This window comes from Erigeron canadensis, chromosome 2 (assembly GCF_010389155.1).
Source record: "Erigeron canadensis isolate Cc75 chromosome 2, C_canadensis_v1, whole genome shotgun sequence".
NCBI lineage: Eukaryota > Viridiplantae > Streptophyta > Magnoliopsida > Asterales > Asteraceae > Erigeron > Erigeron canadensis.
The window spans coordinates 8,992,152-9,136,330 of record NC_057762.1 but is presented as its reverse complement, the minus strand read 5'-3'; the positions used below and the strand labels follow the sequence as shown (position 1 = coordinate 9,136,330).

The window sequence follows — 144,179 nt, the reverse complement described above, 5'->3', positions numbered from 1 at the left end:
AAAAGGGAATTTGAAATGAGTGCTATGGGACAACTTCATTACTTCCTTGGACTGCAAGTTGATCAAAGGAAAGATGGATTTTTCATACACCAGTCTAAGTATGTCGATGACATCTTGGAGAGGTTTCAAATGTTAGAATCCAAGACATATAGTACTCCTATTCAGCAGAATCGTGGCTTAGGGGTTCTTAATCCTAAAGATGAACTTGTGGATGCAACTTATTATCGTGTTATCATTGGCTCATTGATGTATCTGACTGCTTCGCGTCCAGATATTATGTTTGCTGTTTGTCTCTGTGATAGATTTCAAGCTAGTCCGAAAGAGTGACATTTGGTTGCAGCAAAGCGTATCTTACGTTATGTAAAAGGAAACCAAGGGGTTGGTCTATGGTATCCTATGGGAGGAACATTTGATTTTGTTGCATATACTGATTCGGACTTTGGCGGTTGTAACAATGACAGGAAGTCTACAACTGGAGGTTGTCAATTTTTAGGAGGAAGATTAGTATCGTGGCAATGCAAGAAGCAGACATGTGTTGCTCAGTCTTCATGTGAGGCAGAGTATATGGCTGCAGGTAGCTGTTGTTCCCAGGTATTGTGGATTCAGCAACAACTTCGTGACTACGGTATGGATTTTCTTAATACTCCTATTAGAATAGACAATAAGTCAGCTATAGATATTACTAATAACCCAGTCATGCATAAGGTCACCAAGCATATTGATATTCGACATCATTTCTTGCGTGATTGTGCCCAAAAGAAGTTAATTCATTTGGAAAAGGTTATAACTGATGATAATTTAGCTCATCTGTATACCAAAGCATTTGATAAGACTCGATTTGAGAAGTTAATTCTTCTCAATGGGATGAAGAATGCTGATTTATACTAAATCTCTCAAAGAACTAATTTTGTGTGTTTGTGTCTGTAAATAGCTAGAGTCATAAAATACAAAAAAAGGTCTTAGTGTCATAAAAATCATAAAAATGTGAAAAATTGGAAAATGACAAAAGAAATATGATAGAGATTTAAGTTGATGCATTCAAGATGATTAGAAGTGAGGATAATTTAGCTTTTAAGCCTGTTTAATCGTAATATAATTGCTTAGTTGAGTGACTACAATTTAGGATATATCGGCAGGCACAAAGTATCAAGGTTTCCTTCAACCTGAACTTAATTTATACAATGTTCTTGAGGGAAACATATTCAGATATATGGCTTAGAATGCTTTCTTTTCATTAATGAATTGATCTAGTCCATAAATTCTATGAAAGATCTAGCATTATTATAGGATTTGTTCAATGTATAGGCAAAAACCTCTACAAATCATGAGCATGAAAGTTAAATGTGATGTTATTTATGCAAGTCAAATGAATTTAATTAAGGGGTTAATGTGATCTTTGAGATTCGGACAAGTATGTCCTTGGGGTGTCTTTTGTATACCTAGCCTACCTATAGCTTCCAACTTGGGATAGGTTGTCAGAAAGTTTGCTACATGGGTCTCATAGAAAATGACGGGTTCCTTATAATTAATGAGATGCAAAAGAAAATAATGTTAAATCACAAACTAATTAAATGTTGTTATCTAAAAAGTGTCTCATGATTTGTTTAAGGATGTTTTTGAATATATATTGAATTTTTGTTATCTTAGTGCTTGTGTCGATTATGGGAGTATATCTGAGTATGGGTCACATAAGTTCGCAAACTAAAATGTGGGATGAGTAACTTACTAGGTTACATGTTGACTGTCATTGGCTCAAGTAATATGAAAGTATCACAACCCAAAGGAAACCGGAAGTACCGAGTGTTTAAGAGGACAAATATCCCGGTAATCATGGTTGGGTCACTGTTCATAACTAATAATAAGAGACTTATTTCTCACTCGCATGCTTATGTAATTGCTAATCTGATCTAATTCGCAGAAACTTAGAATTTCTTGTAAATAAATAAAGTAGTTTAGATTTTATTTTCTTTATTTTATTTTATTTTATTTTGTTTTTATTTTTGTACTATAAGTGTCAATTTGTGTGTCAAACTAGTTTTTATTGCACGAGAAATTTGATAAGCATCTGATGATTCCATAGGAAGTTATATGATTCTTTGTGGATTTTTTAAGTCTTGTTGCTTATGGTATATGTGATTAAAAGATGGATTTTCTAATATAGACATAAGTTGTTTAAGATTAGAAATTGATACTGTTTTGAACTGTTGAAAAGTTAAAATATTTTTGAATGTGTTTCAATATATGTTTGATATTTCAATTATTTTTTGTTGATAAGTATGCTTAACAAGATGTGACTTGACTTAGATCTTCATTTGATTGCTAGGTTAAGATTTCGATTGTTTTTGCATGCGTATACTATATTGTTGTTTTTGATGCATTGATGAAGTTTGTTAAGTGTACAGGTTACAGATATCAAATTTCATTTGGATACCATGTTGAAACACGTTTGGATCGATTAAATCATGATCAATTTACGTGTGGAATGCATCATCTTAGTCTTAAGCAATTTGACTCATGAATTGCCTGACTATCATCCCCAAGACTTAGTGTAATGGGATAAATTTGTAATGTCAAGATCACAACCTAAGACTTAATGTGATAGTTTGTTGATATGATGAATTGATTTGTAATGCATTATACATTGAATTTGTTTCTTTGTAAGTTTGCACATGATTGAGTTAAGCATCAATAAAAAATGATCGATTTTATGTCAAGATTATAATGTAAGATTGTTTTTATACATTATTCTGATGACATGTTAGTACAGATGATTTATAGTAAGATTACATTTACGAGCAGATATAAGTTTCAGGTAACGAGTATCTACAGGTTTTTGTTTTCTGAAACGTCGTAATTTTTCTTTGTTAAGATTTCTGGAAAATTTACGAAATTTATCTAAGTGTGCAGCTCGTGTGAATTTTAAATTCGAATTCGTCCGTGCTGACGTCAGCAAGAAACCCACGAAGTGTGTCCTTCAGCCCGTCCCACGAACTTAACTATAAATATGGATTTTTAATTTTACTTTTTCACCTTTAATCGTAAATTAACCCTAAGTAAATCACACGAACTCGTCTCCCTTGTGCGCACTGTTCATTCATTCTTATTTTCGATAGATTTCATCATCTTTTAGTGTTAAACATCCAGATTTGTTTGTATACTTACCATCTAGGATAGTTTATTGATGTTTTGACTCTGAAAATCATCGAATTTAAGCCGTTATAATGCCCAAATTTTTAATTTTACTACGCGTGAACAGTAACTTGGACGAATTGACTTTTGAATCTTTGATTTATGATGATTTGGACTAAAATTGGACTTAAAATTGGATACATGATGTTATTATGCATTAGATCTAACTAACATTTAGATTAAAACGTCTAAAATCAAGATTAATTAAAGATTTTGTTTTTCGGCTGTTATTCACACGAAGAACCCCACAAACAAGAACCACTTCGTGTTCATCGAATTTCTTTCAATAATTGATTTTCTGGGCAAATAAGCATAAAACTCACGATAAACAAGTCCAAGATGGTGATCAATATTGATTTCGATCGATTTGATTGTCATATGGAGATGTTCTTCTAGGTTTCGAAGGTCAACTCGTGCTGACGTCATCATGAAGAGTTTTTAACCTCGTGCTGACGTCACCACGAAGCAGACTTGTTAATTTTTGATTTTTTTTTTATTATTTTATTTTCTTTTCGTTTCTTTTTGTGCAGGTATGGCAGGACAAGGTGCTCGTGTTTTCGTCAAGGAACATAATGTTGCCATTGATATCAGCATTACTCAGCCGGGATGCACACCAGATTTTCGCGGTGTCCTTCAGTATCTCGCACGCTCTCGTATTCGTTTTGCATTCACCGAGAATCCTCCATTGGTCATAAGTCTCATTACTCAGTTATGATACTCTTAGGTACTGATGATATGGAGCAAGGTCCAATAGAGTTTGAAGATAGCTTTTGTGACGGTGCTCTCAGGTGTATGGGATATGTTGGTGATATTACTCATCCTTATCACAAGAATCACATTATAGGCAAATGGAGATTGCTTGCCTACTACTTGTTGAGGTCCATTAGTCATCGTAGTGTAGGTCATGATCAATTGAACATTTATACTACTTCTCAGATGGTTGCACTTGTGCTGAACAAGCCTTACAGCTTTTCTCAATACATATATGATATTTTTGTTAAGGCAGTTGAGAGCATTTGGAAGCAATAAGAAATTCTTTTTGTTTCCAAGATTTGTTATGATAATCATTCGGCACAGGATAGCAGAGTTACCTTTTGATGGTCCTACTTTCAATTTGGGTCGTCTGACTCATAAAGTGTTTGTTGAAAGTATGAAACGCATCACAGGTCATGGTGTTCCTGATAATGTTGCCAATCCACCATTATTCGGACATCTTATCAATCCTGACGTCAGCACGAGGCCAGTTGGTTATTGTTAATTAGGCTTATGGACTTCGATTAAGGCCTATGCCCACACGAACTAAAACCATAATAGTATAAATACAAGGCTAATTTACGAAAATTAGTAATGAACATTTAACGAATTTACGAATTAAATTGATTTGTTGTTCGTGTGATCTCCTACACGAATTACTACTTCGTGTTTATCCTTAGGTTGATTAATCACTCATTAATTAACAAAAAGCAATAGCAATCTAGTTATCTCAAGAGGATTCCACACTCTTTGACATAACGAATCATGTCTTATTACGATCCATACAACAATAGGTACCTTACACAGATTAGTGAACATATTGCAAAGACTCTCACTATTGACATAGAGGTGTATTCAGTGGTACCATCTCTTGATTTGGAACTTACAAAAAAACCTATATTGTGTGTAAGGAACCCTGCTAAATGTTTCTTGTATCAAGAAACCGGGTGAAAGCTTATGTGAGTCCGGTTATCTTAACACGTTGGATGCCTTTGACTATAAAACCCCTCTCACCATAGAAATGTGTCTTCCTCTTGTTGTATCAAGATATTTACAATTTCTACTTTGTTCTTTTTTTTCATCTCTTACATATATCGATAAAATAAATAATATCAAAGTTAAAAAGAAAAAGACAGTAACAGTGGACGGCCAACATCTCCCACAAATAGAAAACCCTTACAGAAGTGAATAACATCTTTCTAGCCATCGTTCTTCCGGCCACCATGGTTTTTCCAGCCATCTTTTTTTCCTACGGTGGGGTGTAAAAGAAATTACTTGTTTGTGGGTTTTATGATGAAATACAGAAAAAGGAATATGTGCGGTGGTTTGACATCGTTTTTCATCAGTGATTGTTTTTGTTTTTCATTTATTTGGCATCATCATTATCAAGATATAGAGATCCGATTTTTTTTTCCAATTCTTATGGTTCTAAATTCTAATGAATGTGTGTAGTTAGAATGTGAGATAGTTAGGTTCCTAGTGTTTGTCATTTTTTATATACGTTTCACATCATTATAATTTTGTTAATAAATATAAGAGTTAAGTGCATCACATGTACATCCGGTCAAAGTATGGTTGTCTTTTCTAAAGTTTGGGTTCGAATATTTTCACATAAATTTGGGTCCAAATTTATCGTGTAAAAAATGTATTTCTCGATAACGTGCGAGTACAACAACTAGTTGATTGTAAATCTGGTTGTTTGTTTTGGTTTACAATATTTTTCGAATCACATATACAACTCATCATACAAGGGTTAGACCACACAGTGTAGATTACACTATAAAGGAGTGGATTTCCAGAAAAAACCCATACATAAAGTGTTAGCCAACACTTGGACCCGCATTTCGAACCCGCCTCTGAGAGGAAAAACCTCATGACTTAATAAGCTAAGCTAAATTCATTGTGTAATAAAATAAAAATCAATAGTGACAAAAAATATTCTTCAAGTTTAATTTGATTAATAATCTTGGAGATAAGATTATTTTTAGCATTTTAAATTTTGAAATAAACAAAATCTGATCACATGTCACAAAAAAAAAGGTTTTGTTAAACGCAATCCTTAGGGCTATAGTTAAGGTGCATTAAATAGTTGTACACTTACCATAAAATTCAGGGGTGAACTTTTGATATGAAAGGTACAAATTTTTTATGCATGTTAAGTGCAACCCTAGGGGCTATGTTTAGCATTTTTCTAAAAAAATACTAAATTTCTCTAACATTTAAATTTTGAAAAGAAACAAACCCCTTCACCGTCAAATGATGAGGTTCTAACTTGACATCTGATAGTCGAGTGTCTAAATAGAATCCCGCTACAACGAGTTGAGAAACGTTAAAAAATATTTTGCATGTGAGTTTTGCAAAAATAGTGAGGGTAGGGTGTGAAGATTTAGTCCTGCACCCATGTTCATATTTGAGAAAAATTTAGTTGACTTTCATAGTTAAGATCGGTTCTTTATGACTCAACTTAAAACTTAAACTCACAATAAATATTTACCTGTTTAACGGATCTGAAATAAAATACACAGTTTTGTTTGGTGACTTTTTCATATCTGTTTGGCTAGATCTTAGAATCACCATTATAGTATTACAATATTACAATGTTCAACTACTCTAACATGATGGTATAACATGTTCTTGATATGTTTTGTTGGATCTTAAAATCACTATTATAATAATATATTTAATTAATTTACTTAATTATTATATAGCAAGATGATATAACATGTTACATTTCACTTAATGATTTGTCAATACTATATTGATTAATAAGTTTAAAACGAACTCATCTGGCTGAAGGGAGTAAGGTGTTGCCTCCTCTTGACACGCCCAAAAAGCACTTGGAACACCCCCGTAACGATATGAACACCGCCTCGGGGCCTTACGAGCAAAAAAAAAACTCTCTCTGTTGCATTTTGAACGTACGCTCTCTCCTTTGGCGCACCCCCAACGGCCAAATTTGTTTTTCTCCAACAGTTAGGCGGGCTTGGTTGACCATAACCACACCACATCACTTTGAGCCTGTTGTAGGTCCGCTTGCGGACTTGGTGATTACTTTAGTGACCAAGAAAAGTAGTTTAGTGTGTAAATTTTATTTATTAGTATTATGTAGGTTTTTCAATATTTTATGTAGTGTGTTTCTTTTTTTTTTTTTTTTACCTTTTTATGTAAGAATATTAGGGATGTATTATATTTATTATGTTTTCTTTAATTATTAAGGTTTTAATAAAATTAACATAAAATAAAAAAAATAAAGGTTTCCCCAGAACCTCACTCGATGGAGATTCCCATACCCCTCATTCCGTTTAACCTCAAAATACAGTAATAAAAAGTGAGTATATGAATTAATCACTTTTTATGATTTTAATAAAGTATATTTTCCAATCTTTTTAAGATACAATGATATAAAATTCATCTGATTCGTTACAAAAGGTTTTACGTTTTCTATTTTTGGTATATGTTGAGTCATGGATTCGCTGAAGACTTGTTGAATCAAGTACTCGCTGGAAGTCTTAGCGAGAGGTTCTTTCAGCGAGCTCTCAGCGATCATAATTATCTTCGAGTAAAGGATAAGTTCAATGACTCACCGCCATGTTTTGTAAGTCAAATATGGGCGGAAAGATGAAGATAAGAAGGTCGGTACCCAAGGACACGTGTTGATAGATCAGAATGAAGACATGTGACCTTGTACCGTTCTGGTACTAGGGAGTTTGTCTTTCATGCCGTTTTGGGAAAGAAACAAGATGAATAAAAGAGAACCCTGCAGATCTAGAAGCTCCACCAATTGATGGTTGACAACCTTCATGTGTCAACATCTATTGGGTTATCATGTGATGTCTTTCCTTTCATATAAAAGGCATCACTTGACCTAGCCACAATGTTGTAGGTTTTGGTCTATAATAACACTTAGTGTGTTTTTCTCTCTTTGTATAATTGTTAAGTTTTTGGTGTGTCGAAAAACTTAACGATATTTTCTTTTTTCTTTCTTTATAAACCGACTATGTATAAACTGTTTAATCAATAAAACATATGATTAAACTTCTTTACTTTCTTGTTTATTGTTCTTAGTGTAATTTACATTAGTTGTTAATTACATAATCGTTGCAAACTTGGGACTTTCAGTTGGTATCAGAGCAATGTTTCGATACACTGTAACTGATCTGAAAAAGTATTTGCAAGATTATATTACTTTATGTACTTATTTTCTGCTTCTAAAATCTTTTCTTTTCCTTTCTTTAAAACTTTTTTGTTTACATGGTTGTGGTTCCTACTTTGGTTAATACCAGAGACTTTGGGTATGGAGCCATCCCACCAAGATTCGAATCTCATGATTTCGAATCTTGGAAGGAGAGAATGCTCATACACATCGTAGGAATTGAACCTTACCTTATGACCATTCTGACCAGATGGCCATATGTACCGGTTCTGGTTTCTAGTACACTAGGAGCCACCACTGATGCTCCTGAGGTTGTCACTGAGCTTATTAAACTAGAAGTACAATGGATAGATGATGAGCGTAGGCTTGTCAATCTGGATGCTGGGTTAAGGAATCTCATTATCAATACCCTTCCTGATGACATAATGAAATCTGTCATCAAACTTTCTTCTGCAAAAAAGGTATGGGACAATCTGTGTACCAGATTTGATGGTACGACAGATGTTCTTGCCACAAAAAAGATAAATCTTAAATGTGCCTATGAAGGATTCTTTTCTCTTCCTAATGAGAGTCTAGATGGCACTTATAATCGCTTTAAATGTCTTCTGAATGATATGACAAATGCTGGCATAGGGCATGATATGCTTGAAGTACGCCACAAGTTCATTGACAGCTTGCCTATCAAATGGCAAGGTCTAAGATAAATTTTTCGTACCACCAAACAATTAAAGACGCATGACTTGGAATCGCTTTATGGCACTCTTCAATTTGAAGAGAGAGCCCTTGCTCAATAAATGAGAGCACAAGCTGAATCCAAAATGCATGCTGGTCCATCTGCTTCATCTTCCTTTTCTAATATTCAATCAAAGGGCAAATCCATTCTTGGCCCCATTTCTAAGTCTCTTCCTCATCAGTCTAGGAAGAAAAAGACTCTTTTTGTAGCATCAACTTCTTCTGCCAACCCAAAGATAAGTGAATTAACCAAACGTGTGAATGACTTATAGTCTCAACTCAAGGAGCTTCTGATTCAAAATCAGAAAGAAAATCCAAAGAAGTGTTATCTTTATGGTGAGAGAGGACACATTAATGCTGACTGCACTAACAAGAATTCCAGGAACCCTCATGAGGTTGTCATTCAGTCAAATCCACCTTCAACTTCTGTTGCTCCTACCTCTGAAATCGCTGAGCATACTCATCCTGCTGAGTCTAATATCAGCTCGAGTGAAGCAGTTGTTCTCAATGAGGATAACATTGATGAGTTCATCGCCTCTCAACGAATATCATTTCCTTGGTCCCATGAGATTATCATTTCCTTGGTTGTTCTTGACACTGGAAACACTGTCATTCATACCTCTAAAAATCAAGGTTATACCTATGAGGTAACTTGCGATATGCTTCCGGCACATCACCTTGTTGATGACGCTCTCAACAATGAAGTTGCTGAGTTTGATTCTTCTCCCGCTGTCTCTGCTGATGATAATGTCAGCAGAGATATTCATGATTATACCTAAATCCTTCTATTGTTATCCATGCAGGCCTGGCTAGGAAAAGAAGTGTGGTATTTGGACAGTGGCTGTTCAAAACACATGACTGGTTCTAAGGACCTACTGGATAACTTTGTGGAGACCAATGGTTCCACAGTGGTGTTTGGTGACAACTCTACTGGCCAAACAGAAGGATATGGGTCTCTCTATAACAGGCTGATAAAATTCACAAAAGTTGCTTATGTTAATGGTCTTAAGCACAATCTAATCAGCAATAGCCAACTGTGTAATGCTGGCTACAAAGTCATTCCTGGTAAGCATCAAGGCACAATTGTCAACATCAACAAAGAAGTAGTTTAGGTTGCTCCTAGTAAAAGGGATATCTACTTGGTAGATTTCACTCTTGTCAAGACTGACAGTGAGACTTGCTTCTTTACCCAAGCTGCTTCTCAAATAAATTGGTTGTGGCACAAGCGTATGTCTCATGTGAATTTCAAAACAATCAATTCTTTTGCCAAGAAAAATCTTGTTCGAGGCCTTCCTCCTCTCACTAATGAGAAGGATAGGCTCTGTGGCGCTTGTGAAAAAGGAAAAAGCCACCGAGCCACATTCAAAACCAAAGAGGCAAATTCAATCAATGCCTGTTTCCATCTTCTTCACATGGATCTTTTTGGTCCAGTAAATGTTCAAAGTCTAAAGGGTAGCAGATACACCTTAGTTATTGTGGATGAACATTCACGATATACTTGGACAATATTTCTTCATTCTAAGAGTGATGCTGCTGAGGAAATTATCAATTTCATTAAAAAGATGAACAACCTCAACAACATACGTGTAAAGGAACTCAGGAGCGATCATGGAACTGAGTTCAGAAACCACACTCTTGAAAGCTTTTGTGCTGATCAAGGGATTGCACAAAACTTCTTGTCTGTTCGTACTCCTGAGCAAATTGGAGTAGCTGAAAGGAGAAATAGAACTCTCATTGAAGTTGCTAGAACCATGCTCAGTGAATCTTCCCTCCTAGTAAATTATGGGCTGAAGCAGTTAGCACTTCTTGCCATACTCAAAATAGGTATCGTATTGTCAAGCGACATGACAAGATTGCCTATGAAATTCTTAAAGAGAAGAAACCTCAAATTGGATATTTCCATGTATTTGGATGTCCAGTTTTTATTCTAAATGATAAGGATCATTTGGGTAAGCTCATGATGGCTCTTTTCTGGGATATTCCTCTATTAGTAAAGCTTTCAGAGTTTTCAATACTTGCACTCAAAAAGTGGATGAATCAATTCATGTCACTTTTGATGAAAGCTGCTCAGCCCTAGGAGATCTCTCAACCAAGACTTCAGCTGAAGGAATTCTCAGTGATGTTGCTGATCCTCCTGAAGAGTCAGCGACGTCTCTTGATGTTGCTGACCCTCCAATTACTAACTCTCCAAATCTCTCAATCAATGATGAGTATGTGGCTGCTCACATTTACCCCAATGATCCAGTTAAGCCTTTTCTTAGGACAGTTAATGCCACTTCCATTAACGCTCCTTCCTCAGCTGAACCTCCGGTTACTAACAGTGTCACGGAGGAATTCCTTCATGATGCCTCAGCGAATCTTGTCTCTTTGGACGCTAATGATAACACTTCTCAACAAGGAGTGCCTACTAATCTCACTGACCCTCCTGTAAGCATCCCTGGACCTTCCTTAACGACTGATCTTTCCTTTTACTCTATTACTCCAAATGATCCTACCACTACCTTATCTGCTGTCTCTCATTCTTTTACCATTCATACACCAGCACTCCAATGGACTGCTGATCACCCTTTTGACCATGTGATTGGTAATCCACACAATGGTATCCAAACTCACTTAGTGACAAGTAATACTTGTCTCTATGTCAATTTCTTATCTCGAATTGTGCCTGCTATTGGAGAAGTTATGGCTGATCCTTCTTGGGTGGAAGCTATGCAAGAAGAATTGACACAATTTAAAAGAAACCATGTTTGGTTTCTTGTTCCTCCTCTCTATAAGGAACCCATTGGCACTCGATGAAGTTATAGGAACAAAATGGACGAAGCTGGTGTGATTATTCGAAATAAGGCAAGACTGATTGCAAGGGCTATACTCAAGCTGAGGGCATTGATTATGATGGAACCTTTGCTCCGGTCGCTCGTCTTGAAGCCATTCGTCTCTTTCTTGCTCATGCTGCTTACAAAGGCTTCATTGTCTACCAAATTGATGTCAAAAGTGCCTTTCTTAACGGTGCTCTTGATAAAGTAGTCTATGTTAAGCAGTGTTTGATCAAATAATTGGACTATGACTCAACCGGAGGTGTGAGTGGGTTTGGTGATGTTTTGCTGGCAATTCCTTTCCAGTAAGAGGGTCGTAGACCACTTTACGCCTATTGTTTGTTGATCCTAAGCCGTCGAATACAACTTAGGATTTTGGGGTTTAATTTAAGGTTTATTCGGAGGTCGAATGTGTATTGTTTATTTGGAGAGGATTGTATATCGTATATATGATGATACGCCGTATGGCTTCTTCCTCTATTTATAAAGAGGGTAGAAAAGTTGGAAAGGATGGTAAGAGAATTAGGGTAAATCTCTTCTTCCTTTGAGAATATCTTATTTCCTTCTCGAGGAAATTTATGATAATCTTGTTACCAAGCCGCGTCCGAGTTAATCGGAGCTTAATATATGTTTAATCAGATAATCATGGAAAAGATCTCCATACAATCTTTATTATATATCCTCGGAGCTGGGTAATTGATACCTTAGGCTCTAAATTGACATATGAAGGTGCATTCGTATCTACTTCGGATACGGAGCTAGAGCTCCGTATAGGTATATCATCAAGCCTCCCAGTCTGATGGGAGATTCTATATGTTAGGATGTCGCATTAGACTTAAACAAGAATTTTCCCTGAGGTACTCTAACAGAGGCCTCTTAAAAACAACGTGTTTCTATTGGTCCGAGAATGTGGAGATATGTATCTCGTACATAACCAACGGTCGGGATTTCTGCCGAAATACCCTCAATATATATATCCCATTTCGTATTGTAACCAAAAAATTAAAAACATTTTACCTTCTGCCGGCAACTTTACCTTCAGTGATACATCCGTCGTTTTCCTGAAATTGTGATCGCTTTGATTCAAAAAGGTATGTTGATTGTGCACTAAACCGCGTCGATAGGCTTATGATTCGAAGGTAAAACCCTAAAGGGTTTTTAGGCTTTGTTGGCGATTCCCCGAAGGTACAAACGATGTTCCTTTATGCCAACAAAGGTGTGTGAGGTGGTCATCAAATTGTATTCGACTTAGGGTTTTATGCTCGATCGGTGATCGTTTGTGTTTAGGGTTTACTCGGTGTGTGTTCCGAATGTGTGACCCCTTCGAATGAAGGAGTCCTCCTTTTATAGGAGGAGGTTCCTTGGAGGAGAAGTTTAGGGTTTCCCTATTCCTTCTTTGAGCCAAACTCTTATTGCCATGTCTATCTGATTTAGTTTCCTTAAGAGGATATCCTAGAATATTCCGGACTAGGCAAGAGTTGTATTTATCTTTGGAAAGGATTTATGTTAATCCTTTCATCTTTCATCAGATGTTAAGCACCTTCGTGCTCGTGCCCTTCGCAAGGGTGCTTCGTATTAAGTATCCTTCGTATAGTCATTCGGAGGGGTACATCGTCAAGCCCCTCAGTATAATATTATAGACTGCTAAGGATATGATTTTAGACTTCGCGAGCTTCTTTTCATCGTCAATCCACTAGTTCTTCGTGTCTCGTGTAAAGTGATAATCTTTCTTGTAGAGTCTTCACTTTTATGTTTTTAAATATGCCCCTTTGTATTTCATGCTTCTATGGTCCGCTCTTCTTCGAAGGACCATATTTGTCACTAACTTTTGTGACTAAGGGGTAAAGGGCGGTGACTAATTCCACAAGGGGTGGAAGTGAAAAAAAATTTTCCCTCCAGTGTTCTTTGCTCTCTGTAGCTTAATCTTTACAGCCATTGTTTCAGGTACTATTCTCGTTTTTATCATTTGTTTTGAAATCGCAATGGCTAAGGTAGGTATTAGATCAACCTTTTCTCTTGTCTCTGTTGAACAACTTAGAGATTTTGTAGATAGGTTTTTTCAGGGCAAAATTAGGTCTTTTAAATTGCCTGGAAAGAAACAGAGCATAGTATTTCCCCCGAGTGGCTTCGTTGGCATATACTTGGATTCCTTCTTTCATGGTAATGTTAGGTACCCATTTTCCCCATTTTTCCTTAGCGCTCTCAGCCACTATGGGAATCATCTGTCACGATGGCATCCTCAAAGTCATGCGAAGGTTATGGCTTTCGAGGTAATGTGTCGTGCTTATGGTGGTGATCCTAGTGTTGATCTTGTTAGATGATTTGCGAATATTTGTGATACGGGTGATTAGGTTACCATACAAAATAGGCCGAACAACATTGGTTGTTTCGAGAAGGGTGGGGTGACTATTAGAGGTTGGAAGGATCGCTTTGTTTTTATGAGTGATGCTTTAATTCCCAATGTCTTTAGCGTCTTGGTAGATAGGGCGACATTGGAGGATGTGAAGAAGTGCGTTGATCCCATTCCTTCTGATGATGACATGAGTCCCTTGTTTAACGAAATTAGTGAGAATCATATAGTAGCATTGTCGTACCCTGATAGTATTCTTTTCAAAGCAAAGGTTATAGATGTTTTGCCACCTGGGGGACAAGAGATGAATGGTAAGCACAGGTTTTGCTTTATACTTGTCCCTTATGTTTCTGCTTTTTGGCTTGACTCCTTTCTCCCTCTTTTATTTTTTATTTATAGATATGAGTTTCAAGGATTTTGTGAGGAAAGGAGGTCAAGATGTTGTGCAATCTTCTACCAAAGCTACTATTGGGTCCCCATCCATACCTTCTATGACTCCAAAGGCAATCCATGATGAAGGGATTGAATCTTCTACTTCCAGGGGGGGGTGATCTTTCTGTAGAAGGGTCCCCTGCTGCTATAGTCGTAGAAGATGATGATGTGGAGATTACTGGTGTGAAGGCAAGTGATCGGAATGTCCTTGAAGAAGGTATTGGTTCACGTCTTCGCAAGAGGAAAGAGTCTGTGTCTCCCTTGGGCCCCTCGTTGAAGAAGAAGAAAACCAAGTTGAAAGGTATATGTCCTTTTAGTTGCTTAAATCTTTATATCTTGGTTCTTCTTTGTCTATTTCTTTATTTTTCCTGCTTCTATGCAGCATATGCCATTTTTGATCGTGCAGATGATACTCTCCCTAGGTCTTACAATGATGAAGATGATGTTTCTCTTGACTCTCTGTGTGGCATGAGTGATTTGGGTTTTATAAAATCGTATCAAAAGCATGCCCAATGTCAAAGCAAAATGAATGTCGTTGTGGAGAAGCGTCTGCAGGCAGTATGTTCTCGTACTGAGGAGTTATTGGAGCAGTTAGAGAAGAAGAACCAAGAGTATGAGAGACTAAAGAAATCTGCTGAGGAGGTTAGGAGCCACACAAGTGAGGTCTCTTCGTTGGAGAGGAAACTAAAGGAAGCTGAAGTTGGTTGCAAGATCAGGGAGGATGAAATTGCTGAATTAAAGTGGAAGTTGACCAACTTTATCTTGAACCTTAATTTGGAAAAAGAAGTGTCATCTGGGTTGGCTAGGCAGGTACAGGAGCATGTCCTGGAGCATGTCGGGCTTATAATTGATGTAATTCCTTATGCTTGTAGGGCTTTAATGGACATGTGATGAGTTTGGGAAGCTTATGGCAGTGGTGATCTCAGCTAACAAAGATGAGGAGAGGTACCTTGCTTTAAAGAAATTAAGCGATGATGGGAAGGTGGATTTAGCTTCTTGTACTGGCGTCGTTGCTAATTCGGCTGATGCTCCTTCGTATCAGGCCTTGATGCACATTGTCCCTGAGAAGGTAATTCCTGCCTCATCGTCAGTTCCCACAGACATTGACATACTTGTTCCTCCTGTGGTAGCTCCCGTTTCTCCTACATGCCCAGAGACTACTGCTGATGATACGACCGCTCCTTCGTAGTTATGTGATGAAGCTGACACTACTGGCCTCTAGCTTTTGGACAATTTATTTTTTATGTTCCGTTGCCTGGATAATTATTATTTTGGTCTTATATTGTATGTAGGTTATGTCACACCCCCAAAATATTTTATTTTGAGGAAACAGAAGGAGTGAACAATAAAGGAAATCACAACACAAATTATAATAAACGACCTCTATAATGAGACGTTTTAGAAACTTTCATTAATAATAACCATTTGTTCTTACAAAAGATGGAAATGAGCATACAACAAGTACAACTGAGATTCTTTAAAAACATGAGAATATTAACAAGCTAAAGACATCTCGAAATGTTTTCTCCTAAGATATGTTGTGACTCCAAAAGCATGCATCACGTATATGCATCAAATAGCTCAAGTACCTGAGAATACACATTTAAATTACGTCAACATAAAGCTGGTGAGTTCATAGTTTTTATAATAAGAATTTACCTTTGGATCACAAGATTTATATAAGATAACGCATGCATTACGAATATCAAGATAACATGGTTATTCAAACCAATAATATTTAGCACACGCTTATACCTTGGAAACCGAATACCTTAACATCATACGATTCACGTATATATAAAAATATTACCCCTCTTGTGATGCTAAAATGCTCAACACAATCACGATATATTTCAAATATTAATTATCCATTGCAAGTATTATTAAAAGTCATCCACCTTGACTTCCCTCGACTTCAAATGTGATTGCATTTAATGAAGAACAAATTCTCTAGAGTTTAAGAGATAATCGTGACAAGATTAAGCTACTCACGTGGTACCACCAACCGTTAACAAATTATCGAATCACCTAACTACTAGTCGAATTACCCAAGCCGGTACCACCAAAACCAAGACAATTCTTCTAACAATCAGTTTTATTGACTATCAAATTATCAATTGAACCTATGTGACAATAACGTGGTACCACCAACCGATATTAATCACGTTGACAAAATTAATCTTTTCTTAAAATGATATTCACTATCATTCCATGAACTAGTGATAATTACTTATAGACAAGTAACCGTTTTAAAATCACATACACATTCAACTGGTACCACCAACGAAGAATCATATGTAACCAATACCGAAATTAATTAATGAAAAGAATTAATATAATCAAGTTCACAGAACAACGATAATTAAATAAACCCTTTTGAATTAAAAATATTGCAATCACATTATCCGTCTAGTTTCATCAAGGTGGATGATTAAACGTTTAGCCACTCATGATCAATTCACAATAATGAATAAAATAGAAGATAAACATGATGTACCAATCGTTTGAGGAAAACAAAATGCAAGACAATAAGTAGATACGATCTAGATGGGTGCCCGTGAATCTTCAACGAATCCCCCTAAGAAATAATCTTCATTGGAGGAAGAAGAACCCTTGTAGAACAACTCCTAGAAAGATTTTTGATATTGATTTTCGTCCTAGGGTTTTCTATTTATACCCCTCCAAAATCTGATGCAGAAACAAGGCAAGGTTTGTTCTCCCGTGCACCCACTGCGGCGCAGTGGGGTTTTGCCTTCCCTCACTGCGGCGCAGTGGGGTATTGGTTGACTTGACTTCGGCTGACTGCGACGCAGTGGCTTGTGTGACCACCATTGCGGCGCAGTATGAATCCACAGCCTCTTTTCTTCTTTACTTGACTGCGGCGCAGTCAACTCCTACCCATCCCCACTGCGGCGCGGTGGGGGTTTGTCCATTAATTTCCGTGGATCAGGACTGCGGCGCAGTGGGCATGGCAACCTCCACTGCGGTCTCGATTACTTGCTAAGCTATGCCGTCTCGTCCACTCAAATCAACTCTCATCAACATAACGTACCTCCTGCCCAATAATCACCTGAAAATGTACCAAACGGACGCGTACACTAACAAACACCATAAACGCGCCAAATGCATACAAAAACGACTAAAAACATATACTAAAATGGTCAATAACGATGTGGGTAATGGGTATAAATTAGTCACATCAAATCCCCCCACACTTGAGCATTGCTTGTCCTCAAGCAAATCCAGAATTTAAGAAAAAGTAATCCTTGACAATCAAACTATCAAACAAATGACAAGTATCAAAAAGAAGCAACACCAAGCATGTCAAATGACAGAAAATGGGTGAAGCAGTTTTAATCTTAAATGAAAACTCGAAATGTTTGACAATATCTAAACAATCCGCAAGCCACGATAATCAACTAAGCATAAATGAAAACAAACGATCCTATCAATATCATTCTACTCCAACAAACTTACTTTCAGGGTTGAATATATGAAGAATCACTCATAGCTCAGTTGTGATGTATACTCTTTTACCATAGGCTTGAACCAGGATCGTCACTCCACCATTAAGGCGCAAGGATCAAGTACATCGTCAAAATAGGCATTAAGGGGTTGTAAACTAAAACTATGTATAAGGAATATGTACAATAGGATATGAGAAGTTAATTGATTTAAAGTGAAAGGTAAGAGTTTAAAGTATAAGTTATAATGAATATGAACAAATTAGTCTAATCAACCCATACCATTGATTGCCAACAAACCACTAAACCATAAGATGCTTTCCCGAGAACACCTCCAAAATACCAAGCAAGCCCGACACCATTGTGGTGTATCAACTTCAAACAACTTATAATCAACCAAATCTTCCAAAACTAATGATACAACAACTTTCTAGACATTTAAATTTGAGAAATACCTACTAGTAGCCCAAGTTCTTTCCTTTTTTCTTTTTTTTTCTTTTTTTTCTGTTTTTTTCAATTCTATTTATTCTTTTTGAACCATTTTTACTCTACTAGTAGATACCCTCTTACAATGATAAACATACCTATAACACTTCACTTTCTTTGTTTGAACGATCCAAGACAATCTTCAATAACTTAACCCATTAAAATATTCTCATAGAAAAGAATATTCCACAAATCAACCCATCGAAACTCTCCCAAACCATCCAAACAAATCAATGGCAATCAATGGCCCCCAAGATTAGACTAACGGAATAATGAGGTAAAGTTTACATGGATAGGTGGATTTATACAGTGGAAAGGTTGAGTTACAGTGATGTATATGTGTATATATTGCTAAGGTATAAAAGAAAAGAAAATTGTGTGAATATAGACAAGTATATGTATATGATTGTATACTAGGGAAATGGATATACAAAAGAAAAATGAAAAGAAGGAAATAAAAAGTTTGGTCAAACCTAAATGCCAGTTCGTCATCCAATGTACTCGTCACGATCACCAGGCCAAGTTCTAGAATCAACACATCACCGGTATACTCTTATCAAGAAAAGAACCCGGAAATGGTTTAGAAATACCTCAAACACGCACATCTTAGTGCAAGGCATAAAAATGAAAACCTTTACCCCTGAATAAATCCAAGAGCCTAAGAGAGGGACGTATTTACGAAGCAAACAAACCAAAACCGTCACCTGACACACTATATATGAAATGATGAAATCTCACAATTTGGTGTTTTGGATATATATAAGTATGCAAGTAATGTTATCCATCCCGAAGGACTAGCCAATTAACCGTTCAGGACACACTTCGCCAATTAAAAATTTTTGTCAAGGAAACATTTTGTAGTAAAATTGCTTAATAAGTAATCAATTAAGTGTCAAAAGCAATTTACCACAAGGACAAGTTCACTCAAGTTTAAAAATCAATATCAACTTCTATTATCCCGCCAAATTGATAGCACCAGTTTCAAACATGCACATCACAGTTAAGAGCTCAAAAGAGAGACTCAAACCCCTAGATAGAATCCAAAGGCCTACGAGAGGGACATATCAACAAAACTGATAGAAATCTTAATGACAAAACAACAAAAGTGATATACCCGGTAGCTTAAACCTATTTGCCACCCCCCCACACTTAAGATGGACAATGCCCTCAATGTCCATATTCGGTCAAACAAAGGTAAATAGGGGTAAGAGACATAGAAAAATAAAAGCACATACCGGAATGAGGACACATTTCGTTTTGAAACAAGTTATCGACCCCGTGTCACAAATGGCACTTCCAAAATAGGAAGGACACTTTGGTTGGCGGGATAAACAACTTGTGCCAAAACGGAAGGTGCGAGAGTTGTGTGTGCATCAAACATAGCAATATAAATATGGCGCTGAACTTACTGCCAGCATACGCACACCCTCAAATAATCAACACATTGATGCCATAGAATAGATGAGAAAGGAATCCAAGGGGTTCCCCCCACACTTGAGTTGCGCTATAGCCATTGATTGTAATAACCTGCTCAAATTCCATCAAAACAAACCAAAATAGATCAAAGCAATATGTATATCTACTTGTTCATGCAACAACTAAAAGAAAAAGAAACAAAAACAAATACAATGTTCATCACCCCGTAGGGTGGATACCAACACAAATAAAGAAAAAAAAAATGTATCAAAGTTGTTAGGTCCAGTTTAAGCTAAACTGGAGCTCTCCAGTGACATCTGGAGAGCATGAGGAATTGTCCGAAATATTAGAAGTCCAGTTGCATTGTACAGGTTTAGCAACTGATGACTTCCTCCAGTTGAGATCAGAAGACTAGAATCTGAAGACCTTCCAGTTGAAGTCAAAGACAACAAATGGAAGATAGAGATTGGCAACGGCAGCGAAGCCCAGTTGACAATCTACCAGATCAATCAACTGGAGAATCCTCCAGTGTAAATGCTCTTACAAAGCTTTACACTGATTACGAGGAGGACCTTTTACTCTACATCCTTTTAACCGGACAATGATATTGTCTTTGGATAAAGATACAAAGATGTAGAGTGGTTGAATAAAGTAACCTTCTGTCTTACTTTATTTAACACACACGAAGGATTATTTTAACAATACTTTTGTGTGCTGTCAACCATATTTGTACGTTGAAGTTGAGATCCCCATGCTCAATCTTCGACTATAAATAGAGGTCCTTGCACAAGTTTTTTTAACAACTTTGCAAATACATATATTCTGCAATATTGGTGAACTTGTGCAATATTCTCTCAATCGCAAAAAGGAACATTTCACAACTCTAAGTGTTTCGATTGTTTAGGAGAATTTCCAAGTTTAGATCAATTGTAATTCATGGGTTGTTAGGATATTTACATTCTTGTATTATCTTGGTTCCGCAACAACCTTGTATTTTATTTAAACAAGTAATAAATAAAATACACTTGAAAATTACATATTGTCTCACCAGTTTATATACTCGTCATTTATATTATTGCATGTATTAATATTCTGTCACCTCAATACTTAATTCCAGTTAACCTGATACACGATCAATCTGAACTGGTCACATCCAGATTAATTGATCGTGTTGCAAAGTTCACTCACCATCGACATAGAGGTGTCTTCAGCACCCATCTAGTAATAGTTGGGACTAATAAAAGTACAGTAATCCAGCAATCAGAATGAATAAATATCAACCAACATATGACCCCATCCCACGGTACCGGATGGAAGTCGTCCTCATCACTGCTGCTGTCCATGATAACCATACGGAGCGCCTGGCGGGCCAAACAAATCATCCACCCAGCTGGTAGCCTGCTCTGGTGTACCTCCTGAACCTGAGCCGCCACATCCGCCACCCGGCTGATCATCTCCCTGTCCAGAACCTCCAGCAGCGAATCCTCCTGAGCCTCCAGCAAAATCAGCAAATCTGTAAAGAAACTAGGCATGGGGGAGGATATCCCAACATCACCACCTGTGTATCGACCGTACTGAACTGGCCCTCGGGGAGATCCTCCCAAGTCAAAGGCCCGTGGGGACATCTGGGCTAGCGTGAAGAAGTAAGAACCGCCATCCTATCGATATGATGGGACACAGATAGGTGGAGGGCTGAAAGGTAGAATCGGGTCAGGCCGCACAAACTCCATCCCAGTGTACTGGGCCTGCCACATCGGCTGATAGTAATCAAGAGTGTGGTTAGTATGGGCCTGTTGTGACCCTAACCAACTCACCTCCTGATCCATACGCTGCTGGTAGTCATCGAAAGCCTAGCGGCTGGCCTGCTGCCCATCGTAGATCTGCTGGAGCTGGGTGCTCAACGGGGTCAAGTCTATACCAGTAGGAGCCCACCTCCTAGGTTGCTCCTGTGGAGCGTCCCTCATCTCAACATCCTCAGCTCCCTCCACAATGGGAGGCGGTGCAACAAACCTAGTGTCATCCAGCAGTCTAGAGTTCTCCGTCTGCGTCATCTTCTTCACAATCTTGGCCCTCACCAACTCGGCCTCAGTCAAAGTCTCCTGAAAGATAGGGGGCAAAAGATCGGTCTGGCACTCATCCGTATCAAAAATGCCCATGCGCCGATAGATCATAGTAACAAAGTGCCCCAAAACCAGCTCCGAGTCGGAGTGGTTCCACATCCTATCCAACACAACAATGGGGGCCAAAGCAAACCTCCTAGGCGCCCCCTCTGCAAACAACTGCATCAACCAGAGATCAGTCTGGTATGCCTTGTCCCAGTGAGTGAACCGCTGTACCAGTAACATGACAATCATACGATGGAGCATCCTTAATCGCATACTTCTGATCTTAGAAACACTACCTGACCCCCAAACGGCCAAGCTTCACCACCAGTAATCCGAGTCCAATACTGAGGAATGGACTCACTATCAAAGGCCTGCTTAACATATAGGCCCTGTCTCAACAAACTCCTAAACTCGCTGCTTTTCAACTGGTCCAGAGTGTACATGCCAGTATAATAGCCAAACTGGGCTATAGAAATCTTTCTCGCAACACCCCCACAGTAGAATGTCACACAACGCTCCTCAAAAATGTCCTTCACCTTATTCAACTCTTTTGTCACCTTCAGAGTTGAATAGAACTCCAAACACAGCTCCCTATACACAGACTCCCGGTTGTTGAACACATTCTACCACATATCGCTCACAACCAACCTATCACCAACCTGAGCTTCTATCCTAAACCACCCGTTAATGTCGGCTTGTATGCCGAAATGCTGAGCGGCAGTGGGAGCGAGATATCTAGGTGAGCAAACCACCTCCTTGTGGATGGAAAACAACTCATTGAGGAAGTTGTTCTTGTGGGGTTGTTTCACCCTGCTAAATTCCAACCATGTATGCTTCTCATTCAACTGCCCTGGCCAAAACTTTAGCGTGGGTGCTTCAACTGCCTCCTGAGAAGCTTTGGCTTGTTTCTGGGTCGACCCACTTCCTTGGCCCTCCTCAACTTGCTTCCTCTTGTCGGTTCCTGAAGCATCCTACAAGCACAAATCATAAGACAAATAACATGTTAAACGTGGAATACAAACCAGGAACCGTATTAAAAACAAAGAAAAATTCGTTCAGGAAAATGCCCCACTGCGGCGCAGTGGGCATCAATACCCCCTCACTGCGGCGCAGTGAGGCGAAGTCCAAAGTTGGCCGAGGTTTACCACTGCGGCGCAGTGGTCTGAAGCAACCCTCACTGCGACGCAGTGGGGTTCTAAACACGTGCGGGTCACAAGCCTTGGACTGCGGCCCAGTCACTTGAGGTTCTGGGCAAGTTCATTGTGTTTATCACGAATTTCCAGTAACAGGGAGCAATATTCCAACTAAATATCAATCTTTCAAGAATTTATAACTACAAAACCTTCCATTAACCTCCCCCACACTTGTTCATCAAAAAGCCCCAATTTTTTTTTAAACCCTACGTTTGATTTAGACTCAAATCCGGATGAATAAGTGTTAGATTCGTGAAATTGAACACTACATTATCATTCATGCCCCTTAATTAACAAAAACCCACCAACCAATTCAACAATTACACTCAAAAATCTAAAAATCAAAATGAAAAGATTAAAAGGAAAATAAACAAGAAAAACTTACATTCTTTCCCATGGTAGTGATGGATAATTGATAATCTAAGAAGAGAAAGAAAAAGAATGCAAGAATTTAGTGGATAAGGGGGGATTTTCGGAGTTCTTGGAGGTTTTTGAAGGATTTTCGGTTTCTTGCCCTTTTAGAGAAAGGGATAAGAGATTTTGAATATGTGTGGTGAAAAACAATACCCCCTTTCCTTTTTTACTATAAACCCCCGCTCCTATCTGACCAGTCAACATGCCCACTGCGGCACAGTGGGCTAAGGTCTCCCCCCACTGCGGCGCAGTGGGGCTTAATTCAAAAGAGGCCGAGCTTTTGGACTGCGGCGCAGTCGTCTTCTCACACCCACACTGCGGCGTAGTGGGGTGATTGTCATGTTAGGCCGTGGAAATGGACTGCAGCGCAGTCGGTTTTCCCACCCCCACTGCGGCGCAGTGGGATATTTTTCCAGAAAAAATATTTTTCGGTTTTAAACACAAACTTACCTCAATCCGCTGTGATGTTGACTACAAAGTAATCCTTGATAAACATCAAGGCACTATAGTAAACATCAACAAGGAAGTCATCTTGGTAGCACCAAGAAAACGAGATGTATATCTTGTAGACTTCACTCCTATCAAGACTGATAGTGAGACTTGTTTCTTTGCTAAGTCAGCATCCGAGTTAAATTGGTTATGGCACAAGCGTATGTTGCATGTGAACTTTAAAACCATAAACTCACTGGCCAAAAAGAACCTTTGCTAAGACAGACTCTGTGGTGCTTGTGAAAAAGGCAAATGCCATAGAGCTACTTTCAAAACAAAACAAGCCAATTCTGTTAAGGGTTGCTTTCATCTTCTTCACATGGACCTTTTTGGTCCAGTGAATGTCCAAAGTCTAAAGGGTAGTAAATACACTTTAGTAATTGTGGATGAATATTCACGATACACTTGGACAATTTTTCTTAATTATAAGAGTGAGGCTGCTGATGAAATTATCAAATTCATTAAAATGGAAAATCTCAACAACATAAGGGTTAAAGAACTCAGAAGTGATCATGGCACTGAGTTTAGAAATCACACTCTTGAATCTTTTTGTGTTGATCAAGGGATCTCACAAACTTCTCTTCTACTAGAACTCCTGAGCAAAATGGTGTTGCTGAAAGGAGAAATAAAACTCTCATTGAGGCAGCACGTGCAATGCTCAGTGAGTCCTCTCTTCCCAGTAGGTTTTGGGCTGAAGCAGTCAACACTGCTTGTCACACTCAAAACCGCTATCTCATTGTCAAAAGACATGACAAGACAGCATATGAAGTGTTGAGAGGAAAGAAACCTCAAATCAAATACTTCCATGTATCTGGTTGTCCAGACTTTATTCTAAATAACAAGGATCATCTAGGCAAATTTGATCTTAAAGCTGATGATGGTTACTTTGTTGGATATTCTGCAATCAGCAAAGCTTTTAGAGTATCTAATACTCGTCTTCAAAAAGTGGATGAATCCATTCATGTCACTTTTGATGAAAGATCATCTGCTCTTAAAGATATCCAACCATCTTCTACTGAAGAGATTTTCAATGAGTTCACTAATCCTTATATGGAGGATGCTGACTCATTTGTTGATGCTTCTTGCTCACCGCCTCTTAATCAGCAACTCACTGAGGACAGTTCAACAGATCCTGAGCTGGAGCAAGTTGCTGCTCATATCTATACGATTGAGCCAGTTGAGCCTATTTTAAGATCAATTCATGCTGCATCAGCCAAACCTAGATCATTGGCTGATGATATGCAAGTTGATGACTCTGCTGATGATGAGTTTCATGCTGCTTCAGCTAACGCTGAAGACATGGAATCTGCTGATGACCCCATCATTAATGATAACTCAAATCAGTTAAATGGCTCCACTGATCAAATTCTTGTTGAACCATCAATAACCATTTCTCCTCTTATCCTTCTCCTGCTGAACCTATACAAATGTCTTCCGCTGCCACTCTAGGTTCATCAAGTGTTCCATCACTTAAATGGACTTCAAGTCATCCTGCTCACCAAATTATTGGTGATCCTCAGCAGGGTATTGTGACTAGATCAGCGACTATACACACATGTCTATATGTAAATTTCTTATCAATGATCACTCCTAAGAATATTGGAGAGGCTATGGTTGACCCATCGTGGGTTGCTGCCATGCAAGAAGAACTAACACAATTCCAAAGACAGCATGTCTAGTTCTTAGTTCTTTTTCCTCCTTGCAAAGAACCCATTGGAACAAAATGGGTTTATAGGAATAAAATGGACGAAGATGGTGTTGTTATACGCAACAAGGCTAGGTTAGTCGCTCAAGGTTACCTTCAAGAAGAAGGTGTCAACTATGGCGAAACCTTTGCTCCAGTGGCCAGACTTGAAGCAATACGCTTATTCTTGGCACATGCTGCTTATCGAAACTTCACTGTATATCAAATGGATGTCAAGAGTGCTTTCCTAAATGGAAAACTCAAAAAAGAAGTTTATGTGGAGCAGCCACCTGGTTTTGAAGACCTAACCAAGCCAAACCATGTTTATCGTCTCTATAAGGCATTATATGGTCTTAAACAAGCTCCCAGAGCTTGGTATGACACTCTCTCTGAATTTCTTCTTTCTCATGAGTTTTAGAGAGGATCTATAGACAGTACTCTTTTTATTTATAGAAAGGGTGCTCATGTCCTATATGTACAAATATATGTTGATGACATCATATTTGCATCCTCTAGCAAGAAACGTTGCAATAAGTTTAGCTCCCTAATGTCTTCTCACTTTGAAATGAGTATGATGGGTGAGCTGACCTTCTTCCTTGGTCTACAAATTCGCCAACTTTCTGATGGCATCTTTATAAACAAAGAAAAATACATTCGAGACATGCTGGCTAAATTTGATATGTCTAATATCACTACTAAGCCTACTCCTATGTCTCCTCCAAATAATCTCCATGCTGACCTTGATGGTAAGCATGTGAACCCCACTTTCTATCGTGGGATGATAGGCTCACTGATGTATCTCACAGCGAGTCGTCCAGACATTATGTTTATGCAAGATATCAAGCATCTCCCAGGGAGTCTCACCTTCTTGCTGTCAAGAGAATTTTTAAATATCTCAAAAGGACTTCCTCTCTAGGTCTTTGGTATCCCAAAGATTCTAACTTTGACTTAGTTTCATACTCTGATTCTGACTATGCTGGATGCATGTTAGATAGGAAAAGTACCAGTGGTGGATGTCAACTGTTAGGGGGAAGGCTGACTAGTTGGTCTAGTAAGAAACAGCATACAGTTTCCATCTCCACTGCTGAAGCAGAGTATGTGTCAGCAGCAAGTTGTTGTGCACAAGTCCTCTGGATGAAAAACCAACTTGCTGACTATGACTTAGATTTTTCTAAAATCCCAATTATGTATGATAACACTAGTATTATTGCCATCACACATAATCCTGTTCAGCATTCCAAAACTAAGCATATTGACATTAGGTATCACTTCATTCGTGATCATGTCATAAAGGGGGATGTTGAAATCTACTTCATCCCCACTGATGATCAACTTGCTGACATCTTCACTAAACCTTTAGATGAAAAGAGATTCAAGGATCTCGTCAGCAGGTTGGGAATGCTAAATGGTGAGTCTGCTACTTAACTTACATATCTTTTGTAAGTTAAAATTTCTTGACTTTTATCAAGATTCTCAGCAAGTTCAAGTGTGTCTTACTTGCTACAAAACAAGGCAATGAAGAGCCATAAAATCTTCATCTAGTCCAGCAGCAAACGGCTGCTGGTAAAGACATCTAAAATCCGTTGATCCCTGATGCTTTGGGAAAAAGCATAATAAAAGTAATAGGGTACTGAAAGTCCCTATCTAGTCCAGCAGCAAACGGCTGCTGGTAAAAACATCTAAAATCCGTTGATCCCTGATGCTTTAGGAAAAAGCATAATAAAAGTAATAGGGTGCTAAAAGTCCCTATCTCGTCCAGCAGCAAACGGCTACTGGTAAAGACATCTAAAATCCGTTGATCCCTGATGCTTTGGGAAAAAGCATGATAAAAGTAATAGGGTGCTGAAAGTCCCTATCTAGTCCAGCAGCAAACGGCTGCTGGTAAAGACACATAAAATCCGTTGATGGCTGGCAATTTGCCAAAAATTGTTTAATGCTCATCAGCATCCATTCTTTCTTTCTTTGTGGTGCTGATTAAAACTTGGTAACCATTCCTTTTAATAAAATAAACTCTTCAGTGGATACCTCAATATATCTAAGTGTATTCCACTACGTATTTTGTTAATATTTTATTATATATATCTCAAACGGTTACCTCGATTTTCTCCCAAATGGGCAACTTGTACACTGTACGCGCCGTATGAACTCGAGTATAGTTGAAATCGTGGTTCATATAGTCACATCATACTTCTCTCATACGTACATATAAACAGTGTCTCACAATTTAATATAATTTTTATGCCACATATGAAAGAGAGTACATGTGATGACTCACTTTTTGCAGTCATGGGACCCATGTCCATGCCATATATATATGCAAATCTCTTCCTCTTCACCTTCTTTTATGTTCATTTCATTCTCTCAATCTTTCATATTCTCTAAAATCTCTCATATTCTCTCAAATCTTTCCTACTTTCTCTAAATATTCATCTCTAATTCTTATTCATATCATATTCAAATCATCTCATCTAAAATGGCTTTTTCATCTGCTCCTAAACAACGAAATCTCTCTTATCTCAACTCTAAAGTATATGATAGTGAAGGCATTAATCCTTCTAATCAATTATCTTTCCAAGCTTCAAAATTGGTCATCAAGGCCAACAACTATCTGGGATCTGAAGAGATCCCATCTAAAATCAAAGGATACTTCTCTATGCTTGATTTCATAATGGGATATCCTGCCAGAAAGGCTATCTACTCTGATCCCAAGGAAATGTGTGTCCACCTCTTAAGGGAGTTTTGGTGGACATGTGATTATAAGGTTGCTAGTAACACCATCACTGGAACTGTACTGAAAGGAGAACACACTATCTCCATCTCTGTAGACTCATTGAGAGATGCTCTTCGTCTTCCTAAACAATCGGAAGAGCATCCATATGTGGAGTTGGTCCCCATTGGAGTATGGAAGGAATGGTTGTTAACCATTGGATATGGGACCAACATGGATCCAGCACAACCAGTGCTCAGCAACCCTCAAAAGAAATATCTACCAGGAGTATGGAGGCTGCTGTTCACCCACGTAATCCAGTGTCTGGGTGGCAACAGTGGCTCTTTCGATCAAGCCACTGCTGCTCAAATGCAAATGATATATGCGTTGGCAAATGGTCGCAACATTGACTTTACCAGCGTAATTTTTGAAGACCTGAAGGGGAAGGTCACAATAAAGAATAAATCAAGCTCAGTACCCTTTGCACGTTTCCTCTCTTTGATCTTCATAAGGGAGCTGAAAGAAAAATATCTCCTTGAGGGTGCTCAATTTATTCTCTCTCCAAGGGTTGCAAGCTCTGTTTATAAGATTCCTGCTTGCGACCCAGAGCAATTCGATTCAAAGTATGTTGTGCTCACTCCAGCGATGAAGCAGGTACTCTACTCTGTATATCCTGAAATTTACAAACCTAACCCTGCTGGAGCTGGTATGCTGATAATCCCCCCAACAACCTCCAAAGCTCCCAAGAGAGCCAAAACACTTGTATCTTCTTCCACTTCACCTCCTGCTGCTGTCCCAAAACAGCAACAGCGAGTACCAAAGGGCAAAACTACTAAGGATAAGAAGTCCTCACTGCCCAAGGACAATAGAGACCCAGCCAGCCCATCAGCAGTCTCAAAAAAGACTGCTGACGAGAAAAAGGGTAACCGAAAGCAGCCAGCTCAAACTTCTGTAGGCGAGGTTGGTGAAGATCAAGGGCCACCCCAGCCCATTAGAGTTGAGTCTACCGAACAAACAAATCCCTCTTCTTCTTCTCAACCCTCTGAGTCGTTGTCAGCAGCCATATCACAGGTGATGCTAGAGACAACAAAGTCTACGGCCAATGATGCTTTGGTGGTACAACACATTTAAGCTGAGGCACCCGGTTTCCCTACCTCTAAATTTTTCTATGGATGAAAGGATGGGTGTTGAGGTTGAAAATGCTAAGGATGTTGCTTGTGGTGAAGGAAGTTTGGTTGAAGGTGCTGAGGTTAACGCACAAGAAACTTTAATTGAAAATTTTGATGATGATGATGAAGAAAGTGATTTTGAGTTGGGTGAGTTTGTTGTTGATGAATTCCAGATGGATTCCTCCAACCAGGCTGATGAACTTGAAGCGAGTGATATGGAGGTTGATGTTGAAGAGGCTACTGTTGTTGATGTAAATACAGCAGCCATTAATGAAAGTGTTGAAGAAGCTGCTGCTGATGATAATGCAACAGCTAATATTGAAGAAACTGAGGTGCTGACTCTTTCTACCAGACCTCAGACTCCACCCATGCAACCAGTGAACACCATGCTCTCTCTTGGCATGCCCTCTTCCTTCCAAAGTGTTCCTGGCTGTTCATCCGCTGTCAAGCCTGTCACTGCACCTCAAGTTGCCAAAGAATTGGGTATTTCCTACTCTACCAATTACTCTGACAGGCTGGCCAGGGTGGAGGACCAGCTCAATGATCTCACTAGTGCTGCCAACATAGCAATTGATATTAAAAATCAGAAGATGATAGACTGGTGGCGACATTGGAAAGCTGGTACAAAAAGCAAGAAGAAAACACTGCCAGCATCATGAATATTAAAGACAAGTCTACTTCAATGGTTGCGGATCTAGAAAAGTTGTGCACATACTCCACCATTCTAAAAAGAGATCAGCAGGCCATTAGAAGTTCCTCTCGATCGTTGTGCAAGATTGGCAACAGCACACGTCTCCTGGCGAGGAAGGCTTCCAGCAACAATGACTCTGTTGCTGCTGAGATTAAGAAGGATGCTGACCTGGTCTCTCTTCTCACCACCCAAGTTGAAGACAACACCAAGGCTATCAATGCCCTGGAAACTACATTGGCCAGTCTTCCTCCTCCTCACGTCTCATTTACTGAGGAAGATCATAAGTGCCAACAAAAGTTGGAGACAGAAGTCGGTGACATCAAGAAGATGTTGTCCCAACTTCTTCAGCATCAGGCAGCCCCAACAGCAACGGGGTGGAGGTTGTTATTAATGATACAACCTCCAAGGGGGAGAAAGTGGATGCTGAAATTATGAACCTTGTCACTGAGGCAGTAAACAAAGTTGTAGATGATATTTATAAGGCCTCTGCTGACCTGGTTCATGAAGAAAAAGATGATACTGTTGCAGCCACTGAAACTATAAATGAAGATTTAGCAATGTTGGCTGTAGAAAATGCTAATGAAGCTCCCCTTGCTGGTGCTGAGGGGGAGATCACTGATGCTCCACCAGCTGGTGTTGAGGGGGAGACAATTGAAGGTACAAATGCTGAGGGGGAGCAACAATTAATAGTTGTTGAAGCTCCCCAAAATGAAGAAGAGGAAATGAGTCCTCGTGCAGTCAGAGCAGCTTGGGAAGCCGGATTTGCACAAGAAATGGCTAGGGAAGTACTCAATATTTTTCATCCTCGCTTCCTTGGAAATGCTGAAGTCTCTAATATAACAGTAGCACAAAGAAAGCAGCTGACTGATGCTGGCTTTTTCAAAAGACCCTCGCCTCTGGCTGCTCAAAATGTATCCATCACTTCCCCAGCAGGTAATCAATTTCAAGTCATTGATATCTTGTCACTTACTGCTGAGGGAAGAACTCAAGAAGAGGCCCTGGAGGAGCTGGATAGGCTGAAAGCAAATAAAGAAAATGAAAAGAAAAATCTAGAATATATCAAACAGATGGCCCTCTTGGAGAAAGATGAGATTGATGGAGAGCAAAGAATGTTGCTGACCACTGGTGGGCCTGAAGCTCTCTACAGGCAAAAGCAGGCTGATGTAGAGCAACTACTGAAGGAAAAGAGAGAGAAATTTAAAGTGGAGAAGGCCAAGTGGTTGAAGATCATGGAAGATAGGAAGAGGCCTGAGAGGATAACAGCAGTTGAAGCTCATAAAGCTGCCATGGGAACAAAAACCAATCTGAAGTTCCTAAGGGAAGGACATAGTGCTCCAACTAAAATTAAAGATGTAAAGCTGACCAACCTGGGGGCTTCAGAATGGTATAAAGTTTATATGATAATCAAAGACAAAAAGGCTGCCAACTATGAACAACTTCAGGGGATACTGAAAAACTATTTTGAAAAGGCACTGAAGTTCGAAACTAAATTCAAGGTAGACCTACCCATGCTGAGGGCAATCTTTGGAGCTCCAGCAGTTGTTTCTTCTTCAGCAGGCAAGCGTATTCAGAAAAGAAAGTGAACCATGCAACCCTTGCCTGCTGACCTTCCTCCTATCTCAAGTGATGCTGGACTAAATCTGAGGCTTCCTCCCAGGTGTTCTTTTGAAGAAGGAAAAGTACTTGAAAACCCTGCTGGCATATTCTTCCAAAATTTCAGAAATGATCAACTCTTCTTTAGGCTGGCAGAAATTGAACAAGTATCCACTGGTTTTCTGATCAACATCAGAAGAAGATTTGCAAAGATGATTAGTGCTAGATCAGTTATCAGTAAGATTGATGAAGAACTGATGAAGCCAGCCAGAAGAGAAGATCCAGTGCTGAGAATTGCCAAGCAGGAAGACGCTTGAGAGATAGAGGCTGCTAATCTTTAGATGTCAAATTTGTAAAAGCTTTATGCTTCAGCCTGTAATTTTTCTTGATGATATAAAAGACATCTTTCCCTCATATTACATTCTTCTTACTTACTCAGCAAGTCTCTTCAGCGAATAGGGGGAGATTGTTGAGTCTTGGATTCGCTGATTAGACTTACTCGCTGACATTTATAGTCAGCAAGTCTTCAGCGAGTCCAGTGACTCTCTTCAGCGGGATGTATGCTGATCAAATGTTTGTCATGGCGGGAAGTATTCAAGCCATATGAAGACAAGAGTCACATGGTTGTTCTTCCAACTGTAACATACCTTACTTGGTAAAGGTACATGTTGGGACCAAAACTTGGGTCTTCTCTCTCATACCCATTTTGGTAAAGAAGACAAAGGCTCTTGCTTGGAAGTACAAGGAGCCAATGGAACGTCGACAACCACCATCTATCAACATCAAAGGAAGGTTGTGTTTCCCTAATTCTTCCTCTATATAAAGCAACACAGCCGCATTGTATCAAGTGTATTTTTCACCTTGAAAGTGTGTGTCACTTGTAATTGTTCAAGTTTTTAGTGTGTATAGACTTAGCAATTACCTTTGTTCATTTGTTTTCTTGTAAGTCAAGTGTATAAGATCGACCATGTATTCATCGTTTAATCAATGATACATATGATTATACTTGCATTGATTTATTACAATTGAACTTGTTGTTCTTGTTATTTATCTTCTTATTTACTTTCTTGTCTAATTTAAATATAACATAAGTTGTGCATTCGTGGACCATCATATGTATTCATGTTGTGTGTATCGTAAGTGGGTCTATAGCCGCATGCTACCATGTTATTCGTGTATTCATACTTGTCGGCATTAAACTTACTCATTCAAATGATTAATGTTTTCAAGTAGTTATTGAAAGAAACCATTGTGATTCAAATGAGTATTCAAGTACACTATTTGTGATTCAAATGAGGATTCAAGTAAACAATCATGATTTGAAACCTACGAACTCACCAACCTTTGTGTTGACTCTTTTAAGTATTCCTTTTAGGTAATCAAGTTAATCGTGGCTAGGATGGTAGCATGGAACTTGTAGCAAAATTTTGGCTTTAGGACTTGGAGTGCCTCATGCTTATTTGTTTGCTACTTCTATGATAGACTTTGGCATTATGCCTTATTGTTTCCCCTGTGTGAGAACTTCTCTTATGTTTTATTCGAATGCTTTGTTAGATATATGCTTGCGACTTTTGTTTGCGTACTTGAGACTATGTATCCGGCTGTTTATTAATAATCTTATGAACTCATTTAGTTATTCCTATGTAACATCGATGTGCGTCTGTGCTTATCTTTCATCCCGAGATTTTTGCATTAGTCGGGGTGTTACACTAGTGCCGCTCAACAGGAGACGAGCGCCGCTTCCACTACTCCCAGCACCGTTCCAGACTCCAGACAGCACACTAGATCGCGAAAAATCAAAAAAAAAATCAGAAAAACCCAAAAAGTCCAAAAAAAAAAATTTCAAAAAATCAGAAGATACCAAAAAAAGAAGAAGATGGAGAAGCAATAATGGATCGGCATCAAACGGATCTGACTCAACCTTTGAAGATCAACATCATTCGAGGTCACTCCACACATGTCATCTTCAACAAATTTTGCAATTTAAGCCCGGGAAGTTTTGTAAATCCTTTATCTTTTCATGTTTTTTCTATCACCCTATCTGTTGTGTCATGTTTAGTACAATGAGGACTTTGTACAATTGTTTCGTAAAACCCGTGGTTTAATTGTTTGAAATATCATAAGTTTTCTACTACTTAATTCATTCAAATAAAAAAATGTTCTTGTGTCTGAAAACATTTTGATAAATAAGCTATGCAAGTAGACAAAAGATGACGATAATTAAGCAATATTAGTTTTGGTAGATAAACGGTTAGTTACTTAGTTAAGACTATTATTTAACTATAGATTTTTGTGACTGTTCATTTTTTTCAAATGGATTACAACTTAGACTGAAACTGTATGCGATTATGTTGCCATAGCACATTTAACCAGACTTTAATATGCCTAGCAATTGGAACTATCTAGTTATTAGTATAGGTATATTAATTGAACTTAAATGATATAAGTGCTTGTGTAGGAACTAGTTTAGACGTATGGTTCACCTTAATTCTTACATTATTAATTGTGAACTAGTTGCATGCGGAAAAAGTGTATGAGTCATCTGTGGTCTCTGATAATGTCTATTGCATGAATAATGTAGTAATCTCAAGAAAAGGCAATGAGTAGATTAATTAAAGAGTTCAAAGAACTATTAAGAAGTAAAATTTATACACATCAAGTTATGTTGCTTTGCATGTAGGGAACCACCGACCTGTCACTGTTATCTTGATCTAAGGTATAAACTCTAACCATTAGTTGAGTTATGTCGCTCAGGCTTGTGGGGAACCACCGACCTGTCACCGCTGTCTCGAGTATTAAAGATGATAATCTCGTATAACTGCTTTATTGTATAGCAAGTGAGCATGACTTTAATGTAAGAGTATGTCTAAGTAGTGACTCGCAAGTATGACAAATAATAAGATATAAATGCCTTGCTGGTAGCTAGTAGATCTGATTGTTATAAAACTTTAACTAAGTGTTTAACTAGTCAGTAGAAGGAAGTAAGATTGAGCTGTAAGACATGTGGAATTATAGAACATTTTTAGAGGTATTAACAAAATTATAAGGTTAACTTTTAGTTTTGATTGACTAATTATCTTTACCTTTAGCTATAGCTTACTGATTTTGTCTTAACGCTTTCTCAAATCATTTTGCCTGACTAATCTTTCAAATGTTTTAAAAAGTAGAATAACTTGTACACTTAGGTTGTCCGCTCATCATAGTTTTATTTTCTTGGACTATTTGCTTGATGACAAGCAAAGACTTAAGTGTGGGGGTATATGATAAGCGTTCATTTTGTAATAAATTCCTCTATCAAAAAGCCACAATTCAATGTCTAAAATGAGTTAATATTCATGGAGGCCTATGAAGTTACAAGACACAAGAAGGTGATTCGAGGGTCGAACGAAGCAAATCGAGAGCAGCAGGAGCTGCCAGTGCCATTGGCCCATCAACAGGAGTGCCCAGCTCCGTTGGAGCCTATGTTAGCGCCATTGGAGCCCATGTCAGCGCCGCTTGGCGGCTCAGTTCAGCAACCGACCTACACCTCTATTTAAGCTGAAGCAGCCCTCAAAACCCTAAGAGAGAGCTGATTCAGCAGCCCTATCCACCACCTACAAACCCTAGGTTGACTTTGCAGATTCCAAGGAGGTTTTGGAGCTTCTAACACCTTCCGATCTTCATCTTCTACCTAGATCTATCTCTTTTATTTACTTTCAGTTGGTAAACAATGTCTTTCAAGTTTTCAGACTTTTTTATTCCTTTAATAATGGTAGGTTAATAGGTTGAATACTTGTTTGGATCGATATGATCATGTAGACGTTTATTATTTTACTTTATTTGTTAGATCTGTTGGTGTGTGTTTTACTGTTTATCATAGATCCATATTTTACTAGTTCTTCATATTATTATTGGATCTATATCTGCATGTACTGATTTAATTCTGACGATCGGTCTATAATCATACACTAGGATTAATACATAAGGATGGAAAGCACTAGTCGGTTTATAACTAGATGTAAAAGGTGATTCAGTTATAACTGAGGGATCCAGAACCATAGTACGTAATTAGAACGAATTGAACATGATGCTTAACAATGTCAGACGTGATCCAGTGACATGGAAAAGTTCACTGTGGTCACCTGAGGGAATTATTATCTGGTCATGGCGTAAGATCCAGGTATTTTAAAAGATGAATTAGTAAAACAAATTTAGGTGATTAATGCTTAAGCAATGAATCTAACAAGAATTTGTTTAAAGAGTAGTGTGAGTTTAGGGACAGCACTAGTACTTAGACAAAGTGAATTTAACGAGAATCTAAGCCATGATTAAGCTTCCAATAGTCTAGTAAGTAGGTAGAATGATATTTGGTCCTATCATGAGATCTGAGATATCAAACAAGTATTTTAATTTTAATAATAACATTTGCTTTTTCAAATCTTTTTCAGACTAAACCACAACCTCTCGCTGAATAAGCGGTTGCATCTTCTATTTACTTTTCAGTTTTTTAGTAGTTTAATAAGAAATTGTGACAACCCCCAACCATTAGAATTATACATATTATTAGATTAGGTAGTGCAACGCGTCCCTGCGAATGATCATGTACTTATCCCTAACTATACTTCACTGATCAGGTCCATTGCCCGTAAGTGTATGTGTGTGTGTGTGTGTGTGTGTGTGTGTGTGTGTGTGTGTTTTGAGATAATTACTTGTAAAACATTTTATAAATTTAAACACTAAATAAAAACTGATGGTCCTCGAATGCAGAACTTATGTTTTATTAAAATTAGACAGAAAGTAAATAAGCAAGTAAATAACAAGAACAATATTAAGTTCAATTGTAGTACATCAATGCAAGGATAATCATATGTATCATTGATTAAACGATGAATACATGGTTGATCTTACACACTTGACTTACAAGAATACAAAAGAACAATGGTAATTGCTAAGCCTAGACAAACTAAAAACTTAAACAATTACAAGTGATACACACTTTCAAGGTGACTAACACACTCGATACAATGTGGCTGTGTTGCTATATATAGAGGAAGAAATGGGGCAACACAGCCTTCTTTGATTGTGACCTGATGGTGGTTGTCGACATCCAATTGGCTTATAGTACTTGAATCATGTGCCCTTGTCTTCTATACCAAATCGGGTATGAGAGAGAGAACCCTTGCTTTGGTCCCAACATGTACTTTTGCCATTTAAGGCAAATTACAGTTGGTAAACCACCATGTGACTTCTTGTCTTCATTTGATTTGAATTCTTCTCGCCATGACCACCAGGTTGGAGTATTCAACTTCCTGAAGACGTCACTTCACCTGCTGATGACTTGCTAAAGACTTGCTGACGATATACGTCAGCGAGCAAGTCTTCTTCAGTGAATCCCAGACTTAACAAAAACCACCCATCACATTCTCAACACAAATACAACACAGATTTCTCGGCACACGCGGTTGTTTCTAAAGCCAATCTCGTTCCATCTCCTGTGTCTACCTTTGTGGTTTTGTCTAATGATGATAGTTTTCCGTTTCTGCACCTGGTAAAATACTGGAGTATTGTTGGGGGGGTCTCCAGTATGCTAACCTTTTCAGGCCTGATATCGCCTTTGCTGTTAACAGAGTGTGTTAATACATGCATTCACCAAAGAAAAATCATTGGTCAGCCGTTAAGCGTATTCTTCGTTATTTACAAGGGACATCTCATTACGAGTTACTGATGCTTATGCTGATACTGCCTTCAATAATATTAATGCTTACTCCGATGCCGATTGGGCTGGTTATCCTGATGACCGTCGATCCATACTTTAATCTCTTATTCATGAATTGTGCATTCCTATGCAGACTACTCCAACTTTATGGTGTGATAATCTAGGCGCTATTTATTTGTCAGCTAATCCTGTATTTCATGCTTGCACAAAGCATGTGGAAGTTGATTTTCATTTTGTACGTGAGAAAGTTGCTCAAGGAAATTTGTCAGTGAAATTCATATCTTCACATGATCAGATTGTTGATGGTTTTACGAATGTCTTATCGTATGATCGGTTCATGCTGTTTTGATCCAAGCTAAGAGTTAAACAACGACCTTAGTTGTCGGGGTGTATTAGTTATATAGTTTCCATATATTAAATATCTAGTTTCCTATCATTATTGTAATACTTGGTGAACAAGTTTAGGTTAGTCTATAAATATAGCTTCTTGTAATCTCTTTAAACACAATTCAACAATACAAATCACAAGCTCCTTTAAGGATTAACAGAGTACGAATTTGCATTTGACAAAATTCGAATTTCCGCCATATAGGTAAAGCTTAAGTGTGTCACCACTCGATCATTGGCTAAAAACAACTTTAATAATAAAAAAATTAAACCGTTAGATGATGTTAACCTCATCATGATGTTATACTCATCATTTTTTACACATGTCAAAAAACTCTTCTGAATTTTATGGTTTGTGAGGGAACATCATCTAATTTAGATGATGTTATCCCTATCTACACTTACTTATAAAAGAAATAGTTTTTTTATTTTAGGAAATGTTGAATGTTACACCATGCAATATTATAGAAATACCCCATCTTTTTTTCCAAATTACCCTCTTTTTCAATTATTAATTTAATTATTTTCACTAATATACCTAAAATACCCTTTATAAAAAATAATTATACCATTAACACTTCAACTTTTAAAATAACTACACTAATCATTATATCATCAGTTATATTTACTTTGATTGTCTGCACTACTCGTCGTCACCACCACCACCTGTCACTGTCGTCACCATTACATTACCGCCGTCGCATTGCAACGGGCAACATGCTAGAAAAAAAAACTAAATATACAGCTCATCATTATAATAATTTACTTATGGGTCAACTCTTTTGATTAGAAAAAATAAGATAATTAAATAGATAGGAAGGAAGGAAGGAAAAAAAAACTAAATATACAGCTCATCATTATAATAATTTAGAGAAATTGTCACAAATCGTCCCTGTGGTTTTCTCGATTAGCATTTTCATCCCTGTGCTTTTTTTTTTCATTAGGTATCCCTCTACTTTTCATTTTCATTGCAAAATGTCCCTGACACTAACAGTCGTCAAAAAAAGGCCGTTAAGCCTATCACGTGCGACACACGTGAGGGTAAAAATGTCCAGCCACTTTATTAGAGAACCACAGGGACGATTCGATACACTCTATATATATACCCTAAAATTCATTTTCCCCCAAAATATACCCTAAAAACCCGTTTCCCAACTCTATATATAATCCAATTAATATGGATGATGATAGCCCCAATCTTGATGCTAATGGATTACAACTCTTCAGACCTAAGAAGCTAACAAGCTAACTGATGAGGAATCCAAGCTAATGAATGAACATTATGGTACGGTTTCTCACAAATATTAATTTGGTGAATTAAAAAAAAATGAGTTCCATTAATTTATATTCTTCCATGTTTCTATTCTTTTTTGTTTTTACAGTGACATATCCCAGTTTAATTTCTATTCGGATTCACCATGGCGGGGTATTCACAAAGTGTCCTGGTAGAGAGTATGTTCTTGGTGAAGAGGTAATCCTGGATTATGTTGACAGTGATCATTTTTCTGTTCATCAATTTAACTTTGTGGTTAAGAAATTAGGCTATGATGAAACCATGACCATGTTCTATCATTTGTTAAAACCTGGTACAACTGATTTAGATAAAGGTCTGCTACCTTTTGGAAGTGATAGTGATGTGATAAATTTGATTAGTTATGTTAAAAAATCACATAGAATGTTTGATATTTACATTGAGCTTAATGTGTCAACTGTGGAAACAAATTGGGCCCCAATTTTAAAATCTAATGTGATTATTGAAGAAATATCAGATGATGATGTAGTTTTACATAAACCTATGAGTTATAGAAGACTTTTATTGGAAGGTGTTGAGCATGATGGATTTGATTTTGACGTAGGAGGTCCTAGTGAGAATATTGAAACTGATCATGATGATGTAGGAGGTCCTAGTGAGAATATTGAAACTGATCATGTTGATGTAGGAGGTCCTAGTGAGAATATTGAAACTGATCATGTTGATGTAGGAGGTCCTAGTGAGAATATTGAAACTGATCATGTGAATGTATCAAAACCAAATGATACTGCTGATCAGTTTTTCCCAAATAATCTAGATACAAGTGGTAAGGTTAATGAGGTTGAGGTAGACATGAGTGACTTCAAAGATTATTGTGAAAAGGATGACTTTTGGCTTATGAAAGGTGTGGATGTAGGAGTGGGCAATTTGGAAATTAATGAGGAGGTGGTGGGTATAAACTTTGATGAATATGACAGTGGGGAAGGATCAGATGGAGATGGGAGAAACAAGAAGCTGAGAAAATTAAACAAACAAATTAAGTGTCCCCTTCAACCTGGTAAAGCTTTCATAGACAAAAAACAGATTAAAGCATTGGTTAAGAAGCATGCAGTGGAGAGTAGAAGGGATCTTAAGTTTGTAAAGAATGACAACATAAGGATTAGGGTATGCTGTTTTGGAAAGGTGCCAGGTAATAAAAATGCTGAAAAGGAAACAAAAGGCAAAGAATCTTGCACAGTTTTAGAGACAGAAAAAGAGGAAAATGGTGAAGAAAAGGGTGAGGAAAAGGGAAAGAAAGTAATTAAAACCACCCCCACTTGCCCATGGGCCCTACATATCTCCAAAACAGATCAAGATAAGCATTGGTTTGTCAAGACATTGAAAGAAGAACACACATGCTTGCATACCAGACATATTAAATGGGCAAGTAGTACCTTTCTGTCTCAATATATAGGTGATACTTGTGCTAATAATAAGCATATTAGTGGGAAAGCATTACAAGACCAACTCCAGAAACAGTTTCACCTGGGAATTGATAGGCAGGTGGTTTATAGGGCAAAAACCAAGGCAATGAACCAATTAAGGGGCAACTATGTTGATCAGTATGCAAATTTGAGGAATTATGCACTTGAAGTGCAATTTAGGAATCCTGGAACAACTATGAAGATAGAGGTTGAACATGAGCCCAATCTAGAAACAAAAGACACAAGGGTGTTTAAGAGAATATACATCTGTTTAGGGCCAATAAAGAGTGGATTTAAGGCATCTGGTAGAGAGTTGTTGGGGTTAGATGGAGCTTTTATGAGAGGTGCTTTTCCTAGGCAAGTATTAACTGCTGTAGGTGTAGATGCTAACAATGGTATTTACCCTTTAGCATATGCCATAGTTGAAGCTGAAACCAAGAGTTCATGGACATGGTTTTTAACCTGCCTTGGGGATGATCTGGAATTGACAAGAAGCAGCAACTACACTTTCATCAGTGACAGGCAAAAGGTATATAGTTGGAACTTTGTTAAATTTTTTAAAATTATTTACAGTTTTCTGTTTTAATTAACCTTTCTGTTTTAATAGGGTATTATTCCAGCTCTTGTAAGTGTATTTCCAAATGCAGAACATAGATATTGCTTAAGACACATACATGAAAACTTAAAAGCTCATTTCAAGTGTGGAGAGATTTATAAGGACATTATCTGGAAATGTGCTACCTCAACAACTGTTCCAGAATTTGAAAATGCAATGGGTGAACTAAAAGGTTTAAGCATCAGGGTTCATGAATGGTTGAGGGCCATTCCACCAAAGCATTGGGCCAGGGCTCATTTTTCAGGTATATTTCACTATTGCTTTGATATAAATAACTTTGCTTTAGAAATAAGATTTTAGAATAGTTTTCCCTAATTGTACAGGAAGAGCTCACTGTGATATTCTATTGAATAATATATGTGAATCCTTCAATAGTAAGTTAGTTGATGGAAGAGAGAGGCCTATTATTACTTGTTTAGAATTTATTAGAGAGTATATGATGAGAAGGCTTGTGACAGTTCAGGAAGTAATTGACAAATGTAAGGGCCTTTTAACCCCCACAGAAAGTCAAATATTTGAGGCAACTAAAAAAGAAGCAGGTAGGTACAATGTGATATTCAATGGTCATACTAAATACCAAGTTAGTGGTCCATGGTAGGACCAAGCAGTTGTAGATATGGATGAAAAAACTTGTAGTTGTAGGAAATGGGAGTTAACTGGATTACCTTGCAAGCATGTTGTAGCAACTCTTTGGGACATGGATGACCATGGTAAGAAAGTTGGGAGTCCAGAGGACTGGGTTCACATGGCCTACAGGTTGGAAACATGGAAGGAGGTTTATAATGAAAAGATTAACCCAATAACTGGTGTGTCAACATGGCCCATAAGTAACTGTCCCACAAAACTGTTACCCCCATATCATAAGACTCAGGCAGGGAGACCTTGTAAGAAAAGAAAGCCCAGTGCTGGGGAAAGCTCATCCAAGCCAATGGTGAAAGATGGCAAATTGTCTAGGCAAGGGAAGATTGTGACATGTAGAAACTGTAATAAGATGGGGCATAATTCTAAGACATGTAAAGGTCAAAGCCAAGCATCATCAACACAACCACCAAAGAACAAGAAAAGAAAGAAATCTGCTCAAGAACAGAGGTGTGTTTTTTATTGTAATTTAATGTAATTTTTTGTTGTCAATTGAAACTGTAGAGGTTTTGATATAGGGTGGTTCTTGCAGAGGTTCTACTGATGCATCACAACCAAGTCAAGCTACACAGCCACCTCAAGCATCACAACCAAGTCAACCTAGTCAAGCTGGTTCATCAAAGACTGGTGCTTTTGAAAGAACAACTCCTGCCAGCCCAAGAAAGATTAGAAAGTTTTCTGGGACCAAATTCTCCCCAACCAAATAACTTGGAACTTTGTTTTGTTACTGAAATAACTTGGAACTTTGTTATTTTTAAGTGTTGATGTAGAAACTTATATGCTATTTAGGGTATGACTTATTATGTAATTCTGGTGCCACTTTTGTGTTGCTTATTTATAAGCCAATTTTGGTCTTTGTTGCATTCAGATGTTGGAATTTATGACTAGTTTATGGATTATGTGACTTATGGATTTTGTGGATTCTATCTAAATGCATGTCTCTGTGCAAATTTTCTTTTATTTTTGCTCACAAATTCTTTTGTCAATTGCCATTTCAAATTTTATTTCACAACATTACATAGCCATTACAAATACATTACATTACTCCTAACCACTAAAAAAAACCACAAACTGATGCCAATACAACAATTTTAGAGTGATTTTAGTTTTTGCAAAACCACTCTCAGATTCTAAATAAATACACATAAAGAAAAAACAACCAACTACATACTAAATACATCTTCAACCTCCACACTTGATGTTCTCTTTTACGCATTGCTACTTCAAGGTTATTTTTTGCTCGTAATAAACCAGGGATAATTTCGGTAGCTCTTTGACACATAGGAGGATCGATCCATCGGAAATACCTACAATCATTTACATTACGATAGCAACCATAGAACCTTCGACCTGGGTTACGAGGTGTCCATGATGTTCGAAGTGTTGCTGGGTTACCACAAGAACAATAAACCATTGATTGTTTTTGGGTTAGAAAGAAAGAAGAGAGATGAGGTAGAAAGGTTGAAGATGGAGATGTAAATTTGTTAGGTTTATGGAATAATGAAATAAAGTGTTTTTATGGGGTAAAACAAATTTTTGGGGGAGATAAAAAGGATGAAAATCGTCCCTGTGGTTCTCTAATAAAGTGGCTGGACATTTTTACCCTCACGTGTGTCGCACGTGATAGGCTTAACGGCCTTTTTTTGACGACTTTTAGTGTCAGGGACGTTTTGCAATGAAAATGAAAAGTAGAGGGATACCTAATGAAAAAAAAAGCACAGGAACGAAAATGCTAATCGAGAAAACCACAGGGACGATTTGTGACAATTTCTCAATAATTTACTTATGGGTCAACTCTTTTGATTAGAAAAAATAAGATAACTCTTTTGATTAAAAAAAATAAGATAATTAAATAGATAGGAAGGAAGGAAGGAAGGAAGCTTAAATGCTTAATAATTGGAAACATGTGCACAACACATCATCACTAATCAATTAATATCATCACAATAGATAGTAATTAAACCCACATTTCCGCTTCCACAGAAAAAATAAATTATGTCGTCGTCTTCCGTGAAACCGTTTGCTCAGTTACAATTCCCTCTTGCGGAGATAGTAGTGGCCACCAACAACTTTGCTGATGAAAATTTTATCGAACGCCATGCGTTCGGTAATGCTTACAAAGGACGACTCTTGGTTGGTGGTGAGTTGGTTACTATCACTGCACGGAGGTTAGATCGTACATTTGGGCAGAGAGAAGTTCAGTTCTGGAAGGAAGTTACGCTGCTGTCTAGTCTCAAACATGAAAATATTGTATCGAATATTGGGTATTGTGAGGAGGAAGGTGAGTACATCGTCATAAACAAGCATGACTTGCACGGAAGTCTAGCAGAACGTGTCCGTGACAAGACCAATATCACATGGACTCAAAGATTAAAAATAAGTGTCGGTATTGCGTGTGCTTTGAGTTACATTCATTACGATGAGAAACACGATTTTAGCATCATACATATGGACATCAAAAGCGGTATAATTTTCTTAGATGAAAACTGGGTGCCTAAGTTATCCAGTTTTGAAAGATCCGTGAATGTTTCAGTAGCCGAAAGGCATCGTGCTCATTCTTCTGGACAGCGTCGGTGGGGTACACCAGGGTATGTGGATCCACTAGGCCTAAAGACTGGAATGGTGAGCCATACATCTGATGTGTACAGCTTGGGCGTAGTTTTATTTGAAATCCTGTGCGGGAGGGTAGCCAGTGATCCCACGGGATTGGAACCTTTTCGTACGAAGGCCAAGTCCCATTATGAAAATAGAAAATTAAATGATTTGATTGATCCAGATCTTCGAGCACAAATGGACCAACAATCCTTCGATTACTTCTCCGAAATAGCATATCATTGCTTGAATGAAGACCCATTGCAACGACCAAATGCACATGGGATTGTCAGAATACTTAACAAAGCTTTGGAACTTCAACAGGAACATGAAAAGCCGCCGGTAAGCAAGAATCTAGATTATGTTTTTGTTCTATGTCCTTTTAAGATTTTAATTTGTGATGATGACCTATTATTTATTTATTTATAAGTTAGCTTATACATGATATTAACATCATTTAATCCTTCTTGTTGACCTCACATTCAAGGGATTCATTATTTATTCATCGCGTTTCAAAATTCAAGAAGATTGATTAGCAAATTATATGCTTTCAACAACATATTTGATTTTCCATTATTTATATAGTTATATCTTATTTCTATTGTTTCAGTTGATATCAAAAGTACCCTCAATTGCTGTCGTTGAAGTTGAAGATCCATCATATAGGAGCTTAGAGGTAATTGATTTACATGTTTTGTCTTTGTTATATATGTCATGAAAATTATTTTTAAAAATTTCAAAAAATGATAATAGTACAATTATTTTTAAAATCTTAATATATTTATAACATTAAATTATAATTATTTTTAACTAATTTTGTATCCATAAGATAGGATATATATATATATATATTAGTTATTATTGTATTGGATATATATTAAATATTATTTTTGATTTATTATATTGAAATTATTGATTAAAAAATATAAATTTGTGATGAAAAACAAAAAAGTATAAATTAAAGTCAAAATTGTAAACATAAATTAACTTAAAAAAACAAAAAAAATGTGATTAATGGATAAGTTATTAAAAAAGTTATTTTTTAGTATATCTAATAATCTAATAATATTTTATAAAACATTTTGTCTTTTTTTTAAATCTCAATTAAGTAATTGAAGTACCTAATATACCTTCTTTATTCACTAATTTATATATCTCTACCTAATATACCTATAATAACCTTAAATCTCAACATTCAATTTTTTCTCTGCTCAAATCTCAACATTCACTAATTTTTTTTATCTCCTCCATGAATCATTTTATTTCTCTAATTCATTCGAAATATTTTATCTTAAATACCGTATATCGATAAATTATAAAAGTTGTATGGGTGTTATTAAAATTTCATGCTCTTTCATTAGAGATGTCATTCGATATATTTTCGACGAATTTTTAAATCCGATGGCAGAGCTCGTACGGTTAAGGCATTTAGCTACCATACTTTATGACTTGATCTATCACCCCCATCATCTCACCGCCGCAACGCGCGGGCACTATCTCTCATTAAAATAGAAGACCACCCTTATCGGCGAACCGAAAAACAGATCGAGTATTCTAAAATTCATTAAACTATAAAACGCCAAAAATCATCCGCACGATGTGGTTCTCATTTCAATCCGGAATTGTTGCTTGTGTCTTGCCACATGGGCAAGTTTTCACTAGATGGTATTTTCTATATTGTTTATTATATATGGTTTCACCTTAGTTAGTCTTTCATTAATAACTTAAATCTTATAACTTTTTATATAAACATAAAATCATCGTATCTTTTCTTATTCTTTTACGAAGTTTCGATATAAATTTTATTAAAAACAGAGCTATTTTATAAAAATGTAGTTTCTAATATTTTACTAATTTAGTTTGTATTTTACTTTTGTTAATTTGTATCTATAAGATTATTGTGAATATTCTTTATTTATTTATAGTAAAATAATTATTTTAATATGATATAAAAATTTATAAATTGTATTAATATAATTGGAAAATAGTTTAAGTTGGATTGTGTATGTGATTGAATTTTTAGTTAGATTCGATTCTATAGGTGGAAGAGAGAGAAATTAGTTTTTAATTAAAGATTTGATTGAGTTGGTTCATTGATATGAGTAAACTAAAAAGCATTTCCTGTGAGGAGGCTCTTCTGCGACGTCATGTCATCATGGAAGACATCTTGCAAAAAGGAAGGGATGAGGCAACTCTAGTGTGTTGTGGGTCTTCTGACACATGGCAAAAACAATGATTGTCTAATTATATACCAACTAAATTTAAAATACATAAAAATACCATATATAAGTATAATTCCTAGAAAAAACATAATAAAAAACAATAAAATCCGTTGCAAAACAAAAAAAGAATATAAAAATTTTTAAAAGAATAAGTTAAAATACATTACATATGATAAAAAAAAGACATAAAATTATTATTTTAAAAAATTTATAAAAGACATATTTTTATGGCTATATTAAACAATTAAGTTGTATTAAATCTTAATGATTAAATTGTTAAAATAAATAACAAAATTTAGAGATTGATATGGAAATATTAAACAAATTATAAGAGAAAAAGGTAAAAAAAAAATAAAAATAATTCAAAATTCAAAGGGCTATATGTACAAGTCTGGTTATCTTCTTCATCATACATATACATACATATATGGAGATGTGAATATAAGACTGTTAGGTACCTAAGCTTAAATGTCGGACATTCACATATTAATTTTTTAAACCATAAAAATCATAGGGTACAGACATTTATTCATTAAACAATAAATAAAAAAATATTAGTATGTGAGGGGTTCCACGCCAAAGCTTAGGTGTCAGACAACCTTATATTCAATTCCCTTTTCTCTACATACATATATATACAATTCATAACCATATATACATACATATACATACATACATATATATACAATTCATAACTATATATACACAGATATATACATATATATTTGCATGAAAAGAAATAAAAAACCCACTTTTAACCCCACCTTTTTTCTCTCTCGATCATCTCTGGATAGTATTGGGGAAAAAAAGTAAATTTTGGTCCACGGTTACCCTTCCGCACTTTTCTATTTTTCAACCAGAAATGCCTAGCAGGGTGTTGTGGTCGGCGTTCCGAGGTGTTTGGGCTCTAAAACGCCTATAAGTGGCCTCGTATTGGACGGTCTAATATGATCAAAGTTTGAAAATAAGTTAGTGTAATAGTTATCGATTTCTAACACTCTATAGAAATGAACTTTATTATCATAAGTATATATATAAGATTGTATAAATATAGTAGAAACAAAAAAAATAAAACAACTAATATCCGACAATAAAAATGATATCAATTCACCAAAAATAATATTATAGTTATCCACAGTTTTGGTTATCGTGAACAACTTATAAAAGTATGTCGCATTTCATGTGTGTAAAATATATTGAAGTAAAACTTTATACTCACCAAAAACTGTGAACTTTTAAAAATCTACAATTTTATGGACTTTCATATTTAATTTGTCACGACACTTTTTTCGACACTAACTATAATAATATTTAGTGTGGACAAAAGTGGTGTGACAAATTAAATATAAAAGTCCACACCCAAAATTGTGAATTTTAAAACTTCACACTTTTTAGTGTGGATAAATTTTTACATATTTTTAATTTAATACATATTTACACACATAACAACGTGACAAAAATTTATAATTTCCTCACTTCAATAAAAAATGTGAATATTATTTGTAATGATCTTACACTGTTTGATCATGCGATGGGGAATAGTTTTCCTTTCGTCATCATTCTATCAATCCCAATGGACAAGAAAAAAAACCAGGGATGGTCATAGGTAGGGGTAGCCAGGATATGGGTCCGTTCAACCCACATAGTGTGAAATATTTTTATATATATTTATAAGATACAATATTGTGAAAAAGTATGAGGATATCACATTGGATAAAAATATAAAATCATGCGGTAATACTTTAGACATAGGTTTAGATTTAATGAAGGCTTTTAGATTGTTTGATTAACTACTTTTTTATTAAAGTTATATATTAAATACATATGGTTATTATTATTTTTCTTTATTAATATAGTCTATGTATTATTTTATGTGATTATAAAAAGAAATCCGTAATTGTATCACATGTTTTGATATATCTATCATTACTATGAATTATATATATTTGTATTGTCTGTAATATGAATTTTCCATGCAAATGCCCTTTTATGGGCCCTCAAGACAGTAATAAGTCTAGATTTTTCATCCTCCATCAAGGAAGATGAAATGACAACAGAGAGGAAAGATGTACCTTCTAAGCATGCATACTCCAAATGATCCGGAAGTGGTTTGAGCTCCAAATCGGTAGGAGGGCTCTCAACCGAAGTAAGCACCCGTTTGCTTCTATCAACCTTGATCTCTTCAAAAGATTCATCATCCGATGGAGTTTCATCAACACTTAATGCCATGATTTCTTGCATCATCTCCTCAACCATCTCCTTTTCTTCTTCATTACAAGCTAACAAAGCTTGCCCATCCTCTATATCCAAGTAATCCATGAGCTCTTTTTCCAAAGCATCCTATTCTTCAACAACATCTATCCTAAAACAAGATGCATCACATGAGTAAGGATGTTTAAGAGCTCTATCAACATTAAACACAACTCGGTCATCACCGACACCTAATGAAATTTCCTTGGCCTTAACCCGGATGATAGCATCCGCGGTCATAAGGATTGGGCGGCCTAGGATGAGAGGTACATTGACGTCCGCCTCCATTTCTAATATAACAAAATCTACCAAGAAAATCATATGACCCACCTACAAATTTTCCACTATCCCCATGGGATATTGGAATGATCTATCCGCAAGCCTAATGCTCATGTGGGTCGGGGTCAATTCACCTAGGGACAATTTCTTATAAACCGAATAAGGCATTAAATTAATGCTCGCTCCAAAATCGGCCAGTGCCTTATACAATTTAATTCCAAAAGAACAAGAAATAAGAAAACTCCCTGGATCTTCCAACTTAGGGGGTATCTCGTTATTTATTATAATAGAAACCTCGGCACTCATCACCGTCGTTTTACCTTCTTCTAGCTTCTTCCTATCCGAAATGAGATCCTTGAGAAACTTTGCATAGTTGGGCATACCTGCAAGAAGATCAACTAACGGGACAGTAATGTTAACATTTTGAATTAAATCAACAAACTTCTTGAAGTTTTCCTTGATCTTCCCCCTCTTCAACCGTTGAGGAAACGGCACCTTCGGTTGGTAGGGCTTCACCGGAGGTGTCTCAACAGTAGGTTTCTCAACATTGGTAGACGGAACAGCCGGAGTCTTCACGGCCGGGCTCGGCTCCGTCTCGATCTATTCATCAACAGTTCCTTCATCTTCAACCTGCACAAGAGGAGTAACAACCTTAGGTAAAGAATTTGCAGAGTCATAAGTTTTACCTGCTCTTGTTGTGATTGCGTTTACTTGTTCATTCCTAGCATTCGGATGGTAGTATTTGGTTCCAGATCCTTGGCTGTTCTGCTGAGGCTTAGGATTCTGCTGAGTATTGCTCGGTAAGGTACCGGGCTGCCTGTTTGAAGTTCCTAGCCTTTCAAGTTTCGTCTCAATATCCTGAAATGTTGCTTGAGTACTCTTCGAGCTCTGCTCAAGCTTATTAGCCAAACCATCCAATCTGGTAGTCATAGCATCCCATTGAGAGGCCATCTTCTCATTGGTAGCTTTCTGAGCACCTACCAAATCCTTCATGATATCTCTAAATTCAGCATTCGCATTCTGCTGGTTGTTGAACCTGCTAAACCTGCTTCCACTAAAACCAGAATTATTAGAATTAAAGTTAGATGAAGGAAAAGAAGTACCTGATGACCGATTTTGATAACCGGGATTCTGATTAAAGTTCCCTTGCTGATTCTGGACATAGTTGACTTCTTGAGCCAGTTTATCCGGGCAATCCTCTGAATAATGCATGTCTCCAGAGTAGTCACACCCATCAGCAATTACCTTAACATCCCTTTCAATGCTTTTGAATCTCACATCTTGGTTGTCAAACCTCTCGTTCATCTGCTTTGTGAGGGCTTTGACTTCAGCAACCAAACTTGATTCTTCACTACTCTCTAGCTTTGCCACACTCTTACTACCAGTTCTCTTACTTACAAGTTCTTCACGATCCGAAAACTCCTTAGCCATATCATCTAGGATTTTGTAACCCTCAGTCGGGGTCACATTGTTCAAACTACCCCAAATACCCTGGCTAATTTCCTTCGAGTTCTCTTGAGCAAACCGTCATAGAAGATTTCAACCACTGCTTCTGTGTTCAGATTATTTCCTGGACAATTCCTGATCATCTCCTTATACCATTTCCAAGCATCTATTACATCTTCCCCTGGATCTTGAGTGAATGACCGGATCTTGTTTTCCAACTGTCTTTGAGTCCTTATAGAATAGAACTCATCAATAAACCCAACATGAAGCTCATCCCAAGTGGTATACAAATCATCTGGTTGTTCTTTGAGCCACGCCTTAGCTCCTCCACATAAAGTGAGTGGAAAAAGCTCAAGCTTCACATTATCATCTTGGTTCGCGCCATAGTGGTAAAACCTACAAATTTTCTCAAACCTCTCTAGATGGCCATAAAGTTCATTGTTAGTCACCCCATCAAACTTCTCTTCCTCCACACTTTTCAAATGACTTCCTCTAAGAGAAAAGTTGACTCCGGTGGTTGGAAGGCGAATAGGATTACCCCTATTAGTGGGTACATTTCTCCTACGGTCACCGTAAAGACGGTTGTTGGGGTTTACCGGTTCTTGATCACCCATTCTCTTTACTCTAATTGGTTGAGTTACTTGAAGATTTGCTCGAGGAATTTCTGTTGAATCCGGTTGATGAATTTTATCCTGATTATCTTCTTTCTCTGAGATGTCACCAGTTTTGAACAAACCACTACCTTCGGAGAATTTAGAACTTAAGTGAACCTCGGACGTTGAACCTTTCTTTGAATAATGTTGATCCAAGTCTACATCCGGGTGGTCACGGTTTTCGGTACCTGAATCTATTTTGTCGGTGTTTGAGGGCTCCGTGTTGTTTGATCTAAGTAAGCATCTTCTGGCTTTCCCTGGATTAGATTGAGGACTAAGCAAGGGTCTACCAGAGGCTCTTGGGTTCATCAACTACAAAGTACCTGCACACGTACCACAAGAAATACCGTTAACCGCACCAGAAACTAACAAAACAAAACTAAAACAAAAATAAAATCTATTTATTACAAACAAACAACTTCCTCACAAATGAATGCAAGGAAGGATCGAATCACAAAACTAACAACTACTTAATTTAAGTCCCTGGCAGCGGCGCCAAAAACTTGATGTGTGAAATCTAGTAATAAAATTTATAAACACGAATTACCAAAAGACTGACTACTACACACTCACAGGCAGTGTACCTGATCGCATGCAGTATAGTAAAAACTGGTAAGCTGAGATCGTTCACAAGGACTTTTATAAACAATTGTACAATTAAGTGATTCAAGTAAAAATGGGGGGTTTTGTGGTCGAATTGCCACTTTGCAAGTAGTTAATAAAAGTGGTTAGTAATCCCTTAGGATTAATCGAAGAAGAGTTTGTTGTTTAAAACAAGAATTTAAAGTTCACCCATCTTGATTTCGCTCGACAACATGTTAAGATTGCACATTTGATGAAGTTCAAATTCAATTAGTGATTAAATGACCGAGACTCAAATTAATCTCCAACCCTGTACCCATCAAGTTTACAACTTATTTGACTCTCTTGTATAAACTAGTTTCATTATTAAGACCGGTACCCCGAGACGCCTTTTTATAACTTCTCTAGTTCAACAATGGTTTTGGTCATTTCAGATAACAATTGTGTCTGTTGATTGTACCCAACCATCAACTCGTTAACTCTTATTAATTATTAGTTACCTTCTACCATACCCGTCATAGAACCAACTGCTCCTAACCAAGCAATCAAAATAACTTCTACCCAACCCTAGTTGCCACTAAGCTTGAATACAAATTATCCGCAAAAAATAATTAAATGACAAAGAATTAATAGATTAAGATCACGACACAACGTTAAATCAAATCACTTCGAATTATAAAATATTGCGTAATCCTTACATATTGTTTTACTCCATCAAGATGGATGAAAAGGCGATTAGCCAATCATATTAAATATGAAAGAACAAATCAAAATAGAAGAATTCATCGTTACCGAATACAAGGAATTGAAAACGATTAACGAAATGATTCCAATCGAGCTTAAGATCCTTCCAAATGGTTGAATACAAGAAAAACCCTTAAAAAGCACTTAAAAATCGTCTGGAAAGTGAAGGTAGGGTTTCAAGAATGTTTTTGCAAGCTATTTATACGCTGCCCAAATTCAACAGGTTCGGCGCCAAACTGCGTCGCAGTTATGCACTTTTGACTTCTGTTGACTTTGACTTCCTTGACTGGCCTTTTGGCGTATATGGTCTAACTGCGTCGCAGTTTCGGGTAACTGCGAAGCAGTTTTAACCTCGACAAGAATTACTGCGATGCATAACCAAACTGCGCCGCAGTTTGTGTTGACCAACATTGACTTCTTTGACTTTCTTTTAATCTACACTCTCTTGGCTCGTAAAACGTCCGTAAGCACTTGTTTTACTCCAGAAACTTCGTTTTCTTCAGGTTATCGCTTAGGTACCTGTTATCAACCTGAAACACTAACAAATACCATAAACGCACCAAATGTATACGAAAACGAATCTTAAACATCGATAATCGACTACTTAAGCTATGAGAAATGGGCATAAAATACGACATATCAAGGTGTAGGGCGTCCCTCAACGTTTCAGTTGTGATGGTACACCTGACAGACCCATCCTTTAAGGTGAAAGAGATGGATGAGTTGTCATCAGAGATTTGGGCGGTGTACCAGAACTCACACAAGTAATCATGATACAACTTGTGTGGGTTCAAAGAGAAGGTCTCGCCGATGGGAGAATCACGAAGAAAGGATTAGATTCTCCCAATGAGGGTATCGGCGGCCTGTTGCCCTTTTAAACTGGCCATGGGGTTGTTTGGATTCAATTTAATCAATTTTGAGTTCAAAGGGCACCCATGGCATGTTTAACATTGTTAGATAGATTGTATTTGATAGTGAGTAAATTAACATCTCGACTATGAGAAGAGGAAGTTTTAGGAGCCATTTGTGATCGATTGAAAACTGAAATTGAGTGTTTTGGAATTAGGGTTCTTGATTTATTGAGAAGAGAGAGAAAGGAAGCGATTTTGATGATTGGAAGTAAATGAAGGGAATGTGAAGAGAAGTAAATGAGAAAATATTAAGTGGGGGGTATTTATAGAAAATAAAATATTCCAACTAAATACAAAAACATATTTTAGTCCCCAAATTTTCGAAATCGTTTGATATTTTGATTTTTAGAAAACTTGAAATTCAAAAACATTTAATACCAACTTATCAAGTATTTAATGCTATGATGGCTGGTATTCCCATGCGCCCACTATCTTCAACAATCCCCATAAAAAGTGCATCTTTTTTATCAAAATGGTTTTGACACGTCATGTGACAGTTGTGAGTGGATTAAAACACTCGAGTACCATCATGTGTCACAAATATTGACCAAGTATTATTACCGTTATGAGAATCTGGTTGACCACCAGTTTGAGATAAGACCAAACATGTACACTGGAGAACATCTAGTGCCAGTTTCAATTTAGAGGCTCTCCAGTGTCATTTTTCAAACAAAAATGAATTTTAGTCAGAAAATAGTTTTGAGTCTTTTCCCCCATAGAATGATGATCCAGATATCAATTAGTGCCAGGATAGTATCACAAAGGCGTTCGATAGCCTGGCGAGCAAAGATCATCTGGACCTCCTCAACTGGAGAGCTTCATCAGTGTCACTAACGCGTTCATAATAAAGTCTCCAGTTTTAAGGATTTAGCATTCCCAATTCGCTGATGAGATGTTTAACGGTCTTTTTATCAAGAGGTTTTGTAATAACATCAGCCAGTTGTTTATCAGTGGGGATGAAATGTATTACAGTATCTCCTTTCATTACATGATCTCTTATAAAGTGATACCTGATATCAATATGTTTTGTCTTCGAGTGCATCACTGGGTTGTGAGATATAGCAATAGCACTGGTGTTGTCACAAAAGATTGGGGTCCTTGTATATTTTTGACCATAATCTAATAACTGGTTTTTGATCCAAAGAATCTAGGCACAACAAATGGCCCCAGAAATGTACAATGCCTCAGCAGTTGACATTGAGACTGACGTCTGCTTCTTACTAGTCCAACTCACCAGTTTTCCTCCAAGGAAATGACAACCTCCAGTTGTTGATTTTCTATCAATCTTACAACTTGCATGATCTGAATCTGAATAACCCATTAGATCTAACCCTAAGCCTTTGGGATACCAAAGACCATGGCTAGGGCACCTTTTCAGGTACCTGAAAAAGCGCTTAACAACGTGCAAATGTGATTCTTTTGGGTTAGCCTGAAATCTGGCACATAGACATGTTGCAAATATTATATCAGGTCGACTGACAGTTAAATACATCAGTTAACCAACCATTCCACGATATTCTTTTTAGTCCACTGGTTTACCATTTGGGTCAGAGTCCAAATTCAATGGTGCTGCAATTGGTGTAGTTTTGGAAGGGATTGAATCATATTTGTATTTTCTAAACAAATCTCTGACATATTTCTCTTGGTTAATGAAAAAACCATCTTTGGTTTGTTTAATTTGAAGACGCAAGAAAAATGTTAATTTACCCACTAGACTCATTTCATACTCAGTTGACATGATTTTTGAAAACTTTTTACACATTGCATCATCAGTTGATCCAAATATAATGTCATCAACATAAATTTGTACCAATAAGATATTATCTTTTTCTTTCAAGGTATTATCTATTGCACCTCTTTGAAAACCATTTTTGAGAAGATATTTAGTTAAAGTGTCATACCAGGCTCTAGGGGCTTGACGTAGACCATACAAAGCTTTGTTCAGTCTATATGCCCAGTGAGGATGCTTCTCATTAATGAAGTCTGGAGTCTGTTTAACATACACTTCTTCTTCCAAAGTTCCATTCAAGAACGCACTTTTGACATCCATCTGGAAGACTTTAAATTACAGATGGGCTGCATAAGCCAAAAATATTCTAATGGCTTCAAGTCTTGCAACTGGAGCAAAAGTTTCATCAAAATCAACACCATTGGCTTGACAGTAATCCTTGGCAACCAATCTGGTTTTGTTCCTAACAACATTGCCATCTTCATCCATCTTGTTTCGGTAGACCCACCTCGTTCTAATGGGTTCTTTCTTCAACCCAGGAGGACAAGGAACAAGTTCCCACATATTGTTCCTTTCGAACTGGCAAAGCTCTTCTTGCATGGCTTCTACCCAGCTTGGATCTGCCAAAGCCTCGTCAATCTTCTTCGGTTCAATCAGTGATAAGAAGGTGATGTTCAAGCATTTTTCACTTGTGGCTCTTCTAGTCTGAACCCCACTACTTGTATCTCCAATGATCTGGTCAACTAGATGTGTTGTTGTCCATTTAGTGTATTGACTAGGTTGATATAACACAACATCAGTGCAAGTAAGCTGACGACCCTCACCAGTTGGGTTAACTGGAAGAGGATCAGTCCAAACTACTTCAACTTCCTCATCAGAGTCAACAAGATTGTCGTTGTCATTATGAGTTTCTTCAAACAAAGGCATTTCTTGAAGAACTGGAGAGGTTTGACCTGGTTCTGACGTTGGTGTGGCACGTACATCTGATCCAATCACCAGTTTATGTGGTAAATTAAAACTAATGGAGGGATAGAATAGAGTGTCATTGGAGTCTTTCTTCTTTGTAACTGGTTCCAAATTTTTTGACTGGAAACATCTTTTGGTGTAACAACTGATTGATGAACTTGATCAGATACACCAAAATCAACTGGAACAACTGGAGATAAATCAAGGATTGGTCTTTTATTTATTGCTTCATTTGTTTCATCGAATGTGACATGAATTGACTCATGGACCTTTTGGAGTCAATTATTATAAACTCTGTAGGCCTTTCTAATATCTGAATATCCTACAAAAACACCCTCATCAGCCTTTGCATCAAATTTCCCTAGCTGACTGAAATCATTTAAAATATAAACTGGACAACCAAATACATGGAAATATCCAATATTTGGTTTACGATTCCTGAGGACTTCATAGGCAGTCTTCCTATGTCTCTTGACATAAACTGACCAATTTTGGGTATGGCATGTAGTTGTCATAGCTTCAACCCAAAAACTGGTTGAGAGACCTGATTCAGATAACATACTTTTGGCGGCTTCAATTCAAGTACGATTCTTCCTTTCTACAATACCATTTTTCTCTGGTGATCGAGCTGAAGAAAAGTTCTGAGAGATGCCAATGTCAGTGCAAAATGTCTCAAGTTCCTTATTTTGAAATTCTGTACCATTGTCACTTCGCAACTGACACACTTTTCGAGTATATTTGAGTTCATTTTTCTTCATGAGGGAGATGATTTCAGCAGGAGCATCACTCTTTGACCTGAGGAATACCACCCAACAAAATCTGGTGTATTCATCAACTACAACTAAAATGTATCTTTTACCAGCTTTAGTTTGAACATTCACTGGACCAAATAGATCCATATGAAGCATGTGAAGAGGTTCTGTGATGCTAAAATTCTGCTTTGTTTTGAAACTGGCCCTTTTCTGCTTACCCATCTCACACCTTGGACATGCCTTTTCCTTTTTGAAGGAAATTGGAGGTATCTCATCTGCCAGTTGTTTTCTAGACAACTTATTGATATTTTTGAAATTAAGATGGGATAATCTCTTGTGCCATAACCAGTTGGTGTCCTCATCAGCTTTGACATAGAAGCAATGCTCTTTTAGAGCTGGTTCCATGTCCATTACATACACATTTCCCTTTCTTAGAGCAATCATTACCACCTTACCTTGAGCAATGTCAAATAGTACCTTATATCCATCATCAAAAAGTTGGCTAACACTTATCAGGTTATATTTCAAACCATTAACAAATGCAACTTTAGTGAATTGGATCTGACAATTGTTCACAATACCATATCCTTCAGTTTTCCCACTTCCATCGTTACCAAATGTCACTGCCGGTCCATCTTGGACAGTGAACTCTTCCAGCAGAGGATTACATCCGGTCATAGTCCGGCCAGCTGCGTTGTCCAAATACTAGATATTCTTTTTACGATCGCCCTGCACACCCACATAAATCATTAGTTATTTTTGTGAACCCATCTTTTTTTGATAGGTTCACTGGACTTCACCTGAGAAGTCTCAGTTGATTCTTTAGGGGTTGAACTGGAGGCTGAATCTGGAGATTTTTCACCAGCTCCAGTTCCAGGAGTAAAAACGATTGGTTTGATGGGCACTTCCTCCTTTTTCTTTCCAGATTTGCCTCCTTTTTGAGTGGATTGTTTTTTTTTCAAAGGAGGGGTTTTAACAATTTGATTTTCAACTGAAGAAGTTGAGGCTCCTTCCAAATTTTTGATTCTGGCAGTACAACTTTGAACCTGCCTTGATAAAAGTTGGAGTTGACTCACCAGTTTAAATAGAAAATTGTTTTCATCAAGCTGTTGACCCTTGGACTTGCGTTTAGCGACAGTTTATCTTAGGATTCTTGGGCTCCTTGGACTTTTGAGGCAAAGGTTCATCACCAGTTTCCTTTTTAACTGGAGCTTTAGCCTTTTTAGCTCCAGTTTTAACCTCAACAGGGGTGGTCTCATCAGATTCAGTCTTGATATTGTTAGAGGGATCATAAGGGGTCTCTATTCTAACAGATTAAGGCAATTCATGGATGGTTGGTATGACTGTTGCCATCTGGAGGTCACCAGATTTCCAAGCAGTTTTCTGGGCATTAATGGTTTTTGAAAAAGCGTCATAATTTTTACCAGATGCCTTTACCCATGATTTGATAACCATGTGTTCCTTTTTCAGATCAAATTTTAATTTTTGGTTATCAGTTTCCAAATCCTCAATTTTCAAAACTGACTCTTTGAGAGCCAACTAGACACTTTGCAAGTCATTCAACTGTGGTTTCAAATTATTTAGCTCAGTTAGAACTGTTTCCAAATATCTTTCACAATCAGTTCTAACAGTTTCAACAAACAATAAATCATCGTTGAGTGACTCAACTATGTCCAGTTTCAATTTCACAATCATAATCTCTCACCTTTTTCAAGATAATATCTACCTATCTTCTAGAAACGACATCATCTTTCACCATGTGTTGTTGATCTTCTAGAGCCATAAAACATACATCCCTTATCTCTTCATCATCATCAGATGAGCCATCAGAGAGTTCCCATTTTCCTTTAGTTTGAGCCATCATGCACTTATTCTTTTCTTTTTCTTGTTCAAGTGACATGAGGGCAACCTGGGCCTTAAGCTTTTTGTATTTTGCCTTATAAACTTCAGATTTAACAAAATTAGGGACAGAAGGACCAGTTTGGTTGTTCATTTGACTAGATCTGCATTCCTTCATAAAATGGCCTTTCTAGAGAGTTGGAGCTGGAAGCATTGGTGGAACCATTAAATCTATAAGATTTGTGCTTGAAACTATTGAAGGTTTTAGCAATCATGGCAACCAGATCATCATCGTCATTTTCATTACAATCATCACTGAGTTCAGTGGTCAGGCCAGAGTTCAAAAAGTTGTTTAACATCTCCTTCATAGAGTGTGACTAGACACTCTCAGTAGACAATAAAGCAGCACAAGGTTGCCCAGTTAAGCTGGCGACCTTGGAACTCTGAGCATGGTTCAAGGCATCTTGCTCAGCCACCAATCTTGTTGCATTATTATCTTCAATGAATCTGAAGGCTCCATAGAGAGATGCAAGAGTGTGACTGTGTAAGGTTTTTCTTTGTCTTAGGACAAAAACCATGTGTGCCCATTTGGATGGAAGAATATCACAGAATTTTTCAAGAAGAATGTCTTTATCCTTCTTAACGCCCAAGCCTCTCAGTTGATTAATCAAACTACTAAATCTGGTATATGTACCAATTAGGCTTTCATTTGGCAAGGCAAAGAAGGATTCATACTTCTTGTTCAGTGCAACTTTACGGGTGGCAATGGTGTCATTTCCTCCTTCATACTGGAGAACTAATTCATCCCACATAGCCTTGGCACTGGGAAACAACACAAGTATTGGAATTAGCTCTTCAAGGATAGCACTAAGGATCATGTTTTTTAGTCTGGTATCAAGGTCAACCAGTATGTGATCCTCATCAGTCCAATGGTCTTCAGCTTTTTGCCTAGTACCTCTTCTCCCAGTTGGGTCAAGAAGAGGACTTACCCCACTGGACATGGGTATATATGGACCATCCTTAAGGATTTTCAACATATACCTCTCTATCCCACCAAAATGCAAAAGCATTCTGGCCTTCCATATACCAAAAGTCTCGTTGTTACCATCGAATTTGGGAATAGGAGTGTTAGACTAATGTACATGGACATGGTTATGGGCTGGAGGAGGAGGGGGAAGATTAGTATTAATAGGAGTGACATTAGGATTAGTTTCATTTTGAGGACCAGAACCATTCTCACCTTCAGTAGACATCTAAGCAGATCTAGGCAAGTATGTTAGCCTTCTGCTCTGATACCACTTGTAAGTCCCAACTATTTATAGATGAGTACTAAAGACACCTCTATATCGATGGTGAGATACTTTGCAACACGTTCACTAAATCTGGACGTGACCAGTCGTAGTGAACAGTGTACCAGGTTAACTGGAAGATTACTTATTTAGGTGACAAGAACAAATAAGTAAATAAAATGCAATAATGTAAAGAACTTGTAAAGTAAATTGGTGAGACAATATGTAATTTTCAAGTGTATTTTATTTATTGACTTTAAATAAAATACAAGGTTGTTGCGGAACCAAAACAATACATGAATGTAAATATCCTAACAACCTATGAAATACAATTGATCTAAACTTGGAAATTCTCCTTAATAATCAAAACACTTAAAGTTGTGAAATGTTCCTTTTTGCGATTGAGAGAATATTGCACAAGTCACCAAGAATATTGCAAAGTAAGATATGCAAAGATGTATTCTTGGTTGTGCAGGGACCTCTATTTATAGTCGAAGGTTGGGCATTGGGATCCCAACTTCGACGTACAAATATGGTTGACAACATACAAAGAATTATTATTTAATTCTTATGTATGCTTAAAGTAAGATAAAAGGTTACTTTATCAAGCACTTTACATCTATGTACTTTTATCCACAAACAAGGTTAATATCCGGGTAAAAAGGATGTAAAGTAAAAGGTTATCATCGTAATCAGTGTAAAGCTTTGTAATTGCATTTACACTGATGGTCTCCAGTCCATTGATCTGATAGAAAGTCAACTGGGCTTCGCTGCCATTGTCATTCTCCTTCTTCCATTTGATGTCTTCGACTTCAACTGGAATATCTTCAGGTGTGTTCTTCAGATCTTCAACTGAAGGAAGTCATCAGTTGCGTATGTAACTGTATATTGCAACTGGACTTCTATATTTCTGGACAATTCTACTGGTTTCCAGTTCCAACTGAAGAGGCTCCAGTTTTCAGCAAAACTGAACCTAACAGATATTAGGTTGTTTAACCTTTCATATAGATATTAATGTTTATTTAATGGTTAGTGTAATAGTAAAAGACTTCAATTATCTATTTTTAAAATTACATTTCATATTTAAAGTTTTGTGTACAATAAATGAAAACTAATACTTGAATACTTAATATTTTTTTTCTAAGGATTTTCACTATTTAATCAATTGATTAAAAAAATATTATCATTTTTATATTATATTCTAATTAATTCATTATATTCAAATAATGTATATAAGTTATTATTTACTTCTATTTATTATTATATTACCGTCTAACGGACGAGTTTTGATCTAGTAATCATATATATTGTCTAACGGACGAGTTTTGATTTAGTAATCATATATATATACTAACAAAATATGTCTAATAATATTTGTCTCACACATTTTCTCTTTCTAATCTTTATAAGAAATTTTGTTACATAGTTTTACTTTCTTATTAAGCACATCTTTATGTTATTTATTAACACATTAAATTCAAACGAGATTATTTGCTGTTGTGCCAAATGATGACTTTATTTTATTTCTGAATATTATCTTAAAAACAAAGAAAAATGAAATAGTAATAGATTGGCCAGTTGTTTTCCTATTGATTTGGATGGAATTTAATATTGGAGTGTTATTTAATTATGTAATTCCAATAAAAAAGATTGATCATTACTTTTTTTTTTTAACATTCAAAAATATATTAATAAACGAGAAATCTAGCGAGAAGCTAGAGGTAGAGGAAGTAACGATACAAGAACGGAAATTGAAAAATAACAACAGGGAAATGAAGAGCTAAAAATTAAAATACATCCATCTTGTCCAGTCCATGCGGTGTTTTGGGGATTTGTTAGAGAGCCACTGGTAGCTTATTAACGACCAGTTATTAATGTCATTTATCATGAAATTTAAGATAAAATTCTGGTTATGAAAGATACATTATTTTTACACGCATTAACGCGACAGTAATTGTAGTTAACATTTGATTAAATCATATGTTTGTGAGACAATGTATTTTAAGAAAATAAATAGAATTGACTCAATTGATTGTTTTAAGATCTCAGTTCATTGAATTAAAATAAGATTATATATATGTTAGAACACCATACAGTAAATTAGAAACTGACAACACGTACACTATTGCAGGGTGGAAACTTACAACACATAAAGATCCCACTTTCGGCTATTGTGGCGGCCACGGAAAATTTTGCTAAAGAATATGAGATTGCCTCCGGTGGATTTGGTACGGTCTACAAAGCGAAGCTTGCTCAATTTGATAAAGGCAATTTACGATTAACAGAAGGGAAGAATGAAAGTGAACTTCAAAAGGAATGCATCACCGTAGCAATAAAACGCATAATGGTTAGAGAAGACAAGCTTGGTGAAGAAAGTTTTTATGCAGAAATTAAGATGCTTTGTAATTGTGATCATCCCAACATCGTCTCTCTTCTTGGCTTTTGTGATGAAGGTCAAGAGCTGATCCTTGTATACGAGCTTGCTTCTAATAGAAGCCTTGAAGATTTTTTGCAAAATCACGATAGTTTGATTTTTAGTCTTAACTGGGAACAACGGATCAAAATCTGCATTGGTATAGCACGCGGATTGCATTACCTTCATACTGAACGGGGGATAGTACACAGAGATATAAAAAGTGCCAACATTCTGTTGAACCAAAATTGGGATGCAAAGATTGCTGACTTTGGGCTCTCCAGATCCCACGCTACAGATCAACAAGCGAACACCATCCAAACTAAAAGACTTGCAGGCACTCCTTATTATATTGATCCCGAATATGAGAGTACAGGTACGTTGAGAAAATCATCAGACATTTACTCTTTGGGCGTAGTTCTATTTGAGATCATGTGTGGTAAGTTGGCCTATCATCATAGTTTCATCAATGAAAATAGGAAAGGGCTCCCAGCCATTGCACGACAACGCTTCGAAGACGGAACAATAAAAAAACTGGTTGATCCTGTGTTGTTTAAGGAAGAATATTTAAATCAACATTCACTAGACACATTTTCAGAAGTTGCATATAATTGTTTGGATGGATCTCAAGCCAACCGTCCAAATGGGAAAGACATTATTGAGAAACTTCAGAAGGCATTATCTTTCCAAGTAAGTAAATATATATATGAACTATATATATATAATATATGGAAAATGCTAAATGAAGTACTTAGGACTTAACTTAACGTGCATAAAAAGATTGTACGTTTCCATATCAAAAACTCACCCCTGATTTTTATGGTAAGTGTACAACTATTTAATGCACCTTAACGAAAGCCCTTAGGGCTTTGTTTAGCAAAACTCATAATGTATATATATATATATATATGGAAAAGATAAAATTAGTACAGCTTATTTTGAGTCCAATTTGAGTACATTTATTTTCTTCCGTTTTCTGAAATTCCAACCACCTCCTACCACTACTACCATCATCTCCGACCACCACCATGATTTTTCGGCGATGGTGACCATCGCTAACACGACTTACACATGTGTAAGTTATATGGACCCTTTTTGGACTCAAGTTAATTAGCTGAATTCAATTTATCCAACCCGTATATATATATATATATACATTAGAACTTAAAAATTGTCAAGAACTGATATATAATTAAAATAAATAGGGATATCATGGTCTTTTTATAAAGTCAAATACATTAATTATCAAATGAAATAAAGGGCAGCGTGAATTTCTCACTAGAATTTGTAACCACCCATTTCATGAAATTTGATTGCGCACCATAAATCATTTTTTAATGCATTTCATTTGTCAAAAACAATCACTATTAAGTTTTTTAAATGTATATTCTTTTTATTGTTATATTAATATCATATTAGTATCACTATTGACATTATGTTACAAACTTTTAACATGTTATATTTCTATAAGTAGATCATAATCTTTATAGAAAAATGTTACATCATATGTGAAAAATAAATTTCTAAAAAGATAAATAAAAATGTTTACACGCATAAATCAAATATACATATGTGTCCACCTCGAAAATATAATAAAATCGTCACATGTGAACATGATGAAAATGACTTTTTGTTACACTTGTGTACACCTTAAAAATATAATAAAATCGTCACATGTGAACTTGATGAAATCATGATTTTTTTTTATTATACTTGTGAACACCTAAAAAATTAACAATACACATGTTTACACTTTAAAAATTAAATACATACATGTGTTATGTGTAAATTTAGAAAATTATATATACACACTTATGTATATTTTAAAAATATATGTTAATATCTTATTTGATTTTCGGTATCTTTTATTGTGTTCAGTAATGTGGTCATTGACAAACATTAATGAAATAAAATTAAGCAAATGAAAATTTCTCACAAATAGTAAAAATAAAGTGTTTGTACCAAAAATTAATTTGGTAAAGAGATAAATGTCGACGGCCATAAAAGAAACTAAGATCCATTATTTTCGTGGCTTCCGTTTAAATTGGTTTGTTATAATATAATTTTAGATACCCATTATACCCTTTTAGTAGGTTTTATTGTTTAATAATTAATTTATTTTTAAAAATGCCATTGATTTTTGTTAACCATTGATCTTTTTAATCTAATGGACTTAATTAGTTATCGTAGTTCTTGATAATTAATTGGTTCTCACAGTAACTCAACTCTCTCTATATATATATAAATGAAATTTATAGTAAGAGGAAAATCCAGTCAATTTCAAAAATCATGAGGGTTCAAGTCCCTTTATCCCTATCAAACGGGAACTACGAGCAAATAGAACACCTTTCAGAAGTATCAAATATATATTCATAGAGAGAGTTGAGTTATTGTGAGAACCAATTAATTGTCGAGAACTACGATAACTATATATATATGTATATATATATATGAGTTAGTTACTTAATTAGGTTTTAAGTAAAATAAAACAAGTATTAAGATAAAACAAATAAAACAATAGGTATATTATAAATCACTGTGAATCATAAAAATCATCGTGCATATATTGCCTACTTAATAATGTAAAACAAATAACATAAGAAGTGAGCCGTCAGTTAGGAATATATATTAGTTAAGGTCATTAATTAAATAGTTGTTTTTAATTGATTATAAATTTAAGACTATGGATAAAATTGAAAATTTTTAATTACATTAATTTCTTTTTCTTTATTGTTAATTTTTTTTATTTAGACTAATTTTCTTTTGTTCTCTCATCACTCATATTATTGATTTCTTATATAAAAACGATACATAATGCACTATTAGATATCTAAAATGAAATAAAACACGACGCTATGCACAAATATTCATTTTTATGTATGTCCATCCGTTATCTCTTATATAAATAAAATAAAATTATTTCTAGAAGTTTTTTCCTATGTGGCATGCCAACATTTTTTTTATAAACTAATTTTTAAACATATATGATTTCATAATCATTTTTTTTTATTTTAATATATTTTTTATTAGGCCTTATGTCATCTCTTTTTTTTCATATTATTAGTCTAACCTTAATATTTTTTTTAGTTGATATGAAAAATGATCGGATTTATCTTAACTCTTTATATTCAAATTCATATTTACCATTGATTTATCGTAGTTCTTTTACTTTTTCATCACCTTAATCGGTTTTATATATTAATGTTCATATTTACAAGTATGTTGTCATCTCAATATCAAATTATAATCTATCGACAACAAATTACATACATATTTCTATATTTTTTTTGTTTTAACTTTTTAATTAAGCGGTCCGGGTTGAATCCGGGTTAATTAGCTAGTTTCATCATTATAACATATAAAATAAAGGCTGAAATGCATTTTAGTACCCTCAACTTAGTTGACTAGGTGTTTTACTACCCTGAATTATTAAAGGTGTAGTATAGTACCATGGTTAACAAGGTTTTCTATTACCTTAGACTCACTAATAAATTTTTTGAAAATTTATATGAATTAATTAACTAATATATAATGTTAAAATATATTTGACAAACCATAAGTAATTAAAAACATTAAAAGTATATGTTATTTTTAACATGATTATAAAATTTTTAAATACCGACTTTGAAAAAAATATACAATAAATAGACATAAAATTATATTATTATATAAATTCTTGAAATTAAAAATATATATATAATTTCCTTATTAACAAATAGGTAGTTTCATCTTTTTATCAAAGTTTTTATTAATTTATTTATAAACTAAAAATGAATTAATAATTCAATTGATGTAATTAATCAAGTTATAAAAAATTTAATCTATAAAATACAATAGTATGTTTTATATTTAATTAATATAAATATCCAGTTATAAAATTATTTAATATATGTATAAATTTAATATTTTATATTTAACCATATTTTCAATTTCAATACATTACTTATAATATTATATTTTTTGTTAACATAGTTTTAATATTTCTAACGCAATATTTTTTAAAATTATAAATTTAAACTTGAAAGAAAAACCAATGTATTATTTTAACACCATAAATTAGATTAAAAATAACTAATAATAACTATAACTAAACTAAATAATATATAGTAATATTAACTTACCTACATCATTTTTTTTTATCTCTCTTACAATTATATCATCACAATAATATATCAATTTTATTTATATATTATCCATTATCCTTTTAAATTTTCAATCATAACCATTTTGATTCTAATAAATTTTTCATAAGTTCTCTAAATCATCTTTTTTATTTTAATTAAAAATTATGTTTGATTCATCAAGTCTCCAATAACTTAAAAACATTTAAATTAATGTTTATATTTTCTATAAAATCTTGAAATTTATAATTATTAATTTAACTAATAATTATTCTAATGATAACTTTAACCTCAACCATATTGTCTCTTAATAAACTAATTAAGTGTAACAAAAGATAAAAAGATACTAAAAAATCAATGGTCAAGATTTAAATTTATTTTTAAAAATATGACCTTTGATTTTAATCTTAATGTTTAAAATGAAACCGTTATAACTCCGACCCGATCAGTTCTTTTATGTCTCAAAGAACCATCAAGTTCGTTTTCAACGACCCTCCTAACTTCAAATCCTAGATCCGTCACTGGATGGCCCCACCTTTTTTTTATTTTAATATATGACTTATGTAACTTTTATGTTAAATAATTTTATGATAACTAGTAGCTCATATTAATTACATTAATCTCTTATTCTTTATTATATTTACCTTTTATTCTCTGCTAAAGTTTTTCTCCTTTCACGAGTATTTTTATTAAATATTTTACTCTTTCATTAAAGCTTTTTTACATGATGTTGTTCAAATTTTTTTTACTTTACACCGAAACTAAGATTAACAGTAATTAACATTTTACACCCAAAAGGCATTTTTTCTATACATAGAGATGAATAGAAAATGTGACAAATTAGTTGTGATGAAAGAGTAATTTAGAAGAAATTAAAAATATAATTAATAGTCATGAAAGGAAGGATAATTTAAAGGTAATATTAGAAGGGTAAATATGGTAAAAAATAAATGATTAACGTAATTAATATGAAATGCTATTTTTCATAGGAATATTCGACATAATAAATGTGTTCTTATTAATGATTGATACGCTAATTTGTAATGACCCATGGTCAACATTTCGTTATTCATGGTACGTGTAAGGCTTCACCATTATATGTATAATGAGGTTTTTCTGATGCTACATATCGACTGAATGTTCGTCGAAAATAATATGCAACATATATATATTTTTTAACAGTAAAAGCATAATACATAGTCCGAGGGTTTTGCTTAATTTATTAGTACCCCGATATATTTTTATTTTTGTTTCATAATTTATGGAAATGATTAAATTAAACTTACGTGCAACACTGTCCTATCAAAGTAAAATTATTCTTCAGACTTTGTATATGTTTTCGTATTATTTTAATCGTCAATCAAATATTAAATTGTATGTTTTTTTTATTTCACTTCCACACACATTGCTTGGTTAGTTTTAGTGTACTGCCTCTCACAAGTTAACCCAGTTGAACTACACAATCTCCTAAAATTTTCACTTAAAGATCAATTTGAAGATATTTTGAATCTGTAAAAATGAAGATTTTTAAATATAATTTTGCAAAAAAGTCGAGGTTTTTCTCGTAAAACCTGGTTCTGGTTTTCACTGGTTAACTCAATTCAAAGGCAGTTTGATGTATTTACGAATAAAGTAACATACTAATTTGAGTATTTCAGAAACCACGGAAAAAAAAGGAAGGCACTTTACGAATTCCGTTTGACGAGATATTACTAGCCACAAAGAAGTTCTCTATGCAGATAGGAAAAGGAGGTTTTGGGGAGGTATACAGAGGAGAGCTTACTCACGCTAATGAGCACAAAACCATTGCTGCGAAGCGGCGGAATTGGAAGAACGCTAAAGGAGCAAAGGAATTTGCAGCCGAATGTATGGTTCTTTCAAAGTATAAACATGAGAATGTAATTGTCCTTGTAGGCTATTGTAAAGAACCGAGTGAGATGGTCATCGTCTATGAGTACGCGTCTAAATCAAGTCTGGATCGCCACTTGGGCAGCAGTGATCTTAGTTGGACGAAAAGGCTCAACATATGCATTGATGTTGCAAGAGGGATAGACTTCCTCCAAAAAGGCATCGGAACTTTAGAGATTTTGATACATAGGGACATAAAGAGTGGTAGCATTCTATTAAATGACGACTGGAAAGCAAAAATTTCAAATTTTGGTTCATCCTTAAGGATTCCAAAAAATCAGCAAAGGGACTATGTCATCGATGAAGTTGTAGGCACGAGAGGTTACATTGACCCGGTATATCAGCGTAGGACTTTCTTAACCAAAGAATCGGATATGTACTCGCTTGGTGTGGTTTTACTAGAGGTCTTGTGTGGTAGATTGTCAATTGAATATGATGACGAGGGGGAGTGTCGGTCGTCTCTACTTGAGTTAGTCAATCAACACTTCAGTGAGAAAGGGACGCTAGATGAGATCGTACTTGAGTGTATAAAGGAGCAAATTGTGCCAGGATCGTTGGCTGTATATTCTAGAATAGCCTTTCAATGCTTAGATCCCGAGAGAGAAAACCGACCAACAGCAAGTCAAGTGATTGAACAACTTACTCAAGCATTGGAATTCCAAGTAAGTTTCCTGCATCCATATATGTGTATATATGCATTGAAATATGTGATTACTAATTACGAGTAATTGTTTAACTGTTGTGCAGGTGGATCATGAAATGTGGGAGCCAAGATTACCTAAAGACTACCAAAGTATAATCCAACTGTCGATGTCACCTGAAAGTTACTCTACCATAAAGAAAGAGGATCTTTACAACATTTTCTCTAATGGAATCCTCCTTCAACACGAGAAGGTACGTAGTTATTAGTTTCTTTTGCTGTTGAATAATTACTCATAAATCAGGAATTAAGACGATCTTACTTTCATAACCTCACTATACTAATTCGGTTCATGACAATTCTCAATTCTTTTGAATGAGTGAATCTTTCAGTAAAAAGTATACCGGGGGATTGATAAATAGATTATTTTGACAGATAATTTATAATCGCACGTATGCATATATAATGAGTAGATTTGATTTGTATTGTATAAACAGGTCCTTTCGTTTCGAGGTAATGGAGAGAGAACTGAGATGATATCCGCAAGAAATTTTTCATACGTACACTCGTGTCCACATAAGTGGCGATCTCTTCCAGAATCAAGGTTCTTTCAATTTCTTGTACTCCGAAATCTTTTTCTTTTTTCTACTTCGTCATCTATACTTCTTTATAAAAGAAACTGAACCCCTCTTCCTTAAATTTAATAACCTGATATGTCTAATTTATCCTCCATCTTAATACATCCTTATTTCTATTTCATAAACATTGATTAAAATGCCCTTACAAAAAATTCAACCTCTATCTCCCCTCACGCAGAAACACATAGCAAAAAACCCTAATTCACAATTCGTCCCCCTCCTCCCCCCTTTCATATCCCACCACAAAAATTCATCGCTTCGTTGACCGAAATGAAATTACTTTTACGTTAATAACCACACCGCTATTTTATAAAATACAATCTTAACACCCCTGAAATCATGAACGTGTGTAGGTTTGAGAAAGTATCAGAGATGCTAGATGTGTCAAAATTGAAGATCGAGATCATGACAATACCTCAATTTTTAACTCCAAATACCGTTTACGGGGTTCATTTGGTTTTCAAGTTTTGTGAATCAAGTACATTTTCAGCTACACCTACGTATCTTAACTTGAAGTATAGAAACGGGAGTGAAACATTACATGCATATTTTGCAACATGGAGAGACGACGACTGGATGATGATTGAGTTGTGCCGTTTCTTGTATCACATTGAGGATGATATCACTTTTAAGTTTCTACTTGAGAGTTTTTCACCGCACTCCTCTAAAGATGGTGCAATCTATGTTGAAGGCATTGAATTCCGAGCCATAGACAAGGCATTTCTAAATTCATTTCATTATTACGGAGATGGTATGTTTTACAGTAATTTACATGTATATAACTTGGTCTTACATCTTCTTTTTATACAGGTGAAACATGAAAATAGTGAAAAGCCGGAACAGGTGCAAAAAGTGCAAACGAACGATGAAGAGATACTCAATGGATACATAAACTATGAGGATGATGAAAAGGTCCATTTCCTATTATTAAAATTAAATTAAAATTGATCTCTAGACTCTAGTTGAGTCAGAAAATAAACCTTGGGGTAGTGTTTTAATCTCTAATCCTTTGATTAACAGTTGTTCTTGGCAAGCGAAGTAAACGAAAAGAAACAACTTATGCTTCCAGCAAAGGCAATTTTGTGTGACGTTTCAGATGTGAAGCTATTTACTTCCAAAGCATCAGCTAATTCTAGGTTTGCTATTTAAAATAAGTTTGTTTATGAGTGTTACTAGAGAAGTTTAATCACTATGTGCACTATATATTGTTGCTACATGATTGTTTTTTATTTTCTTTATGCTAATTAGTGTCTTTTCTATAAACATATGAAAAAAAGAGATGGTCAAACAGAAGATTTATAAAACCTGTAAACCTGAAAAGTTTGTTATTTTTGTGAATAGCAAGCCTAACCTATATATACCAAATATTTTACTAATCTACCTTGTGTTTTTGTTTCAACCTAAGACCTCTATACTAAGAAACGTCGTGTCTATCAAATGTGCTAACCGCATGTTGGCTGGTTTACCAATTAGAATGTTGTGTCAACCGATGGTTGACAAAAGATTCATTTCTTGGAGGTAATCATTTTCGTATATCGTACATGCAGATTTCCAGAGGTGATTGAGCTATTACCACAACAAATATTCCATATCAATTGCAGAATTGAAAGTCACATGTTGTCACAAGATACAGAATACGTGTGTTACCTTGTATTTAAAATCTCTGAAGAATCCCATGGGCTGCAATGTCCGGTGAAGGTACGAGATTTACTCCACCCAGAAAACAAAAAAGCTGAATTCATTTACTTTATCTCTCCAAGCCCATGGAATTTACACGATATTACCCGGGTACCGGAACAAAGGGAAGATGGATGGATGGAGGTTAGTGTGGGGAGATTCAACTCAACTCGTGATCTTCAAGGTGATTGTGCTCTAGTGAATTTGAAATTTACAAGCTATGAAGGACCTATGTCCGGGGTTATTTTATGTGGCTTAGAGTTTCGGCCCATGTAAAAACATATTTGCAAATGTGCCCTGTTATTATGTTCCTAAAAGTTTCGGGATTGATAAAAAGCTATTGTATCCGAATAATTGCAAACAACTTACGTTGTGAAGTTTCAAGTCCTCTGTTATTATGTATGTAGATTGCCGATGTGTTCACTTCAGCCTTTCACCGAATCAATGTAGGTTATTTGTGAAAACTGTGCCTATGATCTGTGTGAGTTTTTTAAACTCTCATTGTTGACACAGCGACAGGTCTGTTGATCGTATCTGTTCAGGTTAAACTTTATACATAAGCACAGTACAACCCTGTTTTTGAGCAAGACAGTGTGATAAATTTGGCTTCTTTTTTTAACTCATTATTTTGCAGCTTGTGAAGTGAATAAGCAGCTGCAAAAGTTAATTGTGCAGGCATGCTCATCTTCTATTTGAAAAAGCAATAGTTCTGTCCAAAGCACATATAATTTAACGATATGAAGGGAGCTTTATATAAAGCGAAAGGTTGATATGTTAAGAGCAGGCTTGACCAACTCAAATTTAACACCTTAACGTTTCTAACTTCATTTTTATCAAATGCAAACTACCTAACAACCATGGCAAGTAATAGAATAGAGAATACATGGATCCAACTACAGCAACTTTAATACAACAAAACAGGATACGGAAAGGAAAAAGATTTCCAAGAATAATCATTCTAGGAATTCATGTACTGCTGGGAAGGAGGGCTTGTTTGTGTCTTTTGAATACCTACAAGTGTTGATATGCAACCCACATTTATCTCATAATAATCATTCTAGTCATATCTCCTACTGGTGTCAATTTGGATCCTATTGCGTATGAACGGTTTTATTGGATTATATTTTATCTTCATCGGGTCATATGGGTTATATTCTGCCAAAGTCTATGTTAATGCATTTAGCCTTTAAAGTTGCTTCATTATAAAAAATTCAGATTTAAATCATGTTTTGTAACAACATAGTTTTTTGGTAAACATATTTATCACATTGTTTGTCTATATAAACATACAAAATATATATAAAAAAAAATAAATAAAAAAAAAACCAAAATAAAGTGTTTGCTCTTTGTAGGCATTCGAACCCAGCTTGAACCACTTTGACACGAACAAAAGAATCATCCTTTTTGACCTGTTACCCAACCCATCCGACCCATCTATATGTACCACCTCTCATGTCTTGTATAACTTGAGCAGTAGATACCACATACCATGGAATGTCCATGTCTCGATTTCTCGTAATTCCTGGACTAGGGCACAACAACAGCAACAAAGATGCAACAAAAAATCTCTACACCACCCTCCCTGGGATCATAACAGACACACGCTATACTGTAGGTATTAATAAGAATAGAGATGATGGCACCTGAATGTAACAACTTATGATTAAATAGTTATGTAATGTAACCACCTACTAGAGTGGATATGTAATGTAAAATCCTTCATTTTTCGGGTTATGTTATGTAACGGTTAACCAATTAAACAGGTAGCCAGTGACCACTTCATTTTCATTTAAAACGAGATATGTTACTCGGGCATTGCTCCGAGAGACATTTCGTTTGTTAATGATTTAGTAAAAAAATAATATTTAAATCTATTGAAATAAATTTATCAGTAGAAATAACGAAATATGTCTAATAGTAAGTATATCACTACCGATAACGACACTCTAAGAAGAATGAGAAAATATGTTACAATATACGAACATAACATGTAAGAATAATAAAAAATATGAAAAAGATATATTTTAAAATTAATAATGATATTTCGATAAATATGAGATAATGTGTTACAATTATACATACGTTCATAGGTCGAGGTTAAAAAGCACAAACTTATTTAAGGGGACAGTAGTATTCATTTGATTAAGAATAAACAAAAGTTGGCATGTGTCAGTTAAAATATGAACACTAAAACTTTTATACTCCTCTATAAAGCATATTGATTTTTAATTTTTAGAAATTAAGCACTTTTTTCAAGTGTTCCCATAATACCCCTACTTAAACACAAACCTTTTTATACTTTCTTTTTCTCTCATTCTCTCTGATCATTATACACTATCATCGACCTTCTATCACCCTCTACCACCGCCCTCCATCTCCACCGCCTCCCTCGATCTCCACCACTGCCTCCCTTTTATATTGTTATCACCATCTAGCCGTCGCAACGCGCGGACACTATGCTCGTTTGCGTAAAAGCAAAATGGGTCAATTTGGTAGTCATTTCTCCTACCGGTGTCAATTTGGATCCTATTACGTAGGGGCGTTGATCGGTCGGGTTATTTGAGTTTCGGGTTATTTGGTTCGGGTTATTCGGGTTTTGATGAATAATAAGTTCACCTGTAACCCAAACCGAATAAGATTCGGGTTATTTGGGTTTGGGTTGTTTGGGTCGGGTTTTGGGTAATCCAAATAAAAAATTATATGGACTATGAAGCTTACTAAACTTATAACAAAAAGTTAGCAAATTATACTTCAATATAATTTTAATTTCAAAAACATTGAAAATCATACTTCGTAAAAGTGAGTAGGGAATACAAAAATACTTACAATACAAACGGTATGTTTGATTTTTGTCTACCATAATATGGTAATTTATAAATAAAAGCATAAAGAGTGAGTCAACTATATAATACTCCTATAAATATCATATAGATAAAAAAAAAAAAAGTTATATGGGTTATTCGGGTTAACACAAATAAAATAAATTTCACTGATAACCCAAATCATTTAAATTTATATGGATTTGATTAATCAAATAACGAACCCGAAACCCGAATAATCCAACTCATATAACCCAAATCCATTCGGATTGGGTCAGGTTAATTGGGTATGGTTTTTTTCAACACCCCTCATGAATGGTTTTATTGGATTATATTTTATCTCCATCGGGTCATATGGGTTATATTCTGCCAAAGTCTATGTTAATGCATTTAGTCTTTTAAGTTGTTTTATTTATAAAAAATTAAGATATAAATCATGTTTTGTAACAACATAGTTTTTTGGTAAACATATTTATTACATTGTTTATCTATATAAACATACAAAATAAACCCAAAATAAAGTGTTTACGCTTTGCAGGCATTCGACCCCAGCTTGAACCACTTCGACTCGAACAAAAAAATCATCCTTTTTGACCAGTTACCCAACCCATGCGACCCGTCTATATGTACCACCTCTCGTAACTAGTATAGCTTGAACAGTAGATACTACATACCTTGGAATGTCCATGCCTTGATTTCTCTCAATTCTTGAACTAGGGCAGGAAAAAATCTCTACACTGTTGGATTTAATCTTGATTAATAGTTGGTCTAATTTGTTTTATTAAGTCAATAGATTAATGTTAGTATTTTAGCATGTTTTTAAATAATTAGGAAGTGGGTTAGTGACTTATATGTGAACGTGTATGTTTTTTGTTTATATATAGCCGAATTTGTAAATGAAATATGTAGCCCTTTTCATTACTAAACGACAGAACGTGTTGAACTCATTATCTTCATACATATATTTGGGGCCTGATTATCCAACATGCACCACCCTCCCTGGATCATAACAGACACATATTATACTACAAGTATTATACTGGAGTTTTCCTTTGACAGCCGACTCAGTTTGGATGTAGGGGATATCCGGTTAAGACAACCGACTCAGTGTCTATAATGTACACCTGTCAAAAAAAAAGTAGCAGTTTCTGTTTCAAAACTGATTTTTTAGAAGCTGACAAATACACCAGTATTTATGTAAGTTTGAAGTGTTATAGGAAGTAATAAAATATTCTGACAGTCTGGCTGCCTAAGGCCCTTCATCAAAAGACGACATAAAGGTAGGAGGATATATCATTTTCCTTGCATGTCTATATATTGAATCAATTTAAGGTTTGTCTAATATCCCAAACGGCCGAACGGGTCATACAAAATATAGCTAATGGCGAAAGCGTGGAATTGGTTAAACCTTGAAAGTCACCTCAAGTACATATAATGTCTACAACCTTCTAAATCGTTTTTCTTTGAAATTTTAGATTATTATTATGTATTGTTAATTTGTTATATCTAAGCCGCACGGCTATATATCTTTATGAAAATAGGTTGCAGAACACAAGGAATATGTAAGTCTCAAAATTTATTATAAACGGTAACAGCTAAGTAAGGGTTTATTTTTACTTGTTTAGGGGCATAGTATTAATGAATCATGTTGTTTGCATTCTTCGTAACCTAGGTACTATCTAACCAGTATATAATTGATGTGGAGTCTGGATAGCATTTACGTTATTTATTTAGAGGTTGGGATTTGAATAGTTTGAATACATGTTCTATATTTGCGTGTTTGGGTTAATTGTGGTATAACTGTTGTGCTATACACTGGTGCAATGATTTATTTCGTCTATATGCCTGGTTCTCTTTTAATGATTAAGCTGTCAGGTATGGGAAAGTAATTCCATGGCTGTTTAAGTAGACAAGTAAAGTTCATGGGAGTGGTAATAGACATTCTAATTTCAGTTCATATTTATTAGCAAAAAATATGTTCAAAATGAATAGTAATTATAGATTGTAGATTTTTGAACTTATTAGACGTTGATATGGCAATTTCGACTTATTTAGTTTTGAACATGTCAATTTGGCTAGTGTTTAATCTCTAATGGGTTAAATGGGTAAAGTCAAATTGGATATAAAATCCGATATTTTACCCACTAGTTACTTTTAGAACCGAAAAGTTATATTGACCAAACTCATTTACCCTGTTACCCAACCCATCAAACCTGGCCCACTTTATTTTCACTGTTTTTAAAAGTAGAAGCAGAGTAGCTGTGAATGCTTTGATGTCATCCAGATGACAAACAGAAAAAGGTTATACTGCAAGTCATACACAGAATGGGCTCGAACAACAGCCAAGTATACCAAAATGCCATTCTTCACACTGATAGGATCTTCTAGATGGAAGCAAATCTTGTCTGAATGAAGCTGAAATACTAAATATCTTCACAAAGATGCAACTTTTAGATCCATATGTTGCAGTATTTTCCTTTATACTCTATCAATTCTATTAAAGTTATACAATCATTGGATCACCTTGGAGCTAAAAAGACAACTATCTGTAGATCGTTGTTGTTATCAAGTTCTTGGTTGCTGCTGTCATACAAATAGCAGGGCACAGCGTACTCGAATTGAGGATTTGAGACAAAAACTTTAGAAGCGGAAGTGCTTCTGCAATAACGTATAAATTTCTCATTTTAAACATTAGAATCCAATATATATCAGATTTTGAATGAGTTCACATTGGTCAACATCCAACTATGATTGTGAATGTTGTATTTCCGAATGAAGTTTTTCATTTTCGATCTTGATAACTTCATTAAACGGCATGTCTGGATAGCTATAAGAAAATGAGTTCCTCAAAATAGCAGCATCAGTATTTGAGGGACGATGGTTCATAATAACCTCTTGCACCTTTCTGTCTTCATGGTTCATAGTAACCTCTTGCACCTTGTTAAAGTATATGAGGTAAAATTGTATTGTATTTCATTGATTTAACGAATGAGGCTAATCCTCAATTTATACTTGAGGTAAATACATAGAAATATGGAAACTAAATCTGGCTAGTAATTATTTTCTTGTAGAGAGAGTTGAGATCCTGTTTATTCGGAGATGATGACTCCATTCTGATCCGATAGCCTCTTAAATCGGGAAATGATGATATAATTTTAATCCCATATCCTAACATTCCCCATCAAGTTGAGCATTAGGGTTACCAAAATTTTATATTTGCAAGCTGATCTTCGGATCTCACGAATGGTAATTTGATAATTCCATCTTCAATCTTTTCTTTGATGAAATGAAGGTCAACTTCCACATGTTTGGTTGTGTCATGTTGTACTAGATTCTCTTAGATTTGGACAACAGCTTCATTATCACACATAGGGATTGATAGAGAGAACTTATAAGAGAGAAATTATACAGAGATATTTTCACACACAAATTGGTTCTTATATTACAGTGATAGAGTATTTATACAGCATTCAATCGATAACCGCCTCTAACGCCTACTAGCGGTATTTAACGAGATTTAAGGAAATATTACACTTTAGGCAATCCAGAAATAAAGTCCATTGAAATGTCACTAAAAATGCTCTTAGGAATATGAAGAGTTTTTAACAAACCAGGATAAGCAACTGGTTCATACAAATCTTTGGCAGGCAACACACTCATTGATGAAGTTTTTGACATCTTTATAGCACCCTTTCCGGTAAAAAAGATCATTAATTCTAGCCAAAGTAGGACCCAGACCAGAATGGCCTCCCACAGGTGAAGAATGAAATAATGTCATAATATCCTTCCTCAATGTAATATCACTGCCCACCACCAACTTATTTGTTCTCTTGAGTAACTCAATTTCCCAAATTATGTTTGAAATCTGCTTCCCCTGTTTCAATTGATCTATCACTTTTGCTACCTCAATATCATCCTGCCAAGATTGTTTTATCCTCCCCAACAATAATGGATCAATTGAACTAACCCCCATCTGGAAAATGGCCATTCCTTGAACTCTTGAAAGGCCATTAGCAACCGCATTTTCACTCCCCTTCTTATAATAAATCTCAAAATCATTCCCTAGTAATTGAGACAACCATTTCTGCTGCAAAAAGGGGTCAAAATATCTGCTCCAGGAGATATTTCAAACTCTGATGATCAGTTTTGATAATAAAATGCTTATGAGACAAGTAGTGATGCCAATGCTTAACAACCATGATTAATGCCAACAGTTCTTTCTCATATACTGACCAATTTTGTTGCCTCATAGTTAAACCTTTGCTAATGAATGCAATTGGGTGATTGTCTTGCATTAGAATTGTTCCCATTCCTTTACCAGATGCATCTGTCTCCAGTACAAAAGGTTTGTCAAAATCTGGCAGTTTAAGGACTGGTGGGGATGACAAATCTTCCTTAAGCTGATTGAAGGCAATGTCAGCTTCTTCATGCCAATGGAATCCATCCTTCTTCAAGAGTTCTGTAAGAGGTTTGGCAATGATCCCAAACCCTTTAATAAATCTTCTGTAATACCCAGCCAAGCCTAAAAACCCTCATAATTGATTTACAGTTTCAGGCTTAGGCCAATCCCTAATAGCTTGAGTTTTGGTTGGATCAGTTGCAACTCCATTTTTTGTAATAATGTGCCCTAAATATTCAACTTTCTCTCCTGCAAAAGCACATTTGGATCTTTTTGCCTTAATTTCATTCCTCCTCATCACCTCTAACACCTTCTGCAGATCAATTAAATGTTGTTCCCAACTTCCACTATACACTAAAATATCGTCAAAAAAAGACTAGAGCACATTTTATCAATAATTCCTTGAAAGTAGTATTCATGAGTGCCTGGAAAGTGGCTGGTGCATTGGTTAACCCAAAAGGTAACACCAAAAATTCAAAGTGCCCTTCATGAGTCCTGAAGGTTGTTTTATATAAATCAGGTTCATACATCCTCACCTGATGGTAACCAGACCTCAAATCCAACTTAGAAAAAATGACAGCTCATTGCAATTCATCCAACAACTCCTCAATAAGTGGTATGGGGTAAACATCCTTTATTGTAGCCTCATTCAATCTTCTATAATCAACACACATTCGCCAAGAACCATCTTTCTTTTTAACCAACACTATAGGAGCTGCAAAAGGGTTGCTGCTGTTTCTAATTACCCCATAATCCATTAATTCCTGTGTCATTGACTCAATAATATTTTTCTGAGCTCTTGGATACCTATAAGGCTTAATATTGAGTTTAACATTCTCATCCTTCAGTCTCATCCTATGATCACAAGATCTCTTTGGGGGTAGTCCTTTAGGTAAATCAAATACATCACTGTAAGTATCTAATAAAACCTCCAACTACCTCTTTGATTCACATCCAAACAAGACAGGTTGATACGTCTTAGTATTACTATCAGAATTTTGCAAAGTAAATAATTCCACTAGCACCACATCTGTCCTATTCTGCAGATAATTGTTCACTTTTCCAAAGAGCGTAAACTAACTCCATGATGACTAACACCCTTCAACTCAAACTTCTTGCCACCTACACTGAATTTCATAGTTAAATTCTAAAAATTCCAAATGATATCATTAAGAGTTTCTAACCATTGTACTCCCAAATCAATGTCATAATTGTTGAGTTCAATCAATAACATGTCTGCGTTATACCAATCACCTTGCATCATCCATGTAAAATCACTGCAGAAACTCATACAGGCCATATTATTGCCATTTGCAATCTTTACCTTCACATTGGGGATTTGGAAAGTAGGCACCTTAATTTCATGGCTAAAGGTGTGTTCATGAAGTTATGTGTAGAGCCACTGTCCACCAAAATGTGTAACTTCCTAGTACCAATGGATCCTACTACTTGCATTGTGGAAAAAGAAGGAATTCCCATTAAAGCATTCAGTGATATTTGAGGATCTCCCTGCACTACCAAAGGTTGTTTTTCTAGATTCCTATGAATCACTTCTATCTGTTGCTCCTCATTCTTATTTGTTTGCAATTCTGCATTATCTAACTCACAAAACTCACTTCACCACAATCATCCACTTCCACAATGAATAACTGTTTTTCCCCTTTATAAACTCTATTATGGCCAAGAGTAAACTTCTCATTACAATAAAAACATTCTCTCTTACTCCTTTTCTCCTCTATGAACTTATTAGATACTCTAGTGGTAGGTACTATTGCATTAGAGGGAGCAGAGTTAACAGGTGCCACTAATAATGAAGGTTTGGCAGCATTAGTTAGCTGTAAAACATTTCTACTGCCTCCACATTTATAACCATAACTACTAGCATATATATTGGCCCTATTCAATGTTCTATTGTTATTATTCTAATATTTATTCTAAAATTTAGCTAAAGTATAGGTATCTCTTAGATTTTTTTGGCTTAAACATGCGCAGGGGACATTTAATTTCAGGTTTAAGACCTTCAATGAACATGCTAACAGTATACTCTTCAGGAAGGCTAACCTTAGTCAGTAGAGAGTCAAATTTATCACAGTAATCATCTAAATCTCCTTTCTGACTGAGTTCCTTAAGAGATCCCATTATATCTTCCACCAAAGTTGTAACATCCCAAACTTTTTAATTAACGGTTAACTTGAGTCGTTAAGCCAACACTGTGTGTCCGTAAAGTCTCTGGGAGATTTAATGCTTAGAAGTGTTTAATGTGCTATATGTCTAAGGCTTTAATGCATTAGTGATTGATGTACTAATGTGTTTAAGGTGTATTTATGTGCCTTTAGAGGTGCTTGAAGTGTTTAAGGAGTTGTAACCATTCCCTATAGGTGTTTTGAGCTAAATATGAGTCGTTTGGAAGCTTAGGGACTAGTTTTGACATAGGGTTAAACTAAAAAACGGGATTAGGGTGTAGGAGATGGTCATTAGCCTCTAACTATTGATATTATCATCTTCTCTTTGAACCTTAACCGCCCTCTTGTGCCACAATCAATTCCTTGTTTAATTCCATCGATTTCGGGTCGATTCGGAGAGATCTAGGGCTTATATTTCGATCTTCTAATCATCTTCAAGGTATAGATTGAAATCATTACTGATTTTTGATAATTTCCATCTATTCAATTTGTTCATACCTGGTATTGATCGATTATATGCTTTTCGTTGCTAGAATCGTTGATTTCGGGTTACCCGGTAATCGTTATTGCAATCTATTGGTGTGTTGGAGATTCCGGAAGGTATAATCTTGTTGTTACTGATATTTTTAATATATAATGGAGCCATTATGGGTGTCATATCAGATCTGGACCATAGGGTGTGTTAATCTATTGAAAATCGTCCGTTTTGTCGATTCGGTAACCTAAAACGTTTGTTATTGTGATGTAAATCAAGTAGGAGTTATTCAATGATTTCATTACATCATTAGGCCTTAAAAGAGTCTTCTTTTTGGTGTAAAACCCGTTTTTGGAAAAAATGACAGAAAGAGACTAACTACCTGTATATAGATTGTAGGTCAGTTTAGTCTCGTTATACTCATAAATCGGTCCTATGTTGATTATAGGTAGTCGGAAATACTTGCAAAGCTCAGTAACTTACGTTATCATTTGTTGTACGCTTCTATGAGGTAAGATACACTACTTTGACACGCCGAGGGTTCAACAAAAACATAGTTTTCATATAATAACTTCCCCTAATGGTATCTTGTTTGCTTATGGGTATTCGGGATTATACGGGAGGTGATATGGGCTATGTAGATGCATATCGAAGCTTGAAATGCTACCCCAATAATATGTACTGATATGAGATGCTATGTATGCTTAATATATGGAATGATATCAAATGATATATGATTTGAGATGATAGACGATACGAAATGATATTTGTACATGATACAAAATATGATATGAGATGATGAACGATCTGAGAAAATAATTAATATGCAATATTGTAATGATATACGATATGCAATTATATGATGATGTACAGATGTAACAATGTATGCGATGTAATAATATGCTATGAGATGCTATGTAATGTCTTGAGATGAATTGAAATGTGTTATATGTTGATGATATGTATAATGTGCATGACTACATGGCTTGTTCATCTAGTTCACTAGACTTATTAAGTTGCCATAACACGTGTACGTTTAAGGGCCCAAACGTAAAAAGATGATATGTGATGATGTCTAGGTAACGTGGACACCTAAACTATATGTGATGTAAACTGAGCTCGTATATGATATGAAAGTGTTAAGCTTAACCCGTACTTGCCCTTGCCCGGCGGGTGCGTATATGGTTGCTTGGGGTGGCTCCTTGCAACGTAATTACGTGGTTTGAGTATCTCCGGGTGGAGTGATTACCACCAATGTCTTTGAACATACAGACTACTCCTAGATTGGCTTGCCATTCCTTAACAACACTGATGGACTGCTGAAAAACTTATCCATCCAATCGGGTGTGAGGTTCCCTATTAGGTCTTATGACCGCCTACACACAAACGTACACCTTATATGTGATGAGTGACTTATGTCACACCTAATGTAAGTGACTTATGTCACACTATACGATGATGCTTATATGATATATATGAAGTAAAAGATGACTAGGCACATCTAGGGTGATTCAACCTATTATGATGATGTTTGATGCGATGATATGTTATGGATGATGTGATGCATTGATGTGATATGTGCCTTAACTATTTAATATGACTTTTATATAATGTTTAAATGGACAAATGTTTTATTAATGAGGTGTTATCTTACTTAGCTAATTCGTTAGCTAACACTTACTCTTTTAAAATGTGTTGTGCCCTCAGGTCCAACAATAATTAGCAGGTAGATGTGAGAGGATGTGAGGCATGGGTAGATGATCTTGAAGCTAGTTGTAGTTTACCCATAGTGGTTGCTCGCATTAGACATTGATTTATGTTTAGATATTTATGATTTGTATTTACTATAATGTCGGTTGTTTAATGTTGGGCAACCGATGGATTTCCATTTAGACTTGTTTTGATGATATGGCTGGTAACACCATTTAATGAATAAACCAAACAGATTTTGCTGGTTTGGACTTTTAAAGTTTAATTCCGCTTTCTTTGATGCCGTTAGGCGAAAGTTTTTGGAAATCCATATTTTTAAACGACGGGTGTTACAAAAGTGTTAGAAAATCTGGTCGTTATTGCTCTTGTATAATTTGTCCATTTGATATCTTCCGTGGCTACATCATTTGAATTCATGTAACCTAAGTGCAACTGTAATGCTCTATCGTCCATATGAATGGCTGCATAACGGACCTTGCTCCTTTCAAGTGTTCCATCAATTTTGAAGAAATGTTCACATTTATACAACCACGAATCAATATTATCTCCATTAAATCTCGAAAAATCAAGCTTAGTAAGCTTATTAGGGCTCCGATTATCATCAACGGTTAATTGTTGATTAATTTTCAAAAGTTCAATCTCTTTTGTTAAATTTTCCACCGAAGCTCTCAAATTCAGAGAAGATTCAATTTGAGAAGCTAAATCCTTTTGAGATTGAGCAAATTCCTTCTACATCCTTTAATAATCCTGATTTCTGGTGTCTGTAGCCATTGATTTCAGGAGGAAGGGAATCAATTGATCACCGGAACCCTAAATCGGACAACTAATCGGAAAAATGTCACCAGAATTGACGGAGCTCTGATACCACTTTGATAGAGAGAACTTATAACAGAGAAATTATAGAGAGAGATATATTTTCACACACAAATTGGTTGTTATATTACAGTGATAGAGTATTTATACAGCATTCAATTGATAACCGCCTCTAACGGCTACTAACAGTATTTAACGAGATTTAAGGAAATATTACACTTGACACCCTACATTACTAGTATTGTTTATTATTGACCCTTATTGTATTTTACATATATCAGGGATGAGCCATTTTTCCCAATTCTCGATCTCCTCCTGGTACCGAAAAGTGGTACCAAATTCCAAATGGGACCCGGATCGGTATCCATTTTTGGTGGTTTACGGGACCGGTACCAAATGGTGCCGGTACCGGGAAATCCCGCGCAAATCTCAAAGGTCCCATTTGGTCCCGACAAGCAAGGAATATTGCATTAGATATCTATATGTTTATGTCGATATTATTTCTATATCTATTTGTATATTTAGTTATATTTTTAATCAAACCACATTAGACTATTAATAATACTACAACGAATTTGATATTAGTGTTTCTCTAACCTAGTTGACACTAAATTTGATGCTGGTGGTTAAACTTCAACGTAATCAACAGGGGAATTAATTATGATGATCATATAATTGACTTGAAAACTAATGATAATGATAATGATTTTGAAAACTAATAAGGGTTAGCAAAACTTGTAGTATCTGAAATAACGTCCTCCATTGTTATTCTGACATCGTATTCTATATAGATATTGTACTCCTTGATCTTTCATGCAATTAACAATGAGCATTTACACAATTGTAGCTATAGTGTTATATGAGTAATCTCTATGTCATATTTTTATACTAGTGAGCTAGCCGTTGGTTTTAATCGGGACTAACTGGGATTTGGTACCGATATCTCGGTCTCGTCCCACCATCCCATATGGGACCGGGATCGGTACCAAATTTTGGACGGTTCCATGCCCATCCCTAGTCACACATAATTTGAATACTTCTTTTGGGAGTAAATCCTATTTCAGATAAAAGCTTCTTCAAACATATTGTTTCTACTAAGCCTCTAGCTATTCCTCTAAACTCAACCCCAACACTTGATATGGAAACAACTTTATGTTTTTTACTTTTTCATGTCACAAGGTTCCCTTTTATTATAGAGAAATATCCCGAAGTAGACCTCCAATTCCCCTTGTCTCCTGCCCAGTCATCATCTATATATATATATATATGAATTTGAAGATGACCATTTGACTTGAATAACACTCCATGACCTGTAGTCCCTTCAAGATACTTGACAATTCGCAGAACTGCATCCATATGATCTATTTGAGGGTGATGCATAAATTGACTCACTACTCCAACATGAAAAGAGGATAAATCGATCAAAAGGTGCCATGCTCCAACTCAATACAAATAAAGTTTTAGTATAATGTGAAAAAAGGTAAAAAAAAAAAAAAGAAATTAAAAACTTTAAGGGAAAACATGAAAGTTAATAAAATTAAAAAGTTATATTTTATTTTATGCATAATTGACATGTAATTTTCATGCATCATTGACTTGTACTTTTGTATTCCTTTTTAGTATATAATAATAATAATAATAATAATAATAATAATAATAATAATAATAATAATAATAGTAATAATAATAATAATATATTTTTTTTATATAATATTACTTATTTTAATAATAATAATAATAATAATAATAATAATAATAATAATAATATATTAATCTACTCCTACTCCCACTCCTACTCCTACTCCTACGTACATAGCATCAATGTTTAGAATGGAACTTACGACTCTTAAAAAACCCTATCAATCTGTCCCTATAAATCTGGAAAGTGAGGTTCTAACCTAGATGGATCTTTCCAAGGCAAAAAACTTTACCGATAGGCAACCAATACCTTTGACATAAGTTAATATTACTTATTATTTAATTATTTATCAATCTACTAATATAACGAAACATGGTTGAAAAATATAAAATGATGCGAACCAACATATGTTACCATCGTGATCTTAGATTGGGTGATAACATTACCAGTACAAAGGTAATATTAGATATTGATAGATACAATCATGATATTAGGCTCTTCTTAAAGAGACTAAGGGTGTGTTTGGTATAGAGAGTTGACAGCTGAGAAAAGGAAATGAATTTATTTCCTTTGTTTGGTAGGCAGAAATTTAATTGAGACGGAGAAATGACAACTCTCGGGAAATCACTTTTTATACGTTTTGATGGATTAGGATTCTCTAAAGTTACTCCAACTTCATTGGTGAAGTTGGAGTAACTTCAACCATTGGATTAAATCCAATGGTCATGATTAAAAGTTGATGTTTTAATCTTGACCATTGGATTAAAACTTACTCCAACTTCACATATGAAGTTGGAGTTATTTTAGATAATCTCAATCCCATTTTGATTTCCATCCATTTTGGGAGGAAATATTTTTCCTTTCATAAATTTCTCCATGTACATTCTTGGGAGAAATTGGACTCTCTTTAAAAAAGATGGTATAAATAGCAAATGCACGTGCAAAGCACATTTCACAGAAATCTAAATTCCCGAACCTTTCTTCGCTTTTTTCTCATGCGATTTTCTTTGCTATCTTCAACCCACTCACATCAAATTAACTGCCGATGATAACCTCTGCTAGTTAATTTCAATAATCCATCGTCTCCACCATCGATTACATGTATGTATATGGTTGGATTGTTTTGAATTTCAATAACCTCTGCTGTTGTTGCTTGTATTTGTCTTAGGTTCGATTGTTTCTGCTTCTTGTTTATGCAAGTACATGCTTTATTTGGTTTCTACAATTCTACACAATATTGTAATGGAAATAAGTTGAAATCTAAAAACTGCTAATAAAGAAAGAGATCTATGAGCAATTTGAAATTTGGAAATATGTCGGTCAAACTATGTATTGTACAGTGGTCTCATAACTTCATTTTAACACAATGATAAAAAAGCAGCAGCAATTGATTATCTCATCAATTAATAAAAATTAATAATAAAAATTACGTATATTGTTATTAATCGCTACTATTCAAGGTATTGTACTCAATGATATTTTATGTATATTAATCTTATTTTATGTATATTAATTTAATGCAGTTCAAATAGTATTACTAATAATAAAAAAATGTTAATAGCAATATTATTGTGAGAAAAATATATTTTTACATTTCTATGTTTTTCTAACCAAACAATGGAAATGATTTTTTAGATTAATTTCTTTGTTATAACCAAACAATGAAATTCATAAGATTTCTCGGCTTTTTTCATTTCTCTAAATTTCATTTTTTTGTTTCTTTTTATTTATTTAAAATTCTTCATACTAAATGTGCCTTAAATACATGTGATAGGTATGTATAAATTTTGAGGAAATGTTGTGTACCGCAACTTTTTAATGAAAAAAATTTCATTTTACCCTCTGAAATTTTAATAAATGTACATACTAAATGCCTGGGATGTGAGTGCCGTAATACCTAACATACATACTACGAGCAGGAATGTGAGTGCCGTAATACCTAACATACATACTACGGGCAGTACGTATGTTTTCCCCATAAATTTTATTTCCTTAGACTAAAAGAAATAATCGATGTATCGTACTATCGTACCAGGATAAAAAGTTTTAAAACTTATTATTGGTATCGTCGCCTAGCTTTTGATAATTTCAATTCAAACAACTCGACATCGCTAGTTGACAAAAAATAATAATAATAAAATAATAAATAAATAAATAGTACGGAAATTGATATACAGCTCATTCATACTTATGGGTCAAATTGTTTAATTAAAAATAAAGTAGACATGAAGGTTAATTGGCTGTATATATGCGCAAAAGTACACACATGATTACTAATTAATCAATATCATTACAATCACTAGTAATTACATCTACTTTTACTCCCCTTTTCCCCAGGCCACCAAATTACAAAACTAGCTAGCTAGCTATGTCGTCGTCTTCCGTGAAAGCGTTTGCTCACTTAGAAATCCCTCTTGCGGAGATAGTAGAAGCCACCAACAACTTTGCTGATAAAAATTGGATCAATCACAATGAGCCCGGTAAGACATACAAAGGACAACTCTTGGTTGGTGGTGAGTTGATTACTATCGATGCGTGGATGTTAGATCGTTGGAATGGTGTGCCCGATATGTTCTGGAAGGAACTTACGCTGCTTTCTAGGCTCAAACATGAAAATATTGTGTCGAATATTGGGTATTGTCAGGAGGAAGGTGAGTACATCATCATAAACAAGCACGAGTTCAACGGAAGTCTGGATAAACATCTCCGTGACACGACATGGATTCAAAGATTGAAAATAAGTGTTGGTATTGCGCGTGCTTTGAGTTACATTCATTACGATGAGGGACACGATTTAAGCATCATACACAGGAACATCAAATGCGCTACAATTTTCTTAGATGAAAACTGGGTGCCTAAGTTATCCAGTTTTGGAAATTTCATGAATATTCCAGTAGCCGAAAGGCATCGTGCGCATAACTCTGTAGTATATGGTTCCCTAGGGTATATCGATCCGGTATACAAAGAGACTGGAATGGTGAGCCATAAATCTGATGTGTACAGTTTGGGGATGGTGTTATTTGAAATTCTGTCCGGGAGGTTAGCCTGGGGACATTATATCGATTTCAAAAGAGCAAAATTAGATGATTTTATTGATCCGGATCTGCGGGCACAAATAATGGACCAACAAGCGTTAAGTTTGTTCTACGAAACAGCATATTCTTGCTTGAATGAAGACCCATCGCAACGACCAAATGCACATCGGATTGTCAGACTACTTAAGAAAGCTTTGGAACTTCAGCAGGAACATGAAAAGCCGCCGGTAAGTAAGAATATCTTCATTACTGTATGTTTTTGCTCTGTGTATTTCCTCTAAAATTTTAATTTTAGGACCGCCTCTCATTTTAGGACCGATTAGCACCACATCATAATCATCATCACCGACCACCACCACCACCACCACCATGATCATCTTCGACCAAAAACATGGTCCTCCGGCTCCGGCGACCACCGCTGTCGCCGGAAAATCATGTTTAAGTTAACTTACACATGTATAAACTTACACATGTGTGAAGGTTAACTTAAAAATGATTTTCCGGTGGTCTCCGTCGCCGGAAAATCATGGTGGTGGTCGGAGATGATCATGGTGGTGTGTAAGTTACAAAAAACACATCCTAATTGGTCCTAAAATAAGGAGTGGTCCTAAAATAACTTACACACACACACATGTATATATATAAGGTTCAATTAAGAACCATTTAAATTGGAAGAACCATGAGAACTACTATATTATAACTTGATGTTCATATGTGATAGGTATATGTGAACATATTCGTTCACGTAGGTTCATTTGAGAACCATTCATATATGAACATAGATAATATTAGTTATAACTTGACATGTTCATATGTGCATGTATTTGTTCACATAGACTATTCACATATGAACACCAAGTTATAATTAAAAGGTTCTCATGGTTCTTCCAATTCAAATGGTTCTCATTTGAACCTTTTCCTATATATATATATATATATATATTATGTCCCAGAAGTGTATCAATATACCAAAGTATAATGAACACAAATAGTTGTAGAGGGGGGTGAATACAACTTGGTCTTCTATTTTCAATTCTCCTCTTCGACTTGGATAGAATGCTATGACAATTTGATGGAGCTTGAACAACACTTGCTTCCATAAGATTAAACAATTACAAAGTATGAAGCATGATCTGGTTCAGTTACAGAACGCAAGTTGTGTCAGCTTAGTCTGACCCAGACCAGATTACAAGAACCAAAAGATTACTAAGTGTTTATATATTATATTTGTCATCATCAAATTTACAGATAGCATTGAGACTCAACATATATAATTATTATATTTCTATTGTTTCAGTTGATACCAAAAGTACCGTCAATTGCTGCCGTTGAAGTTGAAGATGCATCATACAGGAGCTTGGAGGTAATTGATTTACATATATAGTCTACCTTGCTTATATGGTTGAAAAATATATATGTAGGAAGATAATAATTACGAGTATGTCTTAAATGATCCTTTGATGAAATGATAAATTTTTAATCTGATGACTTAAAGCAAGCAATCAATTGACAACATTAAGTTATAGGTAATACTAATATGATCAAAGCTTGTAAATAAGTTATAGTAATTAGTTAATATCGATTTATAGCTTTTTTTTTTGCAAAAATTGTTGTAACTTATAGTTGGAGCGGTAAGTTGTAGTTTTTAAGCAAAGCTGTTAGGTAGAGTTTTTATTTTTTAAAATTGTTTGATATGGTAGCTTTAGCTGTAACTTTAAAAGGAATTTGTGTACTTTTAATGACTAAAAGCTAAATTCCTTGAAACGTAATTTTAAGAAGCGTTTTATTTTGGATCTTTTTCCTTCAAATAAAAGCTAAAACTAGTTGTATCAAACATTACTTTTAACCGAATAAAAACTTTTTTTCAAAGTTAAAATCTAAAACCCTTCAAAAACTTTAGAAAAATTCTTGCCAAACATAACCAGAATAGGATCAAGCTTTTTAGACTAAGAGGAGTGGAGGTATTCCCCTTTTTTTGGAAATGCCCCTCGACCACTCACAAGACGACATGTGGCATTTTACAATCATTAGAGGCATTCCCCTTTTTTGGGGCATTCCCTTGGAGTAGGGCATTCCATCCAAGGGCATTCCTCATATTTTTTTTTAATTAATTTTTGGAAATAATGTAAATAAATCTAAAAATAAATATAAAATTTGAATATTAACGGATAGATTAAACAGTAACGGCTAGTTTTCAAATTTATACTTTTTCACCTATAAATACCTTCACCCTCTCGTTCCAAAAACACAACTAAAAATTTCAAAAAAATCCACATAGCACACACACACCTATAACCATGAACTTTGGGCGAGGGAGAGCACGAAATGAACCAACCCGTCCTATCGGACAACCGCAACCCACACGAGGGAGAGGACGGGGCAGACCACGAGGCCAAACCGGGCAAGGAAGAGCACGAGGCGAATCAAGTCGTACTCCCATTCAGACACCCATTCGTACTCCCATTCAGCCACCTATTCAGCCTCAACCTGAACCTCGTGGGCTACAACCTCGACACCTTCAATTCACCCTGACGGCGGAAATTTCTGTCCGACCAAACTTGCAAGCAACGAACGACATGACTAATGAAGAATTCAAAGAGGCATTTGATAATACCATAGCTCGAATTGAAAGCGGAGAACTTCGGCCAGTTACATGTGGTCAGAACCGAATTCACGTGACAGGAGACCTGAAGGATACGAGACCGACCCTGGTGAAGAATACGTCAATGATTTTCCCTTGGAAGAGGAAGATTATCAATATGAATACCAGCGTTGTAATGACGGTGATAGTGACATTTCATCGACCGATTTCCTTTATGGTTGGCGTTCCAGCCCATAATTCGTGTTAGTGTTTAATTTTTATTTAATGTGTTTGTGTTAAGTGTTATGTAATGTTTTAATTTCATGTGATGTGTTTAAAATAAATGTAATGTTTATGAAAATAAATGTAATGTTTTATGTGATGTTTTAATTTTTGGTGACATATTAAATTAAAACATTGATACATTAAATAAAACAAGTAAAACATAAATACATTAAATAAAACAAGTAAAACATAAATACATTAAATACACATTTATTTTAAACATACATAAAATATGATAAAACATACATTTATTTTAAACACATACAAAATAACAAAAACATAAAACCGAATAACATAAATAGATAAGAAACTAAAACATCTTTGATAAAATCACATCATAAATCTTGGACTAGCTCATAGCAATGCCCACTCCGGGATGTACAGAAAATCAGGATGCGTCATACGATACTCGTCTAAAGCAACTTCGACACGCATCTCGTTTAATTCGTTGTTCAAATGACCATAGATGTGCTCGAACTCCTGAATTGAGTGGCGCATCTTCCGCCATTTTCCTTGCACACTCTCGTTTAATTCCTTGATGATTTTCTAGATTAATAAAGACTTCCCTTACACGGCTCCAAAATGTTCTTTGTTGTTGGTAACTCTCTGCGTTTGGATCTTCGGCTACCTCAAGCCAAGCTCTCGCTAAATTCATAGTCTCATCTGCTGTCCAAGCTCTAGCCATTTATTGTTTGAGTGTATAAAAATTAGGAGAAGAATGAAGGAAATAAGAAGAATAGGAGATAAAATGAGGATTGATTTATTAAATGGTAATGTATATGTATATATAGTGTTTAAATTTAGGGGTTAAAAAAAGAGCATTAGAATGGGCAAAACGCATAAAAAAAAAACAAAAAAAGGAGAGGCAATTGGACGCGTTCAAAATCGGGAAGGAACGGGCTACTCCTCATAGTCTTATATCTTGATAAAAAGCTCCTTTTTTGTTCAAGCTTTTTATACTAAGCAGTATCTTTTGGATATTGAAAATTATTTTATTACACTTTCATGCGAACCAATATACATAGCTCTTTGTTAGAAATTTTTAGACTTTAGTACCATGTACATTTAAAGCTTTTTATATATAAACTATTTTAACTCATGTTTTTTGTTTTATACTATTATTATTGTTATTATACAGTAGATTGATACGCGATTCAAGAATGATTTTGGATTTATGTCTATTTTTAAATTAATATATCAAATAATTTGAATTTCAATGACTATTTTATATTTACTTAGAATGTTCATGTTTTATCTATTTACTTAGAATGTTCATTTTATCTAATTACTTTTAGATATTATATATATGAGGAAGCGAAGATGGTATTGTTAGAGCATTCACAGTATTCTTTACTCATTCTTCAAGTACCAGTCTATGTCAGCATCATATCAGCTCTACCTCAGCCCAAGAACTAACCAATGACTAATCCCCAAAATCCTTACAATGCGAGGAATAGTTTAGGACCATTTATTTAATTTGAAACATTTTAAAATACAACATATATAACATTCTAATAATATTAATAATAATAATTATATAAAACATTTCATTAATTAAAAAAATACAAGACATTACTTAAAAAAATATTGAAATATTAAAAAAAACATAGGAAAACACTTATTAAAAACACTCAAACACTTACTTAAAATGAATAAAAAAACATAGGAAAACACTTATTAAAAACACTCAAACACTTACTTAAAATGAATGAAGCAAACATGATAAGCTCTCTAAAACACGACTCGTAATTGAACCTAGCTCCTTCCATACTTATCTAGATACCGCTGATGCGCGTCGCATAAAGACGCTCATCAGTGATGCTCGCGTAAATACGCTTATCAGTCAACTTCATATACATTGTCTGAAAGTACTTACATTCCTTTCAGATTTTGTTGAAGTGTTGCTAAGTGCTCCTTCTGTCGTGTCCTTGTTGAACAACTCAATAATGTCTTTACAATAGTTTTAGCTGGGGTTACTCATTTCACATCTACCGGTATTGGGGTTAGGTAACCTCAACATTCAACATCTTGACAACAAGATATTTTCTAGATTCAATCAACACACGTATAAGCATTTTGTGTTAAAGTTCGAATGAAATGAATGATAAAAAAAAGAGTTGAAATTGTGGAATGAAATGGTTGTCGATGTTTGAATGAAATGAAAGATTAAAAAGAGTTGAAATATTTGTTGTGGAATGAAATGGTTGTTTATGTTGGGTATAAATAGAGGTAGGAATTCAAAAAAAAAAATTTATATGAACTAGCCGTTAGTAAATTAAATTTCAAGAGTTAAGAAAATAAAAAAGAAGAAAATGGATAATGAGCTCCGTCCCTCAGGGACAAGCGGAAAAAGGAGGACGGACGAGTCACACCTAGCGGTGTGCACCCGTCCTTCATTAGAGAACGGGTAAAGGACGGAAGACGAGGGTACTGTGAGTGCTCTTATGCACCCAAGTTAGGTGAAATCCCTCTCACATCATAATTTTCTAATATTTTCTTAAAATCAACATGTGATTTTTGTATTTTGAGTAACAAATATTAAAAAATTAAGATGTGATGGGAATTTCATCAAGCTTAGGTGTGTAACAATACTATTTTCACTTTTCCACACACACACACACACACGTATATATATATATATATCTTCACTTTTTCACAGACAAAAGTTAATTTCGAAGGCCATAAAGGCTCGCCTCACCCCACCTCGAACCCCCTTAGTAGGGTTTGCGGGTGAAATAGTTTGCCCTCTCGGAGAATATCCACTTGGACCTAACTGTAGAGCATCCTCCCTACGTTCGAATAGAGACTCTAGACTTCATAGTGGTCAGATCTCATTCGCCATATAATATACTCTTGGGGAGACTAGTTATGCGACGATTGATCACCTTCACGACCAATTCTATTGTGAAACATGAGACACCTGACATAATCGGACCATCCTCTCGGAGTTCGACCAGACGAAGCAAGTACACGGAGTAAAGAAGGCCAAGGAGACACTTGACGCCCCAAGAAGAAAAGATCGTTATCAATACGACTTTCCTCGAACAACCGATCTTTATCGGGAAACATCTACCTGGAGAGTTGAAGATGAAGCTCCATAAATTGTTGCAGCGTGATGATGTACCCTATACGAAGTTCTACCTCGGTACCTAAGTAGGCTACGAAAAACTCTTCGTAAACAGCAGAAACAATTCATTTATGCAAAGGAGCCCCACTCCGCTAGTCAAGGTTACAGAGCACTACCTCCGTAAATAGAGTAATCCTAAAAGACCTAAGGACAATTCCCTTAGCTCCGTAGAGATCTATCAAAGATCAGATATACATAAATCCTTTCCATGGTTATCTAAATCTTCTCAAAGAATAGCATATCTGGGTTCTAATACCTTAGACATGACTTATGGAAATATTATCACAATCTTCTCAAAAGATAAAAGATATCTTCAAAGGAGGAAGAGATTTATCCTAACTTTCATATCCTCCTCCCCACATTTTCTACCCTCTATATAAAGAGGAGATGCCACACGACACAAATCATATTCTCTATACTCCTCGCACATAATGTAATACCCATCGTTTAAAAATATGGATTTCCAAAAACTTTCGCCAAACGGCGTTAAAAGAAAGTGGAAGTAAACTTTAAAAGTCCAAACCAGCAAAATCTGTTTGGTGTATTTATTAGATGGTGTTACTAGCCATATCATCAAAATAATTTCAAATCGAAACCCATCGGTTGCCCAACATTAAACAACCGATCACATTATCAATACAAGTCATTATTATCTAAACATAAAGCAAATATCTAAAGCGATCAACCACTATGGGTAAACTATAGCCAGCTTCAAGATCATCTACCCATGCCTCACGTCTTCTCACATCTACCTGCTCACTATTATTGGACCTGAGGGCACAACACATTTTTAAAAAGCAAGTGTTAGCTAACGAATTAGCTAAGTAAGATAACATATGGTTTATAAAATGTTTATCTATTTAAAACATTATATAAAAGTCATATTAAGTCGATAAAACACATATCATCAAACATATCGTCTCACATACATATCATAGCATCAACATCTTTCATATTAGAATGAACCACCCTAAATGTGCCTAGTCATCTTCAGCATCTTTACATATCACGTTAACGAATCATCATAGTGGTGACACAAGTCCCACCCGACTAGATGGTTAAACCTTACGGCTGTCCATCAATCTCGTTAAGGAATGGCAAGCTAATCCCTGAGTAATCCGTATGTACAAAACAAGTGGGGTTGGTAAGACCTCCCGTATTACTCTCCACATTGTACCTCGTTGCAAGGAGCCACCCAAGCAACCACATCAAACGCACAACCCTTGTAAAGGCATGTACGGGTTAAGCTTAACACTTCTCACGTCACTTACGAGCTCGGTTTACATCACATATAGTTTAGGTGTCCACGTTACCTAAACATCATCACATATCATCTTTTACGTTTGGGCCCTTAAACATGCACGTGTCATGGCAACTTAATAAGTCTAGTGAACTAGATGAACAAGCCATGTAGTCATGCACATTATACATATCATCATCATATAATACATTTCAATTCATCTCAAGACATTACATAGCGTTTCATAGCGTATCATTACATCGCATACATTGTTACATCACGTACATCATCATATATCATTGCATATCGTATATCATTACAACATTGCATATCATTTATCATCTTAGATCATACATCATTTCATATCATCTTTCGTATCATATTATATATATATCATTTCATCTCATGTCATATATCGTTGCAAGTCATCTATTATCTCATATCATATATCATTTCATATCATATCATCTATTAAGCATACATAGCATCTCATATCAGTACATATCATTGGGGTAGCATTTCAGGCTTTCATATGCATCTACATAGCCCATATCACCTCCCGTATAACCTCGAATACCTATAAGCAAACAAAATACCATTTGGGAAGTTATTATATGAAAACTATGTTTTTGTTGAACCCTCAGCGTGTCAAATTAGTGTATCTTACCTCGTAGAAGCGTATAACAAATGATAACGTAAGTTACCGAGCTTTGCAAGTATTCCCGACTACCTATAATCAACATAGGAACGATTTATGAGTATAACGAGACTAAACTGACCTACAGTCTAAATACGTGTCGCATACCCTTTAATTACCATTATTCCAAATAATAGTCTCTTTTGACTTTTACCCTAGGAATTATTCTCTTTTGGTCTATTCTCAACTTTTGTCTATTTCTAGACTATTACCCTAGGAATTAGTCTCATTTTTTACTATTACCCTAGAAATTAGTCTCCTTTTTGACTATTACTCCAGAAATTAGTCTCCTTTTTGACTATTACTCCAGAAACGGATTTTACACCAGAAAAAGACTCTTTTAAGACCTAATTGATGATTTGGCACATGAACGAGTTGTTAGCAAAAAGGATCATTAGGTCACATTAAACAACCAATCCTAATATCGAAACTCAATCAATTTACCACAAATGATTATCAACAACCCAATCCATTCTCCAAACCTTATGAACGACTTTTGTAACTCAAAGTTCATCATTTTAAGACCATAATGATGCAATGGAATCCCCCTACTTGATTTGCATCACAATAACAAACGTTTAATCACTTAAAACAACGTTAATCGATTATTAAACGCAACCGAATTCACCCCAACCCTTATGGCCAGGAATGTGATGATAGAATGGACCAATCAAACATCAAATCATGAAGAGAATACCTTAATTACCTGTAGGCAATGATAAGGACATAATCTATGAACCAAATCTCACTCGAATCACCATTGAATCGCAAGAAACACACGCGAATTGCCCGAGAGGATGAGGGGGGCGGCCTTAGGGTTTGAAAAGAGAGGAGAAACTGAATTATGTGTGTGATTAGGGTCTAATTACAACCTAACCTGTTGTAGCAAGTTTCCCCACTTGACACTTTGAGTCCCTCAACCTTGAGACATCACATCTAGGGCTTAAACTCACTACCAAGAATACTTACCGACACATTTAATACATCTTAATCATCTTTGGCATATTAAACACATTAACATATACATCATTAAGGCATTGAAGCCTTCCACATATAGCATATTAATCACATATAAGCATTAAATCTCCTAGAGACTTAACGGACACGTTGTGTTGACCTAACGACTCAAGTCAACCGTTAATCAAAAAGTCCGAGATGTTACACATAACCTACACCGGCCTCCGAGCTTGGTATAACAATAACAACACATAAGGTAGGCTTAAAGCGGTCGCAGTCCCTTTGTCTGGACGGAATCGCCTACAAATCACCCCTAAAACAGTCACAACCCTCGGTTAAGCCATAGTGTGATTATTTGATAAAAAAAAAAATGGCGCCATCCATGGGACACGACTTTCAAAAATCCCAGAAAAACTGAACTCACCCATGATCAAAACAACCACTACCATGGCCGATCAAGACAACGATTACTCACCCATAACAACTAACGCAGGGGGATCTCAAACACCCCCGGAGGCCTAGATTTGCAAGAAAAAACTTTTTTAATGTGCCCGCACAAACTATAGTATCAAACCTTAATTCACCTATCGTCACCGCTGATGGCTTCGATGCATCGACAGCAGTAAACGATGCTATCAAAGTTCAAAAAGGTCGAGACAGAGTCGTGCTTACACCACAGGGTCAAGGTCAAGACAGATCCTTGCTTACCCCACAAGGTAAATGTCAATAGAAACCTGTGCTTACATCTCAACGCCAAGGTTAAGACAGATCCGTGCTTACACTACAGGATCAACGTCAAGACATGTTCGTGCTCATCCCAAGAGGTCAAGGCCAAGAAAGATCTGTGCTCATACCATAGGGCTAGGGTCAAGACGGATCTATGCTCACGCCTCCGGATCAAAGAAGGTCGTTGGTGCCCTGAGATACCTTTCAGGCAAACGGACCACGAATAAGGATTCTCAGTACAACGAGTCCTTCTACACCGATGAGGAACCAGTCCGGAGGTGCTAACCAAGCATCTACATCAATAGAACACGAGATTAATGATGCGTATGTGCATGCTAACTATGATCAGTTAAGTGCAATTATGCAACACTTGAGGGAAACTGGCCAGATTTACAGCGTCACTCGAAATATGGAAAATGATTATGACTCAGATTCGGTTGACGAAAATATGGAGATATATGTAACCCTCTTTGGGAAGGACAAATAGAAGAGCTCAAGAACAATAAGGGAGACGACCCCAGACAATCACAACTCCCGCTATGAGAACAACTGAGGTTCGCGAAGGAGAACATAGGAATATCCCAACTCACACAGGGAGGATGGTGTCGCGGAGAATGCGAGAAGGGCATCCGACTGGTCTTGGAGGAGCTCCGGGAAGTGGACCCATTAACCAAGGCCATCATGCTCACAAGGACCGAGAGCCACAAAGAGGAATAAGGCAACGACAAAGGACTATATACCCCCGGAGCAATATGGCTCACCTAGAACACGACCTATATGATTGGGAAGATCCGGAACCGGTTGACTTATCCCATCTTGTAAATACAGAAAGCCTGTTCTCTGCGAACATACAGAGTCACATGTTGCCCGTAAAGATGAAGTACCCTCAACCGTTAAGGTATATTGGTCATTTGCAACTTCTTGCCATTCTATACATCTGGGACTTTTTTATACTTGAGAAACATACAACAATAACAATAACAACAATAATAATAATAATAATAATAATAACAATAACAATAGTAGTAATAATAATAATATTATTATTATTATGTATATATGAGTCGACAGAACAGTGGCGGTTGGGTGGTTCACCGCCCCCACCATCATCTTTGGCGGTTGGAATTCCGACGATGGAACATGAGTTGAATCTGATGCCACCACTATCATCATGTGGATTTTAGGGAAAAATGGGATCTTAGAAGAAAGAAAAAGGCACAAAAAGAAGTTTAATTACATATATCATAAATAAGTGAATTGAAGGAAGGAAGAAAGAGAATCTTAACACGAGGATATATATGTAAGTTTCAATCATAAATTCTATAGCAAGCCATCTTTAGAAAGCCATCTATTTCTTATGATTAGATAAAAAGGTACATAAAATATGTATCTGTGAGTTGAGATTGGGTACAACCATAATACGAAGACCAATACTTTAATTAAATCTGGATATGGATCATGAAAAGGATTTGGTGACTGTGATGTTTAGATAGGGAGAAAAAGTATAAAAAAAAAAAAGGAGATAAGAGAGATTTGAGATTTGGTTCTAAGATCCGGAAATAAGAAGCAAGAAGAGGAAGAAATGTTTAAAGGTAAAATGACGAATATACCCTTAGGTGGTATGCACGTGAAGAGGATAACAGCGAGATGTAAACGGAAGTTTGAGATAGGGGTATTTAATGATACAAAAAGTCACCACAAGGTGTTGTAATAAAACAAATGAGGGCGAAACTTGATAATATAACATACCCAAGGGGTATCTAATGAAATTGACATATTTAAGTATAAACTTAAACTCATTTAATTGAATTACAAATTAATTACTCCTAGTCTAATACTTGAACATACTTAAAAGTATTTCAATTGAACTTCATAAGTGACGGAACCAAGATAATGAGTGACTCAGTGACCCGTGACACAAACGTTTTACAACTAGCCTCATATCTGCAAAATTTTTGAACGATTAGATTATTGTGATTTTCAAGTCACTTTTTAAAGGATTTATATCTAATTTTAACATTTTATAGGGGTTTTGACATTTTTGAAATTTCACTTTCTATTTAGTTGCCTAAATATATCTCTATAATATTTTTTGCTATAAAAATCTTTCAAAAGTATAAATTTATCCCATCAACCGGTATCTCAAATATCATTGACAAGTAACACCAGTTAATAAAAAATGAACGTATTTCAAAAAATTTACACTATATGGGTTGACAGACCCGTAGCCCGGACAACCCTTACATTTAAGGTAGTTCCGTTCCTCTCCACGACTGACCGTTGAATCATGTCGCTGATGTGAGTTCGCGGAGTACATACGAGGGAAACAGGACCTAAAGTATTAAGTCTCTTGTTTATCCATTTTTCCCTCTTCCTTCCACATTTATCTTGTAGAAAAAGTCTCTATTTATAAGCCGTTATACTCACGGTCACTAGAGTGGATTCCATGTGTCAATCGTTTAGTGGCTTCTGCTCTTATCGTTAATTGCTTGATGGGATTCCGAACATTATGCATAGCAATCAAGTGTTTATTACGACCATAAAGTGACTTGTGTGCATTCTTATAATCCATTTTTGCTGTCCAATTTTTGTTAGAAATAATAAGAGGTCAGCATTCAATTTGTCAACGAGTATTGTCTTGTTCTGATTCTGGGTCCTGAAGGTTTATACAGTTTAATTAGCGAGACACGACATAACTTCAAAAAATTATTCGAACTTCTTGAACCTTTCTTGTTTAGTGAATAAGAAGATCAACAGAGTAGCCGCTGGACTTGCAGCGAGCACTCTTTATAATTACTCCACTTAGCGGAATTTTGATCCCCAACAATATCACCTAATGATTTTTAAAATTTGCTCAAAGTGAAAAATAATTAAAAGTTTATAAATATGATTCACCCCCCCTTCTTTTTATGGAATTTTATTGTTGTACAACAAATAAAATTTAGGTGTTTTTCAAAGTTCATATAAAGAGTTATAACCATGCATGATTCTAAGCTCTAAAATCACATGGGATTATAGCTTGTTAATTTCGAAAAAAAACGTTAAAAGTATATCGAGTAACTACTCTAACAAATAATGAGAACACGAGATTGTTATGGTATAATTCGTTCGTGTAATGATTAACTATTTGTGAGACAATGTATTCTTTAAAAATAGGTAGAATTGAGTCTTATCTCAATAATGAAAGACCTTCATTAGAACTCAATAATTGGAAACTTACGACACACTATTGCAGGGTGGAAACTTACAACACATAAAGATCTCACTTTCGGTTATCTTGTTGGCCACCAAAAATTTTGCTAAAGAATATGAGATTGCCTCGGGTGGATTTGGTACCGTCTACAAAGCGAAGCTTGATCATTTTGATAGAAGCAATTTACGATTAACAGATGGGAAGAATAAAAGTGAACTTCAAAAAAAATGCAGCACCGTAGCAATAAAACGCATAAAGGGTAGAGAAGACAAGCTTGGTGAACAAGGGTTCGATGTAGAAATTAAGATGCTTTTTAATTGTGATCATCCCAACATTGTCTCTCTTCTTGGTTTTTGTGATGAAGGTCAAGAGCTGATCCTTGTATACGAGCTTGCTTCTAATAGAAGTCTTGAAGATTTTTTGCAACATAGTGATGATAGCTTGAATTTAAGTCTTAATTGGGAACAACGAATCAAAATCTGCATTGGTATAGCATGCGGATTGAATTACCTTCATACCGAACGGGGGATAGTACACAGAGATATAAAAAGTGCCAACATTCTGTTAAACGAGAATTGGGATGCAAAGATTGCTGACTTTGGGCTCTCTACATCCCACCCAACAGATAAACAAGCGAACACCATCGAAACTAAAAGACTTGCGGGCACTCCTTTTTATATTGATCCAGAATATGAGAATACACGTACTCTAAGAAAATCATCAGACATTTACTCTTTTGGCGTAGTACTATTTGAGATCATGTCAGGTAAGTTGGCCTATCATCATAGTTTCATCAAAGAAAATCGGAATGGGCTCCCAGCCATTGCACGACAATGCTTTAGAGAGGAAACAATACAAAAACTTGTTGATCCCGTGTTGTTAAAGGAAGAATATTTAAGTCAAGATTCACTAGACACATTTTCAAAAATTGCATATAAATGTTTGGATGAATCTCAAGCCAACCGTCCAAATGGGAAAGACATCATTGAGGAACTTCGGAAAGCATTATCTTTTCAAGTAAGTCAATATATGATCAAGTAAGTCAATATATGAGCAATATATATATATATGTGTGTGAAAGTGAAAAGTTATTTTCAGAAAAAAAATTTTAAATATATATATATATATATATATAGTAACAATCCGGTAAGAACATTCTTAAAATAAGAACGGTGAGAACACTTAAAAACATCATTTTAACGCATTAAAAGTCCATAAACTAACATAGTACATAACTAATTATCATTATTTAAGTGTTTAAAAACACATTAAACCATCAAAATCGAAAAAATCACGTTTTTTGTTGGACGTATCATTTTGATAAATATGCATCCAAGATGAATGCAAAAAATAAAAAACATGATTTTCTCGAATTTCACAGACCATTGTATTGTTAAACACTTAAATAATAATAATTAGTTATACACTATGTTAGTTTTATGGACTTTTAATGTATCAAAATGTAGGTTTTAAGTGTTATCAACTTGTTCTTATTTTAAGGTTGTTCTTATTTGATTGTCCCCATATATAAAGTTATTTTGAGTCCACCTTATTTTGAGTCTAAAAAGGGTCCATTGATTTTCTTTCATCACCTCAAATCCCAACCACCTCCTACCACCACCACCATCATCTCCGACCACCACCATGATTTTCTAGCGACGGCAACCATCACCACCACGACTTACACATGTGTAAGTTAACTTACACATGTGTAAATGTTACAACTTGCACATGTGTATGCACCACCACCATCATCTCCGACCACCACCATGATTTACACATATGTAAGTTATATGGACTCTTTTTGGACTCAAAATAAGCTGGACTCTAAATAACCTACCCATATATATATATATATATATATATATAGATGTATATATAATCAAACCCATCTTTTGTTTAGTTGGATGGATGCTACTGCTGAAACGCATTTGAAGATATATGGGATGAGTTTCGAAATACAAATGAGTAGATGTGAGCGGCTTTTAAAGGCAAATCAAAGATTCGTACATATAAATTATATATTGTATTTTTTTGGTATTAGAAATTTAGTAAGCATATGATACGATGGTTAAGAAAATTGTAATTAACAATTTGAAGGTTCAAGGTTACACTCATTTTGAAACTTCCTTTGAACCCCATGATATGCTGTCGACCCCAACAAATTTAGTTTGAAAGGATTGTTCGCATAATAAATTTATAAATTCTTCCTAAGATTTTTCTTCTTTTTAAGATTTATTTTGTATGTTCAATCAAAGTCAAAGTCCACATAAGCAACATATAACGGAGGATTGATGTTAAAATTTAACGATAATTTTTAAAAATAAGATCCTTTTAATAGACGAAAATTTAAATAGATTCCCCTTATAAGGAATTTTAGATAAAAATATTATCTTTTTATGGATTTTTCCCATATGAATATACTAACATACTAATTTGAGTATCTTAGGAACCAGAGAAAGACAAGGAAGACACTTTACGAATTCCGCTTGACAAGATACTAATAGCCACACAGAACTTCTCTATGAAAATAGGAAAAGGAGGTTTTGGGGTGATATACAAAGGAGAAGTTTCTCACGCTAATGAACATAAAACCATTGCTGCGAAGCGGTTGAATAAAGATGATTACTATCACGGAAAAATCAAATTTGCGGCAGAATGTATATTTCTATCAAAGTATAAACATGAGAATGTAGTTGGCATTGTAGGCTATTGTAAAGAAGAGAGCGAAATGGTCATCGTCTATGAGTATGCGTCTAATTTAAGTCTAGATCGCCACTTGGGCAACAATGATCTTACTTGGTTGAAAAGGCTTAACATATGCATTGATATCGCAAGAGGGATACATTTCCTCCATGAAGGTCTCGGAACTTCAGAGATTTTGATACATAGGAACATAAAGAGTGGTAGCATTCTATTAGATGACGACTGGAAAGCAAAAATTTCCAATTTTGATTCATCCTTAACGATTCCAAAAAACCAGCAAATGGACTATGTAAACGATGAAGTTGTAGGCACGAAAGGTTACATTGACCCGGTATATCAGCGTACGACTTTCTTAACCAAAGAGTCGGATATATACTCACTTGGTGTGGTTTTACTAGAGGTCTTGTGTGGTAAATTGTCAATTGCATATGATGTCGAGCGGGAGCATCGGTTTCTCTGTAAATTAGCTAATCGGCACTTCAGCGAGAAAGGAACGCTAGAGGAGATCGTACTTAATTGTATAAAGGAGCAAATTGTGCCACAATCATTGGCTATATATTCTAGAATAGCCTTACAATGCTTAGATCCCGAGAGAGAAAACCGACCAACAGCGATTGAAGTGATTGTACAACTTACTCATGCATTGGAATTCCAAGTTAGTTTCCACAATGCTAGCTCTATATATATATATATATATATATATATATATAAATTGAAATAAGATGATTATTAAGTGTTTTTACATGATGTACAGGTGAATCATGAAATGTGGGAGCCAAGATTACCTAAAGACTACCAAAGTATAATCCAACTGTCGATGTCACCTGAAAGTTACTCTACCATAAAGAAAGAGGATCTTTACAACATTTTCTCTAATGGAATCCTCCTTCAACACGAGAAGGTACGTAGTTATTAGTTCGTCACCATATCTTCATTATATTATTAGTGCTCCGGCCTGCCATGTTTCTTTTGATGTTTAATAATACTCATTCATGAACACGTATATAACTGATGACGTGAACCAAGATATTGTTGCCAAGTATGATTATAATTGAAGAACAAAGTGTATAATTAAAACACAAAATTATGTTGAATCGAATATGTAACCTGGAACGAATTTGCTTACGTAAATATGAAACTAAACATCCTTATATATATATACTAGTATTCATGGCGGTTGTTTCCGAAGCATTGTGTTGCTTCCTAATATCACGGCGGTTGGTTATGAGGATGCCCAAACCGTTGGCTTTTTTCTTAACAGACACAACGTTTACACCCTTCAAGTCTTAAGACAATTATAAATTCCAACAGTTTCAAATCCTCCCTAATTGTTTAAGACTTGCTCTTAAAATCTTCTGACATTATCATCTACTTTTGTGTCACGCTTGTTCTTTGCTTGATCCAAATCTTCTTGACCTGTAGTACAATCTTTGTCTTCAATGAATCTTTGATGACTTCACACCATCTTTTGCTCCTAGTGAACTTTGCTTCGCACAAACTTGTTTCACACGAATTTACTTCACACAAAGTTGTTTGTTTCACACAACTTGGCTTCACACCTTCTTCAGTTTGATCAATCACTGATTTGTTATTCACAAACATCCTTAGCAGAAAACTTGGTTATTTCACACAACCTTTAATTCTCTCACGGAAATTTGATCCTTCACGGAATGAAATTGTATTACATGAGTTTCCTTTTAATTTAGTCATGGAATTAAGTACACCTTTCACACTTTATTTCCCACATCACACGGTCTTTTCTATGTCTTGATTCATTCACTGAATCTTCTCAATGCACCTTTAACATGTTACTTCTCTGCATCACACAGCTTTGCCTGGTGTCACACAATCAAGCTTTCTAGTTTTCGTCAATAAGACACATCAGATGTGCGAGTTCATTATCATCCATATCTTTCAAGAGTCTTGCATATTCCTTCTGTTTTTTGCTTGAATATTCATAAACTTAGTGCCCAAGTTTTTCACACTTTTATCAATTTATTAGCCACTTATTAACTTTCCTTCGCGGTTTGTTGTCGTTACGTCTAAAATTTCTGAAGTGTCTCCTTCACCTTTATATCTCCCTCTACCTCGCCCTCTCGACGAATCTTGTCCACATTTTCGAAAACGTCTTCTTTGATTAAAGTTGTTGTGACGTGTCAACAATAACTTGTTTTGATTGCCACTTCCATTATTCTTCTTAAACTTTATTCTCCCTTCGAAAGCCTTTAATCTTCCAATCGCATCATCTAGAGTCATTTTGTCAAGATCGCAGTGTTGTTCTATAGATGCAACAATTTGTATAAACCTATCTCGTACAGAATTCAGATGTTTTCGTACGTAGTAGACTTGTTAGATCAAATGTTGAACCCAAATTCGCTGCCTTAGTGACAATCACATTTATCTTCGCAGTAAATGCATCAATTGTCTCTTCCTCGTTCATTTGCAACATCTAAAACTCCAATTTGAGTGTTTGCAATCTTTCCTTTTGCACCCGATCGTCTCCAACATATATTGTTTTAACTGCATCACACACTCCTGACAATTGATTCGTTTAGCTAAGACTTCTAACACGAGACTCGTTCAAATTCTTCGTTGACATATTATTATCTAATTCAAAATTACGTTTCAATGACTATACATATGCCTAGTTTTTTTTATTACAAAAGTTTATTTACTTCAAATTGACAAATTTCCGTTTCGGTAATTCAAAGACAGAATTTTCTAAAAATAAAAATAGGCCTTTTGTTTTATTAGGGTGTAAAGATACTCCGTTATTTATAATCATATTGTATAACAGGTCCTTTCGTTTCGAGGTAATGGAGAGAGAAATGAGATGATATCAGCAAGAAATTTTTCCTACGTACATTCGTGTCCACATAAGTGGCGATCCGTTCCAGAATCAAGGTTATTCTTTCTTGCAGTCCTAATTAAATGTGTTTCTTATTTCTAGTTCGACATTTCTCCGTATTCACATACCAAAAACTGAATTTAATTAAATTTAAAAACAAAGGGTTTTTCATTTCTTTGGGTGTTTTGGATTGAGTTTTGAACACAATAATATGGGATTATTTCATTTACATAACGTAAGTAATAGAGAAAAAAAGGTGTTTAGACAAAAAAATTTGATTATGTGCGTTTTAATTGCGATAAGACACACTTTTGGAAATTAAAATAGTTGACATGTTTTTCCGAAACTTAATTTATAAAGCAAAATTACAAATGCAATCGTAAACACCCCGTAAATTTTTTAACATGTGCAGGTTTGAAAAAGTACCCGAGATGCTAGATGTGTCAAACTTGATGATCGAGATCATGACAAGACCTCAATTTTTAACTCCAAATACAGTCTATGGGGTTCATTTGGTTTTTAAGTATTGTGAATCAAGTACATTTTCAGCTATACCCGCTTATGTTAACCTGAAGTATAGAAACAAGAGCGAAACATTACATGCATATTTTGCAACATGGAGAGACGACAACTGGATGATGATTGAGTTGTGTCGTTTCATGTATCACATTGAGGATGACATCTCTTTTAAGTTTCTACTTGAGAGCTTTTCACCAAGCTACTTCAATGATTGCGCGATCTATGTTGAAGGCATTGAATTCCGAGCCATACACAAAGCAAGTTTGGATATATTATTTGAAACATTTCTAGATATTTTGTTACAGTATAATGAAGATGGTATGTTTTAAAGTAAATTACATGTATATAACATGGTATTGCATATTTTAATACAGGTGAAGCATAAAAATACGGAAAAGCCTGAACAGGTGCAACAATCGCGAACAAACAATAATGAAGAAATACTCAATGGATACATAAACTGTGAGGATTGTGAAAAGGTCCATTTCCTATTATTTGCAAGAAAAAAAAGAGTTGATCTTTAGACTCCAATTGAATTACAAAAGAAAACTTGGGGCTGTGTTTTTAATCTTTAATAATCCTTTGATCAGCAGTTATTCTGGGCAAGCGAAGTAAATGGAAAAAAACAACTTTTGCTTTCTGCAAAGGCGGTTTTGTATGACACTTCTGATGTGAAGCTATTAACTTCGAAAGCAGCAGCCGACTCTAGGTTTGCTATTTAAACTAACTTTATTATTTATTATATAGAGAAGTTCGATCACTATATGCTGTCTTTAATTTCCATAAACATAAAAATAGTCGGTCAAACGGAATCTTTTTAAAATATGTAAAACCGGAGTTGGAACCTCGGATGACTTCGGCAAATACCAAATCATGTCACGTGGAAAGCCTGGAAGTGGAAACTCTGGTCTTTGGCACACACAGTTTTACCGATTTTCTGTTTGAACAACTAGCTAGTTTTGTAATAGTTTATGGAAAAGATACAATTTAGCGAAATGTTTAGAACTTTTCTTTTTTTTTTTCTTTGAACAACAAATCCCAATCTATCATACATCAAATATTTTACTAAACAACCCAAATATATAGGTTGGAACCAAGAATTCCATATTATAAAGACTGGTCTTTACTAGGTGGGCTGAATCCCACAATGGGTGGGCTGTCGGGATAATCTTGACGGGTCAACAAGTCAAAGTGTCGGTTTTAATTAGCGTGAGTCTAATATTTTATCTTAAGTATGTTTAGTAAGTTTAGATTGCTCATATAGTAAGATATTAGTAAGTCTAGTAAGTAATTAGTTGGTTTTATTTTGCTTTAGAATTGGTCACTGAGTGGACCAGTTGTTAGGGAGAAGTGGGTAATTGGCTATGTTTTCTTTCTTTAAGTTGTCAAACATATAATAGTGAGTGTGTGAGTGTATATTTGGAGCCTGAATCCTACATGGGCTAAATCCCACAATGGGATTTGATCATTTAGAATATAATGTTGCTATTTTTTAATTTTTTTTTGTCTAACAAAATACAAATTTGAATGCTATGTCCATAGATGGTTGACAAAAGTTCCAGTTCTTAGACGCAATGTATATCGTACATGCAAGTTTCCAGAGGTGATTAAGCTATTACCACAACAAATATTCCATATCAATTGCAGAATTGAAAGTCACATGTTGTCACAAGAAACAGAATATGTGTGTTACCTTGTGTTTAAAATCTCTGAAAAATCCCATGGGATGCAAGGTCCAGTGAAAGTACGAGATTTACTCAACCCAGGAAATAAAGAACCTGAATTTATCTACTTTATATCCCCAAGTCCATGGAATATACACGATATTACTCGGGTCCCGGAACAAAGGGACGATGGATGGATGGAGGTTAACGTGGGGAGATTTAACTCAACTCGTGATCTTCACGGTGATTGTGCTCTATTGAATCTGAAATTTACAAGCTATGAAGGAATTATGTCCGGTCTTATTTTATGTGGCTTAGAGTTTCGGCCCGTGTAAAAACATATTTGCAAATGTGCCCTGTTATTAAGTTCTTTACAATTCCGGCATTGGTAAAAGGATATGGTTTCCGCATGGTTGCAAATAAGTTACATTGTCAAGGTTCAAGTCCTCTTTTATTGTGTATGGATTGTCGATGTGTACCGAATTAATTTATGTCTATGATTTTTGTGTGGTATTCGACTTTACGTATAAGCTGAAACAGGTACGGAATAGCAATAGCATTGTTGTTGTTGACCCATTTCACCATTTGCTCTTGGGTAAAGTTGCATAAATAAAATGCGGTCTTATTATCTTCATTGAATAACATGACCAACAAATATACGTAGTAAAATTAGAAAAAGAGAAGGAAAAAAAAAAGAAAAACTTATCAAGTAGATGAGCCATTTCTATGACTCAATGAGCCGTACAATGAACAAACAGATCCTAGATGGCCTTAATGTCATCATCGCAAATAAGGGCAACATTAAAATGTGAAGATCAATGTCAATCACGGGCAAGTCTTGAAGAATGATTGTTGATTTTGATTGGACCAATTGTTTTATTGAAGTTGCTTGGTGATTCGGAAGAGGCAGAGGAATTGTCGAATTGATATGGTTTTTACCTTTTGGTTTGGTAAGGGCTTTTTAAGGGTTTTTAGATGGCTAGAAAAATTGAGCTTTTAAAGTAAACCTCCTATCCTACAATAGATATTAACCTTGTTTGGAAGTGAGAGCCTAGAGTTTTTATTTAAAAAAAAAATGCCCCAAAGGGCTTATAAAAAAAAGCTCATAGAGGAAGCTTTAAAAAAAAAGTCTCATCTCCAACATATGAAAATTACCTTAACACTCTCAAATTTATACTTCGTATAACATTTACAGTTAAAACTGCTTATAAGATGGTTCGTTCTATATATATATATATATATATATATATATATATATATATATATATATATTCATAAACCAAGATAAACAATCCATTCATTATTCATAGTACGCAATTCATCACTTTATGTTCCATTTAGTATTATTAAATTCCATTCTTAATGTTTGATTGTTATAAAATGAATCAACGATATGGAAAAATCGGTAAATAATAATCACTACTAGCACATTATGCCATTTAAAACTTTAATAAAATGTAGTGTTTCATATTACCTATAAAATTGTCTATGTAATCAGTTTTATTGTAACTTTTTATGTTTTTTCTATTAAAATAAATTCTATGTCCATTAATGTAATTATACATTTTTTACCAACATCTTTCAGCTTATTTGCCAAACAGTTTTATACAAATGACAGCTTTAATTTTACAGCCCTAGCCTCTAGTTTCAACTTTTAACTCAAGATCCAGCCTTTAGTTTAGCTTCAGCCTTTAGCTCCAGCTATTTCCGCCAAACATACCGTTAAACACCATGGGGGGAGTTTATATCAAAAATTCACAAGGAATTCCAAAGCAGAGCGTGTATGGACTTCTATTCCGGGCCAAAGTGTTCTGGTCCAAGCCCAGCAGAACTTTAAAAGGGGATAACTGAGTCTTTCCTGACCCAACTCGATGTAATTTGTTAGTGGAGTGACTGACAAACAAAATACAGATGTAAAAAATTTTAGTTTAATACATATCCTATTGTTAATTAGCAGATCTTTTTTTCTTTAAATTATATCCGCAGTTGTATTGTACTATTAAAATTAAATAGATCATGCTCTCGGATTGACTGTACTAGTGACGTGGTCAATCTCTAACGGACGATGAAAAAGCATGTCACTAAGTCCTCCAATCACCACTGTTGTTCATAAAAAAAAAATTAAATAGATTATTTATTTTTATATAGTAAAATATATATAAAGACACTATTTCTAAAGTATGGATTTTACAAAACTAAATGATAAGATTATTCATTATTATTGTAATATAAATAAATATTCCAAGTCAAAATAATGTACAAATTTAAAATTCACATATTAAAAAGTAAAATTGGTTTATAACTAATTGATAGGGATATAACGGTGGTTATATTGGGTCGGTTTGTTTTTTTAATTATTTAATGACTAAATGTATGAAGTGATCGAGTAGTTAAAATAATGTTATATTAAGTAGTTGTTTTTATAATTTTCATCAAGTGAAAAACAAATAAACGTAAATGATGAGTAATGTTAGTTTTTTTATTCAATTAATCTACTAATCTACCAATATATATATAACAAGGTCCTAAATTCTTTTATGGAGAAACAAGGATCGTTAAATGATATCTAACTTTTAATCACAACCTTTAGATTAAAATAATTATGTTATTTTCAATTTTAGTATTGAGAAAACACGACATTAGTCCTTATATTTTAATAAAAATACCATTTAATGATTATTTGAAACTCACGCTTATTTAATTATTTGACAAAAATAAACTTCGTAATGTGACTAACTCTCATTTTATTAGTTAAGGAAACAATAAAATAAATAAATTAGTTGTTTCTTAAGGAAACAATAAAATAAATAAATTAGTTGTTTCTTTTCCTCTCCTTGCCGTGAATATATCACAAAAAGAACATAAACCAATTTTGGTAGAAATCTAAAGTTTTAACTAAAGCGTTTGTAGATAGATAGTCCTTCTATATAGATGTAAGAAATTTAAGAAATGTCGATCCATAACCTTCAATGATTATTTTCTATTGTTCAAACTTAAAAGATTCTAAAACAATTTGTATGATGTAAATTTTTCTAATTTAAGTCATTATTCTTTCTATTACTTTTAAACTAATAATGGGCTGCTTAGAAACAAATTTTAGATCTTATATTCTTTTATGATACTAAATTAGTAAATAAATTATATTGAAATTTATATAAGTAATAAGTTTATGAACAAATATAACGGGACTTTAAATATCTAAGATTATAATAATTTAATTGAATAATATATAAGTACATGGTTCAAAAAAAAAATATTTAAAAACAAAATACAATATAGTCAATGACTTTAGTCCCACAGATTATATGTAAAAAAATTAAATTTTATTACAAAGCATCACTAACACAAACATAATATTGTTTCCATAAAAAACATACATTTAATCTACAATTTATTTTGTTCTAAATATTATTTACTTTTTGAAAATAACATGTTAGATTAATTATTATACGACACGCATTATGCTTTTTTTTTAAGAATAATATACCTCTAATGATTATATATAAGTGCGTTTTTATTATGACTTATTTTGGGATATTTAGAGTAGTATCTAAGGTTTTATATATAACAAGGTCTGTGACCTATACGATACGCGGTAGTTTTAAAATTGATTCATTTAGTTTATTAGTATAATTATGTAGATGTAATTAATAATATGATCTTAAACATAGGTACTATGATGTTAAACATGCATTATTAGACAATACCAAAACATGAACTAATTACTCATTAAGAAAAATAGGTACTAAATAACATTGATGTAGGCATGAATTTTGTGTAAATTAAAAATATTATCTATCATTCCCTATATTAAAATACAAACTAAACATTTAATTGTTGAAACCTACTTAAAGTTCGTAAGCATGTGATGACAATGGACCATTAGATGATATTTAACTTTTAATCACAACCTTTAGATTAAAATAATTATGTTATTTCTAATTTTAGTATTAAGAAAACACGACATTAGTCCTTGTATTTTTACAATGAAATAAATAAATTAGTTGTTTCTTTTCCTCTCCTTGCCGTGAATATATCACAAAAATAACATAAATCAATTTTGGTAGAAATCTAAAGTTTTAACTAAAGCGTTTGTAGATAGATAGTCCTTTTATATAGATATAAGAAATTTAAGAAATGTCGATCCATAACCTTCAATGATTACTAAATGAATGTCCGTGTGTTGCAGCGTTATTATTTAAAAGCAATGGTTAAGTGTGTTGGTGATGGATAGAAGGCGATGGTCGGGGTGTCGGTGATGATGTACACTGTCACACTGGAAAGTGATAGTTTGAAAAAAAGAGAGAGAGAGAGAGAAAGAGATAGTTTGAACTTTGAAGTGAACTTGTAACACTTATTTTAGGGTTAGTGGTAATTTAGGTATATTGTAAAAGTGCTTAAAGTCTTAAATCCAATTCCCTTTATAAGGGACGAGCATATTGCTCGCGCGTTGCGGCGGCTAGAAGGAAGGTGATAGAAGGGAGGCGGTGGAGAAGGAGGGCAGTGGCGGAGGGTAATAGAAGGTCGATGAGAGTGTGTAATGATTATAGAGAATGGGGAAAGGAGGGTATATAAGAGTTTTATGTTTAAGTAGGGGTATTTTGGGAAGAAAAAAATTGCTGAATTTTAAAATATTCAATACTCTTTATAAGGGAGTATAGATATAGATTTTGTATTGTTCAAACTTAAAAGATTCTAAAACAATTTGTATGATGTAGATTTTTCTAATTTAAGTCATTATTCTTTCTATTGCCTTTAAACTAATAAAGGGCTGCTTAGAATCAAATTTTAGAGCTTATATTCTTTTATGATATTAAATTAGTAAATAGATTATATTGAAATTTATATAAGTAATTAGCTAATCAATCCAGATTCAATCCAGGCCATTGTAAATATATTTCGTTACAAATACAAAATATAAATTGTAATAAAATGCAAACTTTGATCTTAACATTACCAAACATTGAATTTAATAATAAACAAAAGATCATAATTATCAATTTGTAATTAATAAAAATTGTTATACGTGTTGTTATTAATAAGGCTCAAACTTCAAAGTCGTAGAATAATATTAACATCATAATCAGTAGATAATAATTATAATAGGCCAAAGTACTTTTTTCGTCCATGTAGTTTTTCGAATAAGCAATTTTATGTCGTTAACAAAAATATTGAAATTTACTTAAATTACAAAAATATCATGGACTTTAGAATTAGAAATCAAGTATATATTGACTCAAATGAGTATATAAAAGTACATAATTGTATATCATATTATAAAAATACATCATCATTATATAAAAATATAAATCCTACTATTTAATCACCTTCAGCATAATAACTTTTGCATAAAAATATTGTATATCATATTTAACGTCTTATTAAAAACTATTAATATATATTATTATAAAAACTTAATATGTTTATCTCGCGTATTATGCGGGAAAATAATCTAGTGTATATATATAACAAGATCCTAAATTCTTGAAGAAATAAGGATCGTTAGATAAAGTCTAACTTTTAATTATAACCCTTAGATAAAAAATTATGTTATTTCCAAATTTATTATTGAGATAATACAACATTAGTCCTTCTATTTTATATAATTAACTTTTATGTAATAATTATACTTTATCCATGTAACAAAAAATAATATATTGAATTCAATACTACCATGTAATTGCTAAATTCGACACCATCTGCATTTGGTGAGATCTATAATTCGGGAATTTTTTTCAATTTTTCTTTCTTTTTACTCTTTCTTTATTTTTTTTAAACAATTTATCTTTACAATATATCTAATTGAATACTACCATGGAAATTATGTATGTTAATGATGAATTCGACACCACTTGCTTTCTGTGGGATTTATAATTTGGTAATTATTTTCAATTTCAATTTTTTTACTCTTTTCTTTGTTTATATTATAAAAAAAATCATTTTTGCGTGGTTGTTAAATTAATTGATTAATAATAAAAATATATAATATCTACGTTCACTTTTAGATTAAAATAAAAATAATATTTAAATTATTGAAGGAAAAGCATTTACGTATTGGCATAGGGACCCTCTTCCTAAAACGTACAAACCACGGGAACCAATCTTGAAATTAACTCGAAAGGATTTGAATAAAATAATTCATAGTATGAAGGTTTTAAAATCGACTTAACTTAAACTTAAATGAAAGTTGTCATCATCTATATATAAGAGAGTCCAAATCATATAATGGAGAAACAATGTCCATTAGATGAGTTTCAATTTTTAAAGCACACTATCTGCGCAATGCGGTATTGGTGATTGTGAGTCTATGACGGCGGTCTGGTGGTGTTGACGACAGGTGGTGATGCCACAACTATTGGTGATGGCGACGGTGTTGAGTGATATAGGTTGATGTATAAGGTAATTAATCTAAAGGGGTAGTGAACATATGATAATTGATTTAAAGGGGTAGTGAACGTATTCTAAAATATAAGAGACTAATAGTGTAAATTATTTCATTAAGGGTATAATAGTCATTTCGCATCTCTCCTATTTCGACAAAGAGATATAATCTTAATATGGAAATATAGATACATTTAGATCAAAATGATGATATCATCATTGACTTTATAATTGATCAAACACAACATTAATTATTTAAAATTATAGTTTAAACAATATTTAAATTCAAACTTAGAGAATAATATAATAATTGCTATTTTTTAATGTATAATCATGCGCTAATTCTTTTTAATCTATTACTATCATTATCATGCATTATTTTTTTTCAGTCTTACTATCATTTGTATATTGCTTTATCTCTATATGTTTATTTTCCAAATAGTAAAGTTTTAAAATTAATAACTAAGGACTCAGCTCTCGCGCTCCTCCCATCCGCGAAGCTGAGACGGGAGAAAAAGCATAACTCCCTAGTCTCATAAGTTACCTTTCGATCTTTCTCCCCCGTAATGTGATCGGGAATTTATTTGTATATAAATTCACATAAAATATGCGTTGCAATTTATATAAAACTAATGCAAAAATGACCAAATATACCAACAAATACGTTGGAGGAAACAAAGAAACCTATAGGTTAGTAAGAAATTAAAAGGAAAAAGTGACGATCGCTAGGAATAACAATGAAAATTATATTGGGTTTAGGACTAACGAATTATAATCTATCAAGAATAGAAAAACTAAAAAATTGTAGAATGAGCTTTTAAAAAATATTTTAAAACTTAAAGTTGATTTTTTTAAATAAATTTTAATGAACTTTTCATACAAATTTTGAATGATAGTTGAAAAGAGGCTTTGAATATAATAGTTCATAATGAAGGATTTAAAATCGATTTCACTCAAACTAAAGTGAAAGATGATATTATATTCATCTATATATAAGAGAGTCGTAAATTATCTATTAGAATAACGATGATCATTAGATGAGTTTCGGTTTTTAGTTACAACGTTTAGATCAAAATGATGATTCATCATTGACTTTAAAATTGGTAAAACATAATATTAGTCTTTCTACTTTATATTTTAAACAAATATAATATTATGTATCTAAATAATAGTAATGTATGGTAATAATAAAAATATATAAAAATTTAGAAAAGGTTTCAAAAGAGTAAAATTTATCTATAAAAATTTAATTTGTAAGTATTGACTTTATGTTATAGATATATCAACTACACTATGATATACATATCTATAACATATAATTTATGGCTAAGTTAATTTTAAACAAGTTAATTTCAAATTTCACCAGATCAAATAGCTCTAATATTTTTTTTGTAAATGTTAAATAATATGGAATAAAATCAATAATAAGATATATGTACAAACAATCAAAAAAGTACAAAAAGTACAAGGTTCTTTCTCTTTCTCCCTTCTTCTCTAGCGAGACTACCACCGCCAACCACCACCTCCTTCTCCGACGAGACAACCACCGCAACCACCATCATCTCCGGCCACCCCAACCACGGCTCCGACGCCAGCAGCAAGGGCTTCGCCCGTACCATAGCAAACCATCACCATTTGCCCATCAAATCCATACGATTCTTATATGCGTCCCTTGACAACCAGTTTAGAACGGATGAGGGCAACGCCCGTACCGTATCTACCCGAAAATGAACCTGATTCTCGCCGGAAAAGTCGCCGGAGGTGGTGGTTGGTGTTGGCAGTCTCGCTGGAGAAGAAGGAAAATGGAGGAATAACCTTTTACTTTTGTACTTTTTAGATTTCTTGTATTATAAATAACCCACCCCTATATATATATACATATATATATATGAGAAAAGTGATTATGGGGCTATTATGCACCCAACTTGGATGAAAACCCCTCACATACCAATATTTTAATATTTTGAATAAATGTTTGGCCCCCAATTATTTTTATGGTTTAAAAACAGGTATGTGAGGGGTTTTTCACTCAACTTAGATGTCTAACAGCCTCATATTTCCTTCCCCCTATAATATTCCATCATTAAATATGAGCCGTTGGTTAATAACAGTGACTCCAATGAGATTAGTGGGACATTGGTAAGTTTTTCTTTTTTATGTTTGTATGGGTGGATTATTGAGGGTTGGAGTTAGGAGGGGCTTCCGAAAGTTTTTTTTTTTTTTTTTAAGTATTCGTATAGTTTAAGATTATAAGTAGGATTTGTCATTACAAGAAAAATAAAAAATAATTAACTAAGATAAACTAATCTTTTAATCAACTAGTTTATTAATTTTATATTGATTCAAGATTTAAACATAATGACAAGTTTTAACTTAAAAGAGATGTTATTGAAACTAATAGAAAAAATTAAGTTTTTTTATTTATATAAGAATAAATAATATGTCTAAACAAATATTTATATGATTTTTATTATTTAAAATCAAATAGCTCATCTTATGTAAAAATCAAATATTTAGATATAAAATCAAATATTTATTATTATTTTTGTTTATATCAAATAATATGTTGTTATGAAATGATAATATGTTATTAATTATATATGTCTACTCGCGTATTTACGCGAGTCAATAATCTTGTTAACAATTAAATTTCTTGTTTTTGTTTAAAAAGAATAAGAATAAGAATTCTGTCTTGTAAAATGAATTGTAATCCACTAATTGCATTCTATGTTACATAAGGACTAAATACTTTATAGTTTATATCACAATTTCTTTCTTTTTTTAATAGTAAACTTAGACATAATAATAAAACAAATTATATATTCAAGTATCTCTCTCTCTCTATATATATATATATATATTAAAATAATAAGAATCCTAACTTTTTAAAGTCCTCATCAATTTTAAACTATCTTAAAACATTGCCGACTAAGATTTTATCCTACATGGCATTACCACATTTTTTGACAATATTTATCCATTAATTATTAAATAAAAAAGATATTTATATACAAAATTAAGATACCAAATGCCTTATACTAAAGAAAAAAATTCCATATGAAAAAAAAAAACAAGAGCCATATAAGAAACTTATAATAAAATAAATCTCAATATGAACACAACCCTTTTAAAATTTCGCAAAGATAAATCTTACCTCCCTTAGAAATTATAACTTTATGTAAACTAAAACAAGGAAATTTTGGCCAATTCTATATAAATATAATAAGAGAATTATTAAAAATCTCATTCCCATTTTTTCCCCACTCGGATGAAACAAATTAATAAAAGAAAAATATCACATCGGTCTGCTTTTGTTTTCAAGTGTAGCTAACAATTATAAATTCAAGTGTGAAAAACTATAATAAACAAACGGTAAATCACTTTATTTTGTTTTTGTTTTTGGTTTTGAAGAAGAAGAGAAATAAAATAATCCCTTTCCACAAGAATTTAAAGATAAAAAAAATTAACCCTTTTTATAGTTTTGAACATTAAATTTATTTCCTAGTATTTTATTTTTGGATATGGGGTTAATTTAGTTGGAACTTTAGCGGATAGCGGGTATTTGTACCACCAAAAATAGACAAGGGGCGTGGCACTCATAGGAAGTGCCAGCCATCTTCCCATTCTATGACTCATACTCCCACTTTGTTCTCCATAATTTCTCCATGCAATCTTCTTCCCATTTCTTTCAAAAATCAAAGATTAATTCCTTCAATCTAAAGATAGAAATCATAATAATAATCATCACCATCAAATAATCTTCATTCAAGAATTGAAAACCTAGGGTTTGTGGGTTTTGTGGTGGTGGCCGAATTTCAAAGAGAAAATAAAGAAAGAAGAATTTCCAACTTAAGTCTAGCATTAACTTACTGTTTGTTGAGGTATTGAATTCCCCTAATTTAGTTTTCATCTTTCTTTTGAGATTAGGGTTCTTGAAGTGAACCAATTTGGGGATTTTTGCTAGAATATGAATTATGGTTAATTTTTCTCAATTCCTTAGTTAACCTAATTGTCATTGAGTTATGTGATGTGCTTGATTATGAAATTCACAAGTTCATGTGAAAATTTTAGTTAATGAGAAGAGATGAATTTTTCTAGTTATTGATATATGGATGAAAATGGTAGGTTGAACTACCTAATGTTATTGTTAAAGATGAAAGTAACTCAATGACAAATGGGTTAGGTTTTGGGTTTAGAAAAGGCTAGTGATTAAGAATGGCTAGGTTGAGCTAGTCAAGTTGTGAATGTAAGCTTATGTATTTTATGATATGATCATAGGTTGAAGCTTGTAGTGCATTATCGTTTTAGCTTTATTTTCCAAGTTGCGGAGGAGGTGAGTACATTTGCATACCTTTATGTATAAGTTGGATCAATTGACCACATCATGTTGAAGCCTTTTGTCCATGGTGGTTTTGACCATTTCATGTTGAAGTTTGTAAATCCATGTGTGGTAATTGATGTGGCATGAGCCCATGTGGGGCATTGTGATTATGAGGCCTAAGATCCTCCGGGGCCTAAGAATCCTGATAGTTGATATGATATGAGGCCTAAGAACCTCCGGGGCCTAAGAATCCCGATAAATGTGATTATTATGATTGTTTAGCTTATATGGATCCATATATGTGTTGTTAGTGTGCAAGGTGAGCATGTAAATGTGGCATGATGGTGTCATAGGTTACATGTAAAAGTCCTTGCACTTTGCCCTCCTTCGTATTCGTAAATGTATGCAAGTATATTCACTAAGCCTTTGCTTATATTTTAGTTGTTTACCCTTTTATAGGTAGTTCCGGAAGAAGGAACTAGTTGTTGGTTGAAGCTTGAAGTATTAGAAGTAAAGGTTTTGCAAGACTTGAAGGTATTAGGTCATTCTTGGATGAATGACGAACTTTTGGTTTAGAGGCTTAGAAATCTCTCTCCTCATGGCTCTTGGTACATTTTGATTTGATGGTCATACTTTTGTTAAAATATTGTAAATGATCAGGTGTAAAGGTTTTAGAAAATTTGTGAAGTTACACTTTGGGCAAAAATGGTGTCAAAATGGGTAAATGACCCATATGATGGTGTTCATGGGATTTGAAACAAGTTGATGTTGTAATTGTGTTAAAATGTGTCTATGTTGTTGATGTCAATCTTTGGAATGTGTTTTAAGATGTTTGTTTTGAAATTTGAAGGTTACAAGTTTGTCATGTGTTGAAATGGTTTAGGGTTGCTACACTGATGATCACTGCGGCGCAGTGGGGGTGGTTTTGCCCACTGCGGCGCAATGACAACCTACCGCCAAAATTGTTTTCTTCCCACTGCGGCGCAGTGGGGCTTTTCCAGCCTCGAGTCTGAGATTTCCCACTGCAGCGCAGTGGGGAGTGCTCAACCCACTGCGGCGCAGTGGGGTATAAAAAAAATGTGTTGTGTTTTCGGTTATCGAGTCCAGTCCTTTCAAATAATGCAATAGTAGTTCAATATGATGTAATTGAATATTTTAGCATTGACTATATGTCACATAAATGAGTAAACGTGATAAAATAATACACGAGAATGAGGAAAAAAAAAGAGAAAAAGTTATAAGCATAATAATGTATTAAAACCTTTAAATGGATATCGGACAATTAACTTTTCATTTGCTCTACACCTTCGAGTTAAAGAAAATGAAGTTTTTTATGAAAATTATTACTTACTCATAGTGTTCAAGAAAAAAAATCATTATAAAAGCTAAAAATTTCATAAAATAAACACAATTTCATAATTATATTTCTTCAGTTAAGTTACAATTTAAAAGAAAATAATAATTAAGCTACAAATTAAAATATACTATAACTCTATAAAATATTAACATTAACATTAGCATAATTATTTAATAATCGTGAATAACTACTTGTATAAAGGAAAATTTGACATAAAATTTGTGGGGTCTTGATTTGTTTTTTGTAAGAGATATATTAATTTAAAAAGTAATTTGGTTTCCATATTAGATTAAATTATATAAAGATCAAACGGAAAAAAAATCAAAAGATTTATGATGTCATGAATTTTTAAAACACTTATAGGAAAGAATAAGAAGTTGCCACATAAGATTTTTGTCTAAAAAAGCTTCTAAAAACAATTGTCTTTTATTTATATAAGAGATTGTTAACTTAACAAGTCTAATTTGACTACAAATTATATTTTTTGTAAAACTATTTGTAATTTGATAGTTTTAAATAACTTGAATTTCGGTATTTCATATTGAGTTTTATTTTCGTGGTTGAAAATAGTTATTATTTTTGGTATTTTTAACCAACGTTATTACTAGAACATCTATCGTCGTTAATGTTATGATAAAATTTTTTTTCTTTTGTATTTCACATCTGTCTTCTATATATATAAAGATAATAACACTAATAAGTAAATATCATCTATTCATGTAGTCCCGGTTGTCGGGCGGAGGTAGTTTATTAACAAGTCATTATATATGTGATACATTTAGTTTCTTTTTTATTTTTAAATTACTATTAATGTTAATGTATTGTAAACTTAATACTATTATTGCAAATATAAATGTTTATATCTACATTTAAATAATTATATATAATCACCTAATTATGTTTATATTTTTCTATATTTTTTATATACATCTACTAATAAATTATATAATTGATACAGAATAAAAAGTTTATCCTATCATAGTTATGATATAGTTGATAAACACTAAATATATAATCATATATGTCTTCTTATAGTCGGCTACTAGATTTTAGACCTACGTTTAATACAATGGGATATGATGTTGTTAATACTACATGTTAATTTATTATGGTTTAAATATTCTTAAGTTTTTTTATTAACAAAATATAACATGTTGCTGTCAAATTATTTGTTTTTGTGTTACACATCGTGTATTACATTCTTACTTTAAACTATTAGATATAATAGTTCATTTTTTAGATAAAACATATCATAAATGTATAATATGACAAGGTTATGTGTGTTTCATATAACAATGACATCTTTACATGTTTTTTTTTTTTAAATTTTATTTTTACATGCTTTGTTTTTCTTATATATGTCAAGACAAATATTTAAAAAAAAAAAAACCCCCTTAAAAGAAAGATAGATCATCGCTTGATTCACGAAGAATTGTACACTCAAGATTTTTTTAATAGTATTAAAGTATCTAGCATATCAAATCATCGCTTGATTCTAAAAGTAAGTGTACCGGTTATATTACTTAAATAAACATAGATCAACTAGATCGATTATGTAATGACACCAAACTTTCAGTAAGGAAACTTGATGAGCGTGTTGACAAAGCTTCGATACTTTTTGGTAGCAATACTGAGAAATTTATTTTCAAACAATGATTATCAACAAGTTGTATGTTGCATTTTCAACAACAACAACAACAACAACAACAACAACAAGACCCAATCCCTAAGCGGGGTATGGGGGGTGAGTTGTAGACAGTCTTACCCTTACCCAAAAGTAGAAAGGTTGCTTCCATAAGGATCTCCGACAAAAAGAAGTAGTAGGAAAGTGTAAAGAGTTTAATTGTGTATGTTGCCTTTTCGATAATCAAAACTAAATAGTCATTAATAGTTTTGATTTTAAACAACAATGACAAACATACGAACACCACATAAAATGTTATTTGTAGGAAAATTTTGAGTCATCTATAATTCCTTTTATATTTATGTTTAATCATGATTTAGTTTCAACAATTTTTGCAACTTTTCTTACATAATAAATTATAAATTCCTTCAATTTGTGGACGTCTTTATTGATGATTTCTATTTTTAATTTTTTCGGAAATGTTTGTTTACTGTATACAACTATTCATTGTTTGTTATTATAATATTTTTATTGTATGTTATTTATGTTGAATTACGTAGAAAATAAAATAGACCAGTGCAACGTACGGGTTTCACCTAGCTCATCTAGAAATTCAAAGAAAACCTACTAGTACTAAAATTTACTCGTAAATTCTAAATCTTTATAAAAGCCTATGAGGTATGGACGTATGGTTGGTTCTCAATTTTTCTAGCGGTGTTTTTTGGTTACTTAATTCTCGTACATCGAATAGGAATCTATTTGCCAATAATAACGGCCGAAAGATCACCCTAAAGACAAAGCGAAGACTTTGGATTCCCTAAAACCCACGTACGCCTCTGTCATCATTCCAATTACATCCCGCCACGTGTACGATTCTAACTGATCAAGATCTATCATATTTTCCATTTTAATATTCAATTTTCTCAATTATAAATTAAATTCTCAAAAACAAAAAAAACATTTTCACACTAAAATTTGGCGGGCGTTTCAAAAAAACCCTAAATACTAACAACAGCATAGCAGCAGCCCCATTTTTTCTACAGGTCCGTATACTATTATTAGCTATACATTTTCTATATTTAGCTCTTTTCAAAATTAAACTGGTTGTTACTTTTTTATTTTTTGTAAAATTTTTTTTACAGGGAATAGATTTTTACACCACAAGTTATGTTTTGATTAATTTTTATTTTTTAATTATTGAGTCTATTTTGGTAGATAAAAAAAAAATGGGGAAGGTGTTATCAAGATCGAAGAAATCGAAACAAAAGCGTCGAATGAGTCAATCGAAAAAGTGTCCGAAACGAAGTAAAGGGTCAGAGCCTGGATCGGCATCAGGAGGAGGAGGGGGGTGTATGGATCTTGGAAAGAAAAGGGTTGCTATTTTTGATGAAAATCATGTTATTTTATCATCTCCTGAAAGGTCAAGATATGCTGCTGGACCACCTGTTGATTTATTTAAAGAGAATAATAGTTTGCCCTCCACTCCGCGCCCTGATTTTGGGGTTATTGATTATGAGTCCCGCCTCGAGTCTCTGCCAATGGAATTGCTGGTATTACTCATTTTTTTTCACTAATAGGAGTTGAAAGTGTGCTTTTTGAGGTGTTATTTTAATGTCTGTAGAAGCATTTTAATGTTTGTTATTGCTTGAATGAATGCCGTAAAAATGATCTGCATATAGAAAAACACTTTAATAACCAATCTTAAGCATCCCCTGAATTTGATTTTGTGAATTAGAATGACATGATGAAATATAAGAGGTTCGTCGTTTTTGGTTTGTTTTGTGAATATGTTTTGTGTTGTAATTAATCTTAAGCAGAATAAAGAGCAAAATGGACAAACTCCCCTGCCCCTTATTTAGATAATGTTGAGGTTACACTATCAATCATAAGCTGATTTGTTAAGATGTTTGTTGAAAGAGTGAAAAATCCCTTTGTGGTCGCTGTTTGATTTATTGATGAGTTTGGCGAAAGTATTGAGTTATTTTTTTTTATGGGTAAAAGGGATTTTTCCCTGGTTAGCTCAAGTATTGAGTGTTATCTAGATCTAATTGAAAAGTTTCTTGTGTGTCTTTGGCATTGTCTATGTTGTATTCAGGACAAAAGTTTTGAATGTTATCTTTGACATTTTTACTTTAGATCTGATTTGTTTATCTCTGTTTGTGATTTAAGGTCAAAATACTTTGCCATATGCACCATGACCAACTTAAAGCTGTTTTCCATGTTTCTGAGAGGATCAGAACGGCCGTAAGTATCTCTGTCTGTTGTTTCATTTTTACTAAACATATGGAACTGTCATTTCTATGCAGAACTTTTAAAAATGACTGCTTATGGATTGAACCAGGTTATTGTAGCTCGGAGGTTTCATTTTAATTATACAACACCAGATAGGTCTCGACAAGAGATGTTGAATACGATGACACCACTCCCTACGCAACATTGGCCTTTTGTGAGGTGGGTATATCAATTCTCATTAAGTCCGTTCTTGCTTAAGGATTGTGGCCTGTAGAGTCTAATAAGTAATAACGTGGAGAAATGATTATTTTATATGCAAGTCAAAACGTATTTGGTTGGGTATACCTGAAACCAATTTTACACAAAACATCTGCATACTTATAAAGATTTAGGGAATCGATTACAAAATAGACTATAACTTTAATGAAATGATGTATGTGGTTTATGCATCCATTTAAGGGACTTTTGACTCGGTCGAACCATTTGACATGTTTGCTTTTAATTTTCAATTAACTAGATACCTGTTAGAGATAAAAAAAAAAAAAAAAAAGTATCCTGGATCAACCCATTAATAACTGAATGGTCAGAACTGCAACATCTAAATGGCAACTACTAAATAACAAAATTTGTTATGTGTTGCAGCAAGGAAGATGAAAAGAGGAAAGTACTGACATTACCAAGAACTCCAAAAGCACCTAGGCATGGGCCTCGTCCTCCTTCCCGCCTTAAGTTTGTTGAGATGCGCCAGGTGGCAGCTGTTTTATTCCAGGAGTCAGCATTTCCACCGAGGTACACCGTTCCATCTGCACTGCCAAAACCCAAATGCAGATCATTTCCTTCCAACAGAGTGCTGTTTGATGAAGAACTTGAGCTTTGTCAAGCTGTTGCTCAGAATAAACTTCGGTAGTAGTTAAATAAACCTTTATTATATGCATGTACAGTTGTGATTTCTTTTCATAGGTTCCTACCATTCCAGGTAGTTAGTGTACATTGTGCAGTTTTCGAAAATTCTGATGTGGTGGTCAGCAGCTTGATGGCTGCCTAAGATATTGGTTACTTGGATAGTTTGGTAGTGAACGAATAAATAACGTGTCTATCTTTTGTTTAGTTGATGTTGAGTGGACATGTTTTTAGTATGTTTGATCTTCTTGAAAATATTATGATAGTACTATAAACTTTGTTCTTGGATGGTTTTTCTTCACTTTTGAACAGCAAGTTTATGAGAGCCACTTATGATGCAACTGTTATGCTGAGAGCCTGAGAAAAAATGATTTCATCTGTGTTTGAGTTATGTTGGTGCATGATTCTTTTGATTTTGCCCTCTTTTAAAAAAATTGCTGATACTGACCCAATGGGTCGTACAATGACTTGAAGGTTGTGGTGGAAGCTAACCTGAAAATGCTTTAAATAAAAACATGTACTTCGGTTAGATGAACTTGAAAGGTTTATGCTCACGTCAAGGCTTTTTTAAGTCTGAGTTTTTAATATATGTATCCGTGAAAAAGTAAATACCTTTTAAAAACCCACAACTTCTTGGTTGACTAGTTAAAACTCCTGCATAATGTATTGTTGTGTCTTAAATCAACGGGCTGTCTAAATCCACCATGGAATGTTCGTTAATCACATTAGGCAACCTTCAACAGCGATACCGTTGTCACAGGTATTACGAATCTGACACATACCTTCAGCAACAATATCACTGTTGAAATCCTGGTTGGGTTACTAACAATTTTGGTCGGTAAATCAGGACGTTAAATCAATCCTCAGATACAATGCCAAATTCTAAACGTGTTGGAAAAACCAATAATTCAAATGAGATGCTGTATAAAAACTTTGAACACTTCCGCAGTTGTTGACTTGACCCAAAGCAGCACACAATTGTACTTGTCGCATGCCCATTGCCCTGAGTTTATTTACATGTCTTTTTCAAAATGACTTGTATACAACTACTTTGACCTCAAAAGGATCACTTTCTTACAAAACTGAAATTCCCAAAACTAGAAAATATACAAATATTAATGCATAGATTCAAAAGGTAGCAAATATTAATGCATAGAATCAAAATTGATGTTCCACAAAAGAAAAGTTAGTATATCAGAATAAGTTGCCCAGTGAATTTTCAGTTCAAGGTCATCCTTGAATTCATCATTCTAGGGACTCATCATGAATCAGGTTAATAGGTTATATATTGGACTCATGAAACCAGAGATTTCATTTTTATTTTGTTGACCACTATTAATACCAATACCCGCCTACATTTTCTATAAATATGGAGCTAATGCCCTGGGTCATCATACTCTTACGGGCTGTTTGATCTTGGTATTTATGAGAATTCGTAGGAAGAAAATTAAATTTTTTTTTTTGTCATGTCGGGTTAAAATGAGAAACTCTTCACTTTATTTCACCAAATTCATTTATAATTTTGAACCAAACGATCTCTTAGATTTTTTAAATTATTTGATTCGCTTTATTATGACTTTTCATAACAAAGTTACTCTACTATAAAAACCATCTCAATTTGATCATTCGGCTCTTATCAACAGGTTAGCCGGTCATAAACTATTGACTTAAATGTTAGTTTTATCTGTGTCAAAGTAAACATAAAAAAACGTATATAATAAAATAAAATACGAAATCACATATACTCATTTCCTCACAAAGCAGCTGAATTTCAGGTGACATATATTGCAATTTTACTCACCAAACATCCTAGTTTTTGTATTCCTTTACATGAGATCATCCATCATTTTATTGAACAAGGAAACTACTCACCATGTACTCAAGATTAGACTCACTTGTCAATTTATCCTCTGGCCTACTTTCTTAAAGGCTTTATTGTACTAAAATTATATAGTGAAGGCCATCGAGCATCGACAAAAATATGAAAATCTCTAAACAAAAGGTTGCTTGTGTTCATAGATAATAGATATTTATATATATATATATATATTATATATATATATATATACATTATAAAACAATAGTTAACCGAGCCTTCTAAAGCACTCCTCAAAACTAAAGCTATGTTTAAACATTGCCACGTAGGATTTATCCTATGTGGCATCTCCATATTTTTTTAACAATATTGTATAAATTTAATACAAAATATTAAATAAAAACAATATAATAACAAATCAAATCTCATACTCCTATATTTTAAAAGAAAATCCCGTACATGAAAAATACAAAATATTCATAATATCAAATCAAATCTTATACTTCTATATTAATTATAAAAATCATAAAGAATCACGTACATGGAAAAAAGAATATTTATATCTAAATCTACTTTTACTCCAAAGTTTTCCAAACAAAAAAAAAGTAAAAATCTATTTTTGGAATAGTTTTGAGCATGAAATTGCATGGACTTTCAACTATTTGAAATTATAGCTAGATTATATGAAACTTTTGTAAAAAATGTATAAACTATATCAAAATTTAGAAATCATATGAAAATATATTATTATTAGATTATATATAACAAAACAATTTTGTTGTTCATGTCTTTCCTTCTCTTGGCCGAACATATATAATAAAGTAACCGAAATTGATTATATATAACAAAACAATTTTGTTGTTCGTGTCCTTCCTTCTCTTGGCCGAACATATAAAATAAAGTAACCGAAATTGGTTTGTATTCTAGCACAAAACAAAGTCTATTATATAATGATAATAATTGTTACTTGAGTTTTATAAATGAGTTTATTGGTTGACGGAGATAAAATACTTTATTTCTTGATTGTGTTTGAGATTATATTTTTTCCATCACTACATAAGGTATTTCCTTCATCTCTTCAGCATAACTAAAAGCAAAAACTATAATGAATTTCTCTTATTTATCTTATTGGTTTTTTACCTATACGTATTATATTTATGTGTATGTTATATGAATAAATTGTTGTCATGTTTAGTATTTTGTTTTGTACATATAATTACATTTGATGAATAGATAGGCATGCTACATATTTCCACTTTCATTGTTGCTATGTATTATTATTGAATAGAGTAATATATGTTATAATATTTTTTTAATAACCTATGTAGTAAAGTCCAGATTCAGCGCATGTTGTTTAATCTTTTTGTTGACCGGTTTTGTTGTTAACCATAATATGAAAAATAAAAGAGCCAACAAATGATATAATTGTATAGATTAACACAAAATACTTTTAATAATTATCAATATCCACATCTAGATTGTGATTAAAAAAAAAATATCCACATCTAGATTATTTTTCTTACATTCCGTTCATTAATGATATTTTAATTAGTCGTAGATTATTTTTCTTACATTCCGTTCATTAATGACATTTTAATTAGCCGCACATCGTGCGGGTAAAAGACCTAGTATATATATATATATCTATAAAAATATTAAAACAATAGGAATCCTAGCTTTATAAAATCCTTTTTAATTTAAAACTAAACAATAGGAATCCTAGCTTTATAAAACCCTCTTTAATTTAAAACTATTTTTAAAATTTGCCACATAAGATTTTATCCTATGTGTCATCTCTATAATTTTCCACAATATTTATTTATTTATGCAATAAAAAATATTAAATATATATTGGTATGTAAAAAATATAATTATGAAATTAATAAAATTGATTTTGTTTCCTAAAAACCAACATTAGTTTCATATATAGATTACATAATTGTGTCGACACATCACACCATTGTCATATTTTTTTTTAAAAGTTGGTTTTTGATTTCATCTTCAAATTCTTTTCGACTTTTAATATGAAAAGTAATTGTATATCTATAACTCTTATAAAACAATAGTTAACCAAGCATTTTAAAGCCCTCTTGCAATCTAAAACTAATTTGAAAAATTGCCACATAAGATTTTATCCTATGTGTCAACTCCATATTTTTCTTTAAATAAACTATATATTTAGAAAACAAATGAATGTATATATGTTAATATATATATATATATATATATTATAAGAATCTAAGATTATCTCATTAAATGTTTTTTTAAGCAAGTTTAACTCAAATCTCACTTTATTAAGCACCTTTTTAAAACAACCGCATATCATGCGGGTAAAAAATCATAGTATATATATATATATGTATTAATATTAATTTATTGATATCTATTAAAATTAGACTAATGCAAATAATAATTGAGATATTCAGAAAGCAATTTTTTTTGTGTTTGAAGGGTAAATTTTATTTACACTAACCCCCGCAACTTTAAAAGTGATAAATTACAAGAGTTAATTTACATTGAAGTTACATCACCAGGTCTATCTTCATTTCTACACCACAAAAATCCCAAAGCTTTTATTTCGCTTAACTGCGGTATTAGAAGATTTCTTTTCGTTCCTATATATATATATATATACTAGGTGTTTTACCCGCATGATGTGCGGTTATTAAATTTATTTTTTGAAAATAATTTTGACACGGATAATACAAAGAATTGGTTTAATGATAAAAAATTTATTTATAAATTACCGAGTATAATTTATATGTGTGAGTAACAAACAAACTTACATGGTAATAATTTTATTGAACCTGATTAAGTTGACTATATATGTAAAAATCTAAATAATTTTTTTTTTTTGGTCAAAATCAAACAATGACCATAACAAATTTCATAAACCCCAAAATAGTTTATTAATATTTATATTTGATGAGAATTTATTAAAATATCTTTGCCATATATAGAATTTTTGGAATTCATTAAATATGTTTAAATAAAATAATTATTATAAAAATTTATAAAAATGACACATGGGATAAAAGCTTATGTGTCAATTTTTAAAAATAGCTTTAAATTGAAAGAAGTTTTAAAATATTAAGATAACTACTCTTTTAATATATATATATATATATATATAATCCTTATAAAAAGGAATACCCTTCCCCAAATTCTCAAAAGATAAATGGGTATACCTAAAATAACTCTCTCCTTTATTCATTAACATAAACTAGCACGTTACCCGCGCAATGCGGCGGTGGTCGTGACAATGCCGTTATAGTGGGGGGCCGAGTGTTGGTGGTAGAGACGGCGTTGAGTGGTGTGGATAATTGATGTAAATGGTTAATGAAAATATATTTAAGAATAAAGGATTGGTAGTGTAAATTAATCATTAATGTTATGTGGTAGTGTATGTTGAAATATTTTAAGGGGTGCTAAGTGAAAATATTACATATTTTCAACACTTCCATAAATAAAAGACACTATTTCTTTTATAATATAGTATAGATATACATATCCACCTAATATACAAATAATATTCTTAATGAAATAATTTATAACATAAATTTCTCAATCTTTAAAATAACTAAATTACCTCATTTAGCATTAATTACTTTTACATTCACCAACATTGCCGCCAACACCACCCGTCACCACCACCGCCGCCGCCTACCACCCGTCACCGCCACCACCGCCGCCCCATTGTGCAGACGTATGACTCGTTATTATATATGTCTTTCAATAAATTCTTCGTGTTTGCATTATACCCTACATAATTGTGAATCTCCACAAGTTTTTTAATTGATCGAGAACATGAAAAACGGTCCTGTGTTGCACTAAAAGCTTATGTGCTAATTACGAGTCTGAAGTGCCGCCATTGTCGGGACCTTATAAATAACCACCGTCCACGCAAGGATGTTGCACTTCTTGGGAACCCACTTATTAGACCATTCGAGGACGTACTCATCACTGAAATCAAGGTCACTTTTTAAGTTTCTAAAAGAATCCAAAATTACAATTACATGTATTTATTATTTTGAAAAGAATCCAAAAACATATGTAGGCGTTAATTCTCAATTCTTTCTTGTTAAAAAATAATAAAAAACAGCGCCAAATCAATTATATCATAGATTGTTAACTAAAAGTTCAAAACCATCTTATTTATTTTATATGTTACATGAAAATTATATGTATTTAAGAGTATAGAGGAATATCATAACCAAATAAAACCTAACCTAAATGGAAAAGGATAAAGAATAAATAAATTAAGATGGGACTAAATCCAAATTAGCCCAATAGAACATGTCTCTTATGTCTTTTAGCCAAATGTTGGTTACGAGTTCAAAACTTTTGAAAGCATCTTGGAAAGTCTTTGCCAATGAGGTAGAGCATGGGGGTTTTAACTAGTATTAGCTAGTTTCCTCCAGAATGGTAGTGAGATTCTACCGCCAGTCATGCCCTCGGATTGATTGTGATGCTAACGTGGTCGATCTCTGCCACATGACAATGAAGAGACATGTCGCTGAGACCAATCACCGCTGTTAAAAAAAAATTGATAGGCAAATGAAGAATGGGCCAAATGAAAAGAATACCCAAAACCAATAGCCCAAAATATTCTTTTGATTGATAGGCAAGTGGTCCCATACTTTTATAACTACCGCTAATAATTATATCGGTAATGTTAATGTAATGTATACAAGCTTTTAATCCTTTAACGAAACCAAATTCATTCTAATAATACTCCTCGTTAACAAATGATGTTCAGTTCAACTGATCAAAAGTATTTTTGATTTTACCTAAAGTCTTGATCGAATCCGATTCTCATAGATAACAAGTCTTGAAGTTTTTCTCTCTGAATATTTATAACGACCCATTATCAACATCTTGTCTTCTAGGGTAAGTACAAGGCTTCACCATTATACGGTTATGTTTTCTTGAAATCGTAGTTCGACTGAATGTTCAAAAAAAATTTTGTCAGGTTAAAGATTTTGAGTCCGATTCTCATTGATGATAAGTCTTGAGATTTTTTTCTCTAAATACTTATAACAACTTATAATTAATATCTTGTTATTTAGGATATGCATAAAATTTCACCATTAAAATGTTTATGTTTATGTTTTCATGAAATCATATATTTTGAATGGATGTTTGAAAAAAATTGTTAGGTTAGTGACATACGAAGGAGGCTAGGAGCATATAAGTAATGCACTGTTCCCTAAATGATATGCGATAAGTGATGATAAGCCAAGAAGTTTCCACCACCTGGTGGATGTTTCAAGAGCCCATGATCCTACGTGGCGGAACCTTACAGACCCACCTCAATAATCATGCATCACCATTTTGCACCTTTTCTTATTATGATCTATTTTTCCCTTCACGATCACTTATCAATCCCACAGTTTTCATCCTCTCGATCGATACTCTTACAATTCTACATACAAAACACACATATTGTATCATGGGTGTTGCAGCCTGTCTATCGGACCTATATGATTCATGTCACGATCGCCATGGAAAGAAACTTAAGAAGAAAAATCAACTTCAGGTCTCTCACTCATTTACACTTCATTCATGAGTTTTAGCCTCTTATTGATTTTTTTTACATAGGTAGTTCTTATGTATCATTAATTAATATTACGTTTTTCTTCTTAAAGTAGCTAGCTAGTGATTGGATACACACGGTTTGAAATAACCGTACAATATATTTTAAGTACTGTATATGGTTTGATGACTTTTGAGCAATTAATCTCACTGGACGACTTCAAATGTTCTAGTAATTAAAAAACAATTAATCTAACAATAACGAAATAATGAATGGTACGGTATATATGGTTTCTAGCAATAAAATTTAACCAAGGAATTTCAATAACTTTTAGCTTTTTATTTTTTTATTTTTTATAGAATCTCGTGTATATATTTTTAGTGACAATGAAATTGTGTACGTGTTGGTGACAGACGGTGGAAATAAAAGTAAAGATGGATTGTGAAGGATGCGAAAGGAGGGTAAGGAAGTCCGTGACAGGAATGAAAGGAGTGAGTTCAGTCGACGTGGACCCCAAAAAAAGCAAGCTGACCGTAGTTGGATATGTGGACCCAGAGAAAGTATTGAATCGAGTTCGGCATCGGACCGGGAAAAAAGCCGAGATGTGGCCGTACGTGCCGTACGATGTGGTGGAGAAACCTTACCTTCCGGGTGTTTACGACAAAAAAGCGCCTCCTGGGTATGTTAGGAATACGGTCGATGTGGATCCGTCGACCGAGGGTTTGGTGCGGGCGAGTTCTACTGAGATTCGGTATACCACGGCTTTTAGTGATGAAAATCCCACGGCTTGTATAGTTATGTAGTTCGTTTGTTTTCAATGTATGTTTGTTTTCAATGTATATTAGGAGGACATGTATATATGACATGTTAATTAATTAAAACGAAGTGATAATCGTACCATATAAATTGATTAACTTAATTAAAACTAATTAAAACGAAGTGATAATCGTATCATATAAATTGATTAACTTACCACACTGTACAAGTATTACAATATATTGTACAAATACTTAATACACATTTATTGTAAATTAAACAATTTATTGGTATCAATATCACTTATCTTAATTATTAAACTATAGAACAAAAAAGGTGGAGGGTGTCATGCTACTAAAAATGCAATTCAGATAAGATTTGAGCAAAACGGAAACTTAAAATACTCGTAAAAAATAGCGCTAGCCATGAAAGTGTGTCACTATAAAAGCCGTACTTTATTAAGAACTAATTAGTCCAGTACCAAAAATCCAAAATACTTTTCTTTCGGGCATTGAAGCATTGACAAGTAACTTGAAAGTAAAATAGTAACTTGAATGTAGAAGGAATTGAAGCTGGTTGTTATGGGCCGAGGGTGGAAAATTAAATAGCTGGTTAATCTATATAGATATTCAATCTATATAACGGGGCTTCCTTTCGTACTCTATTATTGGTTAATCAGCCAATTGTTGCAAGAGAATAATTAAAAAAAAAATTGTTCCACAGTATATGAGGGAGGTTATGATTGATGTAGATAGATTTTACATCTACCTAAATATTTAGACTTTTTCTACTTAAAAGGTAGAAAGGACCTTACAATCTATTGTATGAGATGATGATCAAACTTATGACGTCTTTATTATCCATCTAAATTGTTGCTTAAAGAATATTGTATAGAATTCCTAAACTATAAAAGCAGCTAGCCGTTATCGTTTAAAAGGTAATTAAAATTAAATTAGATTAGATTAACTATGAAGATATTTTTACGATTGAATAGTGTTGAACGACGATAAAACAATGGGAGTGTGTTTTTCCTATGGACAATGGAACTTATAGAAAGGAAATGGGAGTGTGTTTTTCCTATTGACAATTGAACTTATAGAAAGGAAAGTGATATTTGTACCATTTCTTTTGATTAATATATTACAACTATGTATTACTAGCCCGTACAATTATAAAATCTGTGCATTATCATACATTAAATGGTGTACAAATATCACTTCGGCACTTCCCTTATAGAAATATTGATTTGGGCGTTTCCTGTTAGACACTTGTAACTTGAAGCAGAAACAGAGAATTAAATGACATTTTCTAATTAGGGCTCGTTGTTAAGGGCCAAGAAGAAGGTTAAGATCAAACAAATTCAACCTATGTTTCATGAACTGTTGGGCCACAAAAAGGCTTTTCCTCGAGCTAACAAACTTAGGCCAAAAATCCTACAATATTAACCAATTCGATGATTTGCATGGAAGATCATATTGCAAGACCCACTAAGAAAAACGTAAGAAAGTTATCTAGAAAAAGAAAAGATAGATGCAATTTCCTATTCTTTTTAACTTTTGGTTTAAATCTGGTGAACTGGAGGAATACAGGAATGACCAAGACCAAGTAAATATTTGGATGATCCGAGTAAGGGAATGATGTATCTACAACAATTTTTTGCCATCTACAACAAACGTACATATTATACTGTACAGTGTACAAGTGTATAAAACGTGCATTGTTGTAGATGTCAAAAACTTGTTGTAGAAATATCACTCCCCATCCGAGTATTGAAGTTGTTCCAAAACCCCAAGCACAACATCCAAATTCTAGTATTCCAGAGAATTAGATGTGACAATCGCTATTGGCGAGGCGCTTGGTATTAATCTTAACGATTTTGAGTCACATACAGAAAGTCTTATTCATTCTGGTTGGTGAAGAGGGTTAAGATGAACTCAAATACTTGGAGTTTCCTATGGATGTTTACCGTGTCTTGGTTGGTCGTTATATCTTATAAGAATTGCTCTATATGTTGTACACTTACATTGTTCTAGCAACTTGCTAGTGAAATAACAAAGTTGTTTGTTGGTTGTCAAAGAAAAAAAAAAGATATAGTCAATGGTTTGACCAATGGTAATTTTGGTGTCATTTTATGTGATTGTAATTTACTTGAAACAAGAAGAATATTAGAGTTAAGCTTACATACGTTTTAAAAAATATAGAATTTATACATTAGTCTAAACTAACTTGATTTACTAAATGAACAACAGAGTTTTGGGTTAAGATTTAAAACACATTAATTGATTTAAAGTTTTAAACTAGTTTCATTTACTAAATTGAATACATGGTTGCGGATTAGTTGGTGTAGTTTCATCAAATGAATAACTCTAAAAGTCTTAGTGAAATGATGTAACCATTGAAATTATTTATCAAACACATTTTCAAGTTGGTGCAATTTCATCAAACACATTCGTGAATTAGTGAAACCGTTCATGTACACCTTTTCACCAAGATCAGTGTTAACTCGTGAAAGATTGCAACCATTCATGTACACTTGTTCGTCAAATGGTAGTGCAACCATTTATGAGTTATATATGTACGATGTCTGCCTTAAAAATACATACAAATTAATTATTTTGTATATGTTCTTTATTTTTGCCTTTCTAATATTCGAGTCATGACATTATCTTATCATTTCTAAAAATTTCATGTAACATTAGCCAACAAATTAGTATTTAACGATGACAATCTTGGTGATAATCCCTTTGACGAATTTTAAAAAAAATATATGGTATAGAGATTCAAAAGGCAAAATGGTTTGAACTTTGAAGGAAAGAGTTTTATAGATATGATGATGCGAACGGTGGAACGAGCATATATAGGTTCAAAGTTCAAACGTATATATCCTATGATTAAAATAGGTGGTTCGGGCTTACATTTTATTTTAGGCCTAAAACTTCCTTCTAATTTCTCGTCGTATTATAGGCGCCTCTTCCTATTTTCATATATATAGTGAAAAGTTATTTTAGGAATAATCCCAAAAATTGCAAGAACTTTTAGAAACTTTTTAAATCAAGCGTAATCTTTGATTATTTTTTATATGGTGATTATTTTTTAATTGTTTTTGAGTTATTTAGGTGCCATTTTGGATTTTACAATTATCTAGATACATGAATTATCATCCATTATACAATTTTTTGGAAACATGAACTTTTTGATCACATGAGCATGAATTGTGTTTTGATCACATGTATGCAGGTTGATCATATGTATGCAGGTATTTTGTAAGTTAATGTTTTAATGAGATTGCCGATGATCAAATGTATATAGATAGTTATATGAACGTTTGTAAGCAATTATATAGTTAGGGGTTGGGTATTTGATATGCCTTATCTTATATTGTTTTCCCACGTCATTATTAGTTGGTTTTAAGTGTTTTTGGAGTCGTTTTCGTATACATTTGTTGCGTTTATGGTATTTGTTAGTGTTTTCAAGATATTAACAGGTATTATGGCATATTACTGAAGAAAACGACTTTTGGAGACCTAAAGTATGCTTACTGTATGTACAACGGATTGGACGTAAGGGTTTGAAGTGTTAGGAATGGTTCGTTGGCGATTCCCCGCTGGTAGGAGTGTTCCTCCCTTGTACGCCGGTTAGATAAATGTTGTTCTATGTTTAGGGTTTTTGCCGAGATGGTACCTCCCCTTAGCTTTAGGGTTTCCCCCCTTTTATAGTGATCACCTTTGTGAAGGAGTCTTCTCACGCGTCTTCTGTCTTCCTTATCTTTAGCAACGAAATGATATGGTGATATCTCTTTTGTGCTTATCTTCTTTCCCAGGCTGTGTAGAGTCTGGGTGTAGCCTGGGTGAAGTCTATTCGTTGTACCCTGCGTGCATTCAGCATCTCGCTGGGTGTTGGAGGTCTAGGTGGGTACATCATCAAGCCCCCCAGACTAACAATATGACATGCCAAGGTTATGTTGTTAGTCTCTTGCTCAAAAAGGTATCTTGTGTTCTTGGGTGTGCTTCTGACCGTGCCCGTAGTCTCACAGGGGGGTAATTATGCATAATGATTTATCTTTGAGGGTACTTTTTCTCAATTTGTATGGTAGAGCGGTGCTTATCTCGTTATAAGTTCGACGGTGGATTTTAAGTGTATATGTGTTTGTTCATAGTCCCTATCGGCGGCTGGCTTTTTTTTTTATGTTGATATTTCCATAATGAAGTGGGGTTGTCGAAAAAAGAGGAACGCGTTTTGTAAACATGGTCGGATAAAAACCATCGGTCGAAAATTCAAAATTGGGGCTGGTTCATATGTGGATATGATAAAGATTCGTCGGTTGGAATCAGATCTGAAATTGTTGAAGCAACGCTTGTGTAAAATGAGTCAGAACCCAGCACCAGTTGTTGAGGATGAGAAGTCGGTTGATCTACAAGATCTGAAGCGTTCACTAGACATAAAAGATCTTCAACTGCAAGTTGCTCGTGATGGGATGTTGGAGAGGGAAAATCGTCTTCAGGTATTGCAGTCGGAGTTATCTTCTCTTCAGGCTAAATATCAGAAAGTGTTGACTGAAGTTGTTCCGTTCGTTCATCATTTGACCAAGGTGAATCCCCACTCTGGCAAATCTCTCATTGACCAAGTTGCTCGTGAAGATTTTGATGTGTATATGTTATGCTCAGATTCTTCATCTGGCACACAGTAATGGCTTTTTTCGGCCGTGTTGTAAATATCGTGTAATGAAGGGTTTGTTTACCCGTTTCCTTTTATTATCTTTTGGTAGGCGTCCCCACCAATTTGTTGTTTCTTGTAACAGGCCTATTTTGTTATATTAGTGCACTTTGATTGAAATAGAACGTTTATTATATTCGTTCAAAGAGAATGAAGATGAACCTTCTTTTCTAAAAAATAAATATTAAATATTATGGTTTTTTTTCTAACAAAAGAACTTACGCAGGTTCGTCGCATTCCATGTTCTACTAACTGGTTTGTCGTCTGTGGTAGAGAGTTTGTAGGCACCGTTTCCGATGATTGTATCGATCTTGTATGGTCCTTCCCAGGTTGGTCCCATCTTTCCTTGATACTCCACCTGACTTGCACTGTTTAGCCTGAGGACTAAGTCGCCAACTTTAAAACTGTCTGGGTGAAATCTTTTGTTGTAATATTTCTCAATCCTTTGCTTATATGCAGCTTCCCTTATCGATGCAATTTCTTGCGTTTCTTCTAAGAGATCTAGGTTGACACGCATTTCTGTGTCATTGTTTTCTTCCGCGATCCCTGTCATCCGGCATGTGAAGACTTGTATTTCTGCTGGCAGGACAACTTCTGATCCAAATGCTAGGAAAAATGGAGTTTCACCATTGCTTTGATTTGGCGTTGTTCGGTGTGCCCAGAGTACCAAAGGTAACTCGTCCACCCAGCTGTTGTGTGTGCACCCTAGCCTTTTTAATTCCATCGCTTTTACAGTTTGCTTGTTAATTACTTCGACTTGCCTGTTTCCTTGGGGGTGATATACAGATGTAAAAGGTTGCTTTATTTTCAATCTTTCACTCATATCATGGAATGTACCTTCTGCGAATTGTTTTCCGTTATCGGAGACGATTATTTGCGGTAGACCAAATCGGTATATGATATATTCCCAGACAAAATTTTCAATTGCTTTTCCATCAATGGTGGCTACTGGTTTTGCTTCTACCCACTTGGTGAAATAATCAATTGCTACAATTAAGAATTTTGTCTGATGTAGCAATGTCAATACCCCATTTCTGGAAAGGCCACACAGATGTTACTGATGTCATGTCATTCTTTGGTAACCTGGGAACGTTTGCGTGTAGCTGGCATGCTTCGCAATTTTGTAGTAACGTAGTTGCGTCTCTGTGCATTGTTGGCCAAAAGTACCCTAGGCGTAATGCTTTTGTCGCTACCGACCTGGGTCCTGCGTGTAACCCGCAGATGCCTTCGTGTATCTCGAAAATAATCATTCCCGCTTGTTTGGGTCCTACACAGCGGAGCCAAGGGCTTATAAATGCTTTTTTGTAGAGGTTTCCTTCAACCAACTTGTATTGCGGTGCTTTTATTCTGATTTTTCTTGCTTTGTTTTCGTCTTCTGGGAGTATTCCACTGACTAGGTATTCTACTATTGGGGTCATCCAATTTTTCCCTTCTTCTTTGACCAAGTCATATACTTTCTTCTCGTGTATAGATCTTTCTTTGAGTACTTCTATTAATACCTTTTTCCCTAGGTGTGAAAATGTTATGGAGGCCAGTTTGCTAAGTGCATCTGCTTTCTTGTTTTGGTTTCTTCGTATGTGCTCGATGCTGAAACTTCCAAATTGCTCGATTAACTCCCTCGTTTTACCCAAGTATAGCTTTATAATTTCTCCTTTTGCTTCATATTCTCCTTTCACCTGGTTAGCTACTAGCTGGGAATCTACAAAAGCCTTGATGCTTCTGATCTTCATACTTTTAGCCAGGTTTAAGCCTGCTATCAATGCTTCATATTCTGCTTCGTTATTTGTTGTGTCAAATTCGAACTTCAAGGCATATGTGTATTCTTGGTTATCTGGACTGATAAGTCTTATTCCGGCCCCGCAACATTCTGAACTTGAGGCTCCGTCCGTATATAACTCCCAGATTTCATAATCCACTTCTCCGGTTACTACGAATGATGTTGAATGGGTTGTTGTGTTTCCTTCTTCTTTTAATTCTGTTATAAAATCTGCGAGTATTTGTCCTTTGATTGCATGTCTTGCCCTATACTCGATATCGTATGCTCCAAGGTCGATTGCCCATTTTGACATTCTTCCCGATTTCTCTGGTTTTGTCAATATTTGCCTTAGTGGCTTGTCTGAGAGTACCACTATTGGGTGGCCTTGAAAGTACCTGCGCAGCCTTCTTGCTGCGTGTACGAGGGCTAGTACGAGCTTCTCCATTTCTGGGTAATTTATTTCTGTTCCTTGAAGGATCCGACTTACGAAATAGATCGACATTTACTGCACTGACACATTCTGTTGAGGCAGCGAGGTATATGAATAGGGTTTCTTCTTTCTTGGGTGACGTCAATGTGGGTAGTTCTGCTATGTGCTTTTTCGTTTGCTCGAATGCCTCGTCAGCCTCTTTCGCCCATTGGAATCCTTTCTTCATCCCACAGCTCTTCAGCATTCTAAAAAATTGTAGTTGTCTATCTGCTCCTTTTGAGAGGAAATGGCTTAATGCTGCAAGTTTGCCATTGAGGCTTTGCACTTCTTTGACTGTTTTTTGGGGCTGGGAGTTCAAGTATTTTATTTACCTTTGATGGGTTTGCTTGAATGCCCTTGCTTGTGACATAATAACCTAGGAACTTCCCAGCCTCCATTCCGAATGAACATTTCTTGGGGTTAAGTTTCATGTTTATTTGTCTAAGAGTGTTGAAGGTTTATTGGATATTTGTGAGTAACTCCTCCTCCGTTCTGCTTTTGATGACCATATCGTCTACATAGACTTCTAAGTTTCGTCCGATTTGCTTGTGGAAAGCTTTGTCTACGAGTCTCTGGTAGGTTGCTCCTGCGTTTTTTAAACCGAATGGCATCTTTCTGTAGCAGAGCGTTCCTTTACTTGTGTGGAAAGATGTTTTTTTCTCGTCTTATTTGCCATTTGTATTTGATGATACCCTTTATACGCATCTAGGACGCATTTCCATTTGTGATCTACTAGGTATTCGACCTTCCAGTCTATTTCTGGCAATGGGTAGCAGTCTTTCGGGCATGCTTTATTTATGTCTGTGAAATCTACGCACATCCTCCAGCCTCCGTCCCCCTTTTTTACCATTACCGGGTTCACGATCCACGTAGGGTATGTGGCTTCTCTTATTATTCCTGCTTTTACTAGTTCGTCTACTTCCTTACATGCTGCTTCATCTCTTTCATTTGACAAGCTCCGCTTCTTTTGTCTTATTGGTTCTATGTTCTTCTTTTCGTCCAACCTATGTTCCGTAATAAATGTACTTCCACCCAGGGTTAATGTTATGGGTACTCCTGTCATATCCGCATATTCCCAAGCGAAGATGTCGATATTTTGTTGTAATAATTTTTGTATTCTCTTCTTGAAACCTTCTGATGGTCCTCTTCCTATAGTCACTGTTTGATCGGGGAAGGCTGGGTTTACCAGTACCTTGTCACTGTCCTGTGCATGATTGGCTTGGTTGTGTTGCTCTTCTTCCTCAAATTCATTCTTCGCCTTCTTGACTTCATTTACTTGCTTTATTTGGTCGTAGGTTGACTTTATCATTCCCACGCCCATTTTTGTTTGGAATAGTACCATGGCATGAACTGTAGAGGGTGCCATTTCCATTCTTTGGATTGCTGGCCTCCCCAGGAGGAGGTTGTGTGGTGATGTTGCCCGTACCACGGTGAAGTCTAGGGTTTCCGTTCGACAAAACGGTGGATCCCCCAGTTTAACGTCTAGATCTATTTCCCCTAGGGGCCATACACGGTCTCCGGTGAATCCTGCTAACAGGCCTGCGGGTTTCGTCATTCTTACCCTGATTGCCTTCGGTAATTGTAGGAAACAGTGCTCATATAATATCACACTCGCTTCCGTTATCGATGTATACCCTTCGTATAGAGATGTTAAATATTTGAGCGTGTATTATTAATGGATCTTTACTTGTCTTTGCTTTTCCTGGAGCGGGAAAACACAGATCTCTTGACGGGATTTGCGAGTCTTCTGGATCTTTTCGTTTAATGTATGTTTGATTATTTTTTGTTGCGACGTACATTTTGGGAATAGAGTTTTACCACGAGCAATCGGGATGAGGGAAAAGAATTTTTTTTTTTGTAAGTTCTATATTGGTAAAGAGCGGGTTCCCACGGATGGCGCCAATTGTTTGTACCACGGATTGAACGTAAGGGTTTGAAGTGTTAGGAATGGTTCGTTGGCGATTCCCCGCTGGTAGGAGTGTTCCTCCCTTGTACTCCGGTTAGATAAATGTTGTTCTATGTTTAGGGTTTTTGCCGAGATGGTACCTCCCCTTAGCTTTAGTGTTTCCCCCCTTTTATAGTGATCACCTTTGTGATGGAGTCTTCTCACGCGTCTTCTCCATTATTTAAGAAAATGATATGGTGATATCTCTTTTGTGCTTATCTTGTTTCCCCACGCTGTGTAGAGTCTGGGTGTAGCTTGGGTGAAGTCTATTCGTTGTATCTTGTGTGCAGTCAGCATCTCTCTGGGTGTTGGAGGTCTAGGTGGGTACATCATCACTTACGGATAGGTTTGTGGAAGATTTGAGGAAGGAATGAACTTATTCAATTTTTGGCAGATGTTCATGGCATGACCATATAGGGTCATGACACATCTGGAAGTCAGAACCTAGCCAAATTCGTGTATTTAGATGTGGTCATGGCATGACCATCTAGGGTCATGTCGCATCAGAATAACAAACGGCATCCCCACGTTCACCATCAGATATGTAACACCCCGAGCTAGGGCCCGAAATAGTACGGAGGTTATATAGCACGAGGAATTATCTTAGGCAACTAGATGAAAATAAGTGAATTCAGTGAATCCATAAGTAACATAAATTCAAGTACAAATGCATAAGGAGTAAGTGACCATCAAAGTTTACAAACAATAGACTAATGATGGCTAACGATCCTAAGCATAGTGCAAAAGTGGGCGAATGAATCTTTGATCCATCTAAGTCTAAGCCCAAATCAAAAGCAAGTAGAGATCATGCATCACGTCCTTGGTTCCCCTGATTACCTGAAAAGTGTACTAAACAAGTCAACACGAGGTTGGTGAGTTCGTAGTGATGGTTTACGGAGAACCATTGTCAGTAACCACAACATCATTCATATCGTTATCAATAATAGAGAGTAAATACGTGAAATCATGAATACAAGTGGAAGCCATAATAATTTACTCATCGTATCTATCATAAGTAAGTCAACCATAACACCCAAAACCATGAGTAGTGTTTGCCGGCGTGTGTACCGCATAAAGAGTTAACTCGCGTGTGTCCCGCATAAGTGAGTTAACTTGCGTGTGTCCCACATAAGAGTAAACTTGCGTGTGTCCCGCATAAAGAGTAAACTTGCGTGTGTCCCGCATAAGAGTAAACTTGCGTTTGTCCCGCATAACGCAAAC

At 34.6% G+C, this 144,179-nt stretch overlaps 6 protein-coding genes across 7 annotated transcripts; all 6 read left to right on the top strand.

Annotated features, from left to right (window-relative positions):
* The first annotated feature begins 43,880 nt into the window (after positions 1-43,880).
* On the top strand, positions 43,881-45,195 carry LOC122587665 (putative receptor-like protein kinase At5g39000). Its single transcript, XM_043759833.1, has 2 exons — positions 43,881-44,819; positions 45,088-45,195. Exons 1-2 carry the CDS (start codon positions 43,881-43,883, stop codon positions 45,193-45,195), a joined length of 1,047 nt encoding a protein of 348 aa, XP_043615768.1.
* A 9,726-nt stretch (positions 45,196-54,921) lies between these two features.
* Positions 54,922-69,309, top strand: LOC122587664 (leucine-rich repeat receptor protein kinase EMS1-like). The gene is made up of 3 exons (XM_043759832.1): positions 54,922-54,942; positions 62,271-63,242; positions 68,332-69,309. The coding sequence occupies exons 1-3, from the start codon at positions 54,922-54,924 to the stop codon at positions 69,307-69,309; spliced, it is 1,971 nt and encodes a 656-aa protein (XP_043615767.1).
* Positions 69,310-70,254: 945 nt separating this feature from the next.
* LOC122586314 (F-box protein At2g02240-like) lies at positions 70,255-71,964 on the top strand. The gene is made up of 4 exons (XM_043758314.1): positions 70,255-70,576; positions 70,670-70,771; positions 70,880-70,995; positions 71,407-71,964. The coding sequence occupies exons 1-4, from the start codon at positions 70,265-70,267 to the stop codon at positions 71,810-71,812; spliced, it is 936 nt and encodes a 311-aa protein (XP_043614249.1). The 5' UTR covers positions 70,255-70,264; the 3' UTR covers positions 71,813-71,964.
* A 15,951-nt stretch (positions 71,965-87,915) lies between these two features.
* LOC122588719 lies at positions 87,916-109,660 on the top strand. 2 transcript variants are annotated; one of them, XM_043760890.1, is made up of 9 exons: positions 87,916-88,836; positions 89,907-89,972; positions 103,865-104,776; positions 104,876-105,022; positions 106,919-107,025; positions 107,382-107,745; positions 107,863-107,967; positions 108,082-108,197; positions 109,031-109,660. In XM_043760890.1, the coding sequence occupies exons 1-9, from the start codon at positions 87,943-87,945 to the stop codon at positions 109,485-109,487; spliced, it is 3,168 nt and encodes a 1,055-aa protein (XP_043616825.1). In that variant the 5' UTR covers positions 87,916-87,942; the 3' UTR covers positions 109,488-109,660. The 2 variants fall into 2 exon arrangements, with proteins under 2 accessions (XP_043616825.1, XP_043616826.1); XM_043760891.1 differs by having other exon boundaries at positions 108,079-108,197.
* A 14,134-nt stretch (positions 109,661-123,794) lies between these two features.
* Positions 123,795-126,203, top strand: LOC122589879 (F-box protein At4g35930-like). The gene is made up of 5 exons (XM_043762205.1): positions 123,795-123,878; positions 124,051-124,385; positions 125,005-125,079; positions 125,177-125,286; positions 125,710-126,203. Exons 2-5 carry the CDS (start codon positions 124,062-124,064, stop codon positions 125,972-125,974), a joined length of 774 nt encoding a protein of 257 aa, XP_043618140.1. The 5' UTR covers positions 123,795-123,878; positions 124,051-124,061; the 3' UTR covers positions 125,975-126,203.
* Positions 126,204-133,235: 7,032 nt separating this feature from the next.
* Positions 133,236-134,122, top strand: LOC122590160 (heavy metal-associated isoprenylated plant protein 26-like). Its single transcript, XM_043762494.1, has 2 exons — positions 133,236-133,322; positions 133,733-134,122. The coding sequence occupies exons 1-2, from the start codon at positions 133,236-133,238 to the stop codon at positions 134,120-134,122; spliced, it is 477 nt and encodes a 158-aa protein (XP_043618429.1).
* The last annotated feature ends 10,057 nt before the right edge of the window (positions 134,123-144,179 follow it).

Bases quoted from the DNA above. Each gene is read 5' to 3' on its own strand.
- LOC122587664 (XM_043759832.1), top strand. From the start codon at position 54,922: ATGGCTAGGGCACCTTTTCAG. The intron at 54,943-62,270 runs GTACCTGAAAAA...ACACTATTGCAG, and splicing joins TGGCTAGGGCACCTTTTCAG to GGTGGAAACTTACAACACAT. The intron at 63,243-68,331 runs GTAAGTAAATAT...TGAGTATTTCAG, and splicing joins AGAAGGCATTATCTTTCCAA to AAACCACGGAAAAAAAAGGA.
- LOC122590160 (XM_043762494.1), top strand. From the start codon at position 133,236: ATGGGTGTTGCAGCCTGTCTATCGGACCTATATGATTCATGTCACGAT. The intron at 133,323-133,732 runs GTCTCTCACTCA...TGTTGGTGACAG, and splicing joins AGAAGAAAAATCAACTTCAG to ACGGTGGAAATAAAAGTAAA.
- LOC122587665 (XM_043759833.1), top strand. From the start codon at position 43,881: ATGTCGTCGTCTTCCGTGAAACCGTTTGCTCAGTTACAATTCCCTCTT. The intron at 44,820-45,087 runs GTAAGCAAGAAT...CTATTGTTTCAG, and splicing joins AGGAACATGAAAAGCCGCCG to TTGATATCAAAAGTACCCTC.
- LOC122588719 (XM_043760891.1), top strand. From the start codon at position 87,943: ATGTCGTCGTCTTCCGTGAAAGCGTTTGCTCACTTAGAAATCCCTCTT. The intron at 104,777-104,875 runs GTTAGTTTCCAC...CATGATGTACAG, and splicing joins CTCATGCATTGGAATTCCAA to GTGAATCATGAAATGTGGGA. The intron at 107,968-108,078 runs GTCCATTTCCTA...TCCTTTGATCAG, and splicing joins ACTGTGAGGATTGTGAAAAG to CAGTTATTCTGGGCAAGCGA.
- LOC122589879 (XM_043762205.1), top strand. From the start codon at position 124,062: ATGGGGAAGGTGTTATCAAGATCGAAGAAATCGAAACAAAAGCGTCGA. The intron at 125,080-125,176 runs GTAAGTATCTCT...GGATTGAACCAG, and splicing joins CTGAGAGGATCAGAACGGCC to GTTATTGTAGCTCGGAGGTT. The intron at 125,287-125,709 runs GTGGGTATATCA...TATGTGTTGCAG, and splicing joins CAACATTGGCCTTTTGTGAG to CAAGGAAGATGAAAAGAGGA.
- LOC122586314 (XM_043758314.1), top strand. From the start codon at position 70,265: ATGACAATACCTCAATTTTTAACTCCAAATACCGTTTACGGGGTTCAT. The intron at 70,577-70,669 runs GCATTTCTAAAT...CTTTTTATACAG, and splicing joins AATTCCGAGCCATAGACAAG to GTGAAACATGAAAATAGTGA. The intron at 70,996-71,406 runs GTTTGCTATTTA...TCGTACATGCAG, and splicing joins AAAGCATCAGCTAATTCTAG to ATTTCCAGAGGTGATTGAGC.